At 42.4% G+C, this 144,179-nt stretch overlaps 1 protein-coding gene across 1 annotated transcript; it reads right to left on the bottom strand.

The window, feature by feature from the left end:
• Nucleotides 1–67,248: 67,248 nt before the first annotated feature.
• On the bottom strand, nt 67,249–127,211 carry UBE2E3 (ubiquitin conjugating enzyme E2 E3). The gene is made up of 6 exons (XM_082483729.1): nt 127,083–127,211; nt 125,595–125,797; nt 123,392–123,442; nt 72,811–72,943; nt 70,866–71,013; nt 67,249–69,776 (listed from the first exon to the last, which is right to left on the bottom strand). The coding sequence occupies exons 2-6, from the start codon at nt 125,786–125,788 to the stop codon at nt 69,679–69,681; spliced, it is 624 nt and encodes a 207-aa protein (XP_082339855.1). The 5' UTR covers nt 125,789–125,797; nt 127,083–127,211; the 3' UTR covers nt 67,249–69,678.
• Nucleotides 127,212–144,179: the final 16,968 nt, after the last annotated feature.

Genomic DNA, 144,179 nt, shown 5'->3' with positions numbered 1-144,179 from the left:
CTAATATACCGGGGTAAAAATAAGAGATACTGAGACGGCAGGAAATGTTCCAGAAAAGCAGTCTGATCTTCACACAGCTTCTTCTCTCCTTGCTTCCACTTGGCATGCTGTATTTTGCAGCTCATTAGTTATCATATGTTCACTTTGCTCTCTGTTTCTCATGATAAATACCTCTGGTAAAGAAGACCACAGCTCAGAGAATCTGCCTCCCCATTTTGGGTACACTGAAGAAACTACTTTTAACCCCATCATCCTCAGCCCCAGATTGCAGCTGTGTCTTTGAGGTCCTCAACTCATATTCCGTTTGCTGTTGCTTATTTAAAAAAAAAAAAGAACAAAAAATAACAATAACATAATCAACTTCAGCTGGTAAGCGTGACACAATTTCTCGGGTCTAGGCCATATCCCTAGCGTTATTTTACACATGCAGGGACAAATGTAGCAAAGGCTATATATAAGGTTGGAATATTGATTTAACCCTGAATGTCTTCAGCGTCTGCAGAGTCCTCAGGTTCATGGCTCTTCCTTTGGCCAACGGTATGTAGAGGAAATTCTCATAGTTCGTTCAGAAACATCGGATCCAAGTTTCTGATTTCTTCTCAACTGAACAGGGAGTAGTTTTACAATTTTTGCATTTTCATTTTTATCGTTATTGAATACTTTCTTATGTGGTATTTGAGTGCAGCTCTATACTGCCTTTGTACACTTCTAGCATGGTGCTCTCTGTTACAGCAGGAAGATTCGTGCCCTAGCACATATCAGACATATAAAGCTTTCTGATAATGAAAGCACTCATGCTGCTATGATTCCACCCAAATAAAGCCAAGGAGGGATGTAAGCATAGCTTGGAGAACAGCTCTGAAGATGCAGTGTGGTCATTACAAAGCTTTCTTCCTGCTTCTGTTTTCAGAAAAATCATCACTGGGTGACAGAAATACACTACAGGCTTAGACTGTAACAAGAGCATATTTTGAAGGGCAAAATGGGCACTATGGCCATTTCTCTGTCCTCTGGCTCTTTTACAGACAGCTCCTCCTCTCATTAGTTTTGCTTATTCTTCAGGTCTAGGCAGGGAGTTTCCCAGTAGTGTCCAATGTGACACTTCCATGGATTCAGTATGTTGAGAGCAGCTGCAAAAGAATGAGTTTGAACCCTCCAAAGTTTATACACTGATCTCAACAGGTCACCGAAGATCGGTGTTTGATCTCATGTGGGGCACCTTCTTTTTCTATGTGTGCACGTTCGTCTTAATATGTAGTCATAAATATATCTGTATTTTAGCCAGTTCTTTAAATACCATGGGAATTGGACTGAGACCAGTTCCCACAGACTCAACAGAAATGGAAAATTAGGAACTGGGAAGAAATCCAATGTATATGAATTATGCTTCTTCACTTCCGCCGGTTTCCATGTACAAGGAGCCAGAGCTGATGATGCCACTCTGAAGACTGAAGAGTCTAGCACACCAGTGAAACTATCATATCTTCTGTCTATATAATTATTACTGCTGGTTCTTACAAAATTTTACAATACTAATTCAATATGAATAGTTGAAGGAAATAATATTAAATATTACAATAATAATTGCTTTAGGAAAATGTACAGGAAAACATGCAGTCCTCATTAAGTTGTCTGGAAACGTTTTCCCCGTGGCTGTTGTTCAGCAGTCCTTTTGTACCCTGAAGTGGAAACATGAGGATTTCTATTCCTGCCAAAATTCTCTTTACGTTACTATTTTAGATATCCAGAGAAGTAGCTTATCCCAAACCTTGTCCATCTCCTCCTCTTCATGATATCCCCCGTAAACCGGATCCATTGACCAATGCTGTTTCGCACGAGAACATGAAACGGTTTGCAGTCTGCCAGAGACCTGTTGCTGTTGCAAACGCAGAGCCTGAGGGGCAGCTTTCCAGGCGGAGGGGAGGTGAGATTCAGCCTTTGAACGGGTTCAGCAGCCCAGCGCGCCTTGTGCATCAGCGTTTGCCCTTCTCACTTACGGGCAGAAGGCTGTACTTCTCGTCAGAGCAGGCTGCAAAAGACATTGTACTTTCAAAGCTGTCTGACCAAGAAAATTGCTCAAATGAACAAGAACCTTTTGAAACGTCTTCTGTCCTGGTAAAATATTAACTTAATCCTTTAATTATAAGTTGAGGTACAGTTACCCTGTTTGAATCTGAAATGTAACAATTATGTAAATGTCTAACAACTGCTTTCACCCGAGAACCTGTTGCCCAGTTTTAAAGAGCCAAGAACAATCAGAAATCTGGTTTTACCTCATTCTTTTTTGGAACAGTGTTCTGACATCACGATGACCTTTAAAATAGGTGGTATATTATAATGACTGAACGAAAGAAAATATGCATATTGTCTGCCTGAGCAAAACATCTAAACACTAGTGTTAATCGTCTTTTAGTCGTCCTTGTGATTCTCCAGATGTTAATGTTTAAGATCAAAAGTCTACCAGCAGCTGTGACACTCTTATGATACCCCAAGGCTCATACAATGGTAACATTATAGAAAGACTTCTGCATGATCTGTTACCACTGAATCTGACTCTGTGTAAGTTCCCCGTGATATGGCTCATTTTAATCTGAACCCAGAATGAAAATAATCCTTCATATGTTTTCTTAGTAACATACTTTGTTCTTGTACAAATGCCAAATGTTTTAAGGAGTTTCCTCATTTTTATGAGCCTTTTTACTTCTGAAGCTTTGTTTCGAAAAGCCTCAGACCAATGAAGAAATCCCCGGTCTCTGATATCTTCACTTAAACTGAATGACCGGTATTAAAGCTTTTGTAACTACGGATCGTATGAAGAATAATTTTTTCCAAGATCCGATGGTGAAGTAGAATCTGTGAGGGCTGTACTCCAACGGCACTGTAATATCGGAGGTGTAATATTGGAAGTGTAATATCTGAGGATAACTACTGACATGCTCTCATCTGAAACATGCCAAAAGTCAGAACTCCACAGAGCTCTCCTATTCTTAGTTTGTCTGTTTACATTAACTAAATTAAAAGACATCATCAAAACCTTCAGGCATTGCATGCTTTTTTTAATAACAGATAGCTGTTATAAAGGATTTGCTATCATAGTCTGGAAGTCTTCCTAGACTTTCTTATAGAATTTCCCTAGAATCACTCATATCTTCAGAAAAAAAAAAAAAATAGGCAGACTGTGCTGAAGATCTGTAAATTGCCTTCGAGCTTTTAGCCAAAATTTAGCTGTCTCTTAGTTAAAGCCGCTATTCCACCAGTATTTTGGAAGATATCAATCTCTGCCATAAGTAGGATCATATCAGAACATCATTGTTCAACTTTTAACTTACCTGGAAACACTGTGAAATGCTTTACAAATATGGGAACATAGTCCCAATGTACTTTCTGCATACAATATCGTAAGGAAACACAGAAGTTTGTACAAGCAAATGTTTTTTAATGCTCTGTCTTTACAGCATAAGCAGAGTCCACTGCTTACAGAAGCCTAGTATGAGATCCCTAACTGAGATGATGGGTAACTTCCAGCACAGATCAAAATAATTACCATGAAACGGGTGTCGGACAGTAGCCAACGGTTCAGCAAGATCCTGGGTAACAGCGTAGAGGCATTCTCCTGCCCTCCCCTGTCGATATCTGTGATATTTGTGACCCGGCTGAGCCATTAGCTGCTTCAGAGGCACTACCCAGCAACCCAAGGAATCTCTGGGGAAAAGGTGGCATCAGTGAAAAAGGAGACAAATCCCTATCCCCTTCTGCCACTGAAGTCACTGGAGTTGGCTGGAAAATTAAATGTATTTCTAACAACCTATTCCATGTGACAAAAAGGCCTTTTTCCTTTCGGCTCCTGTTTCTATGAACTCCAGGGGTGGGGGGGTGGGGAAAGGAATGTCCTGTAGGAAGAAAAAGAAGAGTCTATCTGGGGATCCTGGAAGCAGAAGGAAACGCCATCAGAAAAAAAAGAGAAATTGATTTAATTTGAGAAGACAAAACTGCAGACAGGGCAACAGCAGCACAAAATAACTAGAAAGAGTCTGTCAAAGCTTTTATGGTAACCTTTGGAAAACGTCCGTAACAGCAGGCTCCAATATGGGCTTTTAAACCTTTTGAAGTTTTTTTAATCACTGGTCATAAGAGTTTCCTAATCTTTACTTTGTGAAATTCTTCTTTCTAGTTGCAGGAGAGGATTGGTCAGGATATGTTAAAGCAAGATGTGCAAATGCTTCTGAACTTAACCATGCCAGCAGCAGATTAAGAGCTGTGAAAGCAAACCTTGCTGCTCAGGCAAAAAGATAAGACAATTCCATTTCCAAAGGCTGGTCAAATAAGGAGTATAAACATGTTTTACGCAAGTCTCTTTGTATAACTTAAAACTTCTGCTCATGTCTCTGCCAATACATCCTTTTCCAGGAATATGAAATTGAGATCTTCCAAATTTGGCTTTGCATGTTTTTAGCAGCATTTTACAACTGGATCTGACATCCAAACTGATACCATAGCTCTGTTTTTCTTCACTGGGTTACTGCAGATTGATGACAGATTGAAAAACAGCTTTATAGGGAAAGAGTTTCAAAAAGCCTCCCAAACTGTTAGCAATTTATTTATTTTTCTCCTTACTGTGGAAACGTTTTGGCTCTGTATTGCAAGGTAGCATCTTTAACTGGTGTCACAGCCAGTTTCAGGCCATTTGGTTCTCCAGGGAAGCTCCGGCAGCCCTCCAGAAAGGCACCCCTTGACCGTGCCAGCATTCACGTTCATGTCTGCACAGAGTCCCTGTTGTTTTCTCAGTAGCATCAAGATTTAGACACTTCAGATCACCTGACAGGAGTCAGACGGGAAAGAAATATATAATAGGGAAATATCTGTGCGCTCTATACCCACATGGTGTAATCCAAAGCAACCTCACGAAACCCAGCCATTGCGCGTGCTCTTGGGGAACCAGAACCCATTCCTGCTCCCCCTGCAACGTAGCCCTTTTCCCCCCCTCTTTTCCACCAGATTTGTTGCCATGGCACCTTCCAAAGCGCTGGCCCTGAGCGGGGCGAGAGCCGCAGAGGGGAGGAAAGCTTCGTGGGAGGGTTTTCCCCTCCAGGGAGCTTTGGGAGTTGCTTAACTTGACAGCCACGTAGCTGATGGGTGCACAGCTCCCGCCCAGGAGCCAGACCAAAGAGAGAAGAAGGCACAATGCAAGGGGATGTAGCAACATTTTCTAGACCTTTATATAAGAATGTGAGAGAATGTGAGAGGTTTTACTCTCGGTTGCTCAGAGGGAGATTTTGAAGGAAAAGGCGTTAAAGAAATGGGCGTATGCACAAGTTCATTTTTAACCGCAGATAGTTAAAAATGACCTCAGGGAATAAGACCTCAATGATTCAGGTAACCTCAGAGTAACAAAATTAGGCTATATCTCAGATCTAATCTCTGTAAAGACAAGCGGTTAAGAGGCTGGTGTTTCTGACACTGACCTCATAGCCCATGCTGAGCTTTCCACTTGCAAATGTAAAGACACTCTTGGCCTTTGCAGTTTAACTTCTGAGGTATAGCTAACATTTACTTCCAACAGGCTGGCCTCTTTTCTTCTTGCTTAGCGTTATATATACCTATGCATATCTTACAGGTTAGTAGTACGCCATTTTCATTCATTTTTGTGTTCTACCATCAATACGTTTAGTATAGTTCCTTCAAAACCAGGTCTTTGAAAGAATTTGTTTCTCTAGGGCTTGATTCTTTTAAATTCAAGTCTTTCTCTGGGGATCAATACATAATGCTTCCAAATATATTAATTGACTTTTAAGCTTTTCATTTTATTTAAATACTCTCATTTTGCATTTGCATGAAGCCGACCGGTTTCAATACCGGATAGGCTGAGGCAGGAATCTCTTCCCAAAGAAGTGGCAACTCCAGTGCAGTGGTCCTGTTTCACACCACCAGCACCAGGGAGCAGCTCAAAATTCCCCGAGAGTGGGCAGGGCCCATCACAGCATCATAGAATCATTTAGGTTGGAAAAGGCCCTTAGGATCATGGAGTCCAACCGTAACTGCAGGCTACTTGGCGTGACGGTGGCAGTAAGAAGGACACTGCATCTGAACTGAACTTCTTCTGGATGAAAGTTGTCTTTGCTGCTGCCTATCATAGGAGAGAAAATAGCTTTGCCTGCTGTCAGGAAAAGCGACCACGATTTAAAAGGTAAATAAAGACAAAGTACATAACTGGTGGTGGGATAAACACCTTTAAAAGGTCACAAGTCAGAGCTGTGCAGACAGAAGATGCACAAATGTCACTTCCTGAACCCCTTTAAAACTGGAACTAATCATAAATACCTGTCTCCGCCCATACTCTGCCTTCTGCGTGACTTTCCAGTTAGCCAGAGTCACTCCTTGCTACGCAGCCATCAGCTAAGCCACTGAATAAATGCCTCACCGGGTCTTCTTGGTTTATTTCTCTGATGCGTCTCAGTTCCCCTGCAAACTCTCACCCTTGCTGCTGGGTGGCCTACGGCCTCTTCAGACCTGGGATGCATCACTGCATACCGGATTCCCTGGATTTAACACCAAAATTTTGTCGCCGACATTCACAAAAGTGTCTGTGACCCATGCAGAAAAACTTAGAGAAATAAAGTTTCTGAAGACAAGGAAATAAGTGGTAGAGAAGGAGCTTGATCCTGCAGGGCAGGAGTGAGGATTACTGTGTACATTTTGACAAGGCAAACGTAATGAACAAAATAAGAAGGCACGGCCTAACTTATTCTTGCATGATTGCCCCTTCATAGCTCCCTAATGATGCATGACCATGATTATCAGAGGCAGATGGAAGAACGTACAGCTAAGCATTCATCTGCACAAAGAGGAACATGGTTCAACCCATGGTTCCCTAAATGTGCCCATTCACTGCCCACGCCTTGAACTTCTTTTAACCCCCAGGCTGGCAAACAGGCGGGGTGGAGCTGAGATGATCTTCTGCTTAGGGCACAGGGATCTACTTCATCCACATGTGACCTGAAGCGCAAATCATCATGTCCCCTGGGACATACCACACAAGGAGCTGCTGGCTCAGAGAAGACGGGGTGTGCCATCAGCCATGCTCCAGCCCCCGAAAACGCTGGTTACACATCAGATTTGCAAGTAAACAAGACCAGTGCAACTCTCATTCTTCAGATGGACTGCACTTATGCGCACGCACATACTGAAGTACTCTGTTGAATAAGATAGACTCCAGCATGTCCTTATTCATGAAAGATATTTTCAATTATTTCAAGTGCAGAATGACTCCAGGTAAATTTAATTTTTAGATCTTTTACCATCCAACATACATTTTTAGCTGTTTGGTTTTTTTGTTTTTTTTTAACCACATAATTCCTATTAAAATCCTGCATGCGTTTGAAAGTTTGTTTCCATGTACTGGTTCACATAAAAGGGCTTAAAGCCTTTTAGACGAAACTGCTTCTTTTCAGCAAGTCCTCAGCTTGCTCTGTTTCCTCACTAGCACTGAACAATTGACTTGGAAGGTAGTTATGAGAAAGGGAAGAATAATTCCATGCCGAAATACTGCTCATTGATGTAAAAACTTGGAAATTAAGCAGAGTGCCAGAAGGTAGGGATAGATTCTAAAGCTAAATGCTTTCCAGCACTTTCAAACATAAATATCTGTTAAATGAAAGCACAAGACAAGGAAGAGTAAAGACCATATGGTTTCAATGCTGTCCATATGAAAACAATGCCACTCTTAAAAATAGTTAACTGATGATCTTTCTGAATTAGATCAGACATCTTCCTGCCACTGAGGGGAAGAAGACACGATAACGCATGCTGCACAGTATGCGTCAGAGAAAACAAAATCCTTGGATGAAGCATCTTATACAAATAAATCAGTTATTTTACTGGTTCTAACAGCTATTTTTGTAAGCATTTCTATGTTTTATTGGTTGCTTGCGAAGAGGGAGAAATGAGATAAAAGAACTGTAGAAATAAACATTTAATGTCCCCCAAACTGGTTTCCCACAAGCTGTGTAAACTTTTTATACTTAAAACAAATGGATTTTAAAGGTTCTAAATATTAGTTCTTCAACAGAACATTAACAAGAAGCTTTTCCTGCTTTTGGCTCTCGTGATGTCTAACAAAGAGTTTACAAATCTCTGCTGCCTATCTCTGAATCTGACACGTTAAAAACAATTAATTGATGTCAGATTCCTTGCCTCGTGCAAATATTCCCAAATGGAAACGTCAACTAGATTACGGATAGAAAAGCACTGGAGAAGGTTTCTGGGGCAGCCAGACAAGATTGCACTACTTCATGATTTTTCAAATATTAGAAAGTGATGGGGACCCTCTTTTGGGTCACCATCGTGACCCAAATGTGACATCTCTGGATCAGCTGTGGGAGGAGGGAAAAAAAACTGTGCTTGATTTTGAGTATTTTCTCTTAATGTCCTTCAAGCTTGTAGTTCTCTTTAAGAACTGCTCAGCCTCTAGCAGTTACCACATCGGGGTCTGGGGGTACTGGAGTCACTTGCAACCACTAGTTAGGGCCTGCTTTCACTCTTCTACGTTGGGAAAACTAGTCTGCTGCTAAATCACCCTGGTATAAAATACTGTGTGACCATCTAAGAAGCCTTTTCTGATCACCTCAGGAGTCACAATCCACAGTATGAGAACCTCTGACCTTGTCAAGCGCATTGATACAAGCTTCCAGTGTTTTACACCGTGCACAGGATTGTGTCAGAAGTTTGGAGCTTGACCTTCCAACCACAACCCATGTATAGCTGAACCAGGTAAAATCACTTGCAGATTTTTGATTCCTACCTGCGGATAGCGCAAGGGCTCAGGAATTTGATGCTGCATGACTCCGCAGTTCGGCAGAGAGCCTGCTGCTGCCGATAGCCTTCCCAGCCCATTCCTTCTCCGACGGCATTCACATCGTTCTTCCTGTAATGCGGAAGGGCGAATAATTCTGCATCCACCAAAAATAAGCACTGAGGTTCTGCTTTGCATAGTTCTCCACCAAACCTTTTGGCTGCCTTCAGTCATCGTAAGGCAAACACGGAGTTCCCAGCACTTGGTGTTCAAAGACATTCTACAGCACTTTTTGGTGGGGAGAGGTAGAAGCAAAAAAAAAAACCCAAACAACCAAAGAAAAAAACCACTCTAAAAGCCCAGAGGCATCAGCATAGCGTCTGGGCCAGATTTCTGGATTCAATTTTTCCTTGGGAAACTAGGTCTACATGTTATCTATATTCATGCTATTTACAGTATCAACTGGTAACACACATCCATTATTATAGCAGAGTGTGCAACTATGTGCACTGCTGAGAGGATAGAAGTAAAGGGGTTGCAAATGCAACATAATTCTTAGCTATTTATTGTGTTAGGATTACGTGGTAAGGCCGGGAAGCGGAGAGGAATGTAAAATTTTTATCTTTACTTCCATATGCAACTCACTGTTTACCTTATGCAGATATGGCTATTGTTATTTTTCATTTCTTATGGATTAGTCAATAATCTCCCAAAGGATGGTAAACCACAGCAAAATCAACTTAGTACTATAAACGGCACTCCTAATGAGCTGGTGTTTCCTTATACAAGCCATGCTTTTGTAACAGGAAGTCCCATGTTAAAAAGGGAAAATGTTAACTGGAAAAATACAAGCTACTCTCTGTTTTAAGAAAGACCTTGAAGTCCTTGTAGAGTAGCAAAAGGATGTGGCTTTAGTTTCTTCCCATATGTGGGAACTATAAATTGTGAGTAAAATGAAGCACTTAAAAAAAAAAAAGAAAGAAAAAAGAAAAGTTATGCAAGAACAGCACATGATCAGGAAATTAAAAGGGACTTTACATCTTGACACGCTCAGTCCTATCTAGGAGAGCTACCTTGATCAGTGAGCAAAGATCAGAGCCAAGACGTATAAAAGAAAAAGCTAAGTTGCTCTCATGATTACCATAACACATACTTCTTTTTCTCTGAGTTATTTTTACTTATTCCCTGCACATAAACTCATTGCTTTAAAATTGCTTTATGGAAAAACAATAGAAGCTTTTCATCAAGAGTCCAAGGTTTTCAACTCATGGAGTCTCTGTAGGTCTTTTATGCTGGACTTAACAGGGAAATCTCCCCTGATCAAAAAATAGCTGCAGCAAGAACGACACAAGCCCAAACAACTCACGGGAGGTGAAAATGTAAACAATATTTCCAGCTTCTATTACTTTCTTAAATACAGCAGCTAGGTGAGCTCAGTCTGGTCTCAGATTGAATGAAGCTGTGAGGTGAAAACTGAAATGTTGGATACTTTTAGGAAGTGACCATTAACCTGGACTCTGAAAAAAAATTTCTGTGTCCTCTGTGTATGCAATGGGAAAGTAATACCCCTTGCACTTCTGGGGTTTGCCTGTGTTTTGTTCTGAAAATCGCTCCTTTTTTTTAACCCTTATTTTGAAACACTGACCATTTCTTAATGTTGAATTCTTACAGTTCTGCTTTTTTTGTTCCTCTCCTATCCCTTTAGATATAAACCCAAAACATTATGCTTCAGGCATCTAAACCCAAAGCCTTTAATAAAGTTCATGAGGATTTAAATAATGCTAAGAGGTTGCTTTTCATTTCAACTTTCTCTTGTCCTCTAAAGTGTGTGCTTTTTCCACCACGCTGATTATCTTTGAATTTCTAAAGGCCCCATCGCAAAGGGAGCTCTGAGCCAAAGGAGAGCAGCCTTCTCCTTTTTCCAGGATGCTGTCTGAACGAAGATGAGACTTTGAAAGATGAGCATTGCAGAAGTTTGCCCTGACAGCTCTTCAGGAAAGGGATTGACATCCCTGGCCTCATATTGGAAAGATGGTGCAGTGCAAATGCTGCCATTAAAAATGTTAATCCTTCCTAGCAGCTGAATTTATATAGGGAAACAGCCCCTGTGGCAGCAGGATCTCTTACAGAGCTTACTCTTAGGTGAGGAATGCTGACAGGGAATTTTATTCTGCACTGCAGTGACTCTGCAGTGGAAGACCACAGTGTCTATTCCACTGTATTCAGAATAAGTTGGATTTCCTCCTCTTTCTTCTGGAGTGTCTGAATATCGGGGTGAAAAAAGACAGGTTCATTGTAGTTAGCTCTTACTCCAAGAAGTCAGCATTTCTTGATGGCTTAAGGAGAAGCAAGGGAAATTCCAGTGTGGGAAAAACCTCACTCATGTAGTGTAAAATCAGTTGGATTTGGGTACATGCATTTATGTGACTCCTTTGAAAACCCTGTCTTAAACTCATGAGTGATCAGCAATGTGAGAATATATAAAAGAAATTAAACGGAATAAAAATGTATGCAAGAAATTGAAACACTGAGAGTAAGAACCAGACTTTCCTTTGGAGGACAGTTGTTCTGTGCTGACTAGTAAGTCACAGCCCATGTGGTTCATTCCTGTTTAACCAGAATTTCCTACCAATATGGACTTGATCAAATTTTTGGTATTTATAAGCAGCAAACAGAACACCTGAATAGAGATTGCGTTAAATTAAGACACTGGATAAATGCTCTAAGATATTGGTCAATTATCAACCTTATTTTCACTCTAATGGAGCAGAGGAAAATCTACACTATTATAATAACAGCTATTTGCTCAGCGGGTTTACTTAATGGAATGATAAGAATTAAGCGAGAAAGTCCTGCTGCCTCAGCACAGCAAGAAACAATTCCCATGGCTTGAAAAAAGATCTGAGAGGATAAGACTGCTAAATATAGCAATTTAGTCAAGTAAAAGTTCCTAGAAAATCCATATATTATCAGCTGAAAGCACTGAAGGCACATTACCAATTAAGAATACATATAGTCAGATGCTTATAAGCTAACTTCAAGGAGAACACTTGTAGCATGAAACAACAATAAAAGCTATTATGTTCTCTTTCTCCCCATCATAATGGCTACTTATCAGTACATGCAGTTCTCTTATTTTCATGAAGTCAACACCCACAAATAGTTGTGTCTATAATTAGTAGTCAGTAGTTGTGAATATGATTACGCAAGTATAAACTTATAAATACTGTAGCACTTATTTTTAAACTCATAAGGGACCCAGTGCTGTCTGTATTTCCAATGTCTTTTTGTCGTTGTTGTTGAAGCAGGTTAGATTTGGCATCATCTTTAACTTTGCACTGATTCTGCGTAGACAACAATATGAGTAACGATGAGATTTTTGGTTGCTGAGGTCCCCTATTCCCTCAGTAACCCCTATCCACAAAGGACAATGTGATACTTTGTTCATAGATTTTAAGTAAATCTTATGATCCTCTGGTATAAGAGTTTTGTTATGTACATACCTGTCAGCCTACAGGATAATTTTGGGGTGTATTGCTCACAGCCTTCTTTAACTTCCTGCTGAAGAAGCTTCATTTCAGCTAACAACAGTGTGTCCCTGATTTCTGTGCACTTTCACTGAAAACTACTCACACTAAATATAAGACTGCATTCTGGTTTTCATAGGAAGGACCGTGTGCCAGAAAAAAAAAAAAAAAACCAAAAACAACAAACAACCAAACAATAAACAACCTGTAAAATATTCCAAATATTTGCATTGTTGATGCAGCTCACAGAGATGCACTAAAGTGTCTAGTGCAAATGATGCTAATTTTGGAGCCACTGCATTTGAACTAGGGAAACCTGAAAGCCAAAGAAGATGCCAACAACGAGGTCCACAGCTCAAGCATGCACCCACAAACACAAATCACCTAAATCACGAACCAAGGCCGTGCGGGAGCTGAGCTGATGAGCCTTCATGGCAAGATAGGACTTACTTGGCCAAACACCTTGGTGTCTCCTGTTACAGGCAGGCACAAGGACCAGAACTGTCATCACTCAGTTAAAAGAGCACTCCTCAGGGACTGCAGAGAAGCTGAACTTTTACATTAAAAAATGGATGTCAATGTCCAGCTGTGTGTATGAACCCGAGAATTCTTTTCGTTGTTTGCCTGCAAAACCCAAGACTTCCTAATCCTTTCCCCGCAATCCTTACAGTGAGCACACTGTCACTGGTCCGTTGGTGCAGGCAGAAAGCACTCTGCAGTGTATCAGGAAAGAATCCCATAGAAACAGATTAGCAGCTGTTCTAGAAAACCAAACAAGCCCCTAAATTAAACGCAGCTTAACTTTGATGCTGGTGAATAAAGCGCTTCTGGTACCCTTGAGATGCCTTTCTCTAAACAGAGGTTCCCATTGTGACATTCCTGTGCAGAGCAGTAACAACATGGTTTTGCTTTCTGTTTGATAAAGTTGCATGCTTCGAGTCTGACAACATTCATGATACCTTGCTGCTTATCAGCACCTTGAACAAAGCTTTTTTTTCCCCTTCCATTAGAAAACAGTGCCGATTCATTCTTAATTTAGGAATAAAATTGCAGGTTATCAAATGGTATGTTAGAAGATGCTCTCAAACACTGAGTTTTACGAACCAAAATTGAGACTTCGTAACAGTTAATAATCTACTTAAACATTAAACATCATTTGCACAGTGCCACTATTGTGCAGTCAGTCACGATGAGGTCTAAATAGTATCTAAATGAAAATTCTATTATTTCTGCTAGGTGTACCTCATTATTATTCTTACTACTCCCCTCTAATTTGTGCACCAAGGATCCAGCAATTTTACATAACGAACATTAGCTAACAACACAAGGTTTTCTATGCAGGAAAGTGAAAGAATGACTGACAGGGAATATAATAACAGAATAATAATTTTTGAATTATCCATTCAAAATATTTCTCAAATTATTAATAGAGCTTAACTAAGCCCTCTTATGGCAAATTTTCAGTGGTGTCAAAGCTGTTATCCTTAACTGATAGAAGACATCACATATTAAACAGACTGCAATGAGACTTTGTAAAAAGAACAGGAGAAAAACTTGAAAAGATATCTGGGAACCTGATTTTACATATCTGTTTTTTAAATCTGGGCTTCTTCTTGACCTACGTGAATGCAACTTTGCTGAACATGAGAGTTTCTTGGATTTGGATTAGCTAATTTGATGGATTAGCTAAATCACACGCTGGACATGCCTCTCTGATCTATCAGCTATACAGAGAGCCTAGGGCACCTCAAATCCTAATTTAAACGCTTCCTGTAGAAGCCAGATGCTGAGAGGGATTGATCCATGCCTCTGCTCATGGTGAGGTGGGCCTTCCAGGCAATGCACGGCCAGATGAAAGATCATTTTGATGTAACTGTGCTGCTGCTTCTTGACAACAGGCAGCCTCTGCCTTCCCTCTCAACTTCACAGTGTTCATCCCTACAGCAAAGAAAAAGAAACCTTGGCAAGGTCCCCGCTGGCTCCAGTGGGACCAGCAAGCAGGTTAATGGCAGCATCTGACAGGATCCAGTTTTTCTTTCAGCAGCAAATACAACTTTTCTAGTACCTCAAAGACTGCAACGTAGAAAAAAAAAAACGCAGCCCCATGGAAATTAGTGACAGTACTGACTGTTGGCTTCACCAAATCACCATTTCATCCACCTCTACAGCCCAGTTTTCCTGCTAGATGAGGTATCTCTGTACCACAGTGAATTGCTTGGTAGATATAACATCTTGCTTCAGACCCTCACCTTGAACCAACCCCAGCACTTATCCAGCTGCTGCCACGGTTTCAGGAAACAGCAGGGAGCCCAGGCTCTGATGCACACCAGTTGTGGCAAAAATCCTTTCTTTCCCTTCATTTCAATTTTTAATGTCCCGCTGGAACACGCTCCCAGATCAGCACATTTCAGTACGTCCACATCCCTGAATAGAAGCCACAGTGGTTAGTTAACCTTGTGGGAAGTCAGCATTGTCCTCTGATGTCGTGCCATTCGGTGGACTGAGTGATAGCTGCTCAATTCTCTGCAAATGTAGTCACAGAATCATAGAATCATAGAATGGTTTGAGTTGGAAGGGACCTTGAAGATCATCGAGTTCCAACCCCCCTGCCATAGGCAGGGACACCTCCCACTAGACCAGGTTGCCCAAGGCCACATCCAGCCTGGCCTTGAACACCTCCAGGGATGGGGCCTCAACAACCTCTCTGGGCAACCTGTTCCAGTGCCTTACCACCCTCAAAGTGAAAAATTTCTTCCTAATGTTTAATCAGAACCTGCCCTCTTCCAGTTTAAAGCCATTCCCCCTCATCCTATCACCACATGCCCTAGTAAAAAGTCCTTCCCCGGCTCTCCCTGTAGGCCCCCTTTAGGTCCTAGAAGGCCGCAATAAGATCTCCCCAGAGCCTTCTCTTCTCCAGGCTGAACAGCCCCAATTCTTTCAGCCTCTTCTCATAGGAGAGGTGCTCCAGCCCTCAGATCATCCTCGTGGCTCTCCTCTGGACACACTCCAACAGGTCAACGTCCTTCTAATGTTGGGGACTCCAGAGCTGGATGCAATACTCCAGGTGGGGTTTCACGAGCGGGGAGTAGAGGGGCAGAATCACCTCCTTTGACCTGCTGGCCACACTTCTGATGCAGCCCAGGATACGTTTGGCCTTCTGGGCTGCGATTAATTAGTCATTACATCCTATCATATATTGAAGGCTTTGTTATGTACTGTTTTATAGAAAGTCCTGAAAACAAGAAATCAGGTCACTTGAAATTTCAGCATGTCTTGTCTTCTCTGAAAGCACTTACCTTGTTAAATTGACGGTCTGGTGGTGGCTAAATGAAGCCTTCATTATGTTATCTATCACCTCTCCAGTCTGCTTAAAATAAACACAAGACTCCATCCTTCTCCTGAAATTTGCTGTCTATATTTTTGTTCTTGGCAAAATTGGACACTGCTTCTATGATCTATTAAGCAAAGTTCCAGATGTGTTTGCTGACACTTAAAAACTCATAAGTAGAAAATGTTTTGCTCATAATAATGTTTACATGATTAGATACATTTTTAATTAAAAGTAGCAGAAGACATTAGATCATAGAAATGAAATAACCGCCTCATTGACTGATTTATTGGAAAGATTTAACAAGAACGTTTTACTCCAATAACGGTGATAGCACCAGTTTCCTGTTTAATGTATGCTTCCAGAGATATTTAGCCCACAAATATTTCAGAGCTATCTCAACCACAATATCAAGTTGTTACAGAGTAGCTATATAGAAATAATCAGAAATATCAGATTTGAATTGCATATACATCTTTTTCCCCTTTGAATCTAGGTTGGGAAAGTTAAAAAAGGGTTCATTTTATTAAATGTTAAACATAAATTGGAAAATGCAAAGAGTGAACAAATTAAATAATTTTGAAGCAATGGTGTTATAAACAAGCATAATAAACAGAATAGCAGCCTTAGGAGATTACATATGATTTAAAGTTAGCTGCAGTTCCCACGTCATTAGAACTTTTAAGATAAAGATGTATTTGAAGTCATAAGTTACCAAATTGCAAGAGGAAAGCTTTTCAGTAAATATCGAGAATAAACTACTACTTCATGATGGATTTTCGTATTGGTTCTCTGCGTGCGTTATATTTTGGCAAATTATTTCAGTAGCAAAAGATATTATGCAGAATCAAGTTTCTGTGGTGATCAAAAGACTCACTAGTATATAAATTAATGCATTATTTGAGTTGATGAGTTTTATTTGCAGAGGCTTTGTCTTGGTGATATAGTTCCTGCCAAATAAAGAAATAACTCATGAACAGTGAATCCTTCAGCAATTACAAGCAGATTGTCCCCAGGAGCCATGTAACTTTGTTAGGTTTATCTCAGTTTGCTTTGTTTAACCTGATCCACACATCATTCAATGATTCTGATCATTGGCATTAAAAAAAAAAAAAAAAAAAAGTGGAAAATAGTGAAATCTTTCTCACTGATTTTGAATCACAACATTTGAAACTGGCATAAATTCTAAGGTGTTTTATTGCATTTCTCAGCAGATTCTGTAAAGCAATGATTATCTTCATGCCAAATGGTTCTGCAACGGGCAGGAACGTTGTGCAGTCAGTGAATGAAATCACTTGGGCATTACTCATGCTTGTATTACCAGGGCCGTTATCTCTTTGCAAGCATTCATTACTGCAGTGATTCAAAAATAAAACCGACTTCACAGCCTTCTTTTAATTTAAAAGAGATTTAAACTATCTGTATGAGGAACATATCCTAGCTCCATAGCTATTTGTGCATACAAAACCAATTTGGAAGCAATAGAGCAAGCTGGCAGTGGTACGATACAATAGCTCCTCATTTTATAATACTATTCAGAAGTCTTGCTCAAGCAAACTAAATATTCTTCAACGGTTGTCAAGTATTTGAGTTTACCTGAACTATGAGAAATTTTGACTCGATATCTGCAGTAGAGACTGCAGAGGAGACGGAATAGCGTGCGGTGCATGACAGCTCTATCCTGAGCCAATTCTTTTGACGTTTCTACAGTTCCAGTGTGGACCTGACAAATTAATACCAGAGGCAGGTTGTAACTTTGAAGTTAAATGTGCAATTATTCCAGTTGAATGTAAAATGTTTTCATAACATGAAGTGCCTGTGAGGCAGCAATTCATTCACAAGACTATAAGATTGAAGGTTTAACATCGGTAATGCAAATGGCATTTTAATCTTTTCCCATCCCAAACAGAAATACTCGCAGGGCCTCCTGGAAATCAGTAATATGACCATCCTCAAACGCTTTCCTTTTTTATAATTAGAAAATCTGATACTCCTACACAATTAGGAATCCCCAGTGACAATTTCCCCAGTGCTCATGAAGAGAACAAATCTCTCTTTTAGAGGGTGCACAGGATAAATAAAATGAATGTCATTTGTAGGAACAGGACCGCACGAGAGTGATGTGTGAAACCAATGCACACGGAACCCTGACTATTCTATTCTGCCTGTAATGTTAAATTTACACAGTTACAGGCAACAACAAAAGAGCCCAACAAACACAGACATCTCTCAACAAATAGAGAAGCTCCCAAAAGAAAGCTAAAGATTGAGGTTGAGATTTTGTAACGGGAATTTTTGGCACGAATGTGAAGCTGATCACCTGTTATTTTTGTAACTCGGTGCCTGTATGTTTGCATACATACTGCATATAATTGTATATAAATATATGAAACCATGAGCAGAGAGTTAACCCATCTATCCTTTAGAGTCGCGCACACAGTAAGTAGACCCAATCCCAAGAGCTCCATCATTCTTTCTGATAAACAACAGTCTGAAATCTTTTCCTGAAAGGAAAGGGATAGAGACAGATTCTGCTAAGAGAGGTTGCTTCATTGGGAGCCAGGGCTATCTTCTCCTCCATTGCTGTTTTCATGGCAGCATATCTAAATGGATGTTTCTGATTGGTTTGGGTTTGTTAAATCTAAGCATTTAGTAAAAATGAATTTCTTTTGCTGTTCTGAATACAGTGAGACTCTCTTGCAAAATGATCCTTTATACCTGTATTTCTTTGCACAATACAAAATAAAGTTCTGAACCATTGAAATCAGAGGGAAATTCCCAATAAATAGAGATTTTCACTAATAGTGCTAAAAACAGTGTGAAAGATATCTCAGGGAAGAACAGTACTCAGATGTAAGGGATAAATAAAAATGAAGCAAAAACTCTTCTGTTTTGTACTGTCAACAACAGTGTCATTTTGCAAGTAAGTTTGGGAGTAATAGATTGGAATTCAAGTCTTGTGTATAAATTCTCACATGCGTGTGTGCGTGGTTATGAATAACACTATCACCTATTTTATTTATTATCTAGCTGTTTTATTTATAGAATCACAGAATGGTTTAGGTTGGAAGAGACCTTGAAGATCATCGAGTTCCAACCCCCCTGCCATAGGCAGGGACACCTCCCACTAAACCAGGTTGCTCAAAGCCCAGTCCAGCCTGGCCTTGAACACCTCCAGGGATGGGGTATCTACAACTTCTCTGGCCAACCTGTTCCAGTGCCTCACCACCCTCATACTGAAAAAGTTATTCCTAATATCTATTCTAAATCTACCCTCTTTCTGTTTAAAACTGTTACCCCTCATCCTATCACTACACTCCCTGACAAAAAGTCCCTCCCCATCTTTCCTGTAGGCCCCCTTTAGGTACTAGAAGGCTGCTATAAGGTCTCCCCAGAGCCTTCTCTTCTCCAGGCTTAACGACCCCAACTCTCTCAGTCTGTCTTCATAGGAGAGGTGCTCCAGCCCTCTGATCATCTTCATGGCCCTCCTTGCTGTTCTAATTTTGAAGTGACAAGGAACAACAATCCATGAAATTCAATTCTTAGTTCACAAACTGCACATGTATCACAACTCCTTGGCCACAGATTTGTTCTTCAGCTGAGCAATGTTTAGTACTTCCTGAAAACTCACCGTGAGACTCCTGCTGCTGGCACTAGAACCCTTCCCCATACTGCCTGTTGAGAAATGAGGGGACAGGGAAACCTCCGCATCAGCAACCATGTTCAACAGTAATGCCAGATGTGAAGCTCTCATTAACACTGAGTGAGATCCTGGCCCTGAGGAAACCAATGACCCCAAACAGATACATCCCCCTGGGACAAGTTCATAACACAAGTATGCTGCTAACCGTGTTAGCATTAATGTGCATCTAGGGAACAGAAAGCCTATACTTATCTGACAGTATAGACAAAGTATAGACAGTGCAGTATAGCAAGGCAGTAAGCTGCATCTTAAAGTATATTTGAATCAATTGCTACTATGAATTAATATAAGTTAGTTCATACTTTATTGCCTGTTATGTTAAGGCACTGTTCTGAAGATGTTTGGTTGTATGTAGCAAATCAGAGTGGCCCTAAATTTCTACTTTGAGTAAATAAGTTTTGATCAATCCTATAGAATAATTTTAGGGTAATCTCTCCTTTTGCATTTATTCTGGAGTTATTTTTTTTTTCTCTTTCATATATATGAAGCAGAAGAAAGTAATATTGAAGCAGATGGTCATGGCAGAACACTGATTTAAAATAGGAGAGTGTGAGTCAACCTGTATCGAAATGCAGACAGGATAGATTAGGAAAGAGCAGTGACCCTCTGATCAGGAATTCGTGTGAAAGGGGAGCCTGTGAATGCTTGTGGATACTTCGGACAGAGTGGGAACAGGTGAGGTTGCCACTGGGAGCGTGACTGGGCAGCGCTACCCGCAGCAAACAACAAATTTTTCTGGTGCTGGAGAGAGGCTGCAGCATTGCCCCTGTCTCCCTTCTGCTATTCCTCCCAAAAAAAGTGCACAAACAAATCATGCCATTTTGTAAGAACGAGCATTACAGCACAACATGACATGTTGAATGCAATAAATATTTTATGAAAATTCACAAATCCATATTTTTTTCCTTTCACAAGTAATACATAAATGCAGATAAGGGCTGCAAGTTGAGGAAGAGTCTATGATGAATCAGTAAGAGTTCCTTACCTTTCAGAGGTGTTTCTGTATGTGTGGCAAACCAGAAAAATGCAGAATTAATGACTGCAAAGTCACACTTCCCGTATCATTCTGTCTGCAAACGTTTTGTAGTGAAGTCTGGGTCTTGAAACATGCAAGATATTTTTTTTTTTTCTGCACTAACACATTTGTTATCTATTCAGTTTTCTGCATCCTACTGTATCGTTTTCAAAGATAATTGACCAGGTCAGTTCAGACACTCTGGGGAAAATATTTTAAAATTAAGCGGTTAAAAATTATTAGGAAGCAGACTTAAAAAAGCGAGCCTCTGTGTTCAACTTTGTGCATGTATTCATGGAGTTTAAAGCAGAAAGGGCCATCAGGTACTGCTGTCTCATGACCTGCTAGACACCTGTTAACCCAATGCTTTGGGAATTGCTAATATGTGTCTTGCATTTAATTAGAGCCTATCCTACTGAAGATCGTCGATTCTTTATTTGAAGGAAATGTGTGACTATAAGTACACGACCTCCAAAAGCAACTCTTTCTTGCAGTTCATCTAATAACATCTAATGTTCATCTAGGGTTCATCCAGCACGCCTCATTTAAATCTGTCTGGCTTCAGCTTCCAGGCACTGGTTGTTGTTGTGGCTTTTTCCACCAGGTTAGAGATTCTGCAATATGTATTTCTTCTTTTTATGCAGCAGCTATTTGTGCATGGTGGTCAAATCACCTCTTTTCAGTGAACAGACCTCTCTCATTCAAAAACTTTTTTGTTTGTTTGTTTTCTATCCACTTGTGTGGCTTTTTTTGCACTTTCAATATCCCTTTAAAATGTGGGTATGGGAATGGAATGAATAGTTTCCGTACCATCCCTGTCAATGAGAGATTTGGAGTTAAAATTGTTTCTCTCTCGTTCTCATCCTAATTAGTGACAGCAGAAGTGTTTGTTAGTCAGTGCATAAGGATTTGTTTAGTTGTCCACTTTGACCCTAATTCTTCTTGAAAGTCACTGCTTTCTAAGATACAGTCCCTTATGCTGGGCATCTGGTTTGCATTCATTGTCCCTAGACATATTTGGCATTTAGCTGTATCTGGATACACTTTGCTTCAACTAGTCCAGCCCGTCTTTGTTGAGATTCACCACGCTGCCCATCTATGGGTCATCTGTATATTTTATTCACCATGATTTTACGTGTATTTTCCAGTTCAATGATATGAATATTCAGTACTGGTAGGAATGGTTGCAAATCCTTATAAAGTCTGCATAAAAACCCCTGCTTAAGTCCCAACTGAAAAGTTAATGCTACACTGTATCAATAAATCACATATTGATAATCACAGCAGGTCAAAGGAGGTGATTCATTAAATACACATGGGCGCATAGATCTCAATGTACCTTGGCCTTGGATATGCAGGAAACATGATGTGATCATTTGTTCACACATTCTTCAGTTCTATTCACATTTGAATGAAAATAAAGTAATTTCCTAAGCTGATCAAATAACAAAACCTTTTTAAAATAATGTTTATTTAACAGAAATCAAGTAGTATCACCTGTGATATAATCCACAATAGCTAAATCAGTCAATATAGGGTTTTCACTCTGTACTAGAAACCATGTTTGTAGTGTACAAATAAAGTAACTCCAAAGAGCTCTATACCAAGTCAATTAGTATAACTCTCTCTAGCCAGAGATTTCCCAAGTTTATTCTCCTCCTTATTAAAGTTCCAACCTTTGGATTTTCAATGTAAGAAGAGATGAAGGGGCATTCATTGTGAGATTAGAATCATAAAATCATAGAATTGTCTAGGTCGGAAGGGACCGTGAAGATTGTCGAGTCCAACCATCAACCTTAATGTGCTGAAATCATTAAATCATTAGACAGGGAATGATTTTATAAGTGGACATAAAATCCGCACCTCATAATTTGAAAGGTTTCCTTGTATGATTTACTAGGCTTTTGTCGGAATTTTGGTTTGGTTTGGGCTTTTGCTTTAATTTGCAAAATTTTTTATTCTGACAATTACTAATATCATGTGGGTGGAGAACAAGACCTCGTTTCTCTAATTCCCACAGAAAAACTACAGGGATTAAAAGACATCCGTGCGGGGAAGCCAATGCCCTGTCTCCTGGGGTTCTTTTAAGCTGACACCCACTTAAATTTTCTTTAGCCTGCCAGAGAGCAAATAAAGATTAAAACTTCTGTTTTTTCCTTTTGTTCTCTGTAAATAAAGGAGCATCCATAGATACTTGGGTTGAAACACTGACTATTCATTCCATAATAGCTCTTTTATAGCCCACTGTGGATGATAATGATGTAATTACAGTCCTTTTAAGGCTACATTGTCTACATGATAAACTAGCAATTACCTGATTAGAAAAATTTTGGAGACCAATATTAAGTGTACAACAGACCACAAGTCTGGTCAGCTGTGCAATTATGGAACCAGAACTCATGCTGTTCCTAATCAAAACTTATCTAAAAGCAGCGTTTTGTGCATGTGCAAAACATAAGTTTAAAACCTGGCTATCCCAGTTTCCTTTCATAATATTAAACAGTAGCAGATGTTAGTTTGACTTGAAAATTGTTTTCTTTTTCTGTCCATTTATTACTAAGTTCATTCTAGTTTTACGCTAACGTAAATCTGTCTTACCAGTTGATGTCATTGTGAAATGCCACTTTTTAACCCAAGTCATTTGGAGAGCTGCAAACGTATCCAGACTTTGTAGATGATTTATTGCTGTGTAAGGTCGGAGTAATCTTCCTAGAAAGTGGCTCTTGAACTTAGTATGCAAGAATGTTATTAACATGTTGATCCTTTTTCCATGTTATACATGTTTCCATGTTATACAATCTAAAGCTATAAAAAAAACAGTTTCACTCTAGCAAGAACATTCCCTGTTAGAGATAGATCATTAAAGTTGATAATGCTGAAACCTGTGAGGGTGGCAGACATGATGAACAATAATTAAAGAGACACAAATGAGCTGGAAGTTTCTTATACTTGACTAAAAAGCGCCCAATACATTGGACATACTTTGAGCAATTCTGCCCTGCTTTTCCCATGGCAAGGAGCAATAGAGAGGTGAGGAGAGACTGGAGAACTGGAGAGAGCCTGGCTCAGTGCCTTAGACACATGAACCTCCTCCATTATATACAAAATTTTGAGATTGAAGTAAGTTGAGGTAATTTCTGCAAAAACAAGGAGATTCCAAACTGCTTAGAACAAACCTGGTGCCAACAAGTTTCACTCAACTTTCCTGAAAAACTAAACTCACAGGAGAAGTACAGAAAGAATTTGAATCACCTTTCAGTTCCCATGGGAGCTTTACCGTGTCTATATTCTTCAGTATCTCTTCAGTCAAGGATTTGTTGGACATGCAATTGCCAGCACCGTGTGATTTTAACCCGCAGTAAAGTCTTCGGGACAGGAAAGTTAGAATGGTGGAAGTTGGAAATAAAATCAGACCCTCTTACTGTGGAGAAACATTTAGGCAAAGCATTTTAAGTATCGTATAGGGGGAAAAGAATCAATCGGGATGTAATAACAAGGAAACGGAAGGAAGAAGTGACCCAAAATTTGGACCAAGTTAAATGTGTTAAAGGAAACAGGAAAGCAAGGCCATACCCATAGAAAGTGGCAAGGGGTAGCTCGAGTGTAGGATACTCCGTTTTAGGGTCTGATATCTGTGGCATGAATCCTAAAGTAGCTCGAGGCTTGTTTGGAGAGCCTGGCAGGGGAATAGCTGTATGACCTAGAGACCAACATGCCCTGAAGAGGGTGCAGGGCCTTGGGGAACATGTCTACCCCGGTAAAAGCAAGGCAGCTGCACTTCTGTTCAAACTTTGTACATGTGGTCTCCCCATGATGACAGAGCTGAGGATATCTAACGCTGATGGTGCTGGAAGCAACTTGGAAAAGGTGTCTGGGTATGGGCAGCTGGGACAGGAGTGCGACAGCTCCTGCCCAAGCAAGTCTCTAACGTAGCTGTGATGGAATCACCCAAATTTTACTGTTGGAAAAGTTTCTGTGCAAACACTTAACTAGAACAGAGATCATCTCTGTCATTCTTTTTTACTTTCAAATTAGAAGAATAAGCAACATCCGTGGGAAGAGTAATCATCCAATGCTTACGAATCATATAGCTGCATCTGAGCTGATCTTATTGTGATTTTATTGAGCTGTTACGACTGAGACACTGTGCCACTGTTAACAGCCCACTTCTGTGAAGTCTCAGGTCACTGAGTATTACACACAAGTGACCACAGTATCCAAAAGGCAGTTTATGTAGAGGTTTGGAATGTAATTTACTTTAATTCCAACTTTCTTTTCTGTACCTGAACCATAACAATAACAACAACTATAATAATTGTATAATCCAACTGAGTTTTTAGAAAACCCTGCCACAGATGTTTTAGTGATGCGTGTGAACTGGCACTTACACATGCATTTTTGTAAGCCATACCAGCTTCAGTGTCAATGAAAATATATGATCCTATATCTTGGGATTTGCCTGTGTCCTGGGAAGTGCCCCTAGAACTGTTCTGCAATAAAACAATTGCTGGCCTGGATCTCAACTGTATTTGATGTCAGTCTTTCCCATTTGTGATAGAAACAGGCTACTCTCCTACCATACACATTTGTGAGTTCATGAACTATCAGAGGAAGTTTTCATATTGTGAACATCTGTTTTTTCCCCATTCAGCTGCACAACTACAGCTGGGAAAGCCATGAACTGAGCTGTTAGTCATTTCTGAAATAAAAATAGATATAGTCTATGACTTTAGACTTTGGCTATGAGCCTGAGACCATGATTTAAGGCTTTTTATTCCACTACACTGCATTACATTAACATACCTAATAACAGGATCCTTATTTAAGAAGGAATTTGAAAAGAAGAAAAAGCACAATCTTTTCTGATAAATTAAATTGCCACTTTAATGGGCTATCTTCCAAAAGCATATAATTTTTGTAGTACTACTCTTCAGTCCTTGACTAGCCAACACATCACAGGCAACACGCATGGATCCAAACAGCTGAAAAACTGGCGCGCTCGTTACTCATTTTCTTGGAAGCACTGATTTCTGGAAGTAATTTCATGTAATGATGTAGTAGTTCAGGTGTGGCCTGTGCTCCCTCCTATAGATTTAGCACTGAGTAGTACAATAATCTATAAGAAAAAATATCTAAGAATTAGTTATTATGAGTGATTTTGTTTGAGAGCCAATTTCAACATGGTGAATAGAAGAGGCTCATGCATTCTTATGAGGAAATACTGGTATTGGGCAGGTTTATCCAGTGGAGACACAGGGAAAGAGTGCCTTCCAACCCATCCACCTCTGCTGCACTACTGCTTCCCTGTCTGGGAGATCTGAGGATCTCCCAAGGGAAAAGGGTATGAGCCAGGAGTGGGATCAAGGAGAATGAATTTATTTTCCCCATGAAACCAGCAGAAAATTTTGAGCAAGGTTAACCCGGCCTAGAATATGTTAACTTTCCTGTAGAAAATTTTATATAGAGATGATTGCTAGAGTCTTGCTCTGGGTTAATCTGACTGTGGCAGCCTGACTCTGAGTGACCGTAAGGGTCTTCTGCCCAGAATGTCATAGGTCTCACTGCTTTTCAGGTGAAACCTCCCTCCTTTTGCTGAGAAAATCTTCCCACTCGCCAAAAACATGTGAGGAGGCACGCCAAAGATATGGAAGAGCCCTCAGAACTCTCTTACTTCCCAGTTATCACCTGAACCCTTTACTAAGTAAAGAGAAGCAATTTGGCTAAATGACAAACATGAAAACATTTGTGTGTTTCCATAACCCACAACGTGAAGACTCGTCAATGAAAGGCACTAGGCTGGAAGAGGATGCCAGCTGAATCTTTGCTGAGAGCCCTATGGTGTTTCTAAATTAGGCAGAGTAAGCAAGAACTATCCGGGACACCACAGCAAAAATAACTAACAACACAGGGACACCACAGCAAACTAACACAGGGAGACTACTACTCATCTTGCTTGAAAGACAGCAGCTGTCAACACTACAGACTGTCTCAGTAGCATCTTGGAGTCAACATGGATGAGCATGCAAAATTTTTAAAATCCAAATGAACTAAAAATTGTTTTTCATTAATTTGATTTTCAAAGCCATTGACATAGCTGATCCTTAGATTACAAGGAAAACCAAAATCACATTTTCAGAAACATAACTGCCTTTGACTCAGTAGTATTAGTTTCTAAAATACTTCACAGTTAATAGTTTTCCAAGTCTATGTTCTATGTTCCATTTCACTCTCAATAACCCTTTAACTAAATCTAGGCAATAAGCCAACCGATGTTAGGTGATTGCAGGTGACTTAAGTGTTCCTTTGTTCAGTATACTGCTCACCCACCACTAACTCTAGTGGCATGAGTATTTTTACAAAGTTTTACAATGATCAGAGTGCTCTCCTCAGCTTACAAGGTGCCATGACAGCAAGCACTGGCAATTATTCCAGTAAACACAATTTGGCAAAAGGATATCATATACTCATACACCAACAATCTCAGTCAGTCTCAGTGTTTGGATAAGATCACATAATGAACAAAAAAAAGTGCCTGCTTGAAAATGAACCTCAGAAAGAGAGATGACGCCGATCGGTGAAGGAAATGCTTGAAGACTTTGCCGACATGGTGCAGTCTTCTTTTAATGGTACATGTGCATGACTAAGCGGTTAAATCCATCATTGCAGAAGTCATTCAAGAAAACCTTTCTGCTGTCTTTGACTGGTAGGGGAATGTGTCCCACTCTGGCAGATGGTGGCCTCATCTTGGATATGTGTCTTCTCTAGCTGCATGGAAAATAGCAACACAGCTGGCCATGAAACGGAGTCTTTAGGAAACATTGATAAAGAGCAGAGGAGTGTGGTCCCCTAACCACTCATCTCTCCGTGAGCCTGTCCCCCTCTCTCCACCTTCTCTTCCTCTCTGTAAAACTGAAGAAAAGGTTTCAGGTTGACAGCAGAAATCCCTACTACAGGGCAAAAGTTCACCTATGGAGAAGACAGAGCTGCTCTGGAGGAATCCCAGATTACAGAAAAAATCCAAGCCAAACAGAACAGACACTGCAGACATCCCTGCCCTTCTCTCAAGTGAAAAGTGCAGCTCTGTGACCTGTTTCCTCATGTACAGATGCCGTAGGAGATACCTGTTTTATTTATAAAGATAAAAGAAGACAAAAACTCCCAAGTACTCATTTTTTTTCCATTGGGGAGATAATGAAAAAAAATTCGCAGCATGTGGTAGATACCTGTCATGTTATTTAGTACACTGCTTGGACTTTTCTATATACTGTGGTGTTAAAACTTGTATAATCTGTTTTGAAAATTCACCTCAAAAAAGAAAGTGGGGATCAGGCATTTTTTCTTTAACTTTTTCCCATAACTGAGTTAAATGCTGTTTCTATTTACAAAATGTGTGAATAAAACACAGAGTGTGTGAGAAGCCATCACAGGAATGAAGTGGGGACTTGGACCAAGATGAGAGCATGGCAATCATTTCTACCCACTGGCAAGGATCAGCTGTCCTCCCTCCTCCTAATCTTCCTCCTTCTGCTCTTCCTACCCACTTCCTACTCTCCTACTGTTCTCTTGTTGTGAATTCTTCCATATGCTTCTTGTTTTTACAATTCCTCCCTCTCCTGGACACTGGAGTTAACTTAGATCATCATCTTCAAATACCTTCTCTTGAAATACACTTTTTCTGAGATACTTTCAGATGGGAAAGAATGAGAAATTGTATCAGCATAAGAGGGCAGAATATGTCTAACAACAGAGAATTTTCATGAGTTATCAGTTACTGTAGATAAGCAAGGAAGAATTAATTGAGTCCCACTCCAATAAGGAATTATATTTTGCTGGTTATTTAGTTGCCCACTGTCTGCTTACAGGAAGATAATAGTGCACCTATTAATTCCCTATGTTAAACCAGTACAGAAGACAGTGGAACTGCTGCTGGTGTCCTATTCACAGGAAGAAAGATTCATTAGCAAAATTCACTTTTTGGGAAGATGAGGATGTATGTCAGCAGTGCTGTGTTACTGTACGGCATTGCCAGCTGATAGAAGGGAGAAGCTGGGTGGTGGTGATGCACTACAGGAAACAGCGGTGAAAGAAAAGGGTGATGGACAGAAAGTTAGGTGCTACTGCAGCTTTGATTAGTGAGAAGAAGATATGCAAACCATGTACTGGTATTTCCTCTGGTATATCTGCCTCTAGAGTTCCCAAGCCTGGAGCATCTGCACAAACTCTCCTGCTTTTACTACCAAGATTACAACAGTTGCTGTGAGAATTGCTTTATTTTCCTGCAGCACAAATAATTAATCTTTATTCAGCCCAGTTATTTCTACCAAGTATTACACAAGGTTTGAATGCCCACACAGATTAAACAGATAGCATTTCTCTGCATATTTATCAGCAGAGTGCACAATGGTATAATGAATGCGTTGAGCTTCCTTTTGAGCAGCAACCCTAGTGTTGCAACCTGAAGCGTGACAAAAAACTCAAACAAACATATCCTGAGGTTTTGAAAAAGTCCAGCTGTCTTTTATAAAGTTGAATGGCTCCTGTTCTTCAGCCTTTACCACAGTCTTGATGAAGACTAAGACCCTGGAATTGCAGAGGTACCACTAGCTACTATGGCTGAGCCACCGGTACCCTAACTCTTCTGCCCGGCACAGTTTGGTCAGGGCACATCACATATCTGACCCAAAGGGAAACAAGCAGAACTTGAACATGAAAATGGCGTAACTTTCCTCGCTGATATCATCTCTTCCATGTGCTAAACGGGGTTGTACCTCCTTTGGCCTCAGCAGGTCAGCACCTGAAATCCTGTTAAGAAGAATATAACTGCAGCCTTCGGTTTATTTATTTATTTTAACAAAATAGATATCTTGAAAGCAAACCGAACCGTATCTTCTTTTCCAAAGTGTTTAAATTTCTCAGAATCTGAGATACGCTAACAGAAATTGTAACTGGGAGGCTAAAGGAGCCCAGAAAGCCATCTGCAGTTTAATCACACAACAGGCCCAAGGGCAGCTTCAGGGCCACCAACAGAACTGCCTCGGGAATCCATGGAGAAACCAGATGCTTCTATATACGGGAGACGTCTTTGCCATTTATTCCCCCGAGGCTTCTCTGTGCTTGGAGAGGAATCTGCACTGGGGACAACGCACCCGCAGCGTCCTTCTTTCCAAAAACACATATTATTAAAAGACATCTCAAGTTCAAGAGCATAAAATAAATGAATAAACAGATCAATGACTGCAAAATGAAATGATTGTTTTGGGAGTTGCTGCTCTCATTTTCTCAATGACTAGCTAAATAAAAAGGCAATGGAGATGACAAGCTCCTCTCAAACTACAAAGCAGCATACGATGCAGGCAAAGGTTCCAGGAAACATTTGGACATACTCTGATTCCTTCTAAAGGAGCACAGATTGGTGAGAAGGTCACTCCTTGGTTAGTGGAGGATTTTATCACCGTTTGGTTTCAATGTATGAATTCTGTCCATTTAATTATTAGGTTTTGTGCTAATTTCTTTATGGCTGTGAATGTCTTATTGCATGAGGATGATTCTTACATTCTTGAAAAGAGCTCCGGTGAAAGGAAGAGCTTGCTCCAGATTTCAGCATTGAAAAGCACCTATGCTGTATAGTTGTCTGATGGTAATTCTTACATTTGAGTTTGCTTTGATTTTGATGTTTAAAATTCAAATTCATCTTCTTACATCGTGTGCCAGCCACTGGAGTTCTACAGTTGCCTAACGGGAAACTGTCATCACAGCAATCATCCATCTCCATTTGTTTAAATGCCACCTTTTCCCCAGTATCCTCTGCTAACTCATTTTCTCATATGACTATCAAGAGGTCTCAGATTATGATGATGGCACACATCCTAAGATTATTTGACCTCCATCCCATCCTTCATCCCGTGATTCCCATTGGACAAACTGCCAAAGCTGGGTCTGGAAGATTTTTATTTTTTTGTCTCAACATCTGTGACACTGTCTATCAAAATATAAAACTCTTTTCCTAAAAGAAAAGAGTCCAGGAATACCTCAGATCTGTTACCAAATTAGAAAATCTGTTATCAGCCCAGCACCTTTTTTTAGAAAGAAGATAATGTCTTTTTTGTTTTATGAACTGCAACTGCACATCTTTTATGTTTACATTTTTTCATGAACACTTTTGCAAGTTTGTTCAAAATAATTTACCAATTCATATTAGATCTATAGATCATGCACAGTGAATTAGTTGTTTCATTTAAAATTTGACAGTCACTGATTTCTAAAACCTTGTGAAGATCATCTTCCTTGTGACTGAAGATTGTAGTGTTGGTGTTCCTGTTTCATTATTCAAAACATAGTTTTCTACAAAAGTGTTCTAAGATTATTTAAGCTAAAAATTTTCCTGCCAAAATCCCAAAAGTTAATATACTTTTGAAAGCACAAATTTCATAAAATTTCACTTATGAGCTTTGGAATGTTTCCTTGAGTAATGTAGAAAAGACTTTAATCCGGAAAGAAGCTGGTATGCTAAATTAAATGGAAAAGCTTTGGGAGAAAAGGAATACATTTGAATTGTTAGATAAAAGTTCCCTCAAAGCGTTTCACAATACAGAAATGCATAAACATCCCATCTAACATTAGGCTGTGTTGTATCTGATATACTGGATTGCTACAGGATCAGAGGCTGAGGAATTATCTCAGGACATATGGAAATTAAAATGTCTTCAGATCCATATGGGAAACATCTCTGAGAGCAGAGCAGAGATTTACAGGCTGACGTTACTTCCTGTGTAAAAAGAAAATCCTTTCTACAGGAATTGTCCTTGTCCTGGGTGTTTCCAAAACTCTGTTCCCAAAGTTTTATATTTAGCTGGGTAAGTTTTCCCATGCCCACTGGTCATTCCTCAGGCTTGTGTACTGATTTCTATTGACTAGTTTTCTTTCTTCAGCGGAATTAGTTGGGTTGGTTTGAATTTATTATGAAAATTATCTTCAAAGTGTATAATTTTTTCTTCCTTCCCCTGCAGTATCTTTGAAACATTTAATCATGTAGAGTAAAGCTGTTTACCTAGCTCAAATCAACAGCAGACTAGAGGCAGGAGAATATGGAAATGACTGATGAAGATTCCTTGTGCCTCTCGTTACAGGCTATTCTAACCACATAAGGGCTTATTTTGTGAGTGCATACATATGTGTGTATGCAAACCTGCCAACATGGAGAAATTCAAAAGTGACTGCTTTGTAGAGTCACTGTGTCCATACAGATGAGTTTACCTGTCCAGATAAGTTGGCACCACAAACAACGGGAGTGGTGAGCAAACAGATCTGCTATCTGAGCTCTCAAGGGAAGAGCATCACATCTCTTCCCTGCAACTCAGATACCCACAGTGGAGCTGATAACATCTGAGGGAAAGACTCAGAGCCCGTTGACCTCAGGACGATGTCCTTTGTTCAGGATCAGGCAGACACACACCACACAGTGTTTGCTTATGCCAATACATGTATATATGCACACGAACAATTTTTTTTTTCCCCCAAATGTACAAAGACTGACTAGATAAGTCATTTATGCTTCCAAGCAAAATACCAAAACCTGTGTGAGAGAAGTGGTTGGGGTAACTAGCTCTTCTGTTCTGAATCACTGTGGTTTAAGATCTCTACAGTAGTTGATTAAAAACCTGGGTTAAAAGCAAATTTATCTGAAAATCAGCCACCCAGGCAGCTGCCAGGAAAACAGAGCTTTAAAAAAAATAATTCAAAAAAATAACAAGATTCTTTATATGGAATAAAAGAGAGAAGAAAAGACTTCAAAAAACTTTCAAAATCCCTAAATGATTTGACATGAAGTAATCTACAAACCTCAGCTCTCAACCTGGAATGACAACTCGGCATCTCGGTTCCAGTGAAAATCTTACCGTTTCTCTCCAGTTTAAGTGACCGACTTATTGCTGAAACATAGACTGTAAAATTTAATGGCAAATAGATCTGGGATACAACGCTGAAGTATCACTTATTGCAATAAAAAAAAATCCCCCTGGCATTTGCATGGTTGAGCAAACGTCATTCATTGTGTAGCAATTAATACGTTTGCCTTTTTCTGCCTTTAAGACAAAGCAAACAACAAACCCACCACCGAAAAAAAAAATATTTTCCATATGATTCAGGCGTGGTATCAGTCTCATGAATGAAACTGTCTTGGTGCCTGTCCAGGCAGCACTGCCTGCCTGCCCCGCCAGCGGGAAGCTGTAGGATGGCATCGCTCAGGCGGCGTTAGCGGGCAAAACTTCAGTCTGAAAAAAAGCAACCGCCTTTATTTATTGCACCTATACGTATTTAAGTAGAAAGTGTGACAACTGGCGGCTTGCATGGAAGGGGACTACTGAGATTACTGGAGAGGACTGGAGGAGGCACAGAGCTGCGGCAGGGACCGCTTTCCCACCGCCTTCTGCTTGGGCGCAGCTGTCTGACTAAGAACAAAAATTGTCAGTTTCGCCTAATGATAAATTCAGCTTCATATCTCAGTACCCAGACGGGGAAAAGAAAGTGGAATAAATCATTTGGCTACCGGTCGTGCTGTTTGTTGTGATATATGCCTTCAGAGCTGAAGAAGACGCCCCTCCCTCCCTCCCCCCAAAATGTCGGTGTGTTCAGTAAGAAACAAATACAGCAAATTCACCCTTTGCAGTATTTCTTTTATATTGCCAGCACTTGTAAAGTCAGTAACCAGTTTCGAATGCCGGCAAAGGTTTATTTTGCCTCACTTGTGGTCCTTACGAGAGTAATAGCGCAGCGCACCTATCTGGCACTTCTCACCTCTGGCTCTCAGCTTTAAGCAACGCTTTTCACCTGAAGGAAAAAATGCCGAGGGCTTTTTCCATCTTAACGCACTCCTGTTGCTTTTGCTACACGTCGGGAAGCGAGGCGTAGCGCTGAGGCTACAGCTTTATTGCTTGGGGCAGCATACACTGGGGAGCAACTAAATTGCGCCTGTCCCGTGCCTCCTTCTCTCCCCCCATCCCAGCGACCCCCAGGACTTCTCCGACGCTTCCCACGCAGCCACAGACATGCCCAAAGGAGTTGTTGCATCCAGCAACGCGTCTGCCGGGTGCCGGCGGTGGCAGTGCCTGCTTGGCCTTGCTTCAGTCACGGCTGTCTGCAGGTGGGAGCTTAAAAGCAGGGTGGACACGGCCTGTCTGACTTCTGTGTCAGGAACATGGAGGAGGAAGTCTCACCTGATGCAACCTCGGTCTAACGCAGTGCGTACAGCTGCGTGGCACCCAGTTAAGTCCGCGGGACTGGGCTTGCTGGGCTGTACAAATGTTATTACTGTAAAAACACAGCAGTCACACAGGACGTCCTACAGCTCATGGCCGCCCTCAGCCGCTCCGTCCCCTTAGCGAGAATGGGGGCATATACGAGGAAAGATGCGACCACCTGTGGATATATACACATCCATCGAGGAGGAGAAAAATGAAATGCCTCTGCTTTGCTTTATTTCTTGTGACATGTGCATCGCGTTACATCTGGATGTGTCAAAATGTATTACGTCACGTGATGCTCCGTAACCTGGTGGCACTGAAAGTGTGTGTCAGGCTGCAGAAGGAGCTTACTCAAGACAGACTTAAAATCATCAAAAGAGAAACATTAAATAACAATTTCCAAACCAGGGCACCAGAGCAGAATTTGCTCTCTTGTCTATGAAAGCGTGTCAGCTGGGACATCTCTGCTCGCAGAAACGTGTCCTCAGCAAAACCACCGAGTTTCATCACAGCTGCAAAGTGATCTGAAGTTTATTAAGCAAGGGAGGAAAAAGAAACACAATCAAACAGAAGTAATCATTTGTCTGTTCAGAAGATTTGGAATATTTGAGGCTTTCTACTGCAAACTGTTCATTTGGGTGCATCATACGCGTATGAATCCGTATTTCTGCAGCGGGAGTTAATTTTTTACACTTCACTCCTGCTACAGTAACGTTAAATTGATACGATCAAATATACAGTTTTAAAATGCTAAATTTTTAATTTAATTTACTGTACATTATTTGGATTTTAAAACTTGAATTTTAAGCATAGCCTGGTGCTTGTTTTTCCATTCAGCATTTTGAAGAGAAAAAGAAGTGTGAATCTTAAAAATACCTAAAGGATCCCAGTTAACCACTGAGGCTCATATCTCACTGATATAACTGGATATGGCAGTACCCAGAACTGTTGCAAAAGGCTGAATTAAATGACGGAAGTAAATAGTAATATATTATGGCTGGGTTATATTTGTGACTGTACATGTTAAAAACACACCCTTCTTTTAAAAGAAAGCCTATATATCTTGTGTACCATAGAAATGGGAAGGAACTCTTAAAATACACAATGTGGAATTTTTTTTTTTTCTCCACTCACAGCTTTATTTTGCCAAGCTTCAAGCGGCAGCTTTTGCTCACGAAGACTCTCCTGTGTGGTTACACTGGAAGCTTAATGGGCTCCTGCATACAATTAGCTCAGCCTCAGCCCTGTGGTCTTCCCGCTCTCAGTAGGGAAAAAGGACACCCCGGTGCCACCGAAAGGACTTTATAGCCCTGTAATAAAATTCCTGTAGTAGTGACGGTGTTACAATCAGCCGTGACAGTCTGCTGATTCAGGAGAAGCAGGGTTTGTTTGCTGGCAGCACCCGTACCTTTTGTTAGACCAACCAAAACCAGCAAGTGAAAACGGACCTGTGTTCAAGCACACAAGCGCGAGCTTAAACGGAACCAAAGAAGGGTCCGTGCGCCTGCGGTTTTGCCCATTTTCCTGCAGTTTTTACAATCCTTTCAGATGTTCTAATAAGATGTCAAACTTTCCAATGAAAATCAAGGTAAAGCGCATACCCCAGTGACTTGAAAAACAGGAAAAAATCGGTTGACTAACTTTCCTCTGCAGCCAGGCTGCCCTCAGCTCCATCCGTGGGCACATCGCAGAAAGGCTCTACTGTTTCAAGGTGCGGGTGAAACAGCCCTTCTCAACTCTGTAACAAAAGAAACTCTTGCTGTTCTTCCTGTGGGGGGAAAAAAAAAAAAAAGAAGGTGTTTTTTTAATTCCAAAACAAATGTTCCTTTTCACTTCCAGCTAAACATGAAGAGTTTTACCCTGAAAGGTGATTTTTTTCTGTCTCCATGCAAGCAAAAATAGCATGTATAGTGTGTAACGGAATGTGTCGTGTTGGACTATTTGTCTCTAAATTAGTGCAGATCAAAATATATGGGTTCTTAATGAATTCTAACCGGCGTTGATTTAGTTTTGTTAATGTGAAGGTATAGCAACAAAGCCGCCCAAACTCATAAATTTCTTTTAGCTTATTTCCATGATACTCTTTAAAGAAAATACTCAAGAAAATGTGGTTCTGCTTCTCTTTTTCTGCCTTCAGCACCAAGAAGTTGCAATACAGTACGGATAGTTTTATGTGTGCTTGTGATAAACAGCTAGCGATAAGTTGTGGTCGAGGAAGTGGTTTTCTGTTCCATATAACAGCAGGTACTAGTGGTGCTGCTTGAATCGGGCACAGAATTTCTCTAATACTCAGAATGAGAAGTCAAAGTGAGTTCAGAAGTGAACAGCGAGAGTTACACCTTTTGCACTGCAAGGCAGTTAGTTGGCCCTAGCCGAGTGAAGCAGGGACACGAATGTGAATCGCTGGTAGCAATTCCCACCAAAAGCTGTTTCATCCCCAGGATTTAACCGTGCTTAGGTTGCTCATGCCTTCCCCGTCCTCGGCATTACCAAGTTCCCAACCCATGCAAATGCAGAACTGCACACTACCTGAAAAAATTCACACATATGCTTCCCACCATTTAGCCCCAGCTCATCAATATATACATATTATCTTTCGACAGGATTCAGCCCCGCTATTTTACTGCTTCTAGACTGTCCCGCTTTGGCTCTGTTGTGCTTATTTGCACCTCTAACAGGTCACAGTAAAACCGTAATTTGCACCTTTCGAGGGAGGAAATTCAGCGGCAAAACGAGAAAGGTGTTACTGTTCAAAAGCTGTCAAAACAGAAGCTTAATCAGGGAAATCCATATAAAAGGGAACGTGGGACAGTATGTGATGACAGCCTCTTGTTACAGCGCCCGTGCACAGCATGGGGCTTCTGGATCACACTCCTCCTGACGCAGCTGAGACACAGGCTCTACTTTCCAGGTGTCTGAGCTAGGTAAAGCAATCTCTTCATCATCCCGCTTCCTCTGTAACGTGATCAAATCCATCATTCCTTTTGTTATCTCCTTTTGCGTTTGCTTTGCCCCGCAGTAATTTGCTAACTGCAAAGCAGGCAAGCGCTTAAAAAACATACGAGCCTGCTGCAAGTTAAGTCATACTTATCAGATGTGCTGGTAGTGAATCATGCTGACAGATTGGCTCTGTTTACCTCAAACAAACTGTCAGAAATGTTCAGTACCCGAACCAAAGCATGGAAAAGGCTTTCAAATACGCACGCAGATCAGATCATAGCCCGGCGCATCACATTTTGCATATTTCATAAAGGCATTGCATGTACGGTTGCATGTAGCAATCCGAACACGCTGTTTACAAAATATTTGGTATCTTTACAAGAGAAAGCAATTAAGACTGATGTAGCTAATGGGGCAGGAGCGGGTTTTCTCTCGCTCGTTCTGCCCAGCGAGGCTGGCTGGGGGCTGCAGGAGCTGCCGAGCTGCTTGTGGTTCCTCCAGCGCTCTGTCCCTCCGCTTCTTATAGAGGTTTTGTGCCCCTCTGTGCCGCGCCGGCTCTCCAGGTGGACTGTGGGGGGGAACCACGCGGCAACTGGGAGTACAGGAGTAGGGACAGCCCAGCCTGCTCCAGTGGCCAGAGCAGCCCTTTGCCACAAGCCGTGAGCAGCATTAAAATGTGTTTGCTTTCCTTTGCCTGGGAATTGCCCTCTCCATAGGGGGCCGCATATAACAACCTCGCTTGTCTTTCTCTGCTCCAGCTTCGCAGTTTTGGGTCTAAGATTAGTTTTCTTAGCAATTTTAGAAACATTTTGAAGCTGAGTTTCTTGAAAAGACACGTGCCCTCAACATGATTGTGTTTCCAAAGTCAGAAACACACATGCATACAGCTATGATTGCTGACAGCAGCCCTTACCTACATGCCACAGAGACCGCTTGGCACATGGCTGTAGGTTGGGAACCCAAGGTGATGTTCTTAAAAAAACCCCTTAGGTTGGGGTGATTTCATTTCCAGTGCTCTTAAAAGAAACCCTTTCTTTTGTTTAAAGAGCTTTTAAAATAGTCTACTTCCCTGCAAAAGATTCAGAATCAAGAATAAAATGATACAAACCCTGGTTGAAATTTATAATTGCAAAGTTCAATACTGTAAAATCTGGGGAACTAAATAGTTCATATTAATCAACATACCAAAAGCCTTGCTCAGTGTTCAAGTGGAAACCAAGTGGGACAATCCGAGGCTAGTGCAGAGGGAACACCAGAGGGTTGTTTGGTTTTTCACTTCTCCTTGGTTTACTTTTTGGTTGGTTTTTTTTTCTACCTGTGAAAGTGTCAGAAAGCCTCACCCCATGGCCATGAGGCATCATTTCTAATTTCCCTGAGCAGGGACCAACCCAAGATGCTCCAGACCCACACCTTACCCAAAGGGGCTGGCAAACGTTTTAAGTATGAGCAAGGTTTCTCATTGGAAATAGCTACAAATCAGGAGTTCAGAACAAGGAATGTCCTGCTGAGAGAGGGAACACTGGTTACAGCTTATTTATGTGAACAGGAATTCAATGAGGATCGACCTGGGCACCCACCAACGTTGTTGTGATTGGGTGACTGAGGACAGAAAGGCTTTCCAGGGCTGTCCTCTGCTATGAAAACTGGCCTCGAGCTGCAGCGCCTGTCCGGTCGCCAGGTCTGCACACTCCCCAGGAACCGACAGCTCGTTTGCATCCAGTACCGCTGAAATAAGGCACTCTGAAGGGTGTTGCGGATGGACTCAGGGCGGGGGGATGTGATACTAACGCCTATTTTGTGTTTGCCATCCAGGACGGGATTACAAACTGGCATCTGGCCACACCAGACAATAATTAAGTAAATATTAATTCCCTCCATCTATTTTACTGCTAGTGAAAAATGGATTTGTTTACACAGGAAAAGAAGGGGGAGACAGTAAGTTGTTGACTTCGTGGGGAACCCGGTAACAGTTTTTTCCTGCTGGGTGAAGGGAGCCCCCGACTTCTTTCACATGAAGGGAACTGAGAAGACCACCGCACTATTACTTTTTGCACCTGACTTCCTCCATCGCGTTAGTTTTGCTTCGGTATTACTTTTTTGATCTCCAGCTGTCGCTACGCCATCGCTACCTGAAGCCAAAGCGAAGGGTGAGAGAGGAAATGGGGAGTTGTTGTAGCCAAAACACCTGCAGTACCCCGGCTGCTGGCAACTTTGTTTCCCTGATTTTATGAGCATCTGTTACTTAGGGGGAGAGGAGCCTTTGTAGAGGACAAGAAGAGGAGGCCCTAGAGAGATTCTCGTGGGTCTTTCAGATCCTTTTACAACCGCTGTTTTAAAAGGATCTACGACCTGCAGAAATCCACCAGACAGACAGACATACAGGCAGCCGCAAAAGCTGCCTGAAAGATTTCTTTACACAGACATTTCTTTCTCTCTGTTTTCAAGGCATTTAGCAACAGCATTTTATTCTTGTAAATGTGGCAGATGATAGAAATTTTTCTATTTTTATGCAGCTTTTCACCTTCGTAAATCTGGAAATGATGTGCCACTTGCCAACTCCAAATGAAAATGCAACCTTCTGTTCCCTCTGGGATAGTATTATCTGCATCTACAGTACAGGCTACAGGAATGAGGGAAAGCAAGCTAATTAAGACATTCTTCTCGCTCTATAATACTAAGGCAAGCTGCAGATGCATTAAAAACATGCCCTTCCCAGTGCTTTGCATGTTATATAAAGTCCTGGGGATGAATCGTCCTCAGATGGATGATATTTTTAAATGACAAGCTAAAATGAAAAAAAGTTTCCTATGGCATTCACGCAGTTCTGTGAAGCAGACCCGGCTCAGGCTTCAGCTTTGGGCTCAGCGCTTAAGTGACTGAATCTGTCAGTCACCAAAGGGCCGTGGGCTCTTTCTTGTCTCCTTGGGTTTGTCGACAGCGGCTTCTGCAGTCCGCAAGCGCCCTGATGCACCACCTACAGAAACAGATGTACACAAAACATCTGAAGAAGTAAGAAAATTTGAACCGTGTTTTGGAAATAAACACGACTTTTTCTTGCTGGGTGAGAACAAAATCGTCGAGGAACAATTTTAATGCCGTTACCAGTATGTTTATTTAGTTGTTACTTCCTGGTTTGGCTTTTTCTTACCGAAAGCATTTTTATTCAGTCCCCTGACAATACTACTAAAAACTCAGCCTCTGGGACACCAGGATGGGCCATCATTTACTTCACCAGAGAAGACACAAGCAAAAGAAAAGGCTTCACAACCAAAGGGTCCAGCGTGAGATAGATATGTTAACATCTGCCCCCCCCCCCTTATAATATCTATTATCTAGCAGTTTCAGTGGAATCTTTCAAATCTTTACGACGCTGTGGGATGTCACAAGCTGCTTATAAAAACGAAAGATACTGTGAGTCACCAGTCTCGTTTGCCAATAATAGACCTGGGTAAGCTCAGGGTCTGCCTGACCCCTGGTTTATTGAGTTTTCTGTCATATAATAACACAGGAGATGAAAATATTCTGTTTTGTTTATGTATGTTACCTCGTTCACTGGAATCGCTTGTGTTTCAGACACAAACTTTCCTTCAACTAGCTGAGAATGTCATATGGCAAATTTCTGTTCATTTACTCATCCTAGAACTGCCATTTTCTCGCGTGTTCTGTAAACCCTTAATTCTCCCTCCCTCCCTCTCTCATTTCCCCACCACCACCTTTAGAAAGTAGCATTCTGCTTTCCTGTGTTGCTATGACAACATTTACACTTGCCTTTTGAAGGCAAAATATGTGGCTTCCTTCCATATTTTTGTCAGCGTGCTCTTGTGTTAGAGGGACACACAGGGGAATGAAGGCGAAAGCAGATAAAGCTTCAAGCAGCAGGCCGCAACTTTATTTCCCATCATAAAGGGCATTTAAGTGGATCTACCACGGATTTACCTATGACATAATTCCTCAGTGTACCCCTAAGATTCATTCAGTGGAGTCTTCTGAATTGTCTTCCCCAGCGCAGGAGAAAATTAGAGGAGAAACAGTGACGACTTCAGACTGGCCTCTCTCTTCTGTCTCCCCTCGTGCAGGCAGAAAGACCACCAGCAAAATTCACCATGGCCTTTACTTCTTGGGCTTGTCAACTAATTCCAGTGAGGCAGAGCAGCTAAAAGGAACTAAAAGGGTGCAAGTCCCTTTTTAAATTAATCAGGGGGCAGAAACAAAGAGAAAAAGCCCTTTCCTTTGCCCTCCAGCTGCTCAGAGGAAGGCCTTCACGAAAGTAGCGTGTTGCACTGCAACATGTAGGAACTAGTGCTTGCAGCTGATAAGAGTGACGGTTGGTTATACGGGCAGAGAGGGGTGCTGTGCTCCAGCTCCCAAGAGGATCCTCGGTGCCACTGCCTTGGCAACGACTTTCCGTGTTACGAATGATCCGACTGACCTTTGGGTCTTTGCAGGTCTAGAGGCTGGCTGGCAGCTAATCTACAGCAGAGGTAAAGAAAAATTCTCCCGCAAAGAAAAAAAGCTCTGCACTGAGTTTTGAAACACTTGGGTCTTTATTAGAAATGCCAGGAACTAAAAAAAACCTCCCTTCGCCATGTCCCTGTCTCTCCTATTTAAGCCACAGGACCCGAGTCAGATAAGTCTTAGGGGCTGCAGCACTCTCTGTTTGGAACATAAGAGCAGATGGAGACGTCACATTCCCTCAAAGCAACGGAGATAGGCTGGCTTAGCTGATGCTTATTTCAGATCTCTCTAAAATCCTGCAGGAGAAGATAGGCAGCAGATATATCTCTGTATTTCTGGCACTGTTAGCAATCTGAACTGCCTCTCTTTACTCAGGCTGTGGGAGCATTGTCCTTTTTTTAACACAGCGTACCTCTGCAACACGCTAGCTAAAGGACAAGCCTGTGCTCGCTGAGCGTGGGAAAATGCCGAACTCTGAACACTGCTGACAAGATGTTAAACCATGTCAACGGACCACGGAACAAATACATTTGCAAAAATAATGTGTTGCATTTAGGTAGATTGTTAATATGTTCTTCGGTGTATAAATGTGTCAGCTGAGTGGGCTGAGAAAACTCACTGCAGTCAGAACTAAGTCCTATAAGAAGTGTGAAACTCCAGTGATAATCATCTAGCTGGTGTGGGCATGCTGTGAACTTGGGGGGAACCACCAGGACCTCTCTTGCTCCAGCACCGACCCCCGTATTTTCCAGTAATTCCCTGTCACTCACTTTCAGAGATATCCCACAACAAAACACAATCCACACAGTCTTCAGGAGGCAGATAAATACACTGAAAATTATCAACGTAGAACAAATGTGATTTAGCGTGCTCAGAGGCCAAATCAAGTTTGCACAGCGCTGGCGACACTTCTACTTCTGACAGAGAGGCTGGGTACTGGCGGTGTCTCTTCAGCACACATCTCCAACTGTGGAGAAGCAACGTAGCAAAATAAGAAACAGAAGATGGCTACAGCTGTCTTGGAGGGAACCTGATCATCTCCATCCCTAAACCCTGAAGTCTAAATCACAGCTCCATTTCTCCGTTCCATTTTGATCGCCCTGTGCTATTCTATCAGTAACAGCTGCTACTCTCTGGATGTGCTTCTTGGTATCCAAATTGTAACCGCTGTCAACTTCTTAATGTTTGCTTTGTTTTTTTTTTAATCTAAAGATGTACCTTAGAACTGAATCCATACTTAACCCTCCACCATGAAGGACAACGATCTGAAGAACTTGGCTTCACTACAAATTTAGAGGGCTTAAATCAATTTCCCTGTTTGTGCTACTGAACACCTGGGAGTTACAAAGACATTACTGAAAGAGGTGAGTTTTGGCACACATCTTTGCCATACGCTGCGTAAAGGATGGGAAGGGTTGCTCCTGCATAACACAAGAACTCCAGGGAAAAGGCAGACGGAGTAGGAGCCTCTCAGTTTCCAGACCTTTAGTCTTTCAGAAGGCCGTTCCCTCACACGGTCGCTTTTGCCCTCCCTGAGGAGCAGAGGGCAGCTCCGGGCGGGATGTGTTACGGGGCGGTCCCACGCGCAGCGGCAGCAGGAGCATCCCGGTGCCCACACAGCCGCAGAGACGAGGCGCAGTGGAATCCCACTGCGCCTCAGTCCCGCTCCCGCTTTTCCAACCCGCTTTCATGTCTCCGCGCAGATTGACTGCGGCACATTTGTATCCAGCAGCGTTCCTCTACAGCAGGGGATTCTTTGTTGTGAATTTATGGCTGGATTATGTCCCTCTTTAAGCTACTTCATAGGACAAAGCAGCTGTAACACATGGTGCTCGCAGCACTCCTGCGCTGGAAGCAGGCGTGAGCGATGGGCAGTCGTCTCACCCGGCCTCCATTATGTTTTGTCACAACAAACCCCTCTAATGCGGTGCGAAAATTTAGGCAACACCCTTTTCCCTGAGGTAAGAAGTTTTAAAGCTTCTATTTCAGCCAAGCCATGTGAGAAAAATAGTAAATGAAATACGCGTGTCTTCTGAAAGCGTATTTTCCAAATTTGAGCTGTATGCGCAGTTTTGGTTTGTGTTGCATCATGCTTGTTCAAAACTTTGTTTTAAAAAAATCCACAAAATAAGTATACAACAGCCAAGTCTTTTTTTTTTTTTTTTTTTTTGCTGACTCCTCAGTGATATTACTGCATGTATGCAAATAAGGGTATATTTATTTGTCCGTGGTGCTCTTTCTCAGCTCATTTTACTGTCCCAAGAGAGCAGTCTCAGAATTTCAAGTCTCCTAAATCAAACCGAATGAAAAACTACTTCAGGCTAGGGACAGTGGGGATTCCTAGCTCGTGCTAAATTCCCAAACTGGAAATGCTAGCTGCTGTACTGCCCTGTCGCCACATAACCCTACATGTATATTCCTAAAAGACCAAATGATCTGTACCTGTAGCTCCCATCAAGCATGTAGACTAAGATATTGCTTTTGTTCTGATTGGTGCAAAGCATCAGTCTGGAGACGGACACGTGGATGCAGAGGTCACGGTCAGAGATTGCCTAACCCATCTAGGGCGTGTTGGTTGCTGTTCTGTTTTTATTAATAATTTTGTTGCTTTGTTTTGGTTTTAAGACCCAAACAATGAAACTTCACTCGTTAGCCACGGAAAACGGTTCATAGCCTGACATCTGTGACAAGGGGGCTCTTGATTTTCAGTCTTAATTTTCTTTCCTTTAATTTCTACTTCTTAATTGGGGTAGTGTATGACACGCTAACTAATTTCTCTCCATCATTAGGCCGTAGTCCTGCACGTATTTATGCACATGATTAACTTTGTTATCGGAAGAAATCTGAAATGAAGGTGGCAAAGCAATAAAAGCATAGTGTGTTGGGGATCTAAACCTCCTCAAATATCTGTTGACTCAGAGAGCTATAATCTCCTTAAATGCTGCGTTGTCAACCTACATATTTTGCCTAGGTTAGTCACCTTTCTGAAAGCAATCCATCCAGATCATTAATCATGTAGTAACTTTGCCCTGTTAAATATCCAGTCTCTTCAGTTAATTTAGTATCCCAATATGAACACGATACTCCAGGTCTGATTTTTTCACATCTGTCCATTATCATGTACAACTCATTCACACGGTTTGTCACAACCGTTGATGTACATCCATGTTCAGAAAGATACAGCTCCCAACTGGAAATGCTCCTGGGGGTGAACAGCATATGTTCCATTTTATGACACTGGAATGGATGTGCATTGCTCAAAAATTTTCTGTGATTTTTTTTTGTAGGGCACAAAACACATTAAATAAGACAGAAAGAGTAAGAAGATTCAGTGGAGTGGAGTATTATCTGTAAAGAGAAATAAGACAAGGCTAAAGGAGCAGTGTTACTTACAGTGGTCCAAACTGAAATTTGTAATTTAATGCAATTCAAAGCTTTTATCTCAAGTAAGAGCACTAGAAGTTCCAGAATTTTGTGGTGTTTTCTTTATGCAAAAAAGAAAGCATTAAGGAATAAATGTGTAAATAGGAAGTGCAAGAACATTAAATAACAGCAGGGTAATCACTCTGAGCGTATGAAGAATTAAATAAATAACTGAATACTTATTTAACCCTCATTCTCACACACTCCTAATGCTTTTCTCAAGCACAGATGAGCTGACCTTAATGTCCAACAAAACCCAGGCTCTGTACATAGTGCAGTGCAAAACTGACAGCCATCCTTAGGATTCAGCCAATATTTTTATCGGACAAGAGCAAAAAAGAAAGTTGCATGAGTTCTCACCGCTACTGTAGCCCCTGCAAGCAGTAGCCGGTGGAAAGTCTTAGAGCAAATGCACAGTGCCATCTTTTTTAATCATGATTCTTCCGCACATTATAATACATTTGAGTGCTGTGCTTGCTCTTTAAGACGGCCTCATCTTGATAATCAATGTAGCCAGTCTAGTGAAGTGCCACTTTCCTGCTGTGAGAAAGCACAATTCTTCCTACTGCCACAGCCCCCTGCTGACATGTTTTACAACATTTAAGCAGGAAACTGTTAAACCTTACTTCTCTTTTTTTCCCTCTATGCAGACAGAAATCTTCTTTCCTGCTGGTTTCTCACTTGAAGTCAGCCCCATTAAGATGTGCCCCGACTTTTACCCTGAGCGTTGCCCTAATTTTAACCTCGTGCAACGGTTATCTTCGTTTTACTCAGATTTTTAAAACTGACTCATTCAGAAAGACAAACTATATGAGCGTGTCTGGTAAAAGAAGAGATTTCCAATAAGCCCGGTAAAAAGGTCACCTACGCCGACTTTTCTTCAGAGGGCGGGCGGGGGGCAGCTTCGGTGCGCTCACCCACAAAGCACACCGAGTCCGTTTGGGGCATTCTCGTTGCCGTAAAGAAGGCAAAAAGCAAAGAGGCTGGACTTGGAGGTCTGCGTCTGCAACGTCAGGCACACGTTTTCCTGCCACGAGCCCCGCTTCTCACCAGCAGCGCTTTTAAAGGAGGAAGGGAAAAAAACGAAGTTAAGGGACTAATAGCTCCGTCAAGCTGAATAAGCACCACTAATAGACGTTGAAGTTTAAGAGCGGGAAGCTGATACAGGTGCAAGTTTTATGAGTTTTAAACTGTACTTTGACATAATGAGCGGAGTTAAAGCCGGAGGCTTTTATGCCATTATGGGAGGCTCTGTCAGTGAGCACTGTAACCTAATTAGTTTTGATGCAGCAAATCAGCAAAGCCACTACTGGTTATGACCTCTGCCAAGAGCACGGGAGAGCCAGACAAGCGAAGCTTAAGATGTTATTAGTTGTTCTGTCGCAAAGTTCCAGATAAAATATGACAGGATGTTGTTGCTTGACTTCGGCATCCGTTCTCCAGATGGCACTCAGCGCTGGCTTGTAGCGAGGCTCGCAGGGAGGCTGCCACATTGTCTCTGTCAAAACGAAAGTTTTCCAATTACAAAGAGATAATGCAAAGAGATGCAAACTTAATCTCCCGAACGAAAGGTTGCAAGCTGTGTAATAGCGGTTGAGGGGAGAGCTTTCGCATAGTCTGCTTGCTTTAAATACTGCTCTTCAGGAAAGCTTTATTATCCTGCCCAGTGAAACAAAGAAATCAGATGCACTTGACTCTGTGCGTTAGGGCAGCTGCGGCTGGACACAGCCGCGCCACAGCCGCTCTTGCGGAATTAGGGGGTCCCATCCTCCTGCTGGGCTGTTGGTGTAAATCAGGAACAGATGCCCCTGAGACAAAATGGCATACGGTGGATCAAAACTGAAAATTAAGGAACTTTGAACTTGCTGAGAGCTGTTCACTTACTTTTATTTAGTGGTGGACTAGGTAACTTCTGCCAGTTTGGCTGAGGGAAATAATGTATTTTCTTCCTCAAATTTTTCATGAAATCGTTAGCGGAAAAAAGAAACAGAATGTCATGCAAGTGGTAAGCTTACAGGATTTGACACTGATGTTATGAAACATTATCTTCATATTTATAGCACCGTACCAGGCGTGTTGAAGTTATTCAGTAGCCACAGTGACAGAATGACAGGGTAACGGCCTGATAACCGGCAGAAACAGCATCTCACTTCAAGATCATTTTGAGCTGCTGGGAAGCATTGGGAATTGCATAAAGGCAACAAATACAATAAAGTACAGTAAAGAAACTATTCTCCACTTGACCCATGTACATAAATAACTGTTGAATGAATGTACCACATCCAATTTTAAAAGCTCTCAGTAGCTTTTATAGATCACTCAGTACCACTGAGTGAGTCACGACTGTGCTTTTCAGGGTGTGACTATCCTCTTCCATCTGACACTCTTCTGGCATTTGAAAGCAACATGTTTCAGGAACATTACCTGAAACATTTCAACACAAGAAATTCCCTTTAAGCATAAGAGAAAAACCTTCACCCTGTGAGGGCGGTCAAACACTGGCACGGGTTGCCCAGAGAGGTTGTGGAGTCGCCCTCCCTGGAGATACCTGAAGCCCGAGGAGGCTGGGCGGTGAGCAGCCGGCTCCAGTGGACACGGCTCAGGCCAGGGGTGGGACTGGACCAGCTCTGGAGGCCTCTTCCAGCCCCAGCCATTCTGGGTTCCTATGAGTCTATTCAAATCATCATCTTCTAAAAATTATCTGTTGCCAAACCATTTTAAAAAGAAAGCCAAAATCATTTTAAAAAGAAAGTCACGTTCTCTAGCTGATTATAAGGGTGTACTTTTGACAGAGGAAAATATGTAAACACAGGCAAGCGATACCAAAACATGAAAAAGCAGGGTTATTTTTGATTATGGGTTTTTTAACTAAAACGCAACTACCCGAACAGCCCCACCATGTGAGCGCCATAGCAGCCACAGATGGCTTTGGCCACACGCATATTTCTGTAGGGAGGCCGAGCGCTTCCCGAGAGAGGGCTCTGTCCTGCCACCACCAGCCCCAGGGTCTTCCCAAGAAGGCTTTAAAAAGACCAAGTGACACTGAACTGGGTGAGGTGGGGGTAGGGAGGAGACCCTACACATGACCAAGCAGAGTTACACTTTTCCTTTTGGGGGACTAGTTGTAAACCTAAGGATGACAAGGCAAAAGGGCTTGGAGGGCTACAGGGAAATCTGGATTGTGTCATCTGGAAGCAAATCTCCAGACAGGTCTTCAGGAGGGGCTTTCTGTGGGGTTTTTTTTTCAGCCTCATCCAAACAGCAAATTCAGAGACAGTAATTTCTGAATAGAGTCTGTTCTTCAAACCGCACTGCTCTTGCTTCGTGTACTTTAGGATGTTTGTTTTCTGAAGTCTATATATCCATACTGGTTAAGGCAGTATATAGACTCTCTTGACAGCACACTAATGACTGTCGTAAATGTGTACCTCAGACCTAAATATTTAAGAGGTAAGAAATATCTCTGCTTACTAGAATGCAGAGGAACGGTGATATATATGCCTATGCACAGGGCCAAGAACGGCTTTATTTTCAAAGATGTTGCTGTCGAGAGTTTGCCTTTGCATACTGCATCCTTTTTCCTCCGGATTAGGACAGGACTTTTGCATAGGTAGGGACAGCTATGAGAGCCACAGTGCTGCCACCATGGAAAGGGAAGAGTTAAAGAAGTAGGTCACTGAACAGCACAAGGCCTTACCTGCAAAGGGCCCTGCACCTTTATTTCCTGTGGAATCCAGTGGGAATAGGATACTTTGAGAATCACCATCAGTGGCATAGCTAGAGCTACTGAAACTGGAATCTGAAGGGAGATGTGACAGCGTTTTCACTGCTTCAGAGTCGCATTTGTTCAAACAGCCAAAGATAGCGGAGACGAGGGAGGAGATTGTTTTACAATTGTCGGATTTGTCTTCTCCAGGTCCCAGAATGCAGCTGTCCCAGATTTTATTCATACATATGGTTTAAAAAAAATGCACCTCTCCCAAAAAGCTGTCCCAAAAAGCTGAAAGAGCTTATCTTGAACAACAGAGATGCACCATGAAAAGAGGACCCAATAAAAGAGTGCAAAGCAGCTAAAAGCCAGCTATTAACTCTACACGTGCTCGTTAGTGCCTTGTAGGCAGCAGCACATTGGTAAATGCTCAGCTGAAGGATGAGGGGCGCTCCTGGATCTCCCCAGGGACCTTCATGCACAGGGGGAGCTCGGAAGATGTCCTGGAGCTCCGTGCTGGGGCTGCGCTCTACCCAGTAAGGAAGGGCAGAGCAGAGACCACCACTGAGCCATCATCTGACGAGTGAAGACGTGTGTTGGACATAAAGAGCCTACAAAGAGAAGAAAAGTCTTTTGCACGTTTGATTTTGTAGGCACGGGGAGAGTCTTTTTCCCTCAGCAAAGTTTAACTCTCTCTCAAATGAGCAGCAGAGCGGGGTCCACCACTGCTCGCTGTTTGAAATTATGTTCTCCCTTTCGGCTAAAAAGAACCATGAAACGCATCTTGCTCCAAAGCATAGCTGTAAATTCAACATTAGTAGTGGAATAGAATAAGAGAAGGGCATTTTCTTTTTCATTGAAATAGGGGGATGTGAAAATCTCTGGTGCAACTGGAGCAGGACTGAAAGGAGTACTCTGTAAATGGGATTAAAGAAGTAGATAAACGCAAAACGTAAAGAGGGGAAATAAGAAATTCACACACAGAAAAATGAAAATATCTAAAGCAGAACAGCTTGGGGGAAGTGACTCTAGTTTCACATAGGTGTGGATGAGAACAAAACAGCAGTGAAGAGAAACGCCTTACAAGGTGACATATGAGTTTACTGAAAAAATTAGTAGGGTTTAAGGGTCTAATTTTGCATTGCTTGCAAGATCTGCAAAACCTTTTGCCTCTAACCATCCCTGCCCAATGAATTAATCCCGGTTAATTAATCTTATCTTTCTGACAAAAACTTAATTCTTGTTTCCGCACTTAGGAAATACAGGTTTGATGTAATCAAAGGTTTTGCAAGAGTACATGATATTCATCAATATTAACTTTCATGGAAATTATTGAGAAATACCCTCTGTGGTTTTGGTCAGGTGAATCCGCTTTGTTCTGGCTGCTCATTCGGATGCTGATTGTGGTGCTCTAGAAGACATATATGCAAATGGCAACATCAAAACGAAGCGCTCTCATCTTATCTCAGGGAAATGCCTAAATAAATTCCCTTTGGTATTCTCAAAGTATGTGGGTTTTTCCATTCCGCCACTTTCAAAATTTCAACTCCTTATTCTGTCTTGGAAATTTCTGAAGCAAATTCTGAACTGTTAAGCCTGTTGCTTGTTTACATTGGCGCAGCAGAGGCAGAGAGCAATCGAGGCTTAAAATTCTCTTCTGTTGGATATTATGTCTGGACAGTTTTTTAATAATAAGATTCTGTGGCATGGTTGAAAACATTCTTTCACAGCTGTTGATGTGTTAATCCAGCATGGGGAAGAGAAAACTGGAAAGACATTTCAGCCATAGGGTTTATATTTATATGTAAAATTAGTACATGGTTAAAGCCGACAGCATGTTTACATCTGGATCCTGTATGATAGCAGCTGATACATTTAATATGGCATGTGGCATAAAATAGGATTAGATAAGGTTTTCTGCTTAGCCATGCTCCTCTTGTGCAAAAGAATATTTATAACAATGTTCTCTACAAATCACTTTGTAAAGCTGAATACTACTTTGAAGTGCACTGTGCATCAGCAGTATTTTCCAAAGGTTATGTCCCTGTGATTCATGCTAATTGGCAATGAGTTGGCTCTGGGGTAGAAGACGTGCTCAGGAGGATTTTCAGAGGTTTGATTTCAAAAACCCAAGCCATTTCCCAAATTAGCGTCTGTGAATGGACCTGAAAAAATAAGCTGGAGCAGGACCTCACATAAGATTGATCGTTTGGAGCTCGATTATGCAGAACTGAGAAAAAAACACATGTTAATGTGAACTTTGGGAAAGCCTGTATGCAAAATCCTAGGCAAGGGCCCAGATGGTACTTCATTATTTGACGTTTCTTATCCACGTGACTTAGTCTTCAAGTCCTCCCAGAATCTGAAACAGCACCGACATCTATTCACGCGGTCCTTCAGGGCTGCTAATTTCTGTGCTCTCCCATTTCCATCTCCTCAGCTCCTACAGCACTATCCTTCCCAAACCGAACGCACAGGACGCGAGTGTGAATTTTTTGTGAAAAACCTAACTAAATCGTAATAACGTGTTCAGAGGAAATTTGCTCCCTCGTATCCTGGTGTTGCGCATCTCTGTGTAAATCGCTACGGTACGTGGCAATGTGTACTGGATGCTGGAGTGCCCATCACTGTGGTCCCCAGGCAAATAGGAAAAAAAAAAAGTGAACCTGTGAACCAAAGGTAGCTGTAGTGCATACTGCTGATCTCTGTCTGTTGGAACCTGCTACCCAATACCTAGAAGTGATGAGAGGAATGGCCACTGAAAATACTTTCCACCCGCAAATCAACAAGAGTGAGAAATTGTGCCTGTGCACGTACTGCAGGTACATGTTCAAATCCGCTTTTAAGTAATAGAGACATGAACGACGTTAAAATAGATGGGAGGCAGCGCTGCTAGTCATTCTCTGGGCTATAGGGTATAACAAAGGGTAATGTTTGATGCTGTCAAAGAATATGCAATTCACAGTCTAAAGAAAAAATGTAGCTGTGTCTTCATATAAGTCCACTGAAGACCGGAAAGAAAAATGCACCAGATTTCCGTAGTCAGTAGGAAGCACTGCTGGCATCGCTCTGTGCCTGAATAAGAATAATCAGGAAACATTATGAAGATGGAAATAATGAAATATAACAGGATTTGTATTTGGAGAGAAAAATGCCTTATTTCAGTACGCATCTTGAGTGCATTTATGAGTCATGTAGTCTAAATGATGAGAGAGTTCAAGCACTGCAGACAGGTAATAAATAAAGCCCTTGAAGTGCCCCGTCTGGCATGTGTTGCTCTATCATGAAACGGAAGCATTCAATAGAGAGGAAAATTGACCAGCCACTGACAGGAGATAATGGACTTATCTGTTAAGGGAGTGGAGATAATGCAATATTTAATATGACATTCCTGATAGCTAGTTGGGAAGATCTACCTGTGCCAGATTTCCAAGGTTATTTGTAGTTGAATGTGACTGAATATCACCAGAAAGCAACGCAAAAGGGAAAGAAGTCTCCTGCAATTTATTGTCAAGTGCAGAGTACCTCCAAGTCTGAAGATAGAGTCGCCATCCTGAAGAGCTTACAGGCCCCAGTTTAGGACCGATTTAGATTTAAGCAAGTAGCTAAGCACTTTCCAGGGAGAGGGCCTCTCGTTTTGCTGCAGCCGGGAAGGGCAGACATCTCGGCATCCTCCTCCTCTCTGCATCTCTGCCTCCGTCCTCAGCTCTACAGTCCCACCCACTCCTGCGCATGAGCTCTGGCACTTCTTTGACCCAAAACTCAGCTGATGTCGTGGAATGCAGCTACACAGAACTAGATCTTTTTCCCCCTGTATTCCTTGCCTGCTTAATTAATGAGCCGGGTTGGCCTGTACTTCATTTCTCATCTATTAGAGGGCTGGAAATTACGGCTCCCTGTAGGTACAGTCCTCAGTTGTCGGCGCACGGTAATAGCTGTGCGGATGTACGTGGCAGAGCGGGGCTGGTGGGGCTACTTATAGTGATTTAACAATGTGATTCCTGACATGTTTTGTATGATTGGGTGGTGGGTTGTTGTTTTTTTTTGCATAGGGTCTGATTCCACACATCTGCACCAGTGCAGTGTCTGTTGGTTTCGGTGCAGCTGGTGTAGGGCCAACAGAAAAATGGTGATGTTTGAATCATTCGTGGAAGACATCTGGGCTATTCATTTTACATACGTGTAAAATCAAAAACCTCTCTTTTTCTGGTCTTACCACTTCTTTTTTTTTTTTTTTTCTTTCTCTATAATTCCAGCAAAGATGGAGTTCCTCCAAAAAAGAGCATTCATTTCTTCATGCTGAAGAGATGTAGAGAGCAAGCAAATTGCCAATAAGTGGCGTGTCAGCATTTGGGGATGCAGACTAAACCCTGGTATTGATAAATCACCGTTAAAAAGAGCCTTATTTGGGGAGTATGACTTGAGCAGAGTTCCTCCTGATGTTGACAGAAGTTTTTCCCACATAAAGGATTTCAAATTTGGTTAAAATTGCACCATTCACTCTTCTGTCAAGACGTGCAGTGCAGATTTAGTCTCCTGACACATTTCTCACCTATCACATACTGTAATAACTATTTTCTTCAGACAAAAGTCTGATAGTGGCACTGCAAAGTACTCCTGCCTGGAAGGATAAAGTGCAGTTCAGAAGTAAGAGATGATGAGGGGGAAATAAAGCATGGGATGATTTGATGGCAGCCGTGGCGAGAACACAGAAGGGATGGAGAACTTGAAAAGCACATATCCTTGTTATTTAAAAACACAGGGTTGTTAAATTGAAAGAGAAGGGAGGGAAGGAAGGAAGGAAGGAAGGAAGGAAGGAAGGAAGGAAGGAAGGAAGGAAGGAAGGAAGGAAGGAAGGAAGGAAGGAAGAAAGGAAGGAAGGAGGAAGGAAAGAAGAAAAGAAAGAAAGAAAGAAAGAAAGAAAGAAAGAAAGAAAGAAAGAAAGAAAGAAAGAAAGAAAGAAAGAAAGAAAGAAAGAAAGAAAAAGAAAGAAAGAAGGAAAGAAAGAGAGGGAGGAAGAAAAGAAGGAAGGGAGGTAAGAAGGAAGAAAAAAGAAAGAAGGAAAGAAGGAAAGAAAGAGAGGGAGGGAGGGAAGAACGAAGGAAGAAAAAGAAAGGGAGGGAGGGAGGGAGGGAGGAAGGAAGGAAGGGAGGAAGAAGGGAGGGAACCTGAGCCAAAGATACTGCCAGATTGCAGAGTGTGATGAGAAATTGTCCAGGACCACAGAATGGCTCCGCTTTGTGCGGTCGGTGCCTCAGCAGGGCTTGCTTGTCCCTACCCTTCCCTGAGGGAGCCCACCTCGCCGTGTGGTGCCCACACTGGGGCTGGTGAGCTCCAGCTGGTCCCAAGGCCAGGGGCAGTGAGGTTGGGGCTGTCTGTACCCTTTTGTGCAAAGAGGAGAAACATTTAAGCAGCGTGCTGCTTTGTTCTCCACGTTTCTCGCACGGCCATTGAAACTTTGAGGTACTTTTCATCTCTCAGTCTCTTAGGAACTCCTTTTTTTGGGAACCAGAGCCTGCTTGCTGCAACCGCTGACTCTGAGTCACTCTTTGCATCAGCCTGCAGCTGCTGGCAACTTCTCCCACTGAAAGATCTTTTATTTTTTTTTTTTCATTTCCGTATTCAGAGAGAGGGCAAACTAGCCCTGCCCGGAGCCGGGTGTCAGGAATCACGACTTCACATCTATCATGCTGACTTAGAGTTTGGGGGGATGCTCTTTATTGAGGCCATTGTCTTTATTTTTCTTGCCTGGAGGCAGATGTTTCTGATTTACGCCCATACCACATACAACTTCAGAAACACACATCTCTTCAATTCCAAACGGTATCGCCATATTCATCACTTTTTATATTCACTATGAAACTATGCATTGTGTACTCATTAAATGGAGTGTTTCTTTGCCTGTTTTATACGCCGTGGATTTGGCTAATTGTCTTGTTTGTTCATTTTTAATTGCTATTGCAACCCCCTGATTTCAGCTACTAGAAAGAGTCTTGAGGCATGTTCTGCAAATCCGCAGGTTTCGTGAGACTTTTTTCCCCGTTGGCAGCTCTTCTCCCAGGAAACGCTCTTTTCTCTGCCTTTCGTGCCGGTCATTGTCAGCTGTTGTACTCAGAAAAGCAGAACAGGAAAGGATAGTTAGTACTTGACATAAGTCATTCCTGGAAGCACCAGCAGCTCAAATTAGCACAAGGACTTACCTGGCAACTGATGAGGGATGGGGTGCCTTGGTTTTTTGTGTTTTTGACAAATGGCAGTGTGTAACTCGAGTCACAGTGTGGCATGCTCTCCAGCATGGAAAGAAGGAGCAGAAGTAACATGTAACTGCATTTAGGCAAAAGCCAGGAGCTGGATTTCACCATAAGACAGAGAAGCAACCCGCTGCTGTCCCTAATTTTGTAGGGTGCCGACGGTGCTCTCTAGATGGACGGTGAGAGTGTCTGGTGTTGAGGAACACCATGTATTAGCTTGATTCTTTGTTAGTGTCATTCCCACCTGTGCAACTTCTCCTGGCCCAAAACACCTGAGCTGCCATTTAAATCAGCCCCGCATGTAATCTATTTCTTCTTCTTCACTGTCTTTTTTTCTGAAACCGCTGAGAAAAACTGAAGTGGAGGATATACAGATCAGTACCCGGGACCACTGGTCTCAGTATAGGCTCTTGGCACAGATTTGTGAGTGGGTTGTATGTAATTATCACTTTGTACAAGTTGGAAATAAGGGACTGACTGAAGTACCCATTGAGGTTAGCATAACACAACAATCTGATGCACCTACAGGATTCTTGGAAGAACCTGAAGGAGAACATTTAAGCCAAAATTTCCAAATTTATACTCCAAAAGTTTATGACGTCAATCTATTATCAGCATATGACTTGATTTCAAAGTCCCTCTTGTTTATGTTCGCATACAGACTAAGACCCACCCTTACCTTCGATATATAGGCGAAAATTAATAGGATTAAAAATCCTTCTCTCACTGTTGCTCCTTTTGAGGAAGTCAGAGAGATAAACAAAGAACTGTAATTCCCAGCTTTGCGATATAAGTGATATCAACCTCAGGTCTCTGTCACTGCTCCACCTGTAAGTTTTCCTCTGAGTTGAACTGGAGGGTGTGTGGCAGCAGTCGATGGTGGCTGCCCAGCCACCAAGGACAAGTCAGGTATGTAATCACAGCTCACATGAATACTTTTGCTGAAAAAACCCAATCTCTGGTTCAAACCTGCCATAACCAGAGATAGGTGTCAGGGAATATTTTGTTGTTGTTTTTCTCTGACCTTTTTTAATCCAACGTAGACTTCCAGCAGTCCAAACAACATCCTTGAGGAAAGGAGTTTCCAAACATGTTTCCTCAGTGCTCTGAGGAATATTTTTTTGTCTTTAGTTTGTTTAGAAACTGCGCTGTCCTTGATTCATCCTGGCATTGGATGAGACAGTGGATCAGTCCTACGCGCCACACTTGGATGACAAGCAGCAGCTTAGATGCCATCGTGTTCATATCAGACTCTTTTCCTCCTGCTTATCAATTTATATTTAAATATATTGAATTTTATTGGCTGTATTAAATCCTGGTCACTGTAAGCTATTTTGATAGTTCTTCACAGTCAGCTTCCCCCTTAACCACTTTGAATAACTATAAATCAGCAGCAAACTTTGTCCCCTTAGTATTCAGCCCTCTGGCGCTTGCTTGCTTTTAATAGCTTCCCTTATCCTGTAGTTAGCTTCTTTTTTCATATTTTTAAAAGTCTTTCCTGATAAGAGCTTTGCTCTAAGATCCAATATTCTTTTCCAATAGAAACAGGTTTCTTTGGATACTTTCCAGTCTGCTTATAATGATTTTACGCCTTTGAATGTACTCCTAGCGTACTGTTAACAGGGTTTTACTTTTTCATGTAGTTCTTTTTTAATTTTCGTTTTCCAAATATGTCTTGGTTTCTGCAGCTCCAGTATGGATGCTGAACAGAAGTATATTTTGGGCCCCATTACAGGGTAGGTCTGCAAAAGTAGCATTTTTTTTTGTGCAACATGTAGGTCTGCAGTGCTTCTCTTTTTCATTTATGGGTGCTTTCTGGAGCTGCTCGATCTTGAGCTTCCAGTCTTCCCATCATTTATTATTTTATTAAATAACAAGTGCAATAGTCCCACAGTTCCAGAAGCAGGTTCATCCCTAAGCCTAGTGCTTGTCTGGGGCTGAGGCTGAGCCTGGGACCCTCACCCATAGCCCAGAGGATAAACTCCTCTGGGGACCAGTCTTTGGGCAGTGCAGCCTCTCCCTTGGTGGCCTCCATCCAGCAGCGCTCCAACCCAGTGCCGGGGTTTGTCTGTCTCCGTACCCTATCCCTAACCCTAGTGGTATAAGAGCAATGAAGGCCCAGTGGGATCACGGCCATCTCCGAAGGCAGCAGGCATGGCAGTCAGGATGGGGAAATCTGCACCTTTCTGCGTCTTTTGTCTCACAGTCGAATTACCACCCCTTTCCCTAGGAGAAGGATGAGTAGAGCCATCCATCTGTTCGGTTGCCACCACTCAGGCCTAGCTCCAGCACGTCAGTTTTATTTTCTTCACTCCCCCTGTCTTGCTCCTCTTGTTTACCCGAGAAGTCCTTTAGACCGGTCCAAGCCGTTGGGTTTTATTCAGTCGAGCTTTATTTCTGTCCTTTGCATTGTGTTGGGTTTTTGCAGCCACGGTGGCAGGCTGAGCTGGCCCTCGGTTACGGGCTCTCCGTGGAGCGGGGACCCCACGCTGAGCGTGGCTGGCTCCTTGCCACCTGCTCCTGTGATAGAGGATGGGTGTCAGAACAAAGCTGGCGGCATGAATTGGCATGATGAGGTGAGAAAGTAGGGTGCACGGTGCTCCAGCTGATGCTTGCCAATGTAATTGCCCTTCAGGCAATAATTCTTGCCAGTGTGATGGCCTCCAGGGACCTTCTGCGAGCCAGCGTAAGCCAGAGCCGCTGCTGCTTCCCCATCACTCAGCTGCCATGAGTGTTAACCTTATATTAATTCAAGACTGAACCCCTAGGTTCACATTAGCCAGTTTTTCGTAAGAGCAAATTGGAGGAAATTGCCTCTTCTTTCCAAACCCTTAAAGTGAAAGGAAAAGAAAGCAGTAGCAAGGTTTGGGAGGATGGTCTTGGGAGAAAAATCTTTTGTACTGGTGCACAGTGTAAACACCAGGAGGAAGGTGCTCTCATCTGGTGCTTGCAGCCCACTTGACACTTGCTACAGTAACTTGGTTGTCCTTAAACCAGCAGAAGCAGCTCCCAGAGCTGCTTTCCCAATGTGTCCCTAACAACGGCCAGGAACGGCAGAGTCAGTTGTATGGCAACAAAAGCAGGAAAGCAAGAACTACTGTAAACTTCAGGCAGAAAATTACAATGGTGACAAGACCTGAAAAGAGCTAAGTCAGCTCCCTCCATTTTCTACAATGAAAGCAAAACAAATATCTTTATTCTTAGATTCCAAGAGACAGCCAGATCTTCATGGTAAAAGTCAGCTCTAGCAGTTCAGAGCAGGTAGTACCTGTGGGGACTTTTATACTTTCCCTTCTCCAGAGCTTCATGTCTCCCAAAGGTGTGAGACTCGGGGCTCTGCGACGACCTCATCCACTCCCTTCTTCAGAAGAGTTGGGGGTTGAATACTGAGGACTAGCTTGTCGCTATGTTTTCAAATTGCTCTCAAACTTCTTGGTTCTTGTTTTGCGAGCATTTTTATTTTACTGTGTGGCAAATGTTCCTCAGCTTTGGGTCACTACTGTTATCCAAATAAATTGGGTTGGGTCACAAAATCTATCTTCTCTCTTTGTAGTTCCCCCTCTAAATGGAAGTCTGAAGGTTCCCCAAAGGCCAACTGGACTGAACAGCAGCTAGAAGGTCCACCATCCCGAGGGACTGAACAAGAAGGTCCCTCATGAAGTAACAACTGCCTATAGGGAGCATCACTGTGATGGATGGGGCAGGTGGATCATGAAGTGGCCGGACTGGGGGCTTAGTACCATGGGAGCTCCCCACGATGCTGTCCTGTGCCAAACTCCCAACCTGAATCCTGGCCTGACTGGAAAAAGCCTGGTCAGTTTTAACCAGCTCTCCAAACACCGCTGCCAACTGTTTAAATTGTTATATGTTTAAACAGTCCACAGCGAGGAAGTATTGGCTCCTCCCAACGCAGTCTGTGGGACTTGGTAGTAGTTTTGTAAGATTTCCAGCACATTTGCAGCCTTATATCGTGTTCAAAGCATAAATCTCGGCAATTTGCATGAACCATCCCCCTTTGCACTTTATGGCTCTGTAAATGTCTTCAATAAAAACCCTACCACAGGAAACGTCTTAAGACGACTGCTATTTCACAGCTTCGCTGCAGGTTCCTAATGTAAGTTAATAAGGCAAACACAATACCTGACGTTTGCGATGGTAATTGCTCAGGCCTCACTTTGAATGCTGCCTAAATCTGATTGCGCGTGACTTTCTTTGCAGAATGGCTGAATTACAGCATAGGTCGAGGCCTGAAAAATCAATGGCTGCTTTAATCACTCAATTAAAGCCTTCGAAAATCATTAGCAATTTGGTAAATTTAAAATATTTATCCAGACGTCATTTTTCAGCAGACAGTGCCAGACCAGCACAACTCGTGTTTGTTACACCGAGGAACCGCTGCTGGAGGGGTAAAAGGAGCAGCATCAGTGCAGTGAGGCTGAGTCGGCAACTCTGAGAAAGTCACAAGTCACCTCTGCCAGCTTTACCTTTAAACGGCGTTTAGCTGAGGTCACCCTTCAAGGGGCAAAATACAAGTCAAGGGCCAGGAAAAGTCTTGCTGGCTTACGAGGCAGTAGCCCCCCACGACTGCCCCGGGGTTTGGATAAACTCCTCCGAGACGTGACCAGCGGAACAGACCGTGCAAAGGAGAAAAGGAAGCAGCGCCGTTGGGATCCTTTGTTACGGAAAGAAAACCAGCTGTCTGCGAGGCCAGTTTTCTGACTGGGACTTGTGAATGGAAATGGATTATAAGACGAGGAAAAAGAACTTTCTGATGCCAGGAGCCTAATATTTAATCTAATAAAGAAAATAGAAACTGAACATGATACTTCATTCCATCTGGACCCAATCTACCCATCTGCAAAGATTTAGCTTTGAAAGATAGTTGAAAACCTCACTTAACTTGCCTATTCGTTTCCTTCGACTGCCTCTTCTTTGGCAGCAGTGGCGTCGAAGTGCAGCACCACTATTCTAAATATACAGTCTCTCTTTCTGAGGAAGCAAAAAAATCCGGAACGAAATTGCCTTGTTGAAAATAACAACATTCCAGGAGAATAAATTTGCAAAACAGATACTTGCCATAATCAAGACCATCTAAATATATGGCCTCCCTTTCTGAGGGAAAAAAAAAAAGACACCCTCCGAGGGGCGGCGAGGCACCGACCAACGCTTCACCTCCCTCTCGGGCCATCGGGCGTGTGTCAGTGACAGTTAATTTTGTGGCGCTTAAGGCAGCTCAGCGGCCTTGGGAGCGAGGGAGGACGGGGCTGGCGGCAGCTATTTCAGATGCTCTGTCGCAGTTCCCCACTTTTAACCATTTTGGGAGGTAAAAAATACTCTTCGAAGCGAATTGCCCGTCCTTAGAGTGCACCGCAGCGGCTGCTGAGTGGAAGGCGGCAGTAGGTCACCCCGCCGCCATCCCCCACAGGCGGGGACGCCCCGACCCCCGCCATCGCGCCCTCCCCGTCCCGCGGGGGCCACGGTCTCCGCTGGCCGCCGCCCCCGTTGCTCCCGCCGGGCCAGTGGAGGGCGACCGGGGCTGTCACACCTGCACCGGGGACACCTCGGGAGGCGTCCCCCGCCTCGGCAGCACAACCGCGGGCCGTGGGGACCCCCAGCGGAAGGCTGGCCGGTCGTGGCCGCAATCCCCGGCATCGCCCTGTCCCCCGCCCCGTGCCCCCGCGTCCCCCGTCCCCCCCTCCCCCCGGCCTGGCGCCGGGCGCGTGGCCGGCGGGGACGGGCGGGCGGCGGTAGCCGGTGCGGCAGCGACACCTAGCGGGCGCGCGCGGCCCGGCGGCGGCGGCGGCGGGAGGCGGCGGGGTGTCCCCAAATCCCCGGTCACCCGCCCCTCCGCCGGGGAGGGGCTGCAGGAGCAGCGAAGCCTGAGGAAGGCTCGTAGGATCATAGAACGGGTCGGGTCGGAAGGGACCTTGAAGGTCACCTCCTCCCAACCCCGCGGCCGCGGGCAGGGACACCTCCCGCCAGACCCGGTGGCTCGGAGCCCCATCCAGCCCGGCCACGAACGCCTCCAGGGACGCTGCGCCCTGCACAGGTCAGGAGGAGCCCCTGACGCTACAGCTGGGTTCAAAAAAGCCCCCGCAAGTGAACACTTCTCAAATATTTCATTTGGCTGTTTCCCTGGCTTGCTATTTATTTGTCCCTTTATTTTATTTTATTTTATTTTATTTTATTTTATTTTATTTTATTTTATTTTATTTTGTTTTGTTTTGTTTTGTTTTGTTTTGTTTTGTTTGTTATTTTTTGTTATTTTTATTATTTCATTTTATTATTTTTTATCCTTTCCTCTCCTCTCCTCTCCTCTCCTCTCCTCTCCTCTCCTCTCCTCCTCTCCTCTCCTCTCCTCCTCTCCTCTCCTCTCTCCTCTCCTCTCCTCTCCTCTCCTCTCCTCTCCTCTTCCTCTCCTCTCCTCTCCTCTTCTCTCTCTCCTCTCCTCTCCTCTCCTCTCCTCTCCTCTCCTCTCCTCTCCTCTCCTCTCCTCTCCTCTCCTCTCCTCTCCTCTCCTCTCCTCTCCTCTCCCTCTCCTCTCCTCTCCTCTCTCTCCTCTCCTCTCTTCTCTCCTCTCCTCCCCTTTTCTTTCCTCTCCTTCCCTTTCCTTTCCTCTCCTTTCCTCTCCTTCCCTTTTCTTTATTTCATGACAGGAATGCAGGAAATTCGCTGGGCCACACAAAGCCAGCGTTTGGTTTGATTTGTCCAAACTTTAGTTTTTCCTTCTTATGCAAAGTTGAGACATTCAGTGTTTTTTTATACCTGCGGCAGTTTCTTTCTCCCTCACCACAACGAAGCTCCACAGTACTTCATCTTTTTCATTCATTCCGGCTGCCAGTTTATAAATGCTTGGATCAAATATTATGCAGTGGGCAAGGGAAAATTGTAGTAAAGTCAGTGATTTACCTATATAATGTACTGAACTGGGTAACAGACCTGCTAATAAACAGCATCACCTTCCACAAGAACTACTGTGTAATTTAATTCTTACTCTCTTCATTTAAGAAAGATAATTCAGCTCATTTTACAGCAAAGTATCATCTAAATCAATGCATGAAGCTTACGTGATACCTTAATGTTTTTAGTTCTTCATTAAATCCATACTTACAGAAAAAAATCGGCTGGAAACAGTAACACTCAGAAGTGAATAGAATGAAAAATGTTGCTTGTACATAATAACTAATCATTCCAGCAGTGAAAAGACAGCACCCTAGATTCACAGCTAACGGGGAAACCCGGGCAATGGCAGAACAGCATAAACCATGTTAATATTTCCCTTCAGAAACTGACAACAAGTGTAAAATAATTTGTCACTTTGATTCCACTGCCTATAAATTAGGAACCGTAAGTACCGGTAACCTCTTTCTTTAGCATGCAGTCAAGAGAGTCCCGGCGTGGTTCAAATTTTCACAAATGTACGCAGATTTAAAATGCTGGAATACATAAACACAACCACGGACTTCTACGCTTGCAAGAAGTTGCCTTCCTCGGTGTGAGAAATGCCATCACGCACCGCTGTGCTTTAACAGCTTCGTTCCGCTTCCAGTTACCCCCTCTGCCTTTCCAGCCCCACTGTTGCTGCCTGGCGCCGCGAACGAACACTAGACCGCAGATTTCTAACCCAACTGTACCCTTCAGAGGTACATCCGGTCGCCACGTTCAGAGGAATGGTCTCCCACAGGATTCGCGATTCGCCCCTGCCTACCTATCCGATATCCCAGAAGACTGATCTCCGGGATGACAGCTCATTCAGCACTCCGCAAAATTTACCCACGCTGAGCTCCTCTTTAAATAATGACCTGACATTTGTTCTGTAGAGGGAGACAAAGCCCAGACTGATGAAAACAGTTGGCAGCTGCTTTCATTTGTGCCATTCAGAAGCCAGCTGATAATTTGTCCTCTGGGACCCATCACTTCTTGGCAGACAAACCTGTCCAGGGCACTTCGCTATTACTTTTGCTGTTACCTCCCACCCCAAGCGTACGCGGCACACACGGAGTCAATATTCGAGGCAGACTAAACTAAAACTGACTGCCAAGAGTCATAGAGCATTTCACGATACTGAGAACTGGGAGATAATGATCTTATAAGATCACAGATAAGATCACAGAGGAATTTGCCGATGATAAATACAATGCGGCGGATATTGGGAAAGACAAATTTGTTAGACCTACGTAAAACGTTAAATTAGCTATTGCTCAGAAAAGAAATTCCAACATCCCTGAACACAGCTTAAACAATTAGCTAAGCAATAAGCAAGGCTCAAAAAGGCAGAGTACTACGAATTACTAAGCAAGCAGACCAACCCCCAAAACATTATTCCAGATGTGTTGTGAGTTCACCTTTTGATACAGCACGCAGCACTCATTCCTTTAAATTAGCTGCAGCAGAATTACAAAATGTACAGACAAGGGTGACCAGGATAATCGGAGCGTCTTCCATACAGGCAGCGGTTAAATAAATGAGGACTTTCCAGCCTGGAAAAAGAGGTTACTAGGGGCTGATAATAATAATGGTACATAAAATCATAAACGGGATCAAGAAGGAGAACAGATGCAATTATTCATTAATTCTCAGAGTGCAAAACTAGGAGGCACAAAATGAAGTGTTCACATAACAGGTTACATGAAATAATCACATAACAAACAAAGTATTTTTTCACAGTCCATAATTAAACTGTAGCATTCGCTGTCAAAGGATGTTGTGGAGGGTAACAACTCAGGATGGTTCAAAGAGATGTTTACCTTGGACAAGGAAGTTACAAAATGCTTCCCAATACTTGGAAACACTCCATGAACAGACAGGGCTGTCCTCACCTTACCTGCAGAAGAGCAATAAAGACAATGAGAGAGACAAATATACACATTTGTCATCCGTGCATGTGGTCCCACCACACCTTACATCCCTACAGACGCAGAGCCTGTGCTCAGACGTAGTCACTGTGGGGGGATGAGAGATGTATATTTTTCATACCATGCCTCTTATTCTATCTATTCCTGGCAGGTTTTATTTTTAAGGATCCCCCAAATTGTTGCTAGTGTGTTGGTTGCTTTCTGTTCTACCCAGCAACAGAGGCAGTCTTAACTGCACTCCAGAGAGACACGCACGCAGAGAGGTGGGGGAAGACAAGCTGGAGCAGGTTTCCCTCTTTAAGGGCAAAAAGGCAAAAGCCCCTGCGTGCTGCAAACGTTCCAGCAATTATCTTCCGAGTGCATTATCTGCTCTTCCACCTAAGCTACAGTTGAACGTGTCTCATTATCATTGACAGCAGCGAGGTCAGGCAGCAGAACAAGCGGCCGCGCTGTTGTCTGCAGTCTTCTCCCTCTAAAACACACGTTGTGTTACACGATGATCTCTCCTCTTGTGCAAGGGGTGCCGCCATGCAGGGGTTGAAGGGACACCGTACGCGAAGCGGCGCCGAGTTCTCAAAATGCATCTGTTTCCCCGGCTATAGCACGGCCTGCAGGAATACAACGCTGGTTTACGGCTGATTTAAATCTCATTTTAGTCACGCTACTGCCACCGTCCTTTGAAGCAGTTTTAGTTCAGGATGCCTGCACAAGCCTTCCTGCTCCCACAGGGCTGGGTTTTGCTGAAGGAAATGCAGGAAAAGATGAAATTCACTCTTCACCCCGCAGTCAGGAGCCTTCCCTTTGCTGCCTGTGCCCACGCAGACGAAACCCCAGGGGCAGAAGACCACGAGATCAATGTAGAAGCTGCTGTGGTCTCTAGCGTCCTCCCCTACAGCACTGTGGTGACCCGGGCAGAGCCATGGGGAAGCCGTGGCAGTGGCAGCAAAGGGGTGGCCAGGGCTGCCCTGCGGCTCGGAGCTGCACCCAGCCAGCATGAAGGCCCTCGGCCCGAGCCCTGCAGCTCTCCCTTTGTGGTGCAGGCAAGCGGGGACACTGCTGCGAGGCCACAAATCTGGTTCCCACACATGAAGGTGAAGAATGGGGGAAGCTTGATCTCACAAATAAGCCCGTATGGAGCAGGAACCGGCGTGCAGCAAAGCGTGGCAGTTTCCTTTTCGCCCCGAGAGGCAGGAATGGAGCAGAGCACGAACCAGACTTGCTTCAGTTCCCCCTTTCCTTACGAGGCTGCTCAAGCCTGGCACAGGCTACCCTGCAGTCTCGCTTTCTAGCCCCATACTGACTCGTTCCCTTCCCAGCTACAGACTTCCAACCATTGCTAGTCAACATTGATCAGTAAAGCGAGAACGTCCCCCCATAAGGTGCCCCCCACATCGCTAAGACATCACAGGACGTGAAGCAGCTCACCAAGAACACGTTGGTGCAGAAATAACAAGGCTGATCTACATTTCCCTTTCCATTGCATTTATTTATATTTAATACATTTATATTCACCCATCCCTTCTCATTTTGATATGACAAAGTCTTCGCTCTGAATGTAGCCAGCACCTCAGCGGAAAAGCAGAGAGATGTGACCGTGTTTGCCCGTTTGGCTTGGCCCTCTCTGTCCCTCAACAGTGTCACAGCTCAAAGGCTGGACAGGCGGTTCCCACACGAGCGCTCTTCGTGCCAGGAGGTCATGGAGACCAGTTGGGGCACCTTCCCAGCCAGCTGCATGTGCTCCCAGCTCAAATCCCAAAGACAACAGAACAAGAAAAGCCCATCCAAAATGGAGAAGAGGGGGACATGTGATATCTTTAGCCGGTCTTTTCACAAAAACGTTATTCCAGTTCACTTTTTCCCAAATACAGAGCCCAATGGTTGGCAATAAGAAGATGGAACTGAAAATTAGAACTGTAAAACAGGATCAGTGCTGTGCTTTGGTAGTGTCCGGTATTGAGGCTTATAGGGAGCGGAAACAGGAGTGGGTAGCCTGGCAGGAATACAGAGGAATCGTTCGAGCAGCCAGGGATCGGGTTAGACAAGCTAAAGCCCAGATAGAACTAAATCTGGCCAGGGACATTAACACAAACAAAAAATCCTTCTTTAAGTATGTCAGCGAGAAAAGAATGATTAGGGAAAATATGGGCCCTCTCCAGAGGGAAACGCAAGAACTGGTTACCGGGGACAGAGACAGAGCTGAGGTACTCAATGGCTTTTTTGCCTCAGTTTTCACTGGCAAGGACTGCAGTTGCACTGCCCGTGATGCAGAATGCAAAGGCGAGGACTGGGAAAATGGAGAATCACCCACTGTAGGTGAAGATCAAGTGCGAGACCAGCTGAGGAACCTGAAGGTGCAGTCCATGGGACCTGATGAGATACATCCGCGGGTCCTGAGGGAACTGGCAGATGAAGTCGCTAAGCCACTAGCCATCATATTTGAGAAGTCGTGGCGCTCTGGTGAGGTTCCTGCCGACTGGAAAAGGGGAAACATAACCCCTATTTTCAAAAAGGGAAACCAGGAAGACCCGGGGAACTACAGGCCAGTCAGTCTCACCTCTGTGCCTGGCAAGATCATGGAGCAGATCCTCCTAGAAACTCTGCTAAGGCACATAGAAAACAAGGAGGTGATTGGTGACAGCCAGCATGGCTTCACCAAGGGCAAGTCATGCCTGACAAATTTGGTGGCCTTCTACAAAGGGGTTACAGCGGCAGTGAACAAAGGAAGAGCAACCAATAATGTCATCTACCTGGACTTGCGCAAAGCGTTTGACACCATCCCACACGATATCCTGGTCTCTAAATTGGAGAGATATGGATTCGACAAATGGACCACTCAGTGGATAAAGAACTGGCTGGATGGTCACACTCAAAGAGTTGTGGTCAACAGCTCGATGTCCAAGTGGAGAGCAGTGACGAGTGGCGTTCCTCAGGGGTCAGTACTGGGACCTGTACTGTTCAACATCTTTGTAGGCAACATGGACAGTGGGGTCAAGTGCACCCTCAGCAAGTTTGCTGATGATACCAAGCTGTTTGGTGAGGTACACATGCTGGAAGGGAGGGATGCCATCCAGAAGGACCTGGACAGGCTGCAGAGGTGGGCCCAAGCCAACCTCATGCAGTTCAACAAGGCCAAGTGCAAGGTCTTACATCTGGGTTGGGGCAATCCCAAGCACAAACACAGGCTCGGCAGGGAATGGCTGGAGAGCAGCCCTGAGGAGAAGGACCTGGGGGTGCTAACTGACGAGAAGCTCAACATGAGCCAGCAATGTGCGATCGCAGCCCGGACGGCCAACCGTATCCTCAGCTGCATCAGAAGAAGTGTGGCCAGCAGGTCAAAGGAGGTGATTCTGCCCCTCTACTCCACTCTCGTGAGACCCCACCTGGAGTACTGCATCCAGCTCTGGAGTCCCCAACATAGGAAAGACATGGACCTGCTGGAGCGTGTCCAGAGGAGAGCCACGGGGATGATCCGAGGGCTGGAGCACCTCTCCTATGAGGACAGACTGAGAGAGTTGGGGCTGTTCAGCCTGGAGAAGAGAAGGCTCTGGGGAGATCTTATTGTGGCCTTCCAGGACCTAAAGGGGGCCTACAGGAGAGCTGGGGAGGGACTTTTTACAAGGGCATGTAGTGATAGGATGAGGGGGAATGCCTTTAAACTGGAAGGGGGTAGGTTTAGACTAAACATTAGGAAGAAGTTTTTCACTTTGAGGGTGGTAAGACAGTGGATGAGGTTGCCCAGAGAGGTTGTTGAGGCCCCATCCCTGGAAGTGTTTAAGGCCAGGCTGGACGTGGCCTTGGGCAACCTGGTCTAGTGGGAGGTGTCCCTGCCTATGGCGGGGGGGTTGGAACTTGATGATCTTCAAGGTCCCTTCCAACCTAAACCATTCTATGATTTACCCCAGCACAGCCAGGAAGGAAATAGTTTGAAAACACCAGATGCCCTTTGCAACTGGTATTTCGGATATACTTCCAGCAGGGATTTCTCCCCTCCCCATGAAAACAGACACACATTCTCATTTAACAACTAATTGATTTATTTAACAATACAAATTTCTTTCTACTGCATGGTTTAGCAGAGAGAACTTGAGAAACAAAATTAGCTTCTTTTCTTTTTTTTAAAGTTTAAATGTTTACACAAAAACAACCTTTACTTCAGTAAATATAAAATTTACACACAAAAAAACCTACATTAAAAAAGAACAGAATCATGACAAAACCAACAACAAAAACAAAAACAACAAAAAAAAAGGATGGGAATTCAGTGTAAAGGATCCAATTGCAAGGAAGGCAAGATGGGGCAACACTAACAAGGCATCCCACTTGTACACCTAGGTATCTGAAGTTGTAGGTACAATACAAACCCAAAATACGTTAAAATTAGGATTAAAACCTGTATTTTTATACCATAAAACTTTATGATATAAATATCTGTAGATTCTGTAGGCAACGCAGTTAACGTGTGAAATACATAGTTTGCTCTTGACTGGAAAGTCACTGGAGTGGTGTACGAGCACCGTGTCGCCCACGAGTGCGCTAATGGTCAGCAGCGAGCAGACTTTAGACGTCCAGCCCGGATGTGATAGCCCCTTGTTTCATTGCCAATCTGTGCTATTTCTCACACGTCCAATGACATGGTGAGAAACTCTGGTCACCTTCAGCAGTGATTTCCAGCACTTCATCTCCTGGCATTAGTCTGTTACCTGACTTAGGCATATTCACCTGCCAGATCCCCTGTTTCTCATTCCCTTTTGCACTTCATAACCTGAACTCTAAAGCTATCTTGTAGCTACCAAGAGAGACTGGCTTCTAGGTTAAGATATTTGGGATACACAGTTCTTCAAGCCACCTTCAGGAATCTGTAGAAATACTTAAAGTAGGGTGGACAACTGGCGGTCAAGGGTTATGTGATACAAAAACCAGGGACCTATATAGTGATGGCTAACTTTAGATCTAAATCGTTAACATTTTTTCTATTGCTTTAATATTTAAACTTAACATTCAGTTTTCATATATTAAATGAGCAGAGCATCTTATTGGTGGAAGTGCTACATTATCTCCAAAAACACCAGGTAGGAAGGGAGACTGTAAAGTTTAAAATCAAGTGTAATTTTAAAAATCATTTAAAGGGATCAAGTCTCTTTTTTTATATTCAATATTATGACTGGCAACCTATAAAAGCTTAAATTATAAAACTATTAGTGACTCTACTTTTTAAACTGTATGTACTATAAAGCTGTATAACTTTGTTACTTACAGATGTTACAAAATTTCCAAGCCAGAAAGTGAAGGGGGGGAAACGTAGTCTAATAGTTTTACAGGTTTCATTTTCACTAACAAAGGTTCATTTCCCCCACCCCTGTTTTAATGTCATAAAAATCTGGTTAAATTTATTCTACTCCTCTCTTTTCTGGACAGATGATACAGTGTTCAATCATGCTTTGGAAGACCATTTTCAATGGATAACTGTAAATCTCTAGATCAGCAAGTCCGACCTGCTTTACTTGGAAACAAAAGCACCAGACTATCTCTAACTTGGCCCTCGTCCTGCAAAAAAAATACGTAGCAAGACTCAGGCAGCCCGTTATGAGAGCGGGACTGGCCCTGAAGCAACCAGCTACATGGACTTCTGAAGTAAGCATACGCAATGCTCTCATTCCAACTTGAGAAAGAGCCAAACAGTATTAAATTTAAGGAAATTGTAAAAATGACATTTGTTCTGTTAAAAACAAAACAGGGAAAACTTAAACAATCCACAGGTGTGCATTAAACATTTAATAGCAAGCCTTTGCTTATGTATATTCATTTAAAGATTATCCACAGGGATCTGTGATACATTGGCCCTGCCTTGTTACTATAATTAAATTTATTCAAATATTAATTTAAAATAGGAAAACAAAGAAACTACTCCTTGGGGAACATGTTTATTGTGTTTGAGATGATACACTGGGTGCTCTCTGAGCTACAAAGGGAAAAAGGAAATCCTTTCATTACAAACTGACAAAGGTAAAAGTTAAAACAGTTTTCACAACAGCATGTACCACATATTGGAAATAGATCTGGGTTTAATACAAATGACATAATTCCTAGTAATCTACAGCTACCTTTAATAACTTCATACAGATAATGAATTAGGCTAAAATGCACTATAATATTTGGTTGACTTCAGGAACAGTATCCTTAGTACATCACAAAATACATTTTGATATCCCAAAGAAGCAAGACTTGCAAGTAGGCATTTTAAACATAACTAATCTACAGCTACAAATTTCTACTCCTGATAGCATTTACCTTTTTGGGGGGCAGTATCCCAGTCTTCAAAAGGATAAAAGCAGAGTAGAATCAGTATAACATATACACAGAAGTCCGTATTGTAAAGGCTATAAAGATTTGTTGCACACTGCAAAGTTGCCTTCCGCACCTTCACACTGCACAAAGTAGTTTGTCGTTTATGTTGCATATCTCTTGGTCCACTGTCTGGCTATCCTGTCATGTTCTGCTCTGTTGGTCAGGTACTGAGTGGCTATGCTTCCAACCAGAGGGTCAGCTGCAAAAGGCAGGAGAAGACGCATTAGAAACTGTTCCGCAATAAAAAAAAATAAAAATACATGATTTAAAATACAGAATCTATTCCAAAATATAGTCTTCGTTAGGCATGAAATTGCTGTGAGATATAGCGGGGCTTTTATCACACAAGACATTTCCAAAAGAAAGCACACAAGGCGCAATGAACAGAAAAAGAAAACAGAAAAATCTGTTGTGGTTATTTGCATATTAATGAATCTTGCCCCAGCCAGACGCCCTGCTTTCACCCCTTCGGAAGGGCCGCCACATGCAGGGGACATTCAGCGAGCGCAGCCTGGCGCACTTCTGTCACAGTGCTGGGCAGGACTAGTGTACATTTGGGTATCAGGACCATAGGATACACACAGAGGGCATCCAGTTTGCTTCAAGAGTCATCAAACTTTTGTATCAAAGAGGCTACTCTACTTCTCCCTGATCATTACCAGCCTTCTGTAAATGAACTCTCATCTTAGCACTACTGCTCAGTTCCTGCCCCGCAGGCAATTAGCATTCATTGCCTAATGACACTGGTCACAGAGTTGCTGCTGAGAAACTGTACTGCTTCCACTGGAGTTCTTCTCCTTCCAACAGGAAGGAGGAACTCCCTTTGAAAAAGAGAGAAATCTCTCTGAACATCGTCCCCCTCACATCTGCAAGATTAAACGTTTCAATTGCTTTACAAAAGAAGGGACTTCCTGCAGCCCCTTCCAACCTATGGGATTTATGAGTTTATAACTCAAGAGAACTTTTGTGCTTTCCTGACTGACCACTCACTGGCTGGAGCTCCTGCAATACAGACCTTCAATGGCATCAGCTTAGGTTGTCCACCGTACACTGGGAAAAAAAAAGGGCCTAATGCGATTTACTTTCTGTTGTGCCAAGAGGAGTGAAAAGCGCCACTAAATGCACTAAATGTGGGACCGCATCCAAGCAGGAGTGTTCCCCCCCCCCCCCCCCCAGTTTTAAAAATAATGGTTTTTAGATAATCTGCATATAATCAAATATACAAATTACATTCCATGGCAACTAAGTCAAACGACTAAGAGTGGACAGTAAACTGTCAGCTCCTTACCCGGGTTGCAGTCTGTCAGAAGAGAACAAATAGACAGCAGAACCTTTGAAATAGTCAAAGCAGGGCTCCAGTTGTCTTTCAGGATATCCAGACAGATGACTCCCTGACTGTTGATGTTGCAGTGATAAATTCTGGTACGAAAAGTAACCTAGAATCACAGCGTAGGAGACAGAAAGACAGTCATTCAGTGTTGCCCAGGGATGCTGTCCCTTGTCTCTGAGCAGCAGCAGTGCCTGGGGCGCTCCCAGTTCTGCAGAGCTTCTGTGGAGGCAAGCTCCTCTCTGCTCCTTTTCTAAAACACAATTATTTAGCAGAAGAGTGCGTATTTACTGTAGTCATGGCTACCTTTAAGAAACCTACCATGGAGATCTTTGGCGCATAAACTGCTTTCACACAGGCCCTCTGTCTGGTACCCACAAAATCTAGGACCTACTTTGTAGTACTGTACATTATTTAATGACCATATTGCATGTCAAGAACGATCTAATCACAAAGGTAACTGTACTGTGGTTTCTGAAGGTGAACAAGTAGACAAAATTTGGCTGCACGTGCAGTATTATTTGATCTTCTCCTTTCTTTCAAAAGTCTAAATATAGACCATGAAAATTAATATTTAAAATTGGAGCATTGTATTATTCTTGTTCAAACTAGCAATGAAATCTTTGCCTTACCCTTCAAGAGGCAGGACATAATATACAGCCAAAACAATGCTATCACACTAACTAACACCATCCTTCTTTTTCAGTTATTTCAGACTAATATTGGTACAGCATGTAAGCATTATTCTGCACAAAGAAGTCTGAAATATTTAAGTGCTTTAATTACATAAAGCACAAGAAGATGATGAAAATTTTCTTATTCATACTGATGCAGGGGGAAAAATCCATGATGTTTTTTGAAACTACTGAAAATTCAAAAAAGATCATGCTGTAAAAAAAAAATCTACAAGATTTTCATGAGGAGTTTGTCTAAAACTCTGCATCACTTCATTATAACAATCTTAACTCAGAGAGTATTAAATATTGTGGGTTTCAGAGAAGTGTAAAATACATAGAGAATATATTATTCTTTATGCTGTAATCCTTCTGGGAATGAAAAAAGGTATTTGATTTATAATAACAACATTATAGCCACGAGAGCTGTAAGTTGTAGAAATGTTGTGCGGTAAAATGTATTTAGATTTTGCTAATGTCAGCAGTGTCCTTCCTGGTGACTTGGTCAAGAGTAGTAATTTGGCTTTAAGGGAGGGGGGAAGGGAACAACCTTTAACTTCTTTGATATCCATTAGTAAGTTATAATTTCTTAAGTGTCCATACTACTTCTGAGCAAGGAAATGAAATTTTAGTTTAAGTTAAGATTAGTTTCATTTAATAAAAAGAGCTTTTGCTTAAAAATATTATCAAACAAGGTTGCTGATCTTACCAGCAGTAAATAAATTGATATTTTACAATAATGGAAATCATCACAGTAATTTACCCAATTTGAAGTGACAATGTAACACTCTAGTTGTCTATCTAAACTTATTTTAGCTTTCTGTTATTTTGCTAAAAATGGTGTGAAAGTACATAATATAGAATCTGGTTCATAACAGGAAAAAGTTTATTTTACATATGTTTTAGTAGCTGAAATGAGAAGAAGGAAGCATAAGAACATCTTGCACTGTCTTCTATTAAAATTAACTTTTCCTGAATCTTAACTCTTGATCAGAATTATCATCTCATTTATCACTTGGTAAAGCTTGGAAATCAGTATTGACTGTGGCAATCGGGAAATAAATTAGACACAGGATTTTTCTGAAACTGCAAGCCAAGACTTTGGACCTCGTAGCTTTCAAGAGACCATAAACAAATTTGATATGCAGAAAGCAATGAGCACTCACTCACTGCAAGGTCTGTTCTTCTCACATGTGAAAAAAAGATAAACACAATAAAAACCTTACCCTTACCTTTGGTGGCTTGAATGGGTAGTCAGATGAAAATGTGATATCCAGGAAAAAAACGCCTCCTTCGTATACAGAACCTGGAGGTCCAAGTATAGTAGATCTCCATTCATAAATATTATCTCCTTTAGGACCGGCACTGTGTAAGAAAAAAGGAGAGAGGAGGAAAGAGTCAGGTGTATCTTTGAGAGAGACATTTTATGGATTTCCTTCTACGTTCATTTTGTGTAATACAAACCACTTGCCTATCTTTAACACCTGCCTAATTTCCAACTGATTTCAATGGGCTTAGCGTTTTAAACAGGCACGAAAACTGGGCACGCCACTGTTCATTTGGAGGTACAGCAACGAAACAGATTGACCATGAACTACTGGACTGTGACCGTCTGAAATGTACCCCCACATCCACTTTCTCGAGTATGTGGTTGCTTGAAGCTCCTACATCATGCCTTTCCAGTGACATCATATCCATAGACAAAAGGAGTTGTGTATCTTGGCCACACTCACCTTCTCCAGGCATTAAATGGATCATACCTTCATCAAAAATGTGACTTACATATACATTGATACCCATTTATTGCCACCTGTTTCACAGGCTAGAGTGAAATGTTACACCCTTGGGCAGGAAAACTGGGGATGGGAGAGACAGAATGAAATAACCTGGAATTGAGCTTCTTACGGCACTGTCAATCCAAATAACTGCTTTCTTCACGATATATTTGTGTTACGCCTCCAGGCAATCAGCATTGAGACTACTAGCCAAAAATAGTTTATTTTAAGAAGTACTATACTGAAAGCATTTCTCACTAGGGCGAGGGTTATTGCCTGATTAATTATTAAAGTAAAGCTTTGAAAGAAGGGATAATGAACAAGCGTTTTCTCGACTTCTGAGCCGTCGTACTTGATGCTATTATCACACAGAAACCATCTAACCTCCTCACAAAAAAAAAATAAATATCAAAGCACAACCTTATTTCTGTAAGCAAGACTGGGGGTAAAAACTAACCTAACCTTCCACAAAAGGTCCTGAATCTGAACCGCTGAGATCCAAACCGACTGCTATGGAAAACGCCACCGCTGAGCTCACGCAGGCATGGTGGATTCATCACATCTATGCAGACAAGTCAATAACCCAGCACGGTAAGAGATCCTTTTAATCCTCCCCACCTCGGCAGCCTCCCAGGCACCATCTACATCTCGCAGACACATGGTGAAGCGTCCCCATTCTTCTCTCTCTGCGGTCCCAAGGAACAGGCACGGAGGACTGTCATATGTGATTGCACGCGAAGCACGCGACAAGGCATGGCACCAAGCTGTAAGCTGGAAGTTTGTGGTTTCTGGCATTGCTCAACACTCGAGAGGAGTCTCCCTACAAGCCCTCCAAGTGTTAAGGCTCTTTCCATGTCACGTCACCTCATGTATTTGTCATACATATGTCAGCAGTCTATAACGTGGCATGTTGAACATTCATCTTTACTATATAGCCAAACACATGGAGACACTCATCAGAGACAAAGAATATGAGCAGTGTGCAAAAAACACACCAAAAATTTAGCCATTTTTATACCGAGATCGTATTCGAGAAACAAACAAAAGCTGATTTTGATTATGAATTCCCTTTCAATTCATAATTTCCCAACATGTTTTTTATCTTGCGGATGTTTCATGTACCAAATGTTTAAAATGTTGTAGGCCTTTCATTAACAGGACAAAATAATCATGAATTTTGGCTGACATCCTATTTAATTAAAAAACAAAAACTTATTTGATGGAGCTGTAGCTGTTTTCCTGTTGCCAAAACAAAAGTAGGTAACAACGGCACACTGGCCTCCAGAGTACAGCTAAGTTAGAAAAAACAGAAATGCTGTCAAAATAAATTTTGGGCCTAAACCCACTGATTTTATTTGCAATGCATGGACAAAAGTAGAAGAAAAACAGTAGATACATTTTAGGCAAAAAAAAAGGGGAAATCCAGAGGAAGGAGGTCTGTTTTCGATGATGTAATGAACCGTTTGTACCCTCAGTCACTCCAGAAGATAATTCCGTTCATGCTCTCTAAAAAGCAATTAGTGTAAGAACTGAAAATATTGGGGCAATAATGACAATATTTAAAACCCACACAGGCCACTGTAATGTTTTAATTAATTCTTGACATTCATCAAGCTTACAGCTAATTAGTATTGTGCTTGGAAACCAAATTTCTGTGGAGCAATTCAATTTCAGCATTAGATGTCCTAATGACTGTTTTATAGTTTAATGCAGAGGTTAGGGCTCTTGCCTCGTGTGTCAGGTACCTTTCTTTCATACACCTCTAACAGCTGGATGCAATTCAATCAGATTAATGAAATAGCTGAATTAAATTAGTGACATATTTCAGCCCAATGAATCAGTCACAATTAAGCACGGCACCAGTCCGGTGCCAAACTAGCTCGTAATCACTCACCAAGTCAGAGCAAGGGCATCTCTCAGCTAGTGGCCAGAAGCTAAGTGCAGTAACTCCCTGACTATTGCTATCTGCAATCCTCTTCTATGCCACTGCTAGCAATATATAGAAGGATCGGGCTATAATGCGAGAAGGGGAATTCCTAATCTTGCAAGAGGAAGAAAATACCGTGTTTGAAACCCCACCTGGAGTACTGCATCCAGCTCTGGAGCCCCCAACATAGGAAAGACATGGACCTGCTGGAGCGTGCCCAGAGGAGAGCCACGGGGATGATCCGAGGGCTGGAGCACCTCTCCTATGAGGACAGACTGAGAGAGTTGGGGTTGTGCAGCCTGGAGAAGAGAAGGCTCCAGGGAGATCTTATTGCGGCCTACCAGGACCTAAAGAGAGAGCTGGGGAAGGACTTTTTACTAGGGCATGTGGTGATAGGACGAGGGGGAATGGCTTTAAACTGGAAGAGGGTAGGTTCAGATTAAATATTAGGAAGAAATTTTTCATAGTGAGGGTGATAAGACACTGGAACAGGTTGCCCAGAGGAGTTGTGGATGCCCCATCCCTGGAGGTGTTCTAGGCCAGGCTGGACGTGGCCTTGGGCAACCTGGTGTAGTGGGAGGTGTCCCTGTCTATGGCAGGGGGGTTGGAACTCGACGATCTTCAAGGTCCCTTCCAACCTAAACCAGTCTATGATTCTATGAAACCTCTCCTACTGCTGAGAAAAGATTGCTGCAATGTCAAAAGTAACACACAGCTGTAACAATAACCGCACTCAGATAAAGGAGAAAATTGTTAAACCGAACAATTTCATTACACCTGATTGAGGTTTGTGAAATTCCTATTTAACAGCTGAAGCGGTGTCTCACTTCCAGTGGTGTAAAAGATACCCCTGCTTTATTAGCAACCTGAAAATCCCCACCATTACTACATTGTTGGTGTGAGGCGACAGGAGATCAAAGAGCAGAGACAAGACATCACACTTGGGTTTCTACCCACTGTGTATTTCCACTGGGGATCATCCTCAGCCAACCATACCCTACTTTGTCTTTTGTATACATATCAAGGTAATCTTTTTTGGAAGTAAACAAACCCACGGTCTCTAGGGCTCAGCAAAACATACCAGACCTATTCAGGTCAGTCTCGGCCTTTGCAATGATTTCCACAAGGACAGGACACTGGGCTTACATGCACTTGGATGACTGCAAAGTAGAGCAGAAGGTGCAGTCCTGCCTCTGGCAACACCTCGGTTGTGCACCGAGCTGCAAGCCAGTGTCGGAGCCCCGCTGGAGGCACCGCAGAGCATCGTCTCGGTGCTGCAGAATGCCACAACAAGGGAACTGCCACTCCTTGGTGCAAATCTAACTTCTCTGTGCCCACAGAGGACAGCAAAAACCCAGGGCTGAAAACTGGGAATAAGGAAGCTTTACTCTTCCCACCTTAAACCTTGAGAGCTGTGGTGAGTGACAGCCTAGGAATCTTTCTCGCTGTCTGCCACACTGGACAGAATACCCCAGGTGGAGCACTACAATGGGGAATTTCCATGGTTTTCTTCCCTTTCCTTTTTTCATCACTGAAAGACCCAGCTCCTTCTGACTTCCCCCATGGAATCCATACAGACACAAAATCCTCCTCTGTTCTGTCCTTTAAAGCACAAAATCCTGATGGAGCAATGGATCATGATGGCAACTTCAGTGTTTTGGCTACATAGCGTACATGCGCGGTTCATTGCTACCAGCCTGCTGCCCTCCTAAATTAGCTTACAGAACATCACAAATTCAGTAAAGGCACCACCAGTACATTCTCAATATAGGAATTACTTGACTAATTTTTTTACAATATGGGCTAAAAAAATCTCAGACAAAATAACAAAGCAAACTAGTTGAAGTGACAAAACATTCTTTGCAAAATTAAAGGGTATTTTACTTCATACATAAAAGCTGGATTGATTTTTTTAAAATAAATTAGATAAATTGACAGAATAAAGTTAACTGGCCACATCTGCTTCCTATGTAAATATTCATTATGCCACTTCACTGAGGGATATATACCTGATCCAGATAAGGCAAAGGATTTATAACCACACTCTATCCAAGCTAGTCCGCTGAACAGATTTAATTTACAAGTGTGTCTTCAGATGGTGAATTTGAGAAGACGTGAGGTTAAACTCTAGGGGCCCACGGGGTCACACCAGGTCCTTTAAACCTAACTCTGCTGAGCCCTGGCTCTCAGGTTTCATAAAGACGAAGAACAGCTTTTCTAGCACAGCGTCATGAGCATTCACACGGATGCAGCGACATTCACAACAGCAAGTCTCTTAGACTCCTGATGCAGTGGTTACAGAAATCCGAATTCAGCATTTGTTACAATTCACTAAATCAAAATGCATTAAAGCTGCCCATATGGAACTAGCTGCAGGATGAGAAACTAGGACAAGAAATTTCCAATCTACATGATGCTGGTAGCATGCTGCTTTCTGCACTTACTAAATGTGCTCCTCCTGTCAACAGCACTCCTCTGAAACACAGGGCTCTAAATTTGGTGACAGAATGCAACTTCATAGTACTGAGACTGCGATAATTAAGAAGAAAAAGGGTGAAGGAAAATGTAATTTAGCTAGATTTGATGTTAACTCTGTGTTATGCTTTATTATGAGAAACAATTTGGGTCTGTAATAGGATACAACTGGGGGGGGGGGGGGGAAATAAAATCTGCTTTTCAGGATGCTTCCCGACAGTGAAGTCTGGCAGACTCTAAAAAAGTCTTATAAGAAACGTCACCATAAAACTAAAGGTTCTGGTCTATATCCCAAGATGCCCATGGGGGGGGGGTGCCTACATAGCAGAGATTTAAGTGGTGGAATATTTTCCTACATTCTCCTTTCAAAGGCCGCACCCTTGGGTCTGATACCCAGGCAGGCACCACAAAGGCAGCAGCGAACAAACTGAATGGGGTCCCTGGCATGAGAGTGAGGTAAGGAAAGAGCCCCCTCCATCCTCCCCAAACTTTTGTCTCAAGACGAGATTCAGCATCCAAAGCTCTTCACAGACTGCTCAACCACAGTGACTTTGTCACAACGGTATTATAATTTTTACAGCAATGTAAGAGAAGACAGGGCTTTAAGAAAGCAGCAAGGTATCTTTTTTTGATTTTCCTTAATTCAGCTGAAGGTATTAAGGAAAGGAAGAATGAATGCCCTTAAGTATGTTCCACAACCTCACGCTTGAAAAGTCCACTTTATAAAACTACATAGTGAGTTTTGTGAAATCCACAACACAGCTTCAGAAATGGAGTTTTACAAATCCTGCTGTAAGAAAGGCACTCAGCATGTGACCAGCACCAAGGGCTTTGTTTTGGACAGCAATGTCTCAGCTAAACCTGTTGGATGATGTTCTAGTTCAGCACCGTGCCACTAGAGGCTAACAGGGCTGCAATAGATCCTATCAGCATACACAATTCAGGCAAATACAGAGATCCCATCTGTAGTGAGTCTGTCTGCCTCACCATCTAAGCTTCTGAGCTTCATGAACTCCTCTCCAGTGGAAGGAGAAAGCCCCAGGCTTGGGTAACTTCAAATTATTGCAGAGGTGGGGACTCATATCTACCACGTTGGGTATTGAGTGCAGATGCTGACGTTTGCACCTCAGACTTCCCAGACAATTAGGGCAGGGAGATCGGTGACTCTCTGCAGCATAAATAGCATCTAAATACTTCTTGCTACAAAGGTTGTCCACCTCCCTCCAGTGATGCCTACCTTTCACTGAGGCATGGGGAGCTTGGCATCTAACTCAAGCCTTTAAGGTCAGTACTTTAGAAAACCCTCCTCACCCTCCATGCAGTGAGAAAGGGTTGTCTAGCTACCTTGTAGCATACTAGCTTCTCATCTAGATATAGATACACACTGCCATGCTGTTGGTTATTAAAAAAAAAAAAAAGAAAAAAATCTCACAAGGTACCAAAGGATCTCTATCTGGTGCAAGCTCTCTGAGTGTTAGTTGAGTGCTACTCTGTGAAGCCTGGAGAGAGCACAAATCACTTACCAGTAGTTGTTTATTTTTTTTTTAATGTTAAACATGAGAATGGAAAGACGCTCAGATTATTTTCCTACTTTGATATTTTCAACGTTTTGAAGAAAATTTAACCATTACCTTTTTTTCTTAATCCTCTTTTCCCAATGGTGGAGGCGCTCTTGTATTTTTGGTTACAGAGCACAAGAAAGGGAATAAACATTAATTAAAATACATACGTTTGTGGCTTTCACTACTGTGACTTTTAAAAACTGACAAGCATGGACAGCAATTTCCATTTTCTTTATTTTTCAGGGCCTCATTTACAGGGCTTTCTGGAGTACTTCTTCTCAGCGTTCATATTATCAGTGCCAGTGCCTAAGCACCTCTACTTACAGAATCTTGGTAGTACATCCTCTATACACAGAAAACACACTGGCACACTGGTTTCACTGGCAAGAGCCTCAAGTATAGCCCTGATTTTTGGGTTACAGCATTTTTCTAGGGTTGGACACACATGGACTGTCTACAGCAATATATGAAATCCGTGTTGAAAACACTTTTTTATAAAAAAAAAAAAAAAGGTGTTTTTTATCAGATACTCACCATTATTAAGGTTTCAGGTTATGTGCAATTTCTTACAAAGAAAAGCTTCAGTCTATTGTGTTCTTTATATAGCTACAAGTGTTCTTATTTTACCTGTCACTGAACTATCTGCTACATCTGTTTGCTGAAAAAGGTTATTTACTGCTTCTAGCAGATCCACAGAGGCTCTGTGTAACTGAGGATACACAGTCTAGTTCACTAGTCAAACCTTTGCTTCTGTCACTGCCTTAAAGTCTATCATGGCCTTAAGACTGAAATCTAGAAATTCTTGCAAAAAAAAAACCAAACCAAAACAAACCCACCTATTTTTAACTGATGGATCTCCTGCTAATTCAGCTGGTTGTAAAGCAGCGCAGGACTTGTGCCTGAGGCCACGGTTCAATGCAACAGTAAATCCAACTTGAGAGCTCCTCCTACCAGATCAAAAGCAGCGTGGCTACTCAAAGCAAAGCGCTGATCCAACGTAAACTAACTTGGCCAAACCATACACGTTCCAAAAACGTCAATGGATTAGGTTTGTAACACCACGCTTTATGCCTAATCGGGTATCATTTGTCCTCCTGCAGCCAGCGTAAAGAGGGCATAAATTTTAGATTGCATGGTCCGGCTTAGAAATGTAATCACGTGGCCGTATTTGGTTCACGTCGAATTGTACCATTAGGGGAATCTAACCGAGTGCAGATCTGCTATTAATCACCCTAAAGAGAAAGATGCCAGATTGTAGTGGTTTAGATGATTAAAACCTCCAGTGCTAAACTTGCCATTAGTAGAAGAACATACACTGTTGTTACTGAAGGAAGCTGAGTAACAAATCATTTGATAATTCCATCAAAGCTGTAATATGTAGATAAGCCAAGTAATGTATTTTGGAAAGCTGATAGTTTTTCCACTGCCAAAAGCCCCATTAAACTAGTTCATTGCTACAATAGTTCAACTTTACTTTCCTCTTTGTATTCCTGCTAGTTCCTAGGACCTTTCTGGCTGCTGTTAGAAGTCTGCTCAGGTTCTCTCCATTTTCCAGAACAACCGTAGCCAATTATGGAGGCAGAATTCCTGTAATTTTTCTTTTGAAAAATAGCTAACCCCAGAACGTAGTTTGCTAAATTACAACAGAAATACTGAATTTAAACCAGGTAACAAAACATATCAGAATGTTTCTGTCTGTGCTCTTGACAGAGGAGTTGTAAATATATACTACCCAGGCAATAAGTAAAAAGTTTACCAAACATGAGTTGTTATTGAAAACAGAGAAATCACAGCAGTCGCAGGCATGAGGAAAGTTTCTGCTGAACATTTGGTTTATTTTAAATATCTTGAAATCTGCATAGAAGTCCCTCTCACATGCCTACACCAGAGAAATTATCCGTACTTCCTATTAAAACACAGAGCAAAACAGTCAGTAAAGGGAAACATTTCCTGCTACTTCGCCATGTGTTCATAATAGCAAAGCCATAATTTAGCATAAAATAAAAGACCAGTTTCCTGTCATCAGTGTCGAACCACTAGTAGTACTAGTGGCAAAATGCGTGCTATTTTCTTGCTGATGGTATAACGCTCAATTTGTACTAAGGCCAAATCGCTCTGCCAAAGGAATTTGTCCACCAGGTATACAGTTCACATTTTCCTTCTGCTCAAAATTACTGATGAACCTGTATTTAGCAAACACGGTAAATTTTGCTTTTCTTCCATGAAAGAAGGTCCTTTTCAACCCCCTAACACAAACAAAACTCATTTGGTATACAGGCGTATTTTATTCTTAAATATGTTATAGCCTCCATACTGATGCTAGTGACCCATACTGAAAGAATCAGATACTTGAGAAATTGTGCAGCCTCAGTTTAAGGCGTCTGCCCACAAATACACAAAACAGAGGCACTCAGACACAAGATCATTAACCTAATGTCATCCAGAAAATGTGTGCTGTGGAGTATGACTGCAATGTAAATCTCCCAAATCCCAGGCCATCACCTTACCCACTGGACTGAGATTACACTATTAGTAGCTCATTCAATAGTTCTGTGGCATCCACTTGTTTTAGACATCAGTCACCTCCATAATTCACTGCAAAATCTTCATGTCAAAAAGCTAAATGACACTGAGAAATCCAGTTTAGGATTTCCTACCAGTATTTTCAATGACACTTTTAACAACAACAAAGAAAATGCATTATTCCCGACATCTTTTACACACATACTTTGGATGGAGGAAAAAAGAACAGTTAAACCAACTAATTTCAATACAGGATCTAATTAATCTAAAAATACAACGGGCTTTAAAACTGTAGTATAAATATATAAAGATTCATGCCTAGGAACAATAACTGGGCCATTTTCAACGAACTAAGCCTTCAAGTCAACTAGAGCTGTTCAAATGAAGCCCCCAGCTATCAGTCTATCCAACATACCTAAACATTAGGCAATTTTAAATACTGACCGATGTATTGAAAAATCTTCCACTGCTCTGTGGATTATGTTTTGGGTTTTTTTAAGGAACGTATCTTCAGCCAAAAATTGAAAGGAACTCCACCTATCAACAGTGCTTTTCAAGACAGAAAGCACATCAGCGATTTAGAGAATCACCACAGTCTGACAATTCAAGCCTAAAGGCAGACTCCATGATTAAACTTGTGAATGGTGTTAATGTTGTGGAAAACCTTTCTTCTAATATCGTAAAAGGAGAAAGTGCAATTTAGTGAACATGATTTATTCGGGTACTTCGTGAAAGACCAAGAGAGACGGAATTGCTGGAAAGTCACCTCCACTGAAATGTGGGTGTATCCACCTGTCAAGAAGACGAACACCCAACGTGCCTGGTGCTGCTACAGTGGAACCTCCTCCTCCAGGATGTCCAGGATTGGGCTTCTCCACCACTTCACAGCAGTATAGCTAGAAGTTGCCTCCCCTGCTCTCCCACCTCTAAAAACCAGCTTTCAACTTCAGCAACAAGGTTACAGCTTAGCCACACAGGGATGGAGAAAAAAACAAACCAGTCAGCCTGCCTCCATTAAAACACATTAACTCTCTGAATAAGAAGCACCTACTTAGGGATTTAATGATCTTTAATACATGCATATTAGTTTCATACTTTTAGTTGTTTCATACTAACTTCCTGAATGTTGCCCTGTAGCAAGCAGTGAATGTTCTCCCTCAAAAGAAGTCTGTATTGTTATTATCTATGTCAGTTCTTGGTTCAGTCTTCCTAACCTTCTAGCATAGGTTTTCTTCCAAACATAATTCTATTTTTACTTGTAAAGACTTCCTCCTTCTTGCCTCCATCCATTTCCCCACCACATTGTACAGCCTAACAAACCAGCAAACGCTGTGCCACAGCTCCCTGTGTCGGATGCCTAACTTGAAGCCGTAGAAGTCTCATGGAAATCTCCGCGACTAGGAAAAGGCTGTATTTCTCAAAAATAAAATTGACCTCTCCGAGTTCATACACAAAGACCTTCCCCACCTCCCCCACAATAAGGATGACTTCTAAAGTCTGGCTCCTCTCTGAACACGACTGGGGTCACTATGCGGCTTTTGTCATGAGCTACTTCGTCTGAATTGAAAGAAGTTAGCTGTGTTGAAGGGGCGCGAATCTGGTTAGCCAAAACTCAAGAACCCTGTTCAATGCAATGGTCCAATGTTGAGAAGGGCTGTCTTTAGTCCTATTCCGACACTGGTTAACAAAATTTCATACACTGAGGACTGATTTCACTTTTTTTCATGAGATTCGTGGTCTGAAATAATCATCGGAACTCTGGCTACGGGCTTTAAACTCTGCTTAAAGCAAAACGATGACAAGCTTCACATTCAGTGCAGGGCATGAGTTAACCATTGTTGACAATTTTTGTACATTTAACCTATTTAGATTAGATTTTTTACTTTTGACACACACAAAGACACACACAAAGGTATTAGATTTTTTACTTTTGTACTTTTAACAAAACAATTCTGCAAATAAGCTTTTGCCAACCTGAACATATAAAGTAAACCTCTGGGGTATAACACATTCCAGTAGGCCTGAGTGCAAGGTGACCAGTGCTGTCCCACAACCAATTAACCCCAGTAAAACCAGCCCCGTGCCGCCTCTTACTCCTTCCCCTCCCTTGACACCTGTAGCGGTGCTGGTGACATCCCGTACCGAATTGCTCTGTGGTGCTGAGGGGGTTGAGAAGTGCGTGCCAGGCCGCCTGGGCTGCTGGAAGCAGCAGCTGGGTGCAGGCCGGTGCGGATGCCGGTGTCGGCACAAGAAGGGGAGCGGGAAGCTGCAGTGGGGAGGAGGGCGGGCTGCAGCAGCTCAACCTGAATTGGCTTAAAACGTGCTGGAATTATACTTTGCGAGTGCAAGTCTGGACCCGCAGTGTCCTGTTTATCAAAGTAGAGGCTCAGGGTCCTCGCTCTGTCTCTTCACTGGTCCACTCTGTCCATTTAGTCCATAAGCTGTAGAGTGACCCAACGTTACGAGCAGTAACTGTCCTGTATCGAGCATAAGGCAGACTTGATTCAGGTGCTAAAACATTAGCCCAACAACGTACATTTCGCTAGCTGAATAGGAACACTTAGAGAATTTCAAAACAAAAGCAGTTGAGGATAGGAATCTGTTTTGTATAATGCAGAATTAAAGACAGCTGAAGCAACGCTCGGTATAGAGTAGATATAAATGTAACTTGTGTATTAAAAGCGTTAAAAACCCCTGTGAATACCAGCTTTAGCTCCAAAAGCGCAGCAATTCAAAGGAATGGAGGAAACATCATGCGTACAAATACACAGAAATCAATGTCTGATATGAGTTCATTTTACTCCACAAAAGTGTACTACGCTAAAGAAAAATGTGAAAATAATAATCATTCCAGAGGAAAAAAAGTCAATAAACATCTAAGTGAAACAAGCCTCACTCAGTAAAATCTGTTTATTGAAAAGCCAGCTCTAAGCCCAACTACTGCTCCCTCTAAGAATGTTAATTTAATGAGCAGTGCTTTCAAACGAATGTTCTCTGTGGAGACAGCTGTAGCCTATGGAGCAGAAGCTGTTTGGGTTAGCCTTGGGAGCAGGGTTTTGTACCCCTCCTCTGAGACAGCTGCCACCGCTTCGGATGAACTAAGAAATTTGTGACCCGCACAGAGCTTTGCTGTAGAGCTTGGGCCACCGGTACCAGTGGACTAGGATACGCTGCAACTTCATTCCACCTTTTTAGCCATCTGTCCGTTCAGAACTATGATTAAAAAGAAAGCCCGGACTCAAGGCAGCTGTTGGCAAAGCGGCAGTTTACTGTGGGCAGTAGGATACAGCAACTCGGACCTCAGGCAAAGCAAAAGCACACAGAGAGCACTGACCTCTTCCTGGGCGCTAAATCCTTCTTTCCAATAGATCAGGTTGCAGCGCCAGATGCACTGCATTCAGGAATTAGATACCGCTACCACACAGACGCAGAACGGCTGTCACCTCAAGAAGAAAAGGCTCAGACTGTGTATGGTTTTTATTTGAGACTATGAGCATGATTTGTCAGTGGAAAGAATACGCCTAATGACTACCGTTGCAAAATTCATTGGGTTATACACAAATTAAGCATAATCTCTTCCAACATGTCCTAATATTATCTATTGATACATAACTCTGCTTCCTTCATATTCTCAGTCAGTCATAATTTAGCGAACGCTATTAACCTCACATTTGCTTACATTTGCAATCTAGGAAAAATAATGTTCTTGCTGATAACTAATCTCAATAAAGCTCGCTCTTTCCTGCAAATGCCTAATTTTAAAGTACAGCACTGCTAGAAAAATTAACTTATGGCAGGCTGCCTGCTCATTGTACTTAACAGATTTAGAGCTGAAAGGATAAACATTTTTACTAGTAGTTAGGCTGCTGGGATTGATTACCGATGTTCAGATGATTAAATATTTGTACCAGAAAAAAAAAAAAAAACAGTAGTAAATATATCATTTTGATCATAACCATTTTTACTGCAAGTGTCTAAAATCAATATTCTTGTTTTACAGACAGAATAACAAATGGGACAGGGCAATGACTTGCTAAAAATGACTCCCCCACCACATCAAGCAAATGCCAGCAGAGTAGAAAATCCTGCAAAGGGAAAGATGCCGGGCACTTTTTTTGTAGGAGGCAGTTTTCCAAAGAGGTACCCAGAGACTCTTCAATAGCCCACTGATAATTTGTGAACACAAAGATCTGGCTTTTCAGGGTTACGCTTCAACTCCCTCCTGCTCCCCCCCTCCAGTGCAAGCAGCAGCAGCTTTCACGGGGCAGGACTCCATAGGAGCTGGAAGCTAATTACCAGATGTCTTGTAAATCTTTCCAATCTGCTCAGCTTCATCCAGTTTGCAATGCTTAACATCAGCTCTTTTGGAACCTTTTCATCCTTATTTTTGTGTAACAAATTTTCAACAAGCCGGGAGTTCTTTGTTCTCTCCTAATAAAACAACCTAAAATGTTAACAGTTCAGCATGAAACTAATGAACTAAATGTACTTATCTGGAGATCTGAGCAGGAGTATAGGCATTTCCAGATTTATGTGAAAATTCATTAATTCTGCAAAAAGTGCTTTGGGCTGTTTCTTTAAAATAACTTTAGAACTACAAAAATGAATACAAACGACGGTTGTAAATTATTTACGTGTGTTGCCAAACGTATGGCCACTTAAATGCTGCCCTTATTGAGGACAACTTAAATGAATATCTTAAAGAGGGCTGAAAAGAGAAGTGGACCAAGTCAGATGTTTGCTTGGATGCAACTGTACTCACTAGAAGCTCTGTCCACAAAATTTTACTCTGCATAATTGCGAGTGGCAGCGCAGAGAGATTCCGCAAAGTGTTGAGCATTCAAGTCTACAATTTACATGAATGGAAATGATTTTCAATGGCCTCCTCTTGGGGGATATAGTGAAAAAGAAGAAGAGTGAAATGTTAGCCGGTCGAGTATTTCTGCTCCTGCAGTACTGCTGACACAGGAGACTGTCAGTTCTCCTTATCCTACTTCAGTGGGATCCATACCAAGGAATCGTATGGATTTAGTATGAAGCAGGAATATAGACCCCTACTCACATGAATCCTCCAGCTGGCAGAGTTGGGAGGGGTTTGAACCACCACAGAAGTCTGGTAACATCTCCGTAGGTGCAGCTGACTGCGAAGCGAATGCCTGACCATGCTCTGACTGTGCTATGGAAGGAAAGTTGATTCTGAACTACCTAGGAAACGTGACCTATGCCCAGGGCCAAGAGGAATCGGTGACATATGGCTTTTTGCTAGCTGTAAAGTGGGAATGCCCCGTTTAACAGCAAAGTTGGTTTATTTAAACCTCTTTGGCCAAAAGAAACAAAGCAAGAACTTTCACCTCGGGCAAAACACCCAGGCTGCTGGATGCCACCTGCTCTGGAAAGACTGTGTCATGACTAAAACTGGAAGCAGTACCTTCGCTTTTATTTTGTAAAAATTCTACCCTGCGGATGCTGCAGATTACATGGTGTAAAAATAAATAACCTTTTTCAGCAGTCGGTATTAAATGTATTTAGATACATGCATTTTGGATGATAAGCCTAAAACACACTGTACTTCTTGGTAGGTGAAGATCATCTGCTACAAGTAGCATCTTTCCCACTCCAAAATAATAACTTCAGTACCTAAAATATTGTTCTTAGCAGATTATATTCACAAAAGCATTCAGGAAACATCAAGTTTATAGGAACTGCCACTGTAGAAGGAGCAGCTACGCCCCAAACCAAGTGACACTCAAATCACAATTTTCATTTGAACTGCTGTTGCAAGCAAACACTGGTATTAACTACAAAACCTTTGTTACTAAAAAGAAAAGTTGCAAACATAGAATTAGAATCATAGAATAGTTTGGGTTGGAAGGGATCTGTAAAGGTCATCTAATCCAACCCCCTTGCAATGAGCAGGGGACATCTTCAACTAGATCAGGTTGCTCGGAGCCCCGTCCAACCTGATCTTGAATGTTTCCAGGGATGGGGCATCTACCACCTCTCTGGGCAACCTGTTCCAGTGTTTCACCACCCTCAATATAAAATATTTCTTCCTTAGATCTATTTTAAATCTACCCCCTTCTAGTTTAAAACCACTGCCCCTTGTCCTATCGCAACAGACCCTGAAATCAGTGGCTGCGTTCACATGTGCACAACTAACCAGGAGGATTAGGGTCACACGAAGCTCCCTTTTCGGCAGGTGCAGAATGACACAATCCCTCCATCACCGGTAGGCCACAGGTCCTAATCAGCAAAACTCAGTGAGAGAGGACTGGAGCCTTCTACCACCGGTTACATCCCTCGTGCCTTCGGAAGAAAGGAAGTAAGAGGCCTCATTCATTCAAAAGAATTCAGGACAACAGGGTAGAGGAGTTGCCTCCATTTTCAGAAGTGCAACTGCAGCACCTGAAAGATAGTGACGCTCCTGAACTACATGACTCTGATGAAGTTGAGGCCCACGTGGCTATGCCATACAGGAGCCAAAAGTGTAATGCTAAGGCAGGAACAGTGTTTTTTTTTCCAATCTGACTAAAAGCAATAAACTGTTCAAAATATATTCTAGGAAGGGAAGTACTGCAAAATCTGGTACTATTCTCCTGCTGAGAGTTGATGCCGAAGTGATGACACCAGTAATTTCTATCTGACTTTTTCCATATGCTGTTCTTCCGTTCAATGGGAACAGTCGCTCTTGTCAGCTCTAAGGAGACCACCCTAAGTTTCTGTGTATTAAAGATTAAAAAAAAGATTTACACTGTTTTCCTCTGGGCACTTGGCTCCCCATGCTACCCTGAATGCCTTAAACACTTACGAGTGCTTCTTTTCTTTAAATGTTAACAAATTTCAGTCATCATTACAGCAATTTTATGAGCGTGGCTTTGTGAAAAGATAAATGTCCTAACATGTTCTGAAACCATCAATCTATAACACTTTCATGTGCCTCTAAACACTTCAGAGCAGGCACCTCCCTTTAAAGATCTGCCCGGAGAGACCTCCCGCACTCAACACTACCTCATCAACCTTTGACTCATATGAGCCATGGAAGAAGCAGCAGTCCACCTTTAATAAAAGGCACTAAACCACTGAAGGTATAAAGACAGTGATTAGCAATATGAAGTGGAGCGTATCATGATGATATATTGTTGACGATGCTGTCTTCTTTCCATTTTTAAAGCTTTATATATACTCTGCAGATTGGCATTTCTGTGCTTCTCAGATCATCTAAGTGGCTATGCCAAGCCTTCCTACAAACAAGAATTACATTAGTCACTTAAACATCAACTGCCTACACAGTCATAAACTAATCCACTCAGCTCAATTATATTGCAGTTACATATCCTGACCAGACCTGCAGTCCAATGGAGGGAGAACTTGATGGAGCACAGAAAAGGGGGAACTGGCCGGGCTCTGGGGAGCGAGTGCACATCGGAAACCCAAGCATCCTCCCCAGATGGCAGGTATGGAGCAGAGAGGAGCCACCTCTCAAATACCTGGGCCTTGAAAATCTTTAATGCTCTGAAGGTGAAGCTCCATCTTCAACCCATCTAAAAGCCAGGAGGCAATTTTGTTGGCACTACCAACAAAGTGCTGCCTAACAAACAGGCACAGGCTGGGTTTTAGTTTCTGAACAGCCTCTAGGCACAGCTCCGAGCAGTGTATTGTGGAGTCAAGGTACAAGGTGAATATGATAATGTCCGCATTCAAAACAATACAACATTGAATATATTCAATATGCCAAGCACAAATAAACTAAACATAGCTGTCTGTTTGGTATCAGAAAGCATCCAACAGAAAAATAAATCCCAACTTGCAAACACTGACTTCTCAATATCTTTATCTACTTGCTGTTTGATTACTTTCGGTGTTAGGTCCCCAAAACTAATGCACTATTTCTGCAGACTGTACATTTCCAGCCTCCTCATAGTTCAAATTTTCAAGCTCTCCTACACCTTCCCACTCCATTCACAGCATTCTCAACCTCCCTTCAGAAATGCCTGGAAAGCATGTCTTCCGCTTAGATCTCAGCCAGCAGAGACCGACCGCCGTTCTCCCAGAATGCGCCTACATTTGCTCTACCTCTCTCCCTCCATCTGGCTCAGCCGAATGCCTCCCATCCAGTCTCAAAGACAACTTCTTTCTCTTCCCTTGAATATGCCCCTAGGACTCCTTCAAACTGTTACTCTTCTTACAATGAAGACAATCTTCACCTCACGAAGACAAAATTCCTTTTCCTTGACAATCTAATAGACTCAAGGAAGAAATAATAATTATAAATGGCATAGTTTCCTGCTTCATATCTATTCAAAATATTAATCAGATGGACAGACAGCAACACCCAGGTATCTTTCACCATAGCTGATTCCAACACAGATTGAATTCTTCACCTTAGACTCATATTCACACTGGAGAAGTTTTGTTTATAAAACTTTTCTTCTGAGCATGCCTGGGACAACCACATAACAATCAGAAACTACTGAAAACTACAGTATTTTTTCTTCCTGGATTTCTAGTCCAATGAATGCAATGATCCTCTTTGTGCACAGTAAAATACTTCTTAATTGGTTTATGCCTGTTGCATAATAACATAGAAACAATCTATCATGTTTTTACTATAAACTAAGTCTAAAGAGGATGATACGCTGCCTCTAGCTGTTTGCACGTTAATCTCAAACAACTGTATCGATGCAAATCTGCTATGCTTGTATTTCTACTGTCAACATTTATTTCTCCTTAAAAGTCTTTCTTTTTAATCTAAAAATATTTCAGTAGTGAAGAATAGAAACAGAAAAGGAAAATGACAAGGACATATTAGAGGAGATTAATTAAATATTCATAAACTAGGAAACGCTAAATTTGAAGTTACACACAGCAACCTTAATTCTAAACTGTCTGGCAAGTTCCTGAAGTTCCATTTAACTACCTGACTATATGGTGAATCTTAAATCATTTTTCAGAACTTTAGAAACACCACCTTTTAGTAAGGCAAATATTTTGCATCGATAATCTATAGAGCAAATTGTCTACACCTACCTTCCTACCAGTCAATAATACCAAAATACCAGAGAAAACCTGTGGTTCGTACGCTGAACCAAGTCCACTACTAACATATCCCCTGAAACAACTACGAGGAAGACAGTTCCACTGCTAAAGAGAATTACATGTTACAGGACTATTAGCCTTGATAGGAAAGAACAAGTCTTGGAGAACAGCATATTTTTTCTAGAAAAGACATCAAATTAATGCCAGTGTTATAACATAGGAGTGAAGCAAATATATAAGAAAGAATGTATTACAGGATGCATGAAGTGTGTATGAAAATGTAGGCAAAAATAGCACCATCAATTTGAAAAACAAACAGTAATATAAAGGGACCGTACAGTATAGGACAGTTGTATGTACAATTTTAGAGATACTACAAGAAGTCCGCTTAACATAAAAAATCTGTATGTATAAACATTCAGATTTGCAATTGCTTTCCATGTGGGTATTTGTAAAGTTATCCAAGCAGCAGCAGCAGCAGATGCATTCCTTCTGAGCCTTAGCACTCTGCATCCTCATATTTTGTAAAAAAGCCGAAAAATGGTAAGGCATAAAAAAACCCTCCGACTTCTTCACAGTAAATGCTCAGCCAAACACTCTGAGAGTTTGCTTGCTCTCAGTCCCCTGACCATTAGATTTGATACACCTGCCAAGCACAAGACTGTTTCCCTGCCTCCTCCCTTCTTTCAGCTACATGACACTGCTCTTACTTTTCTGCAACTTGGAGCTGTAGCTAAATCAGAGCTTGAGACAATACATGTCAATATGCAAAGACCCGCAAAAAAGACATAGGATTGAATAATTTATTCTGCGGACCCCCAAGAGTGAGAAAGACTTTCATCTGTGAAGAAATCATCTCATATTCCCTCTATCTCAATAAAAACAAAAAACTGTCCTTTTTTTGTTTTTAATTTTGGAACATGTAAACAACAGAAACATTTGCTTTCTTTGGGTTTAGTTTTCTCAAACACTTTACTTTTTACTTTAGCTGAGGACCCACACTCAAAATATATCTGTATTACTGAAGAAGAGAAAAAAAGATCTCAGCAGCGGCACGACTAACCCTAAACCAGCTCTCCCTGACAGACAAAGAAAGTCCTTCATCAGCCTGAGGCTGGATATGCCAGCACAGAAACACCCGCAGAAGACACATTGGCAAAAGCACCCAAAACCCAGTTACAACCTACAAAAACATTCTCGGGGATTTCTGCACAGCTACTGAATCATGCCCGAATCCCTCAAGAATGACCAGGCTCCAGCAGCAGAAACAAGCAGCTAGTAAGAAGCAAGAGCAGCAGAAAACACTCCACCAGCATGCGGTGCACATAAATGCTACGGACAAATATTAAAGTTGCTTTTCCCAAAACTCACCTCAGTGCCACCACGCCGCTCTGCTCTGGGAGCATATGCCAGGCCAGATGCTGAGGGAGGCACGAGCTGGCTTTGCCTGTGGTGACTCCATGGATCAAGTCTGGAAGCAAGCCAGCTTGCATCTGGGTGCAACATCAACCCGTTTCCCTGCCCAGTGTAAGACAGGTAACGCTGAGGAGAAGTTAAAGCTATCTGTATGGCGTTTAATCACCCTGGCTCCTACCAGTGCCTGGGCTGTGCCCTACTCCGTAACTGAGGAGTTTTCAAGTCAAACACCACCTCCAGACTTCAATGGATCCCATGCGTGTTGTGACAAGAAAAACCCAACAACAAACCAGAAAGACCTAACCCCCCAAAACTAAACCCCCGAAGTCTATGTGTTAGGTTTTTTCTTAAACCACACTTTTCTCAGAAACACCAAAAATAAACGCTCCCAAGGTACGGAGTAATTTGCTTATTAGAGCAAGTAAATCAGACTGTGTCAGCAGACTCACTGCATCCCAAGGAACTGTACCCAAATGAAGGTGCTCACACAAGATTTTAAAGAAAGATAAATCTGGCCGGAAAGAGGTCGGTACCGTTCCCTCATCCCCCTGAGGGCCCCCGTATGTCCTGCACCAAAAGGACGGACAGAGCGCCCCATACTAGACCCATCAGTGATCTTAGATGGGGAATAGCTGCTGGAGGAGAGGTCACAGATGTCTTTTCTCTGGCAGAAGTACCACGCACACAGCAACAAGTGATACCAAGTCTGAAATTTGACTCCAAGACAACATTCAACTTCTTTCCTGCATGCTGACGCAAGGTTAACTTTTGAAGCCTAATTATGATCATTGAAATTTCAATAAACTCACTCCACTGCTGAACAACAAACCGAAACGTGTTATCAGGCAGGGATTTGTTCAGAGCCGCCAAGGATACACTTGGCACGTCCCACTCCTCTGTTCATTTCAGTGGGGCTGTTCCAGAACAAACACACATTCGGAAAAATTTAAATAATCTGGAGCAGCTGGATGCAATCTTGGTTCTCACTTAGGACAGCAGTGTTCAAAAGCATGTCCAAAAATGAACCAAAAGCCGCGTGCTCAGGTCCAAACTTGGAGGGGGAATTTACATGCCTGCTGAGGAGCTGACAGCGGTGGGTCTGTGGGAACTGGTGGAGAGGAGCGGAGAGGAGGGGACCACTTTCCTGGTGGTTACGGAAAGCCAGACAGCAGCTCAGTTTTATTATCTAGGAAACGTTACAAATGTCAGCAGCAAGGGATCAACTAAAAGGAGCCTTAAAATGATAAATGGGATCAGCGTAATACACAGTATTACCTTCTGTTCCTAAAGAGATAGAGCTTATGTTGGCTGGAACAATTTTAGAAACATCCCATGCAGAACATATTACAGGAGGATTTTCAATTCTCCTCTTTCCTGAAGATTTACCAGAGACCTCGACTAGCTCTCAGGGAACCGGGGGGGATCTAGTGGGAAGAGTTGGTTTCTCCCAAATAGCCACTGCCTTTGTCAGCCTGATGAGCAGGTTTAGCTCCTGAGCTGTTAATGGCTTTTAGTTGCAAATCCAAGAAACGAGCAACGGGTCAGGAGAGAGGGAGGCAATAAAGACCCCAAACTCAGGACATTTTTCTATTTAAATGCTTTCTGGATAGATGCTCCCCCCAGATTTAATGGAGGAGGCAGAAAAGATTTCAGCAAAGCTATTTTAATCTGTAGCTTTTCACAGGATGTATGCAGGGTATATACCGGTTAGTATACTTAGTTGGCATAGGAAATATTTTGCTGGCATTAGCTATGCCAAGCATTACTGAAATGAAGAAGCGTACCCAGTCCCTTTGACCAAATTCTGTTCTCAGCTAGTCTCATCTGAGGCTTGACTAACGTCACTGAAGTTAATGGAGTTGCTTTATACCAACACAATATTACATTTTAGACACTAAGAAATGCTAGTAAGAATTAATTTACTTCATTCAAAATTCATAAAAAAAACAGCAGCTTGTGCTTTTATCTATAAGCATATTGTCAAACTATAAAGAATACTTTAATGTATAGCTAATGAATTAACATTAATAATTAAAATTTAACAATTAATGATAATTAACATTAATAATGTATAGCTAATGAATTAGTATAGCTAATGAATTAATAAACAGCCTAAAAAGAGGCAATAAAACTGAAAATGAAACAGACCTCCAGTGCTTTAGATAAAAATTGATTTAGAATTTCTTTAGATTTAATATTCGTTTTACAGAAGAATCTCTCAGAACCTCTACAACCTCTCTGAATAAGATACAAAATCTCTTAGAATAAGATACAATCTCTTAGCATAAGATACAAAATCTCTTCAGGTTAATTCACTGTTCTTTTGAGCAAAGGCAAAACCCACAGTCTTATTTGGGTTTCCTGGTAAACAGATTAGATCCACAGATGCAGGTACTGTGTTACATATTCACGTGACAACCACTGTCATATCGCTCTAGCAGTGCTCAAGCACACGTTTCTCTACCAGTTAAACAATCTTTCCTGAAATAAATACATCTTTTTCATTATCACAAGCTATGAAGCAGTTCAAGAGCCCTGAAATGATCTTTTCATTAGTTTGAGATGCTTAAGCACCCCAGTACTGAAACGTCCCATACAAGCTTTATGAGACAGGAAGAGTATAAATCCTGCTCTCCTATTCCCTTAATGAGAATGCCTAATAAAAATGTAAACTAATTCTCTTGGCTGCCACTATCCTGCCTACTGAATGAAATCTTCCTTTTCACCCTCATATATTCATATAACTTTAAAGCTACAACATCAGTATGGTTGGTTGAGATTACTCATCCAATGCCACAAGCTGGCACTAGTTTATTAACTTCCCTCATTTCTCTTTTTTTTGGCCTTGTCTGAGACCAGGCAGGATCACCCACCCTGTTAGCAAATCCATCCTCTTCAAGTCAATACTGTAATAGCCTCACCGAAGTCCAGCTTCCGTCAACAAAGCAATTACAAACCCTTTAGCATTTCCTTGTTGAAGGCATACTTTAGCAAATATGAATTATGTATTTGATTATAAACATTTATGTGCTTTTAAACTCAAATACATATTAAATATGCTTAAACTGCGCTTTCCTTTCTTTCTCTGTAAATGCCTCTTTGTCCTCCTAATTCAAACAAATACAGACGGTGCTTCTTCTGAGACGTTTGTCGCTGTTATTAGCTGGGTGGACGCTTCTGTCTCTTGTTCGACTTACACAGAGGTCCTTGCTCAGCCCTTGCCCTGCGTCCCCGGGGTCTCTCCAGGGAAATGAGAGTTTCAGGCAGGCAGCAATCTGACTGTCCGGCAGCAAAAGCAAGAGAGTGGAGATTTCAGCTCATTTTCATACCTGACCTGGAAGCCAGCCAAGAATGCCAGCAGTACCTCTGGACAATTTGAAAAGCTATAAAAGAAAAAAAATAACCCTGAAGCTTCCAACTAAAAGCCAGGGGTTATAAAAGACATGCCAGAAACCCTGGGATGATGCAGAAAAGCAAGTTGTCTGGAGAACGGGTCAGGAAACGACTTGAAGCACGGGCCACTCTCGGACATGGCCAGCCATTGCAGCGAACCGCAGAGCAGAGCCGTGCCACCCGCACCAACCTGCTTTTACCACTACCTGGCCAAAACCAGGGTCACAAGACGTGTTTCAAGACAAAGAGGCACCAGGGTAGAAGCTGCCAGAAAGAACACGTAGAAGGTGAGACTGTCGGAGAGGTGGGCTGCCTTTCACCATACAAAGCTGGAAGTGAAAGCATGCTCATTTGGTCCTGACTGGCCGTGGAAATAGCTGTCAAGCCTAGTGCTAAGGAAGTGTTTCTCCAAGCTCCCTCCTGAAAGCACACCTCCTGCCAGGGACCAAACAGGGAGAAGACTGCAAATCTGCCTGTCCTTTCTGCTGTAGACTGCTGCTATCGTACCATGGTTAGCAGGTGAAAAGAAGCGCTTGGGTCCCAGTTGGCCAAAGGTGCTCTCAGGGGACACTGCTGGACAAACTGGTCTTTTAGGTGTGCTTCTCCACGCTTTTGCTGGGTTGCCCTTCCTCCTACTGCCCTGCGTTTGCCAAATCACAGCTTTGGAATGGACTGGCAGGCACCTACAGCTTGTTCCTGGCTCTCCCAGGTAAATGCTCATTGCCAGAGATGTACTTTCCCTGGAAATAGCAATCGTCCCCCTCTTCGTCTCACATCCAACAGGGCCAACCCTGGGCAGAGAGTAGGCTTCCAGGCAGAGGAGAGCTGATGCTCAGGAGCGAAGCATCTGTGAACACCAAGAGAAAGCAGGAACTGAACACCATTACTCCCTTGTGGGTTTGTACAACAGGAATTAGACCACTTAGGAGACAGCCTCCAGCTCATTTGTTTACTATAAGGTGCCTAACGCATAATTAGGCAGGGGGCCCTGCCCTTCAAAGTCCCTCTTCTTTCAGCCTGTGCTCTAACCTTTTGATGAAAAGCAGACAGAAGAAAGGAACCGAGTGTGTTTAGTACATGTAATATAAGCAGGTCTGGTGGCATGCTGATACTTCCCAGTCTCCAAGGAGAGGATAACAGCTGTCTTGCTGCTTCAACCTCCTGCTCCTGAGTTGATTCATGCAGTGTCTGAAAAAAATAAAAGCGACGCCACAGTGCCTCTGAGCTGGGGGACAGGCAGAGGAGAGCCTCTCGTGCAAGCCTCCTTACACAGCCCTACACACAAAACGTCCCACGCCAACCACTCTGTTCCCACACGAATCATGAGTGTTTCCTCCCAGCAAGCTCCAGTCAAACCTTCTGTTTTTTTTTTTCCAACACTTTGTTTTTAGGGAAAAAAAGAAGTTTTTCTTATTCGGTATTGCCGTTTTCCTGGAGCACTAGAAGATACAGGGCAAGGGAAGAGCTTCTCCTGAGAAACACTCTGCCAGTCTTCCTGCCCCAGGCCGCTCCTCTCATCTTCTCCACACAAGTGCAGGACGCAGAGGTGGTCTCTCTTGCCGTCTTGCCTTGGTTACGTTGGTCTCTGGTGTATTCAAACAGCTCCTTGCAGGATCCAGTGACGTTTCCGTACTGAGCAGGCAGCCTTCGAGATGAAGTTAGGCCAGCTGGTTTTCCCTTACAGTATTCATCCCACCGTGAAGCCCTGCCTTTTGGCAGTCTCTCCAGCGTGTGTTGTCATGTCAGGCCTGGCAGCTCACCTGCTCTTCACGCTCCTCGCTATCCCACCCCGCAGCACGGGAAGGGGAGCTCGGGAAAGGGAGCTCGCCACCAATGCCGCCCCGCTCCGCGTTTCCCACTGCTGGCAGCCACAAACTCCAGTTCACAGCGAGAGCAGCTCCCAGAGGAGACGGTAAATCAAGACAGACCCTCTGCCCGCCAGCTTGGTCTACACTTTTTAAATACACACAACTCCACGTAAGAGCTGGCTCACACCACGGTGCCCCTCACCACAGCCCTCCCCGCACAAGGGCTGAGGCCCCCCTGAGCTCACGTCTTCCAGCACTTAACGCGACTTTCTTCCATGTTCACAGAACAGACCCAACAAATGTCATCCAAGCTGGTTTGCTCTGAAACAACAGAAGTGGGGTGAAACCACCTGCAATCTCATAAAGGTGTATTTCAGGCGCTGAGGGCAAGCCAAAGGGTGGGGTGTTTTTTTGGGGTTTTTTTTGTTTTGTTTTGGTTTTGTTTTTTTTGTTGTTGCAACTGATTCAAAGCAGACATTCACATGCCTGGCACTGAGGTAAGACATCAGATCTGCTTCAGATGATCTCCCACAACGCTGACATTACACGGGGCAGCTCAGCTCTGCAGAGGGGAAGACAACTTCTGCACTGGTTTCAGCCACTTGTAACACAGATCCTCAAACCTGCTTCTCACAACCACTAAAAACTACATTTGCTTCCACTTGGCATTTTTCCCACCCTCCTGGAAAAGCCACGGTGAAACAGTTTTGGGTTGCTTTTTTATTTCTTTTTCCAAAAAGTTGTGACTTAAAATAAACACACAAAGTTTCCTTTGCAAACGTGAACTTGATACCGACGCAGCCACCACGCAACCTCTAGAGGAATAGCGCTGCTCAGCGCCCTGGCCAGGCGTCTCAGCCACCGATGGGCAGACAGACACACAGAGCACTGGCAGCCACCTCCAGACACTGCCCGTTCCCGCCTGTTGCCTGAAAGGGGCCGACCTTTTGGGGTGAAGCACCCTAAGGCTCATCTCTGCTCGTCACCGTGGATATGCAGACATCATCTACTCAAACAGGAGCTGCCAAGGAAGGGAGAGAACGAGGAGGATGCGCAGCAGCAGTTGCTTGGGGTTAAAAGCTGCTCTTGCCACACAAGTTCAGAAAGACACTCTGCCTCCAGATCGGACTTTTTATTCCACTACCCACCCAGATTACAGCCCAAAGCCTTCACAGGGTACTGCTCCCCCCCTGTTTGGGTCATTGCTCATTTATGTGCACAAATTAAACAGCTGCAAATCCGGCAGGGGAAAAGGGGTTCTGAGATCTATGGCTGCTCATCTGGCTTACACCTGCATTTATGGCACACATGCAAAGTGCATCTGGATCACACTTTCTTCACAGTAGATAGGGGCCACAGGAACTGCCCGCATCACGGGGAAAATGTACTTAATCAACTTCTACCAAGCACCAAGATCTTCTGTAAGACACTCTGAAAGGGGTAAGCACTACCTCCCTATGTGGGGTAACAGCCTGAGCTCTGTTTCCTAATTATGTCTGACCTGGAGGTCATCAAGACAAGCCATCCAGCCCTCTTTTTCAACCAAGCAGGAGAACCATTAGCTACAGAGGGTAAACTTCAGAGCAAAAACTGTCCTGAATGTCTTTGTGTTAGGATTAGCACAACCGGGTCCCCTGACAAGCATCCAAAGGAAAATAAAAAAAAAAAAAAAAAAAAAAGAAGGTATTTGCAGTGTTGAGGTGGCCTGTACAAACAGACAGTACAAATGAACAAAAGCCCATGTTGTTACCTTTCAGCCCTCTTACTTACTGGGTAGTGCTAGAGGTTGCCCACCCTTCTCCCACATGTGAGCCCAGAGACACTCCTGCCCTGAGCATTGCGCCCTTCAGCACTTACTGATGACAAAAGAAGGTGCAGTATACACTTACTTTTACAGCTCCATTAAAAGGTGACCTGCAAATAAAAAAAAAAATCAAGCACATTTAGTATTATGTGCTGAATGCCCCCAAATAAACAGGATTAGATAAGCATTCAGCCCTCAGGTAAAAATTAGGAGAAAAAACTGGCACTGAATGTGCACTTTGATTTTACGCGCATGAAACGGAGTTCTTCCTAACAGCAGTGCAGTGAGCAGTTCCTGACAGCTACTGGCTTCACATTTCCACCTCTCGCTGCTTGTGGACAGCACACTGGCATGGAGTTGAGGCAGAAATATTATTCCTTTGAATGGCATATTTCTGAAACCACCAGAAGAAGAAAGCTGACAAAGGCGAGGGGACAGCAGGCAGGTCCCACTTCCCCTGCTTCCCCCCTCCTCACCTAAAGACTACGCTTTCCAAATGCACTGGCCTGACACTGGCTAAACCCCACGCGGCGCCACCGGTGGATCAGACATCTTTGAAGATGAGGCTTCGAGATCTGTTAAAAATATTAGCAGTGCATCGCACAGCTCCAGGTAGAGCTTTCTTCTGTGAAATATGGAACGCAATAGCTATTTCCGACTCACGATCACCACACTGCTTCCCCCTCTTCCTTCTGCTCTTGGCCCCGTTTAATTGCCTCCCCTCCCTTGGACTCAGCTCAGCTTTCTGCATGTGCGTAAAACCCACCAACTTCAACGGGGGATAAGCACATGCTTCAGTACTTACTGAACAGGGTGTTTAAACGAACGTAGACCCATCCCACCAATGCTCTTTTGTACCGAATTTTGCACCTTAATTATCAATTACCCTGTATAAAGTGATGAAAAATTAGCCCGTAAGTGATTTGGTTACTTCACAGCTACTCGTCTCCGTTCTGACTTACAAACATATGGACATGTAAAAGAAGATTAAGGGTTTTTCTGTCATGGTATTCTTATACTGCTCGCCTGGCACACTAGAGGAGGCTGTTAAGCATCGTGCCGTAGTTCTCAAACAACCTTGATCTGCCCCCAGTTCTTATTTGCCATTTCTCTAAAGTGAGGCTTCACAAAAAACAACATCAACCCACAGAAACACACTGCAGCGGTGTTCAGAAAGTTGTTCAAATTAGGCCTAGCACCTAGTTTCAAATCTCTTTAATAAACACTAGCTTTGGTGACCTACTGTCACCCAAATACATTCTGGTACATGCTTACTGTTTGTTGGTTTCTTTAATTTAGCTTTTTTTATTTCTCATTCTTTTGCAAAATCTGATACTGCTTTATAGGTGTCCAAGCCGTTAATTAAGCAGCAAGATTATCCTACAACTAGAACTCTGCTATAAAAACTTCAAAAATACTGTTTTGTAAATAGAAGTGTTACAGCAACCAGAGGCGTGCACGCTTTCTAGATCTAAATGGAGAATTTCAGGCAAACTGATTAACATACAAGAACTGTTATTTAAACTAAGAAATCAAACATGCAAGTTATACTAATTCCTGCCAACAACAACTCTTCAGTTTTTAGCAGACTGATAAAGACATCTGCAATGGGTTAAGGAAGAATTTAAAAACAACTATAATTTTAAGCAGGAGATCTTTTAAATTAAAAGTGCTGGTGAACCAAGAAAAGGGAGTAGGTTATGCCAAATTCGCACTTACATTTTAGAAGAGGCAGATGATGGAGTTGAACAGAAAACACGGGACAAAAGCTGCTTGGGCTCATCATTTCTCCTTACCATCCTCCCCGAATAAACCCACCTACCTTGATGCCTTTCTGCTTTCAGCTAAATATGCTGCTGACATGAAAGACAGGTTTCCTCTTGCCTTGCCTGGGAAAAAGGACGCCAGAGAACAGTGCGCAGGCATGGCCGTGCCCCACACGCAGGCACAGGGGTGTCATGCCAGTGCTGCAGCCAGCAGCGGGACTGACCACGAACAAAACAGAGGAAACCAGCCAGGGGAGAAAAAAAAAAAAAAAAGGCAAAATAAACAAACAAAATAGAAACACCAAACAGCACTTCTGTCGATTTCACATTGCCTGTAATGACAGCAGACATCGTACTTCAGAAAAAGTATGCCATCCCAGGAGCTTTCCATAAAGTAATCCTGGCATGGCTTTTTGTTGCTGTGTGTCTGATCTGGCATCCTCCAAGCAGTCCTTCCGCTAATATTTCAGTATACAATTAAAAGAGGCTAATTGTGTATAGAGGAAACCATGCATGAAACAGTGGCATGGGGTCCGGCTGAGCCTCAGTCCCTCAGCAAGCGACTTCAAGAAGTTTTCAAGCAAGACAAGGAGGAGAGCAGAACCACAGTAGCAACTACAGCAGACTGCCTGCCTAAGTGCCATACATGCAGAAATGACACTTAAATGAGACGCCCTCTCTTGAACAATTAGAAGAGTGATTCAAAAGGGAAAAAAAAAAAACCCTGAGACATACACACTGAAAGATTTAAATATTTTTTAATTACTCTATCGATTTACATTAATTTCAGTTACTTTCACACTAACACTCAACTGTTAGACTACTAGGCAACGCCATCTAGTGATGCTAGTTGAAAAAAATCATGCTTCATCCTTTATTAAAAAGGTTCGCTCTTGCAAAATTCTTTTTAGCAGAATACAGTTTCAAGAGGTGCACAACTTTCAGTACCTATGAGCATTTTCAAAGCTACAGAGTTAACTTAGGAAAAAAGGTCTGAACCATTTTATTATTTACCTGAAGTAATTTACGGAAGTGACAACACAGAAAGTGAGCTGGGTTAATCACATCAGAATTTAAACATGCACACCATGTAGTCTTGAAATGATACCGCGATACAGCGCAAAGCCCAATAAATTACCTTCCAGTTTTGGGAATAGCTAAAGATATTATTTGTGTGATAAAATGATTTACCTAATTTTTCAGGATTTCTTTTGGTGTGTGTAAAATACTTGCTTGAAAAAATTCACCCCAGCCTTACAAGCCCAAGGGAAAAGAAACCCTGTGCAGGTTTAAACTCTCTTCTTTAAGAGGTGGAACCACTCAGTAAGTCATCTGCTGGCGATAGCTGCTAGCTGTAATTAGCTTCTGGTGGAAATTGCCAGCAGACACAACTAGAAGTTTAAATCAATTGGCTCTGCTTCCTCCTCACAAGAAAATTGGTATTTCAGGGCTGCATTCCAGCATGATGGATCTAAGAAACCAAAGCCAATTTGACAAGAAAGGGAAGTGTCCCTTTTCATGGCCTGCTTTAACCCTGAGCACGCTGCACGCTCCTGGAGAGGATGTCTCATTTTTTCATTTTTTTGAATCCCCAAAGAAAGTAACTATATATATATATATACATATATATATATATATAGTGACTATATATATATACAACAAATATTCCTCCGAAAAAGCCAGTCCAGTGTTCAGCCCCAATCATTTTCTCTTCACAGCTGTGAAGATGGGAGAGGGAGGGACAAGATGCGAAAAGTCAGAAACTGAGAATAAAAGTAGCACGTGAAACAGGACTTGGAAGAGGAAGCACAGCCCGGTGTGTGGCAAGCCAAGCAAAACCCTCAAGCACCAGCACTGCAGCTGGTTCACGCTGGCCCCAAACTGGCCAAGGGCTCATGACAGTTCTCCATTTCGGCTGTGCCATACTCCACCTTTCCATAGTACCACAGCAACTGCTATGCAGGTACCCGCTCTCACCCTGCTCTGCTGCACACCCCGCCTGCCCCCAGTTTTCTGTGTTTTATCAATATTTCATTAATTCAACATTCAGGGCTTCATCGGCCTGCAGCAGTGTACGGGCTGTGCGTTCTTGTGACCTGTCCTGATCTTGTCCTTCTTCATGTAAACTTTGTCAAGTAGATACCGAATGTTCAGCCCAGACAAGTGAGTGGCACCGTTGCTTTGCCAGCACAGGGGGTTGTGTAAGTCTTGCTGGGATTTAACTTCCTTGTACATAACTGTCGGGGCTCCGCGAAGACCTCGGATTGTAAAGAAACACTTCACTTCCCCAAGGCCACCATTAGTTTGCAACGAACGTGTCTAACACATGAGCAATTGTTTTCAACGAGATGGTATCTATTAACTGGGTGTTGTAACTACTCTTCAGAAATAACAACTTCTTAACAAATCGTCTAAACATCTACATCAGGGGGCTGCCTAAAGTCTCCATGTCGACGGCACACACGCACACCTGCCTTATCAAACCGGGCGGCACGTACACAGCAAGGATTTCTGTCAGGCTACCTTTCAGCACCCACTTGATCTGTATATTAAAAAACTCAGTCGATGATGTCTTCAGCCTCACCAGAAAGTAATGTGATTTGAGATATGTAAGAAACTCACATGCAAAATACACTACCTGTAACACATAAAAGCTTAATGGAACAGGGAAGAGTTTAGTCAAGCAGAAACTCAAGCACGGCAAAGTGGCCTATTTTTGACACTAGATAGACCGGTCACATTGTAAACTACTGGAATTATGTAGATCCTGTGCTCGCGACTGTTTTGATGCATTTCCTGAAAAGACACGCAGTGACAGCACAGCAGGACTGCCACAACCACTCACACTCCAGCTGCCCCATCAATGCACAATCCTCTCCTAAATACCTTTTAATACTCACTTTGTAACCCTACTTAAACAGGTCAGCTTCTGAAAAAGGTGCACGGGGTGGGGGGGAGGGTATTTACTAGAACTTCTCTAGCAGATTAACCAGAAAAAACATGCGTGCACATGCTTGACTATATTACTCACACAATATTACACTTTTCAGAAAGCAGGTTTAAGAGCACTCTTAATTTTACTTCCTTTCAAAAAAGCCCATTTTAATATCAAACCTCTTCCAGCACACTAGATGGCTTTAGCTAGATGGGATCTTTTCCCCTCCAATTAAGAAGAAAAAATACTGTAGATCTAATCCTGCCTACAGGCTATCTTTTCCTTTCCTTTTTAAAAAGCCAACACTTGCTACTTAATTATAAATCTGGTGTTTTGCACAAAAATGGGATCCTTAAGTTGTCTTCTGCTCCGCATTCCTCTAACCTAAAATTGCAAAGCTGTTTCCCAAGACTTTTATCATGTCTTTCTTGTTAAACAGCTACTCTTCTTATTAAACAAGCAATAGAACAAATCCTGATTTCTTCTTTAAGCAGTAGAAAAGCAAAGTTTCTGCCAAAAAATCTACATAGCCAAGAACGTTAGCTAATGCACATTCATTGCTCTCAAGGCTAAGGCAGTTTGCAGCAGATAGGAATCTCACCCAGGAGCTGAAACTCTCCAAGACGTACAGCTCTTCAGAGAGAGAGTGAGCAAGAGATCTATAGCTGTACAAAGAGGAGCCAGGAAAACCGGATTCATACTTAGTCCAAGGATTCCCTGTCCACTTAGGCGCTGGGGAGCGCTTAGCCCTCTGATATCCTGGTTTCACACCGTGTGGCTCCATCCCCCAGGTGGCATGGGGCTGTAGGACACAAATCCGTAGTTCAGCTCCGCCACGAGTAACATGAGCCTGAAGTCTTCCCTGATGGAAAGCAGGCGGCTGCCAAACTGAACGTGCTGCGTCCGGCGCCCGCATCATTCTCCACCTCACTACGACACCATTCACTCAAAACCCAACGTCGTCTTCACCCAAAGTATCTGTTTGAGCAGAAATATGGCCCATAGGCTTTGCTACTCCCGTGGAGATCTCAGCTCAGTTTCTGTATGCTTGTTCTTTTCTAAAGGGCAGAACAAAGAGAATATTTGGCTCTTAAAATGCCTCGGAAGCTACAAATGAAAAATTACATGAAAAGCGTACAGCTTTAGTTACTTCTCTCAAGGGGACGAGATAGCATTTCTGTGTCTCCATCTTGTCTTCTCTCTGCCCTGGAAATTCCTGAGATGATCGGAGGTACAAATATTCAGAATTGTGGGGGAAAAAATGACTTACGTTACATCCTCAGTGGTTCATGCAAATAACAGGACGTAAAGTCTCACAGAATTAGTTTACATTTGAAACATTTTCAAAATATTGTTTTAGCTGGGTATAATAGACCACCATAAGATGTGACACACAGCAAACACAGGGCTGCAATTAAACAGCTGGCAAACAGCCAGGAAGAGATAAAGGCACAGGCTGTCACTTGCTAGACAATATATATGGCTATTTTGGCAGCCAAAACCGAATGTGATAATTGAGCCATGACACATTAAAAAGGCACACAATTTCCAAGGAAAGAGTTCCTGAGCACTAAACAGGGAGCATCTATAGTGTGCTTACAGCAAACCAAGATTTAGGAGTAATAATGAGATCGGACTGATTACAATCCAGTGGTGCAAAGCCAACCTTGCTTAACGCACTGCTCCACTGTAAGCAGTTACATACAACCAGACTGAAAAATACACGTGTGAAGCCCACAAAGGCTGTCCGTATTAGAAACGATGGGAATCTGAGGAGTGTGTGGCACTGTCTCGAATTGTTTCTCTGCATATTTTTTATATTAATTAGGATTTCATACAGTAGCATTCTTGTCTCCAGGAATTACAGTGCACTCAATTTGACTTCCAACACCAGGAAAAGCCCCAGTCTATCTATTTCAGTTTCAAAATAAAAAATATATAGTAATAGATGAAGAGTAAATAACTCTTCAGAGTCATACTTTTGCTGTAAAGAAACATGATTGTTTTGTTCAAGACACGAAGAACCACGAAGAACCCAAACAGCAATAGCTGTTTGGAAGACAAAGTCCAGGAGCTTTTCTAGTGTTTCACTGCATGTTTTATTAAATAACCTAAGGACAAAACAAACGAACAACTGTACCAAATGAAGACACGGTTTTAAGTTAACACCCAACAGCTATATAAAGCCTCCTACAAATGCACTCCATCAAATTAACATGCTGACATCAATTGCATTTCCTTCTCGAGTAAAGGACTTGAAAGCCTATATATTGCCAGCCCCCAGCCCATTCATTCACTAACCTCCCACAAAGTGTAGGTATTTCATGATCTAAAATTACACTTATATAAAAGAGAAGCTAAATTTAGGCTCTGTAATAGGAAAATCCCTATGAAGAGTTTACTTCCTGATCTTATTCTAAACTTAACCACATTAAAGATGTATACAAATAAAGAAATCGCACGGGAACCTTCCCTAACCAAAAGTTGCAGCATATCAAGAGAGCTTAAAAAAAATTATAAGAATCCACTTTTAGGCCCACTAGCACCAGTGGTATCAAGGAGACAGTTGCACAGCTCTTCATAATGTCAATACCAATGAACCAGAACCAAGACCAGTGACACCAGCAAAACTTTGGGAAATGATCCCCTGCACTGAGCATCAAAGAAAAAGGGGAAAACACAGAGACATTAAGAAGGGGTGCCTTCAATTTAACCTAATTTCTTATCTCAATATCAAGTTGCCCTAAAACATGCAGATTTCCCCAAAACAAACTCCTTACCCACCTCAAACTCAAACACCCAACACACACTCCACATCTAACAACCACAGCAAACTGGCATCGCCATACTGGGCCAAAATGAAGAACCAGCATCGATACTTGACTTCGTACGAAAAACAGTACAAGAAACTGTAATAATTACATAATCTACTTTCCCAAAATTATCTTTAATGGCTGTGATAGTAACTTCATTAAGTGTCAGTAAAGGAAATGAAAAAGCTTAAAGATGAGGTCGGAACATGCACTTTTGGCTGCTTCCTCAGGAGACACATCAAATACTTTATTTCTGCGTGAGGAACAGCGGACTCCTGAGTGTAGCTGTTATGCAGCCCAAAAAGAAAAATGAAATCATGATACAAATTCTTCTGACCCCCAAATTAAAAGGAGCATAAGGGGACAATTGCAAGAATAAATTAGTTGATCTTAATCTGAAAAATTCATGCTATTGCATGTATAAATGGTATATTATAACAGTAAAATATATTAAAGAAGCATAGTCTTTATTTTTTTTTTGTCCCCAATACTGCAGCAGACACACAGGCATGTTATTCCATAGGCTCTGCCAAGTGATGTTTAGCAGCAGCTGAAGCAGGGCCAATTCACGCTTCCTTCAGAAAAGCATTTAAACACACACACACACACAGACACTCTAATTTTCCTGAAAAAGGTGAGAAAGGTATGGTGTGCTTTTTCTTACTCAGGGCCACATAGCAGAAAGGCAGTAACTAAACAGGTAGAAACAAAAGAGGAATGAAGAGAAGCAAGTCCAAGTTAATTAACATAGCTCATAGAGTTGCCCCTTGTCCAAATATTCTATGAAATCCCAGTAAAAAAAAGAACGTTTTCATGGATTTTGTATTCCGGCCTGACTGCGAACTGCTCGTTATGAAAAGAGCTCTCATGGTATTAAACGTCACCCCAAAAGTAATTTTTCATACAGATTAAGGGAAAGTGATGGAAAACTGTTTTAGGACAAGAAACAAACAAACATAAATAAGTAGCTTTGCAGCATGAGAACATTCAAGGACTGTGAATACAACTGGGCCACGCAGAAAAGGAAAGACTGAGTAACACAAATGAAGAATACTACTACAAGTAGGCAGTTTATTTACACCTACCAGGGAATCGGGGACTGTTTCTTGTTATGACTATGTTAACTCCATTCAACCTTTGGCCACTAGTAATCAGCTGTAATTGCAAAAGAAACTTTGTCTGAAAATACAAGGAATTATAGTATAGGCAAAAGTTTTTAGTCTTCTGCTGCATAGAGTAGTAGCTGTAAAAAGGTGTGTCCCAGTATAATGCCAAGTACTAATCCTCCCCACAAAGTAGAATACCCTGGAGTAGATAATAACATTCTCTGCAAAGTAAATCCTCTCTTTATTTATACTCTGGCACGGTTTCCTGATGTTTACAGTTATTCAACAAGCCAAAAAATTACTCAGACTTATTTTTTCTTTATATTTCACATTTAGAAGAACAGCAAAGCTCTGAGCACCTGGACCATAATTAAATCTATAATTCATCCAGCAGCATGAAGACTAATACACAAATAAATTAACTCCACCTGCCAGAAGAATTAATAATATGGGGAACAACTTATTGCAGATACCAAAAATTAGAACAGAAAGGTTTTATAGTAAAGCTTCTGTCTTTCAAACTTCACGTAAGATCTTCTTCCCCAAATTCCTATTCCAGCGGCGATCCAGACTCCAACACTAAAACTTTAGAGGCTAGAAAAGAAAAAAATCAGAGAAACTACTAACTGACAGATTGAGAGGCATAATACCAATCAGCACAGTCATTTTGAGTCACGCTACAAGCAGAGCACGGCTACACCATTAGCTCACTGGGACGAAACTGTTCCTGCCCAGAAGAAAGGGGTGCCCTTGGCCGGCGCCGCACCGCTGGCTCTGGCGCAAAAGCTGGGGCACCCCAGAAACAGGTTCGCTCCTAAGGGAGGTTTCAGCCTCTTGGGACCACTTGAAGCTGGTGCAATCGCAGTTTATACACCCACCCCAGGACAGAAGAGCGCTAAGGGGTGTTTCTCCACCCTGTTCCACACTGTTTCTCTGTCCGGTTGTGTGTACAGACCGGATAAAAGCCAGGGTCTGGCTTGCACCTAGCTTAGAGACTGTAGTTACACACTCCAGCCAGCACCAGGATGACTCACGCCCGGTGCTTTGCACTCTGCCAGCTGACTTCGTACCCAACAGAGATGTTGCACATGGAAAGCACAAGCAGTTGCAGCTACAGCATCTCACAGGCGCTGCTCGTCAAGCATTCATTGCTAATGACATCTACTGCGAAACTAACCAGAACCGGCCCCTCGCTTTTGTGATCAGCAACCGACTTCAGAAAAAGATCAACAGAATTACTTTCAGAAATAACATCCAGTGCGCTGTGTGGACCGCTCACAGCACGGTTTAGTGTTGCCCTTTCTTTTTTTTTTTTCCCTTCAGGCTTCAAAAGCCAATGGCTCTTTCAAAGTTAACAAACCTGGAACGCTTCTGGGCATAAATGGATTTGGACTGAGACCGGGGGCAATACGGTCTCTAGTAGCCACCTGTTCTTCTTCCCGCACTTTCAAGAAGCAGAAAACTGAAGTGATATTTCTATCGGGGCAGCAGTATTTTTCAAACAGCACTCTTATCTCCCCACCTCCTGAAACTAGCTCCTATCACACGGGTGGGCGCGTGTCATCTTTACAGGAAAGCTGCCCAGCCTGGATGGCGGATTTTAGAGGGGAGGTAGCCAGCTTATCTCAGGTGTAGGAAGAGGTATGCACGCTGCCACTCTAGTCTCTTTACTCCCGTGTTTAAAAACAAAAGGAGAGTGCGAGCACAGCTGAGCCTGACGATCCAGATAAGAGATTTTATTTACATTTACTTTTCAAAGGTCAGAATCTGACTACAGGAGTAAAGAAAAATTAAGCACACCAAATCTGCGTTTGTCAGAAAACAAAGCAGAGAGTTACCAAAACCTCTCTTAGGGTCCTGCCTGAGTGAAAAGTAGGCAGTAGCCATTTCCAGCACAAACCTCAAGCGCAGCCCGCTCCTCAGCTAACAACACAGAGCAGCACTCAGAGCGATTCGCAGACGAATCAGGCGGCCTCAGTAGCATCCAGCGGGATGAGGAGTCCCAGCCACTCACTGAATGGCACAATCCTGTACTGCAGCAGCCTGCAGAAGGCACAGGTACCCCTTAGAGGGGAATGACCTGCCAACACATGGCCCTGCCACCCTGCGGAGACTCCGGCTGTCTCAGTCAGCAGTGCTGTACTGGGGAGCTCAACAGTGCCATGTGCCCAGAGCCACGAGAACTGAGCAGCTATGACATCCAGAAATCTGGGTCCCAAGTTCAAAGATTTATTTTCCCGATGTTACATACAGCCTAGGTATTTGCAAGGACAGATTAATTCTGACTTATGATTTCTAGGCCAGCAAAGCTTTGTCTGCCTCAGACTACAGAACTCCACCCCATGCTTAAATGGGTAAGGATCCAGGGAATTTGAAATTTTCAAATAAAATCTCAGTGTGAGAGTTAAAATGTCATCACGTAACTGTTTCACTAGCGATCACCCAACAGAAGCAGCCAGCAAACAGGTTTGACCCATTCCACAACTCCACTGCCTAACTCAATCCTTCACGTGCTTCAACTTTTCTCACCAAGCCCCAATCCAGATATAAGCATACAGACTACAAAATTAACCTTGTTCCACGCAAAGCAGAAGGCACCACCGCGTAGATTAAACAAGAAATTGGAAATTTTGCATCAGCTTCTCCAGCATTTGAATTGGGCTGGAGCGCAGTGACAGACCTGGCCACCGAGACTGGGACATGGCTGGTGCAGGACACGGCACTGACGCGCTCCATGGGGCCTCTCTGCACCCACTGCCCGAAACAAAGCACTGAGCCAGAAAACCTCCACAACCCAAACACGAGGTAATTTGTTGTGACCACCAATTCCCCTGAGGAAAGGGATGGAAAGAAACTTTAATAAGAATCTGAAAAAAACTGATAACTGCATTAACAAGCCAACAGTAATGTGAGTTCTCACTGATTGTGTCCGAAAGGACAAAAGGCTAAATGTGAAGAAGATTAGCTAAAGCAGAAGAAACCTTTTCCATCTCTCCAGCCAACAATTGCCTAATGGAAAGTGCCTAAAGTAGCAACGCTTTTAACTGTTACAAAAGAAAAAAAAACACCAAACTTTGGGGTTTTTCCCCTCAACATTCTAATACCTTTTAAAATAATCTACAACTGAAAACAGTTTTACATACTTGATAACTACAGCTTCAGAGCTATAAACTTATGGTTCCACAGGAAAAGCTCAAAACGTCTCACAAGTGCTTCTACACTTGGCATCAACTTGCAGAACCAGCTCCTGATTTTCCCTTCCATTAAAACACGACAGAGAACAGTAAGGATCACCATCACACAATGCCAGGCAAAATTAAGTTTATTAGACCTTCAGCAAATAATTATTTCTAGCTTTATTTAGACATCGTATGTAAAGCACAGAAAAATCACACGAAAGACGAACAAGTGCAATTCACAGGAAGTAACAGTTCCCAGTTCCTTCTGCCCGGATCAGATTTATCGCAGTCTAACTCAAGGCATACTTTTACAGAGCTTGCTTTCCGTACAGAAAGAAAATCAAGTGATAGCAAACCATTTATCTGATTAGTACAGCTCACAACTCTCCATTTCCTCCATCCCTGACCCCACCTTCACTAATTTCTAGTAAGGCACACTTGTCATCGTGTGGGAACTATGCCAAGAATGCCCTTTATATCTAGGAGAACCACACAGTGCTCAGCCTACAATAGTTGTTACAGTATCAACAACCGCTACTGTTAGCTTGCCTTCTAACCGATAAGAAATTATTTGTTTCTTCTATTCCAAGACAAAAACCCCAAGCATGCTTAACAAAAAACCAAAGACTTAAAATAATGCTAGTCTGCAGTATTACCATGAAAAATAAATAGCCAACCGAAACACTTGAAAGAGAAATGCTTTCACCATATTTTTTCCTCAGAGAATCTAGACGATTTCTCCACATGTTGATCCATTTAAGGTTTGGTACTGTAATTATCAAACAAATCACTGCTCTCTACTACTCTATTTTGGTGAAGTCCCTTTTACTTTAGTAACTTGGTTTTTTTAAAAATAATACGTTATGGTGTGTTTGCTCTGGTATAAGTAAGTACTTTTAAGTACTTACTTAATAGTAATTACCAGCTGTAATTCTGGCTTTCAGTTACTTTAAAAAAAAAAAAAAAAAAAAAAAAGGCAAATGAAACTCAAGAAATGAGGTGGCCGGGTTGCTACTGCAACTCTTCACACTACCCCAGCAATCCCAGCACTCTGTGGAGGCAAAGGAACGTCGAGCTAGGCACTACCTGGCTGTCTAAAATGTGTATGGGTATCCTACAAAATATCTACTCCAGCCAAGCAAACACTTTTGCAGCCATAGACTGTGCTTCAAATAGCTTATCATGTGAAGATCATGCTCTCAGATTTGATTACCGTTTAATCACGCTTGTAGAATTTTAGGTTGCAGAGTATTTCTACCTTTTGCATAAGAAGTTCTTTTAATTACTCAGACTATGCTTTATACGCAGTAGGTTGTGCTGCGTAACTTAGATCACTTAAATTTGCTTCCATGGGAATACAGTGTTTGTTACAGCGTTCGTTACAAGTTGATTTTAGTCTCTGAAAACCTCTCTTTGTTTTTGCTTTATAGGCTAGAAATTAAACCAAATCTCATATTTTTCCCCCAAGACAATGAAGTCCAAAACTAAAGACAAAACTGGGCTTTGGCATAGTGGGTTTGGTTCACTGGGCCCTTAAGGTGTCTGTTGAGGGAGGTGTCGCAAAATCTGTAATGTCCCATTACAGCTGTAATGTCCCACTACCGCTTCTGCCGTCGATAATGAAGTAAAAGACAGAAATGCCCTAGGTATCTATGAACAAGTTAGGACGAGCACCAATGTACAATGATAACACAGAGCTCAATGTCAACTAACCATCCCTGCACCATTTCGCTTGTCCCCTGGATCCTCCAGCCTGCACGAGGTCTCCGATGTTGAGATACCAGGGGGAAGGACTAAAGGTAGTTAAAGTATGAGCGTACCCCGGGCGGTGACTGCACAGTAGATGAGTCCTTTGTTTGTTAGAAAAGGTGCCTGTTTGCAGGGAGGAATCTGGCTGTCCATTGTCTGCTACAACCGCTGTGGCTTCACAGCTAGAATCACCTGATTCTTGAACATACCTCCTATCGCATAGCTACTATCTATTGTAATGCTTTTCTTTTTTTTCCTCCAAACTCATTCTGCTCAAAGCATTTACAGTCTAAATGCTTTACTTAAATTGCAAACAAAAATAGCTTTCTGCCGCTAACCTTCCCTTACAGAAAGGAAAGCACCAATGTTTCTCTTTGCTGTTTGTTTTCCATTTGTCCCACGGAATCTGACCTGCTGATGCTCTAATGATTTATTCTGTCTTCAATATTTTGGCGAATTCCACATCTAGGCTTCAGAGTGAAGTAGTAACCAGGGTTCAAACCTAAACCACCTCACTGTGGCTTCAGGCTCGATGAACTGACCTCGCACGATTGAAAACCCCCAGCTTTCTACAGCCCTGTACTCTTAATCCAGTCATGGGGTGGCTTCAGTGCAGGGCAGAGCTACCTCTGCTCAAGCTATGCTAATCAAGCATCCACACGTCAGGTTGGCGTCACACTGAATGCGTACCTTAATTTGCTTACTGGTTTCCAGCCCTGCCACTGAAGATACATGAAGGGTTTCCGGCAAGGGAGGAACCCACCTCAAAGACAATTGCGTTGTGAATCCTTGAGGCTGGCCTTTAGGTTTGCCGTCTGCTCTTTGCCTTCGTTGGCTACCTTCCCAGCGCCTGCACCCTTCTGCATGCCTCGGAGAGGAACTACTGAAGTTTATAGCAGCATTAACTCATCAGCTGGAAACCTGCCAGGCTGCTTACATTTTCACTACAATCTTCTGAGCCCTGACTCCAGAGGGTGCTTAGAGATAGGATCCCTGGTCAGAGGCAGTATGCTATACAACTGTTTTCTGATGTGCTTGGATCCGTTTGGGGTGTTGTGCACAGATGCGTTAGGGCTTGCACATCTACAGCAAACAGCCTCTGTGAAGCAGGGAAAAAAACGTCCCTTGCTTTTGTTTATCTCAGTGTTAGAGGTATTTACGTGCCTGTGGAACAAAAGCAGAGAATCCAAGCAGAGAGCACATGAAGTATCAAAAATCAAGATCTACCACACAACAAGTGCTATTAGTTTCTCACAAAAGTGATATACCTCTGGAGCATTGATGACATGTACCTATCTTACTTCTAGTTAGCAGAACGTGACGACTTTGTGCAAGGAAAACAGGATTGGACCCAAAATGAAAATAAAGCCAAAATAGGAGGGTGAAAAATAATAAATCGGCACATAAATCACCAGACTGCTTTTCTTAATTGACAACAGGATAAAACCTGTGCACTTCCAGGGACTTTTTAAAATAATTGCTGTTACTGTTGTTGCTTGAAAGTACAGAACCTGTATATTTTCTAAGATGATTATACTACAAAACCCTTATTAAAATACAGTTTTTAAATGAGGGGAAAATCACTTCCTAATGAGCTTTCCTTTAACATTGTCATTTAAATCCAGTATCACAGATAACTTGGTCAAACTGGTTCTTAAGAGGTCACGTAGTCCATTTCCTGCTTAAAGATAGAATCAACTGTTTCTAAACTGCTCCTGCCAGTCGTTTGTCTAAACTTTGTTCTTAAAAACATCTGGTAATGTAGATCCACCACCTCCTTACACATACTGTCTTTATAGCTAGGTACTCCTAGCGTCTAAATTAGGTCTTCCTTATGGCAATTTAAGTTGCTCTCCATAACCACCAGACAGGACTAGTAACAATTGCCTTATTTCCTTTGCAGCAACTATCTTCTATATCCGAAGATCTATCTTCCTTTCTTCCTTCCTTCCTTTCTTTCTTTCATTCTTTCTTTCTTTCCTTTCCTCTAATCTGTATTCTTTCCAGCAAGCCCACGCCACTTTGCAGTGTTATGCTTAAAACTGGATAAAGTACTGCAGCTGGCCTTTACCAGTGCTGAACCGAACTGAATGGCTTTATATATACCATGTCTCCAACACTTTTTTTTTCTTTTTTTTTAAATACATCCCCCTATTGTGACTGCTGTTCTATTTGTTTCTCTTGCTGTGGCCTCGTATTGTTGATTCCTGGAAAGCACATGATCCTCAGAGTGGCTACACTTTTTCTGAAGAACTGCTCCTCATCCAGTCTTTTTTTCCCCGTGGATTTGTGCAGCTGATTATGCCTACTAAAGTGCTATGCCTTGCAGTTCTCATTATTAAATTACATGCTATTTTTAAGGTCACTTCCTATATTTGCCCACATCATTTTGCATTCTAGTCCTGTCCTCCAGTGTGCCTACAACCCCCCTCCTCCCTGCTGTTACCTGCAAATGCAGTATTTATATGCTATAGTCCAGTATCCACATCAATAATGAAAACATCAATTACTAATGACTGTAGGATGGTCTTACAGACCCTCTCTACAAATTCTTTCAACCCGAAAGTGACCCACTGGTAACTAACTACAGGTCACTGTAATGTTTCATCAAGGCAACCTCTCCCCTCATTTATTTCTGAAAGTGATGCTTAGAACAGTAGTTTTGACACTGTCAACTAAATTTGTATCCGAGTCCCTAAAACATCAGGCCAGTCTGTTTTACAGTAAGTGCTATAAAATTAACAACTGCTTCAGCCACAGTTCTGAACTAGATAACAGTATAGTGCACTCTCTGCATGGGGAAAATTAATCCAAATTAATGCAAGCAGTCTAGGACTCGTTTATCACTAGCAGTTACCGGCTCAAAGTAAGGCATCAATTTAAAGTTACAGCGTAGTTCCTGGCTAGGTTAATAGCATGCATGCTCCTGCCCTAGATGGCAGCTGGATATCCTTGCCTCTGCCTACTTAGCCCTGAACTCAGAAAACACGCTCAAGGTATTTTTCATGATGTCTGTATTACCTGTTTTGAAATGTTCCACATCTATGCAAATCCTAGTTACACCAGCTCCAGGAAATCTCCACACATCAGTGTTACATGCAGTAGTCATTTTAAAGAAAGGGTTTCATGTAGTTGAGCTGATTCTCTTCTATTTGGACTTTATTAATTTGAATTAAAATTAGGTGTCCCAAGTCTGTAAAAGTAAAGATCAAATCAAATCAGAGCAACTGAGACATGCAGACAAATCAGTCTGATGGGGAAGCACTCAGCGTGCTAGGACCTTGCCATATATACTGTTTATCACAAACTAAGTGTGACAGGCTGGCAGTGGTGAGCACTGCACAGTTTGAGTGTAACAAGAAATATATATACACATGACATTTTAATCAGTTTTATCACAGAGTGTGAAAGGTCTTTGTACAGTTATACAAAAGGGTATTTGAAAAGCAGATATGTCCTTAAGTCTAAGGACACATTACTTCGCGGCTTTTATAAATTTTTGCACAACAATGCTTGATGAATTGTTCAAAAAACTGGTCCGCTTTGGGATCTTCTATTGTTTCCAGATAAAACTTCGACATAATGAAGGTCAGTTCTCTAACACCAGTAGCTGAGTGAAAAGTGTTTGAACTATTTCTACAACTCTAGAGTAGACAGACAGCCATGAATTATTTTTTTTCTTTTCACTTTGACAGTAATGCTAATGAAAACTGGTGAAAGATTTATACGACCTTTTGACTAAAACACAGACATTTAAGAGCATGTACAACAGCACTGTGGACACTGCTTACACAAGTGCCTAACCTGCAAATCTGTAGGCATGAAAACTTACTCCCATGAGTAGATATGTTGATTTGTGTTGCATAACCCTCTCTTAATTATGCCACTGAGATTACTTGCATGAGAAATTCACTCTGTGGGGGTTGGTAAAATACCTTGGTTTACAGCTTGCAAGAGGTCGATACTAGCACAGGGAAAAAAAAAAAAAAAAAAAGACTTGAGGCATTTTGAGTTAGTGGATCTGTCATCTACTCTCAACTGAAAAGAAAGTAATTTAAATATTCTCACAATTCAAAACATTCAGGAGTTACACAATCTTCCAGTGTTGCATATTTTAATAAAAGCATGTTAAATAACAGTGCATTCTACTTAACACTTAAATGTTTTACTGAAATGCCTTTCTAAATTTGTTTCATCCCTATTCCTTAAGCAGTTTCACTGACTAGTGGCAAATAAGGTAAAAGCCACTCTGCACACACAAAGATGGCAGAATCAGGCTGTTACTACAAATGGACAGAAATACAAAAATACCAGACTTCTGATTGCTGTGCTAAATACCACCACTCCTTCCTACTCTGACCTAGGCTGTACTCTTCTGGTAAGAAAGAAGGAGGGAAGAAAGAGAATGGAAGAAAATGCTCGGTAGAAATAATTCTAGATAAATCAAGGCTATCACTAGATAAACATATCTTCAAATCCCTGTGAGCCACTGACTTACGTTTAGCTACTAACAATGAAGGAACTGCTTTAGAAGGAATTGCAGGACCATGTTCAGAGCTGGACAATACTAAAAATCAGTTTTTCAATATTCACTTGAGAGCTACTTCAAACACGTTCTTACAGGACTTGTGAACCCTCTTCACTGTATTTTTGTAACTGCAACTGCAAACTTCTGCATAGGGAAGGAAGTGTTAGAAATAATCGTGTGGGTTTGTGTTCTCAGAACCATTCTGCAAATCCCAGCTTTCTTGCAGCACTCATTTATTGAGCTTGGTGGTAAGAAGGTGCTGGGCAGGGAGAGACAATAAAAAGTATAATGTAACTATCAGAAGATACATTATCAAGTAGAGCGCAGGTGATGTTTTTTTAAATTTTGCTCACTCAGCTTCAGCACAGGCATTTTTGCACATACTCATACTGTCTCTTACATACCTTAACCAACTATAGGGAACTATTTAGTGTTCACAGTTGGGGGTTTCACTGCAAAGGTGAAAACAAGCAAAACTGACATCTTTTTTTTTTCTCAGTGAGACTCAATATTTAGCAACATGAAGACGTTTGCCCAATAAGAAATTAACAGAATAAACATAAAACTGGGGGACTGCTATTGATCTGAAAAGTCAACAGCTTGACTGGGGGAAAAAAAAAAAAAAAAGGTACATGCGAAGACTTGGGCACACGTTTGTTCTACTGTACAGGGGCCTGGTATTTGACTGCATTCAGAATATACTTCCCCCTACTGATTTCAAAAAAGCAACAGAACTAACGCCTGGCTTTGACAAAGGAGAGATGGAAACTTATTACATTTGAGAGACAAAGGAATGGATTGACTTATTCATATCCTGGTGTGTCTGACAAAATGCTTTGTGTGAACAATGCCTACTCTGAAGGGAGGGAGGAAAAATCCAGCAGAGTTAGTTTGAATCACCTATTTAAACCGTTTAAGCAAACTTAGGATGATTTTTTCCTCCCCTCTTCTTCCCCCCGGGGAGCACTATGGAGTAATCACATGAATCTGCCTCACGTAGTGTCTGGAGTAGTCACCTCCATGGCAGAACTGGAGCAAACCACCGCCGTGCAGTAACATCTTCAACAGGCACAACTGTTTGCAGAGTAAACATTTGCCTATAACCTTACTGTAGATAGAGTATGTTAACAAAAGGAAGGCTTCTACCAGCTTAGCTGCGGCACCTTCCTCCCTAACACAAGGCTGCGTTAGCTCAAATCCAGCGCTACCTCTGCCCGTGGAAGAGCCCGCACCACCAGCGCAATCGTTCATTGCTCCTCATTGTTTCAGACAGCTCAATTGAAAGAGCTTAAATTGCTGGTCTGAAGAATACCTTCACAATATTGCTTTAAATACATACTGCAACGCTTCCCCACTGATGGGGTAATAACCACAGTGAGACAGTTACAAACATCTGGATTCATGGGTCCATAACTAAACCAGTAATAGCATTCGTCTGCCAGGGTTTTGCAGGCATTTTTCTTTGTGTCAAACTCCAGACCATGGGGTTGGGTTGGCAACACTCTGCGGCGCAGAATTAGCCCAAGATGTGGCGGTAATGAAAGGGACAAATGCAGTCCTCAGGAAGCAGAAGAATCCCGTATTAAAACAAACCCCCTACGTGTCTTGCTCCCATTGTGCTCAGTACACATACTTTGGAGTGTTACCTTAAAATAAGTAATTTTAAAATGAACTACTCATAAATTATCAACCTACTTGCAGGCCTAGGAGAGGCTACAAACAGCAAAATCATCAACTGATACCTTTTGTAGTATTGCTCAAGAAATCACATTAGTATATATTAGCATACAAGGCCTGAAAATAAATAGTAATTGAGATAGTAATCCCTATTAAGGAAAATCTTTTCAACAGACCTATCAGGTCAGGAATGGCTAGAGGTAAGAATTGCCCTTTTCCAGCAGCTATGAAGGAGGAAAGTTGTCTCTCTGACCAGTGCTCTAAGGCACGGGTTTTGTCTGGCCTCTCCTCTGTTTGTTTTTTTTTTTTTTAACCACATGCTCTCAGATGCCTGATCTTTAATTTAACAACTGACAGAACAGACTATAAAATGCTTAAATTCTCCCATTTGCATGGGAAAGATGCACTATCTTAACTCTTTTTAAACCACATGAATTAAGCTCTGAGTGGATATGCTGATTCTGGTGTTTGCTTTCATTTCCTGCAAAGTTTATACCAAACTGGGTTCTAAACTATAAACTAAGCTGGCATGGGTGTTACTAAATTTACTTAATACAGGGTTGAACTTCAAAAGCTTTCCCATGAAGATGAACAATGATTAATATTGGAGTGAAAACGAGGAGGGGTGAGGAAAAAAGACAGAGAGTACATATTTTTTGCTATTGTGGATCAGCAGGGCAGCCAGGAACAGCTGAAGGAAGCTGCTGTAAATCACGGTACCCCTGGGAACAGCCTCACTTGTGCCAGCCCTAAACTCCAGGAAGTACAATGAGCATTGGAGCCGACTGTGCCGGGCTCCACCTGAGCTGCAGCCTCCAAGTTGGGCAGGTCAGAACAGCAGCCTCAGATATAACCTTAACTACAGAGCGGTGACCTCTGATCTGAACAGTTTTATGCCATGAACTGAAAATAGTTATTCCAGATATGTCAAACCTATTTGAGAGCATCCCTGCAGCCCAGATTTACCACGCATTACGTGCAAGATCTTTGCAGCATTTTCCTAAGAATGTATAACGGTGGGGTTTGGCACACTTCCATACCTTGAAGTATGTATAAGCGCTTGGCCATGGCTTGAAATTGAGCTGCCTAGAAGCAATAGGGCCAAGACCTTTTTAGCTTCGCTTTATGCTATTAAAAGCACAAAAGAAATTAAATACAGCACACTGCACCAAGTAGCACAGCTTTGAGTTAAGCCAGTAAAAGGAAGAAAAAACAGGATCAGATACCTGTGTCCTCAGTTTACCTATCTGTCCTAGCGCTACAGCGCACGTTGGACAGTAACTGACTCATTTCGGGCTCTTCTGTTGCACAGGAGAAAACACGAGGAAAAAGCAGTACTTAATTTCCCTCCAACATCTTTAGTGGCTTAAGACCAAATCTAATTTTATTGTTTTCAATGTTTTATCTTTCTTGGATGTCACACCAAAATCACAGGAATTGCCAGTATTACTCTATGTTCAAGAGTAAAGCTCTCGGCATAAAGATATTAAGTTTTACACTTGGTACCCCCCAGATGCAGTTTGTATTCACTGCTCACAAGCATGACAACATAATGCATGACAACACACTTCTTCTAGCAGTTCATTGTCCAATTAACAGAATCAGAAATCAATCTCTACTGTTGAGACAAGCAAGCAAAAAACTGCTATTTAGACATTTTTACTGTGCCTGTCATTCTGCTATTCTGGTGCCTAAAATAGAAGTTCATGTGCAGCCCAGGCCTGCTCAGTACACCCAGGAACGGGGCTCTCTTGGGGCTCCGGCATTTTTATAAAACAGATGTTCTAGCAATAGATGTGACTGGGGGAAATCTAACTGCTAAGGAAACCTACACCTCTTTTGCATTAAAATCACAGTGCAACTAGTCATTTTAAAGTAGTTAAATCAGCCTCAGATCACTCCGATGGAGCGACTCCACGTACAGTTACACTGGCAGGTGAGAAGTGGCAGCAGCCATCAGTGTTAACACAATACGGGACAGTTCAACATACTCTTCAGTATTTGTACTGTATCTTGTTAAAATATCACTTATGTAACTGAGTAACCGGAAGGACTACCAACATGCAAGAGCATGGGTTGGCAGTTGAATTCTTGTGAAGCCTATAACATGTGGACTGCAAATGATAAGTGTGCTCTAAAACTGGAGGAGAAACAACTTCGCAGGGAGAAATCTCTTTGGGAGAACTTATAACACGAGGTCTTTTATTTTTAAAGCACATGAATATGCCCAAGTTATAGAGGCTTTTAAATGTTGTGATTTTTTTTTTTTTTTACAAATTCTTTTCTTTTACAAGAAATGTAATAAGTAGTGTTCTGCTGCTTGTTGCATGACGAGCAATGTCATATGCCTGCTGTGTCACTCTGTTGCCTACTTGTGCTACTACATCCTATAAGAAAGCATGTTACAAGCTTCAACTGCTCTGCAGGTAACACACAGCTGCATTTACCTCCTGATACCTGAAAGGCTCCTTCTAACAAGTCAATTCCAATGTAACAGTAATCCTTCGGGCACTGAAACTCTGTTCAAACTGTTCATCCTGAAAACCCAGAATTGCTGTTAGAGAAGTCAATATCTCCTGTAAATATTTTTTATTTTGCAAAAGGTAAATATGCACTGGTCACACAGTTGCTATTGAGTAAAAGGGTTAAATTCTTCTTAAAAATACTTAGGGGAACAAGGGGAACAGAAGCACTGACTTCCTTACTGGCAAAAAAATAATCTTTCCCCCTGTGCTCTGTAGGAGAGAAATTTGAATAATTTTAGACACATTGGGGGGGGGGGGGGGGGGGGGAAGCGTTCATCATTCTCAACAGCGTTCCTGGGCATCTGGTAGTACCAGCTCACAAGAAAAACTCTGCAATACTCTTGTGCTAATACGAGAGGAACATGCTTTCCTTTCCCAAGGAGCTAAATATCAGATGGTATTGGAGAGTTTGAGAGGGGAGGCTTCTTTTTCTAAATGCCAAGCTGTAACTTGCTGTACCCGAAACTGCTACAATTATCTTTTCAGCAACTATAAGGTAAAGTGTTGGTGTTCTATTTCATTTAAATACTTTCTCTCCCACCATGCTGCCCTTTGAGAGTCCAAGTATAAAGTGCATGACCAACACAGAACTAATTCCAGTAATTTATTAAAAGTTATTTAAAAACCAAACCAAACCACCACGCCCGCCCAAAAAAACCCCAAACCAATCCAAGAGACATTTGCGCTCTCAACAGAGCTTGCCTCTATTGAAAAGAGAGAGCCACTGACCCTGCATGCAAATACATCAGACTGCCTAGGCAATGTGCAGCACAGTCCTCGGGGTAAGACACCTTTACCACAAATTCAATAAAACACAGCTCTGGTTAGTCCCTGCTCTCACAGACTAGTCAGACAGGAGAACAACTCACATTTTACAGAATTCACAAGACCTGCACCAAACCTTTCCAACTATTCAAAAAGCCAACATAAAATCAGAAAGCACTCCCAGCATTTTTTCAAACACGTACAAGGCTCGCTGTTACACATGAGCTATTAATCTGAAGGTACCTTGCAGTCGGAAATTTTACTGAGATGAATCAAAGGAAAGCAACGTTATTTAAATGTAGCTTTACTGCAAATCTGAACACTAGATGCTCACAGCTAACGAGAATTTTTATGCATCCTTTAAACAAAAGTAAAACATGCAGAAGATTTAAAGAAATTAGCTAGCTATGCTACAATTTAACTTTCCTACATATCAAGTGCTCCAGTCACCGTCACTTTATCTAAGACTAAATGACTCAATCTTCCAAGCTTACAATTTCGATTTCTAAAACCTAACAGAAGTGTCTCCCAAGTTGGGAACTTCCTTAAAAATATTCTCTATCAAGAGACTACAACTTTGACCGACAGACACATAAATTGAAAGGCAATACTTCAGCTTATCTAACTGTTAAGCAACATACAAAGAGAAAGCACATAAAAATCACATATGGTTTTTTACCTTTACTTCAGAATGAAGTGATAACTCTATAAACCTGGCACTCAAAAAGCCAGTTCAAACTACATGCAGACATTAAGTTGAAAGCTTCAGCGTATTTTGAAGTTCACATAATTAATGTTTCACGAAGGCAGTTACCAGCTACGAAAAACAAACTGAATACACTTTACTATGTACATCAATCACTAATGACTACACCTCCAACATGCAGAAGAAATAGCAAACTTCAATATCAAACGTTCCCTATGCTTGTTCAACCTGCTGTACGCACTTTTTGTCTAACAGTCGCCGGTTGTAAACACTAAGTTTCCCGTTTGTTAGCCTGAGCACATTAACCTCCTACCACCGTCCACAATATAAGAAGCTGTTACATACCTGCAGTTAGGAGGAGGATCAAGGGTTATTTCAGCTAGCTCCTTCTGGATTCTGTTGGTGAAATGAGAACAGACACAAAGCATTTGAGATAGTCTATAGAATAAATCAGGGAATTACACTGCCCTCTACCACCATGCAGTTAAATGCAAGATTGGCTTTGCCTTCAGTAATGCTAACATGGCTGCTTCCTCTTTGTTCTCAGAGGCATAACCCAAATCCCACAGCTGAGAAACTTTGCAGCTTTTTTCCTGCTCCACGCTGTATGCAAACAGAACACTTACAACTGAGTTGGGTAGAAATTTCCCACAAGTATTCAGAAAAGTAACTCTTTTTCACATCCAAGCACTTTTTACCAGAGAGATTTTCTTTTCAAGCTAATATGCAAATGAGGCGGGGGGGGGGGGGGGGGAGGGCGGACGACGACTGCACAGGCAGATTTGACAATGACTTAAAACCAGCGCTCCAGACCTGTGACTGGGGCTGAAGAAGTAAACCGCGCTGGCAGCAGACACGTTCTTTTCACAATATTTTACCTACTACTTTGCAGCGTGTTTAAAAAGTGGATTTGCAGATCTGCCAGGCTGTCTCTGTTACTGGAATAATCTCTTTGGATCAACTTTGCTTCTCTCCACACCTTCGGCTGCCTTTCCTCCCCCAACCTTATACAGTGGCTGTATTTACATGATAAAAAGTGATATAACAACTTGAAATAATCTGTGCTTATTACAAGCATTCCCGAGGTGTTAAGATCCAGAAGAGGCATACCGAAAACTTTTTGTCAATTTAGTAGTTTATTCAGGTACATAAGAGGCGTAATTTCAAAAGACGCATGGTAAATGCCTCTTTAAAATATGAAATAAGACTTCTCTTCAGAAAAGGACCCATATGAGCAAGACTGTGAATAGCAAGTGTTAAAAGATGAGCTGACAGAAACTGCTCTGCACGCTCTTGCGCTAGTACCAATAAGTTCACTCAGACTACTGAACTATTTGAAATGTACGGAATTAGACTTGCAACAATTAAGTGAAATAAAGGCAAGAGGGGAAAACCTCAGTCTCAAAAGCCTGCATGCCCAGCTTTTCAAAAAGGATAAGCAATAACAAATTACAAAGCCTACATAGTAGTTCCAGAACTTTTCTTTCTTTAGCCAGTCCTATTTCTAAGGATTTCTTAAACAAGCTCAAAAGTCTTCAAAGCCACCCAGTCACACTCTGCAGCAATTTTACGACATTTCAAAGAGCATTTACTAAATCTAAGTACAATACAAAATTACTAGTGTTCCTAAAAGTTAGAACTACAGTGTTCATGCAAAACTTGAAGCTACTACAGCTACTGCACAGCCTTTCTTGCTACAGGATATTTGTAAATGTTTGCAAAGAAAAGCAACTCCAGGGAAATGACTGGAAAGTTATGGTTCATCTCCAAAGACCACCGGAATCAAGGGATTTGAACTTTGCTTATTTCACACAGCTGAATTTACAGAAAATTATCAGCGTGCATGTCTTGAGAGCTAGGCTGCTAGAGTAACCTTATATGCAAATAAGAATGCAATAGATATAACTAAACAAGGTTTCCGAAGATTTTGATATTTAAAGGCAGAGGCTACCTGCAGAACCCCATGGTTTGAATCTGCAGATCCTAGGGGAGAAAACTCGCCTAAGTTTCTCCTGAAAGAACTGCAGAATGAACCCACTACTGCAAGGTGTTTAAGGCTCTCCCATGCATTGACATGAAAAGCTAGTCATAAGGCCCACAGTAGCCACTGGGGTTTTGTGACTTCTTTAATTAAAGAGCATTGCTTGTCATCAGTCTACAGACAATAACAAAATACACCAGGAGGACTCCACCCTATACCAACCAGGCATGGAAACCTAACTCTGAGAAAGATGGCCGAAGCTGACACTCTCACGCATTTTTGCAAATATGAAACGTATTTAGGTGCCCCCCCAGCCAGCCTGTAAGTTACCAAGTTGGCAAACAAGTCTTCAAAAGACATATGACAAGCCTGTGTAATTATTACCCCAATAAGACATGGATAATGAAGATAATACCTGGCGGGCCCCTGTACTACAAAAGTTGGTACTTCACTCTTTCCCACATCGCTTTACAAGAAGAACCCCTCTGCCTTGAAAAGTGCAATGCAAGCACTGTAACTTAAAATACTGTGCAAAAATGCTACAGAATGTTTTACTGTCCCCTTTACCTTTTAGCACTAGTAGATAGCTTAGCAGTAGTTTTGCTGGATAGTTTGGTGTTCTTCTTCTGCTGGGTGGCAGAGGGTTTTCGTTCTTCTTGCTCTTCGGGTTCAGGTGCAGGTGGATCCCTCTGATCGGCATCTGAACTACCACTGCTGGTACTTGGACTTTCATCGTCTGACCTCTGCCTATCACTGGACATCGTGGGGAACTTTTTGGGGGAAGGAGAAGAAAAGAGGCAGAGTTAATACAACAGGCAGGACTCTCTCTTGCCATTCCCCAAGTTCCAGAGAACACCTGAATCAGTGACAACTCCGTTTCACTGAGAAATTAACCGAAATATACTTCTTTGTCTCATCCCCAAGGACTGCAGTTTGACAGCTACAAAGCAATATTTACACTTCTGAAAATACAGATATTTCCAATTTTTAAACCCACTCGCATTGTTTTCATACCTTAAACAATATGCCAATTGTCGACTTTGTTCTAAGGCATGAGACAGATTTAGCAGGGTACTTAGGCAATGAACATTAATAACTTATGACACATTGTAAATAACAGACCTCGCTGAAAATGTTTTTTAAAAAGTCACTAATACCCTGTAAATATTTACACTGGAGCAGAGCATTTTATTGGGTCCAAACGCCAGATCCCCCCCTCTCCCCCTCTCTCCGAGAAAATATATTGCCAATAACACTTGGGTTGATTTCAGATGGAAATGTACACTTGCTCTGTGCATTTAAAGGGCTGGACTGGGAAGGAGGGGGAGCGGGGGGGGGAGAACAAGGGTTTTTTGTTGTTGTTGTTGTTGTGGTTTTGTTGTGTTTTTTTGTTTGTTTTTTTTTTTTTTCTCAAAAAAAGGGAAAAACCCCAAGATGCATTTAAAGCAACTCGGGCAGCAGCAGCCCCGGTTATTTACATGGCCAGCAGCGAGAACTGCATTTGGCCACCACAGAGCTGCCGGAGGGGGAAGAAGCATAATTCAAACTGCACCTTCTGCACAGCTCTCCCCGCCGCCGCTCCCCGCGCAGCTCCACCAGCCAGACCGACATTTTTCCGCCGACCGGGGGGAAGGGGGGAGGGGGGGGTGAAGAAGAAGCCGGGGGGGGGGGGGAGGAGGGGGCTGCCCCGGCGGCCGGGGGGGGGAGGGGGGGGCGAGGAGGAGCGCGGCGGGGAGCTGCGGCAGGGCTGGAGGCGGCCGCCCCGGCCGCGCTTTGTGGGGAGAGCCCGGCGCGGCGCGGCTCGGCTGGGCTCGGCTCGGCGCGGCGGGCGGCGGCGGCGGCTCCTCGCCCGGCCCCGCACCGCACCGTGCGTGTGCACCAAGTGAGGCGTGAACTCAGGCCGGCTCCGCGCCCCCGGCCGCCGCCAGGCAGCGAGCGCCGAAAACAAGAACAAAGCTCCTCTACCAGCCCCCCCCCCCCGCCTCCTCCCCGCCTCCCCCCACCGCGCTCGCCCAGCCGCCGCGGCGGCAGCCGCCTCGCCCGCCTCTCCCTTACCTTCGCCGGCGTCCTGTCCCGCTGCTGGGTCGGAGGGGCGGGATGGCGGGGGGCCGGGCCGGGCCCGCGGCGCCCGAGGAGGGGACGGAGGCGGCCGGGGGGCTATACGGCGGCGGCGGCGGCTCTGTGGCCGGGCAGTGTGGAACATTGAGAGCCGGAGCAGGGGGGGACGGGGGGAGGCGCGGTGCGGCCCCGCGGCCGGCGGGTGGCGCTGGCGGGCCCCGCTCTGCGGCGCGGGCTCCCGCGGCGGGCCGGGGGGCCGGGGCGGGGGGCGGCGGGCGCGCGCCGGCGGGGGCGGGGGAGGGGGGGCCCCCACCGCCTCCGGCCTCCCGCCCCCGCCCGCTGCCGCCGCCGCCGCCGCGCCCGCGGCCGCCGCCGGCGGAGCTGCCGGCGGGCGGGGGGAGGGGAGAGGGGGCGCTCGCTCCCGCCTGGCGGCAGCCGGAGCGCGCTTCCCCCCCCACGCCCCCCCGCCGCCTCCGGGCCGGGTGCGCGCAGGCGCTCTCCCGCCGCGGCCGGGGGCGCGCGTGCTCCGGGCCGGGCAAGGACAAAGCGGCGGCGCGCAGTTGGGGGGTGGGGGGGGGGCGGCCCTGGACGGTGGCCCGGTCCGGCCCGCGGCCTCCCTTCGCCGCAGCCGCCGGCTGAGCCCGGATCCCGGCGGGCTCCAGCCTCCAGCCCGCCGGCGCCTGTGGGGCACCACCGCGGGCTTCGCCGGGCCGGTGCCCACCAACGGCTGAGGCCCGGTGGAGGCCGCGGGGCCTCTGCAAGACCTCGGCCTCCTCCTCTTCCGCTGCCACCTCGGCCTCGCACCTCACACCTCGCCTCGTGCCCGGTGTCAGGGTAGGGACCGACGCAGGCCGCCAGCACACGCCTGGGACCGCTGCTGGTTTCTCACCCTGACATTACCTCCCTCACGTATTCCCCTCCAAAAACGTCTCTGCTCTCTGCACGTCTTCACACACGGGTGGGAGGCCCAGCAGCGGAGCGGCGGCCCTGGCTGTCCCGCCAGCCGTGCCCGGCGCGGGGGCTGAGGGGACCCAAGGCGCTGGCAGGGCCTGTGTCATGCCGGAGTGCTGCGGCCCTGCTGCAGCAGGAGTGCCGCCCTGCAGCCTCGCCGCTCCTCGTAGGAGTAGCCAGGATTAAAAACAGAATTAGGAGTTGTTCCGTGAGCAGCCCACCTGCCAAATTCTGAATGCTTCAAAGAGGAATGGGCATAATCAATGGCGGTTGCAGTAGGTGTCACGGGAAGGTGGTATAGGATGGAGATGTGCTGTCCGGTGTGTACTTGGAACAGCTTTACATGCCGTATGCCTAGAGTACACTGTGTGGTAAAAGCAATCAGCCAATTGAAATAACTTACATATTCCAAACTTAGGGCCTGATCACACTGTCAATAAAATCCACTTGTAAAAGAAAATTTATCTGTGAAAAGTAGATGAGGCTGTGGATTACTGGCTTCAGCAGAAAAGGAATTAACAATTACTGAAACTGTTTGTGCAATTTACATGAAATCTTGGGATAACGTTGCTGTCCAGCACAAGAGCTTTCGCCTCGATGGCTTTTACCTCAAGGGCTTTCATTATCAACAGCCTAATGACTTAAAACTACTGTGTTTTCTTTGCTTCTGCAGGATCAAGGGGTCAGAGAGCGTATACCGTGCTCTTGAGGGAATAAACATCAGTGTGTCAGGGAATACCCTTCTCTGGGTATCTGAAGTTAGCTCAGTTGAAAAGCATGCTGAAGATTTGGCAAGTGAGTTGAATGATGTGATGTGGAGGAATACTGGAGGTTTGTTTGTTAAAGTAGGCTATAGAGAATTCCCAGATCACCACTACAGGCAATTCGCCCCTGAGGTATGCTGTAGAAAATTCCTAGCATAAACAGTATCTGGCATGATGAGCAATCTGGGCATAATTAGTAAAAGGGAAGCATGGCAATATCAAAAATCTATCAGTCAGCACTGAGAGGCTTTTTTTTTTTTTTGCTTTTTTTTCCCCACTCTGTTGAAGATGCTCAAGATGAGTCTTGCTGGAGCTTTGAAAACAAGGATTAAGTGTTTAAATTTTTATTTTATTTCAGGTGAAAATTAACACAGGAATCAAAAAAAAAAGTACTACAAGAGTGTGCATCTACAGAATGAAAGTAAGTAGATCGGTCAAGGGTTGCACACCACGTCAGCTACTACACGTTGTGTGGCTTCTGTGGCTTTCAGGATACAAAGTGAAAATAAAAAAAGCCCATTTAACAGAGACTAATTGAAAAGGCAGCCTAGATTTTATTTTTTCCCAGCCTTTTGTACCTTATTAAAACATTTACTACAGCAACGTGTGGACATAACAGATGTTTATTTGAATGAATATTCATTCATTTGACATCAGTTCTCAAAGGATGACATTCTCTGCTTACAAGGTTGTATTTTTCTTGGGTATATTTGTTATATTGTCAACCACAGAAAAAGTACCGCGCTGAGAGGTACGGCACAGTTTGAAGGAGAGGGAGAAATGTCAATTTTAATAGCCATTGTTACAAAGCCACATATCACCATCTCTCTGGCTTTTCATATCCCTTGTGAATTGACATCAGTGTAATTTTAACTGATGTACCCATCGTGAATGCTTTTTCTCTGCCAGTTTATCGGGTACTTGAACTGTGAAAGTGCAACCGGTATTGTAAAGTGTAGAGCCTTCCTAAGGACCGTTCAGACTTGTCGGAACAGTCCTGGGCACTCGGGATTGGATGAGGCCTGCATTTTTTTCCCCAATCAGTTGCCTTTGTTGTTTGTGTTTTGTGTTTTGTTGGTTTTTTTTCTTTTTTCTTTTTTCTTGTTTTTTTCTTTCCTCAAGCCCTGCTCCCAAAAGCAGTTCGTTTTTTTTCAGAAGCCAAATGTCTTTTTGGGTACCTCTCCATCCCTGCTCTGTCAGAGCACAGGTATGAAGTTACTGTCAGCATGTGGAGGTCTGCTTTGGGCTGCACAGACATCTGAAAATATTTTTCTAGGTTTAGGAATTCACAGTTCAGTGTCCTCCATATGACATGAAATTCTGTGATAGCAAACAACTCAATGCCTGGCACCAGAACTAGGGTGAAAGGCACTTCCCGCTTCTCACAAGAAAACTACGAGGGATGGAAAAATCATTGCTTGATCTCCTTGCCCCTACCATTTTAAGGGTGTACAGATGGTAAAATAAGGCCAGCATACATTTTTCGTGATGAAGAGCAGCTCAATTGAAAATACTACTTAATGTTTACAGTCGTATACTCCATCTTCTTTATCACAAAATCATTGTTTCCTGACAGTAAATATATCTCCACCTAGCAATGCATCTTTCTGTTCTCTGTGCGTTCCCATACCAGGCTGTGTTGTTAAAACACCTGTTGGAGCTGTGCTACAACGCCACAGCTAGATGGGCACAAACTGCAGAACCAGGAAATGAACAAAAGATTTTTAAAAAAGTAGATGGGGTAAAATTTTTATTAGTGATTAGTTTCATTGTAGCAAATAGTGCTCCTTGTAAGGTAGATCCTGTACAAATACTCAGCATGTCTTTTCCCAAGATGATTAACAATTTTAACAGAGAGAGCTAGGAAAGTAGACTTGGCAAAAATCTTCTGTGGGCCAGGGAGAGATGTAGTGATTTACAGAAGCAAGTGCAGGAAGCCTGCTGCAGAGTTAGTAATTGCAGCTCATCCTGTTGTGCCTTAAATTTAATGTCACTGCCATAAGTACCATTATTTTTACATTGTGATGCTATACATCCATTTGGGTTTATGAATGAAAAATAAGCCCCTAAAGAACAATGTTCCTGCTATGTTTCAATTAATTTGTATCCTTAAGATACAAATTTACAAGAAAAGCAGAGGTAATTTTTTTTTGTTCTCAAACTGAGAAGTAAGCATGGCAGTGGACAGGAACCAACCATTAGGAAACCACTTCCTGGTCCCTTTGTCAGCTGGTGTTTAGCCCATCTGTTGGTTTTGTATTGCCACCTTACACATCCTGGCATGGGAATGTGGTGGAGGAAGGATGGGGAGGGGGCTAGGGGGAAGAGATGAAGGCAAGAGCCAGAACACTGCTGTGCTTCATTCATTCTTGTTCGAAGAATGACTTTTTGAAGGCTGTTGTAGCTCAGCAATAGTCTTGAGACTGCTCTAATGCAGACTGTCACAAAGCCTGGAACTCAGGATGCTTAGAAGAGTTTTCAGGATATCTTTACTTTCTCTGGATCCTTCAGTGCTTGAGTAAAGTCAGGAGGAGAATTTTACCAACTGTATTTTAACTCAGGGGTTAGATAATTAGCCAGAGTTCTTTATAGTGTTGAACGCTGCTGTATCTAAATCCATAGAAAAATTCTTAACAGACATTTAAGCACTACAGATATTAATTAATCTTCTTCGTAATCCTATGAACTAGATAGTAAGTTCTACTGTATGATATACATTGCATTTGACAGTTGTTTTTTACACACTAAAAGACTAAATGGTCAGTTGAGTGCTAGTTTTTATGGGCAGATTAGCATTAAGCACTTAAAAAACTTAACAGGTAAATCCATGTTTTTGAAGCACAAAGTCACGTGGAAATGTTTTATTTCAGTGTTCCCATGGAGTCCTTGTACTCTATTGTATAAATTCTTTCCTTGTGTGTGGATTATTGATGCAAGAAAAAACCATAATGGCCCCTTTGGAGTTCCTGTAGTCATTCATATGAATCCAGTGTCTGTGAATGTCAAATGAGTATCACTGCTTTAAAAAAAATCCATACTTTTTTTGTTGAAAGTGACTTGTATTAGCCAGCTTTTAACCTCTATAACTTTGATTTTACTTGGAAAGCTGTAAGAAAAGTGAGAAAAATTAAAAAGAGAAAATTCAGGTGGGATTGGTCTGTCTACTGGATAATAGTAAATTGTACTTCATAAGGGTATTTCTCTCTATAAGTAATCATTATTTCAGTGAGTATTCACCTGCAAGCAACACCATGAAGAGAATTTTTTTTCCTTGAAATTTTAATAGAAGAAATATCCTTGATGTATATGTATGGGTAGTTTCAGCTTGTTTTAACACAGTCTTAATTTTTAGTACCATATCATGAATGTTTGACTATAGTAGAGTAAAATGCAAACACTGTCAGACTTTTACCTGTAGGAAAGTGTGAGAACGATAGGTCTATAAGCAACTTCATAAACTCTGTAAAACAATTTTGTGGTGTATATTAGACAATAGTGTGTGTAAATCATAATTTAGGGAGAAGTTGGCTCTACAGATACAACCCTTGCAGACCAACATCCTCAGAAAACTTTCAGTGTAAGAATCTGCCCCTTTTCTGCACACAGGGCGTAGTAAAATAATGCTGTTGTTCTCGGTGTGTGATATTCCGCTGCGAAGGCAGTAGCTGTTGTAGTGCATAATGTTGAAGGCCTAGTTGCAAATAGATCCATTCCACCCCTAAACCATCCAAGATTAAATTATCTATAAGTATATACACAAGCATATATATTAGTGCTATCTACAGACTGCTTAGATTGGAAACCTTTGGCTCCATAAAACCTTTGGCTCCAAAAGACCAGTCTGTGCTGTTTGAGTGAAAGCAGAAAGTTAATAGGCTGGTAGTAATAGAGCTAATAACCTCTTTCATGCCAGCCAGAAGAAGGCAAGATAATTATAAAGTCAAACTCACTTGACCGAGTTGAGGTCAGAAAGAAATGTACACGTAGGGCAGGCTTTATTCATAAGATGATTGATGTTTTTTTTTGTGTTTGTTTTTTTTTTTTTTTAAATTTAAAATTTACATGACTAAATTGGTCCATCCTGAGGATGTTATTGGGGGAAAAAAAAGGGATCCTGGACAGCTCCTTACTGCCTCTGTCTGGCCAACATATTTCCTGGGGTTAGGTGGGTAAAAGATTTCCTTCACCACCTTTAAGGCTGGTGACAATTGGCACAAACAGCTTTTTCTGGCTTACCAGCAGTTTGAGACATTGGCCCCCAACAGGCTCTTCAAATTCTGGTTTCTGACATCCCATCAAAGAGGAAGGAACCATTCAGCATTGAAAGAAAATCTTACAAATCCCTGAGAGCAGTCACACCCTTCGGTGATGAGTCACCACGCTTTACATTTGCCTGCCTGGAAAGCCTGTGACGCTTCTGAATGCACCCTAATTATAGGGTAAGGCCCATATGTATTTCCCATTATCATGTCTGCACTGGATAAAAGGCCAGCTTGGCTGATCGCCTGTTCTACAATAAAGAAGCAATACCTTTTTTAGTGTATAAAGATCAGGATTACCAAAAACTCCTGTGGAGTAGCTTTGCGGCTTCTTGCTTTTTCACTAGGAACATTGCTGTCTGCATTTATCCAATCCCTTCCTGCTGCAGGAGCCCTAATCTCCCACAAAGGGACAGGAAAGACAGGTCAGGGCCCGATCATGATAAATCATCACTGCAAATAATTGGGCAGGGCTGATCTTCCACAGCCTGGACTCCTGAGCTTGCTGGACAGTCTCTTCAACAGGAGTACGCGTTGCAACTCCTGTCAGTCTCTCTTGTGCCCTGCTCAGTGGGAGTTGTTCCCATAGCAGTCCCAGCAGGAGCAGATGTGTCAGGAGTAGATCTCCAAGGTGGTGGTGAGGGCTGAGAGGGGAGGACAGCCCTGGCTGAAGAGCTTCCACATATTTGCTCTGTTACCTCTCCTGCTGGAGTAGTCACAGGCAAGCAGAGAGGCTGGGTGGTGCTGTCTAAAATAATTGTAGCTAAAGCCATCTGAGATGGAAAGCCAGGCCCTGGAGATACCCTGGAAAAATTCAAGGGCAAGAACGGATTAAATCCTGCAGGGTAGGTGGAGGGTTTATGTTTGTCATTGAGCATGTTGAAAGGTTTCTCTGAAGTATTTGTGTGGTGAAGTGGTACAGACTTAGAAATGAGCTGCTTTTAGTGTTACAGTCATTTTTATCACCCCCATCTGTGTGATGTCAAGATATGACTATCTTCAAGTAGCTCTTTCAGTATCATCAGCCAGAAATCTTTGCACAGGAAAGAAGTTATGATTAGCAGGTGTAAGACCAGTCTGATTTTAGTCTTGCCCATGGTTTGAACAATAAACTCTTCTTTCAGCTTTTGATTCTTTCTGTAATGAGCATTTCCATTTTACACTTTTGAGCAACATCTTCCTTCCAAGTGAGAACTGAACCAAGCCCCCTCTGGAGTCCCTCATTACTGCTAGGCTGCCTGGGTAGTAGCTGATGGATGAGTGTCCTTCCTGGCCAGCCACGTGTGCTGTCTCTACTGCACTACCAGCAGAGAATGAGAGATCAAGGATGTCCTCCGTGCCCCTGCAGAGCACAGCTGCACTGCTGAGTGCAGTTATCCCTCAAGTTGCTTTTGTCTTAAATACTTTGTGTCATTTCCCTACCTTTATTCACATTTATGTCAACAGACTGACTGTTGTGTTTTCCAGTGCAGTAATCCCAGCTGCTACTGGAACCCTCCTTCACAATGCAACATGGCACTGCAGTGCGTGCTTCTACTTACAATGTTTAATAAATATGTAAATTAACCTACTCTATCTCTTCAGGTAGGAGAGTTGTATGACTGCACTTGTATATCACTGAATATGCTATTCATGAGGATGGCACAGTGTGGAGGGGCAGGAGCTTGAGGTGGGAGTTAGAAATATAATTAGCACAATGAAAGTGTGAGTTAAAGCCTAAGTTTAAGGTGGTTTAGGGTTTTCAACCAGAAGTAAGCTGAAATGATGCTCCTGCGCAACACTGGTGAGGAAGACTAGGAAACACAAGCCTAATTCACTCCAGCTCTGCTTGGGTTGGTCTAACTATAGCATTGCCTATTCATCTTGAATTTCTAACAGTTATATTTTACTACTGCTTTACTATGTTCTCACTAATATTTAATGTGAATATTAACATATTATTTTTTTAAGAGTGCTTTTTGGTTAAATAAAAATAGAGGAGATTGTACTATGCCAGAACAAATAAGAACATGGTGCTAACTTCAAAACAGCAGAAAAAATATGCCAATGAAGCTGCTTCCACTCATCTAACATCAAAAGATTGCTTCACTTTGTACTGTATCCATGATCTTGAAAGCCATGAAAAAAATCTCTCAGGGGTATTCTTATTCCTAAGTTACCTTACGTTGTTTTAATTAATTTGCTAAATGGAGATCATCATTCCTGAGGTCTTCTTGTTTTTGTCCCTGTTTCAGCTGTGTGTGAGAATGAACTTTTGGCCTTTGCTGTCAGGCTGATCATGACTTTAAATAGTAATGTTCTTGCTACTAGACTGTATTAATCCTGCTAGTGGCAATTTTAAGATAGGGAACATCTTGGTCAATGGAATCAAATTCTTGTAATTTAGTGATGAACTGGGACACAGGGATTTAAAGTGAAGTGTTTAAATGCCAGCACATAAACGGGTGGCCAGATTGTTTAAAAAAAAAGATCTTAACTCCCGTCAATGTTTTACATATGATATCTTCTAATGTCCGGTATAGATATCTGACATACTGGTGTGGTACTTTCTTGTCTCAGCATCAAACCAAGATCAAAGGAGATGTAGAACCAAAATGGTTCCGTTAATCGGAATTGGTTAAAGCATAGCCATTTAACAATGGGCATTGTTATGTCTCCAGAGTACATTTTTCCTACCTTTCTCAAACTTAACTTTGAAATAGTGTGGTGCTAATGTAATTCTGGCCGAAACACTTGTGTGATACCTCTTTAAATGAAGAAATACAGTGACATTAAAATTAATTTTATCAAATTAATACCTATTAAACTTTGGTGACATGGATAAGTGACTCAGAATGTGTGAAATCCTGAAGCAAACAAAAATCTTTTTAATGATACATTATTTTTCATTTGTTTCTTGTACCAAGGAAGCAGCGAAGTCAGTCTTTACGTTCCAAAATTTGACTTTCACAGAATCTTACCCAACAAGTAGATGTGTACCTGAAAAAAGTTTTAAAAGTGCAAATCAACTTCTTTTCTTTGCGTTGTTTCTTAGCAGTTAATATGATATTGATGGGGTCATTCTGAACTATCAAAAAGCCTAGTTCATACAACAGAATAGGAAGAGCTTTTGTGCTGAGGCTCAGAGCTAATAGGTGATAAGCTGCGGTTCTGCTCCCCCCCAAAAAAAAGGAAAATGAGAAATGAGTGGGAAAACGCGCCTATCTACCACCCCACAGTATACATATATAGATATAGATATATAGATATATAGATCTCCATTAGCATTGTCCTTTACTACACATTGATAAAAAAAAAAAAACAACCCTACAGAGGTGAATAAATGCACCATTCTCTTGAATAATTATAGGTGAATCGATTATGTCTGTTTCTTTTTGTACTCGATTAACAGAAGAACCATGCTGTTGAGTGCAAGATCCAGAACTGTTGAATTTCGACCTCAGAGTTGATCTACAGCTGCACCCTGACCTTCATTAACCAGATCAGATGGTGCCAGCTAGCCAAAGTCGGTCCACTGGGCTATTCAAAACAATAAGGAGAGGTTTGCTATACTATTCAGCCACAAATGCTAAAATGGTAATAGTATCACTTGAATATATCTAGCTGCAAGCCAGCTTTCACATCTCCCCACAAGAGAGGGTTCCCAGGATGGGTGCTTGTAGGTTTTACGTGCTGGTGAAGCTCGTTTCCTAAGGCACTTCAGTAATCACGCAGACTGTACTCAGACATTCCCAAATCATCTTTCCAATCAGTCACATAATTGTCATTCAGGTAACCAGCTTGGCACATGTTGGTCACGTCACAAACTCAATTATAAACATAGGTGTGGCCTGAAAAACAAAGTTGCTCACCTACCCTGGTGTGTTTGCCTTCAAACTGAAAATCTTTCAGCTCAGGTACTTTTAAGCATCCACTAAAGAAAAAAACATCCATTTTTTTTTCTGAGAATGTGAGGCTTCCTGCAGATGAACACCACTTGTGAAAATATTTCACTTTTTTTCCCCATGTCTTCCTCCCTTTTCTTAACAGTGTTGTCAGATATAACAGTAATAAAGCAAATCCAATTTGTGACATAGTTTGCAGGTCATGTAATACTTATAGATAAACTTGCAGATAAACTCTGTCACTGAGATTTCCACAGTCTGAAATTTGGCTCTCTGTGGTGTCTTGAGGCTGTGTATTAATTTCTCACACTGGGCTGAATGCAGTGAACTGTGGAAGGACTGTACTGTAAAGAGACGTGAACATACTTAACAGAACAGGTCAACCTTCTTTGGCAGGCAGTGATCATGCAGCAGGCACAGGACTTAATATCCTGCGAAGATGCTGTCAGGTTTCTGGGAAAAGGCACTCCCTAGAAGCGTACAATGTGCTTACTTGTGAATTTGGGTGATGTCTGTCCACCTTTGCTGCAGGATGCTTCCACACCTGGTGAAGGAGCTGCAAGATTGTCAAGATCATATCTGAAGAAACAAACTTGTATTTTGTTCAGCACTGTGCTCAAGTTAGACCACTTTTCCTGACATTTCCACATACAACAGAACTTCCAGCTAACAAATAAATAGTCTTTTTTCCACCAAGCACTAGAAAGGAGAGATTTCTATTCTGTCTTCAGGTGTACCTGTTCACTAATAGTTACCTTGCTGCCTGGAATTTAAGAGGTTTGCTTCCCTCTGTAGGCTGGCCCTCCGCAGAATTTCGGTCAGTTTCAGAATAGTGTTATTAAATTTAAAAGCTTTGTTTTCCAAGTCACTACCTAAAGCAGCTTATTTTCAGACAATGTTCTTTCCTGCCATCTATTTTACCTTAGGAACAGCGTTTTTCCTAACCTCAAGGGGAAGTCTCATGACAGAAGACATAGAAGACATTTGAACCCCTTCCTGAAACAGATAAGAATGATCACAACTTTCACAGCCTTCAGGGTAAAGCATAACATGTTATTTTAGCCCTGCTATCCCCACCATGTACACAGCTTAAAGCAGCAATGAAGAAAAGGGGAAATCAGAAAAGGTCAGAATGGAGAGTGAGAAGAAGAAATAAGTTAGATAAACCCTGTCTGGGGAAAGGAAAGCGTGAATTTAGATTGTGGCCTGTTGTAATGTTGGCTATTAATTCTTGAGAGAAGATCATATACTGTGGGAAAGGGAGCAGAGATTGAGAGATGAGGTGGATAGCATTGCTACACTCTGACCCCAGCAGTCACAGAACTGTTCTGTGTCTAAATTTCCTCATCTGTAAAATGAGAATCGTTCCTACTTACATTTCAGGGTCCTTGGAAGCATTAATTGGTGCTTATTGTTAAGACTCATTGAGACCACCAGTTGAAAATACAGAATAACCTGTCTTCTGGGCTGTCTTTTCCATCTCTCTATACTCTAGCCAGATTCATTTAAAAGCAGATACTGTCAGTTCCTAATTTCTCGGAAAATAATCAACTTTTTAAAAATGGGAAGAAAGAAAGGGTGTTGTGAAACACGTGTAATTTTAAAGCAGAGGAGCGCTCTAATGTGCTCTCCTGTCTGCTGTGGTGCTTGTCCCCCACTGCCTATACCCATCAAACAGCGCCAAGTCTCAGAGACTGCTCGGGCTCCTCATGGGACCATTCTCTGGAAACAAAACTGACGTTTTCTTTTGAAGGCAAGAGGTAATTTCTTTACAAGAGCTGAAAATAAGATGCCAACATTGCCTCTTCCCTCCACACCATGTACTTTTCTTACCAACAAAAAAGAAGACTTTTCAGCAGCTGCTGTCATAGGGAAGGTCAAACCATGACATTTCTTTTTCTGGAGAAAGTGCAATAGAGAAGTGGAGAGGTTTCACCTCTGTAGGGGTGGGTGATGCAAACAAAACTGTAGCCCTTGTGCTCCTCTCTTGATTTCTGCCTTTCCACAGTTATGCAGGAAGTGATTTGCGCCAGTGTTGTGGTTCTGAAGAGCACGGCGGGTATAGGCAGTTATGGAGGGGATTGCCTTTTACATCATCTTCAGCACAATCCACCACAGCGCTCCTATTAGCAAGGAGAGTAAGAGAGCTGATGAGATGGTCTGCCCCTCATTAAGCCAATGTCAGGAAAAGATTAAAACCACCCAGTTGCATTTCTAGATTTTAGATTAACATTAAACCCACAATACATTACTAAATAAAACCAAAGACCTTTTCATCCTCAGATGGGTTTAATTTTAATCTTTAAAATTATTCCCATTTTTATAACATTTCCAAACCAGTTATAGTGTCAGTGGCTGCATACAGTTACTCATTATTAGTTACTCATTAGCTGTCACAGAGCTCTCTAACTTCTCTCACCATGACCTCTTTCCCAAGGCAATCCTGGAGCATGAGCCTTCTTTTACTGAAGTTTATTTTCAAACATCATTCAAATTTCTGTGCTGAACAGCTTCTCATTCTTGCAGTTGCAGTATGCAACATTCTTTTTTTTGCTCCCTCTGCTCCATCTTGGATAGTATCAATGACATCCAGAGGCTCTGGTCACTGCCATTTCTTATGTCACCTGAAATACATAGATTTTTTTCCTTTTGGAGGTTCCATTGCTTACATTGTTCCTCTGTTCTCCCTCAGCCGATACTCTCCACAGGGGAGTTATTCAAACTGTTACAGCCCCCAACAAGCTTCCAGTGGAACACAGGAGCTGTGAATTTTTAGACTCTTGAAGGAGCAATTAACTACTTTGACTTCTTGGCAGTCTACATCTGCAGCTGTTATATAAAGCTAGTTTTCACTTCCTTGCCTTGGAAGGGCTGAGCAGATGCTGTTTCCTCAGAGAAGTGGAAGGACTGAGTGGATAACATCTCCTCTGAGAAGCCCTCCTCTTTTTCCCTGCATAATTTGCACGAAGATGAATGAATTTGTGCTTGCAAATAATTTGAGACTATGTCCTCCAGAGGGACTAGTTGTTAAGCAGTGTCAATCTTTTCTCCCCAACAAGCCCATTTTTACTCTCCATGTTCTCATCCGTTCTCCTGTTCTCCTCCATTTGTTCATCCCTGTGTTCTCTGATTTTCTCTCTCCTTGTATTTGTCTGTTTTCATCCCCTTAAGTTCTCATTTGGCAGGTTCACCACCCACCTGACTGCCTCACTTGACCTTTCATTCTAGATCAGCTCTTCCCATTTGAATGCCTGCTTGTTCAGCCTTGTCACCTCTCACTGTAATAAAACAACTGCTCCTTGTTAGTGCTTCCTTCATCTGGTTTTAGGCCTTGTTTCTTGAAGAAACAAAATTTCTGTGATTATACTGTATAAACACATATATTTACCCTTTGGTGTGAATAAAGTATTAAGCCTCTGGCAAAACTTAGAAGAGAAGTAGAGGGTTTTAAAGTATCTTTAAGTTTTGTTGAAGATGGTCACACAGAAGAAAAGGAGTTTATGTTGTGTTCCTCTGAAAAGAAAGAATGCGGTTTGAGCTCATTTTTTCTAGACAATAGAAAATCCACACAGAGGACCGTGGGACTCAAATTGTATTAGGTATTACATTATTAGAGATTATATTGTTAGAGCTTCAGTCTGGGTTTCTCTCCTCTGTGGGCTGTCCAGATGCAAACTCTGATTTTCACTTTTCCCACAGTTGCAGCCTTCAAATGATTTCTCTCCTGTGTCTATTCTTTGCTGTCCAATAACAAGTGAACTCATGGTATATCATTAATATTATTCAGTAACAAGCCCAGTCAATCACAATGTACAACTCCAAGGGAAAGAAGACCTCATGGATTCTGATGTTCACAGAACTACTATTTTCTGAAACTTGTTTCTTAATCTATTGTCTCTGTATGTTTAGATCATAAATATTTGGGATAGGGATCATCTCTGGGGTTTTGACCACTATATTGTATTGGAATAGTAAGCAATGGTTATTGTTAGAAAAACGTTTCCCATAGTTTTTAAACTTTTCTATGTATTAAGTATGTTTTAGGAAGATTAAGGAAAACGCACGCTTCCAGTTTCACTGCCTTTCGACAGTAGTAAGCTGAAGCTTCCTTAACACATGCCTGGAATATTTCAGTCTTAGTTTGCTACTATGGAATTCTTAATATGGGCATTGTAAAAATTAATGAGCAAAGATAAGTAATAGCATCTCAGTTGAAATAAAACCAGAAAATAGCTAAATCATTTGGAAACAGATGAATTACAGTAAAGTAGCGTATTACGATGAAAAGTGGTTGCAGTCTACAGTAGAATGAACTCATTTTGCAGTGAGTGAGCCCAGGTCCTGCAAAAATGGCAGGAAAGCACTCCTGAACGGAAATGTGTGATCAGACAATATCAGAAAATGTGTAAAAAAATCTGGGTTCTATAAAGATAATTTTATGCAATTATTCCTGGAGGAATCTTGGTGCATCTGTGTAACTCACCCTATTGTCCTGGATTATGTAAGGCTAGTGAGTAGAGAGAGATATTTTCACAGACACAGACATGAAAGAAACAAAAACCAAAGGTATGAAAAAAAATTGGAAATTGTACTCTAGGTGTACTTAGTGACAGTTAAAAATGGATCTGAGTCAAAATGGGAAAATTTTTGTATCCTGTGCAGTCTGCTGTACACTCTGTGTCCTGTGTGTAATTAATCATTTACACCTGTGTGGAATGTCACAATTCTTATTTGGTAACATTTTGCACTGGGATAAATAATACAGTAGCTGCAGGGGGTTGGTAAATAAATGGCTTTCCTTATTTACTTATTATCTTTTCCCCCACCTAGAATATGTTAAACATGTTTCAGACCTGACTTGGTTTCAAGTATGAATAGGTTTTCGATAGCAACATCATATATCTTACTTGAAGGTGTGAAGAAAAGGAAGAAACAAAAATGTTTTAACTCTGGTGCACTGTTTTCATGCTTCAGCATACTTATGTCTCCTAGGTGTCATGTAAGTGATAAATGAGCACTTTTGTCAGCAAATATATTTCTGTATAACCTTCTTCACAATAAGTGACTAGTTATCAAATTTAATTGCTTACTATTCTCTGACTGCAAAACTTCTTGGACACCATAGAATTTCATGGACAGGTTTGCAGGGAAAAGGGGCTGACTAGATCCTAAGAGGGGGAAAACACAATGTATTCTGATTTCGTGTTAACTAAGTGGTTAATATAGATGTTTATAAATATAATCAGTTTGTTTTTACACAGCCACCACATTGTCAGCCCCCGTCTTCAGTCAATAGATTGCTTTTCCTTTAAGGATTCCTTTTCTATGGAAAGACCCGTGTGAAATGTTCCATGTGGAAAATTCACCTACAGCATATTACTGTTTTATTGAGCTCCTGGTAGGCTACAGTGAGAGCTGAATCCCTAGCACTTTTCATTTTATCCAGGAAACAAAAGTAATGATGATGCTGTCACCAATTCAGCACCTCCATGAGCAGCACAGAAGAATTGTTAAGAATCCCAAAGTGGCTGTTACTACCTGTCATCTTTCCACGCTGTTGGTAGCACTTAGACCAACTGTTGTTATCGTGGGAAAAAATGAGAAAGCTCATTTGAAACCGATATAAAACCCAAAAGATTCAATTCAGACACAGTTTACACAGTTTAAACGGTTGATTTCCATGGAGTTGCAATTACACTGCAGCAGGTCTGGATCTGGATACTAGTTCCCTGCCAGGAGCTGTTGTACTGCCGAGGGTTCTCTGTGGCAGTGTGTGGCAGCTGTCTCTCCTGCTTTATCAGCTTTTGGTGCCACTAAATTGCCAAATTGCCACCATGCAGAAATGTAGCTCTGTTTCTGGGATGTTCCAACTTGTTTATTTTTCTTAACTATATTAACAACATTACGTGTTGTTATCATCCCTTTGGACTGCTGAGACAAGGAATGAATTTAGACCTTAAACAACGGCAATTTCAATACCCTTATTAAAAGAGATTGTGATCACTATGTCTTACGTTCATCCTACACTGATGTCTTTGATCACATCCTCTGTATCCCAGCCAAACCTACGTTACTCTTTGAGGACTCACGTGCAGATTGAACTCACTATTTCTGAAGTAAAACCTTACTTTAGTCTGAGTCCTGTTCTGTCCTCTAAGTTTGAAATCTTTTCTGGTCCACAGCTGTGCAGTGCTGGCCTGTATATTCTTATCTATATTTCTCATCTGTTGTTTGTCATGTTTAATCAGTATCTGAAGGTATAAAATACAGCAAGTAAGAGCTGTACGAAAAGCACTTGACCAATTAAATGTGGTCATCTCTTCCTGAAGAAAAAAAAAGTCAGGTATTTTGATAAACTACTCACTTAGCAGGGAAGAAACATAATCTTTCAGTTGGTGTCTTTTCCATATGTATTTCTTCTCTGATTATGCCAGAAGCAGCTGTGTTTAGGAACCTTTAACCTCAGGAAATGTAAAATCTCTTAACTCGCCTAAAATAGGAAATCATCATTTTCTGTCAACAAATGCTATGAAAGCAGTGTCTTTGCTAGGTGTGTTCTGCAGGAATCAAGGAACTTGTGCCATGTGAATTTTTCAGAGAGAGATTTGAAAATACTCTGGTCTTTAGTGTCTATTAGCACGTATCTGCTACTTATAAAGGACTTTTTCTGTAGACTGTTCAGTACATATGGAAAAAAGTTTTTAAATGTGAAAATGAAAACCAGTGCAATTTTTCCTTCAAGATCTAATTTATATTATATGCAAACAGAAAACATTACATGAAAAAACCCTTCACGTGATTGTATATTTGTGTTGTATACAATATTGTACATTGTATCCTGTGTAAAACCGAAAAAAAAATAGTCGTAGCAAATTAGATTTCATTAAAATTTGGACTTTTTTATTTCCCCCCAGGTGAATGTGTCTTTTTCAACTAAACGATCTCTAGTGAAAACATGAACAGCCTGTCCTGTAAGAATAGCACATTGAGGAGTGATGATGTAGCTTCACAAGTCACCACATCATCATTCACACATCATCTCCTGCTGAACATAGTACTTTATCTTCAACAGATAAATTCAGCATAATTGCAGGAAGAGAGATTTATGTTAGACATCAAGAAAAACTTTCTTGCCCTGTGTTTTACAAGAATAGGTCAGGTTGTCTTGTGAGATTGTGGAATCACTGAGGATTTCTGAGAAGGTGTGAGGGTAAAATATCCATCAGAAATAGCTTA

Source organism: Vanellus vanellus (assembly GCF_965231255.1).
Source record: "Vanellus vanellus genome assembly, chromosome: 5".
Classification (NCBI taxonomy): Eukaryota; Metazoa; Chordata; class Aves; order Charadriiformes; family Charadriidae; genus Vanellus; species Vanellus vanellus.
Note: the sequence above shows the minus strand (reverse complement) of the source record. Positions and strands in the feature narration are given on the sequence as shown.

Bases quoted from the DNA above. Each gene is read 5' to 3' on its own strand.
- UBE2E3 (XM_082483729.1), bottom strand. From the start codon at position 125,788: ATGTCCAGTGATAGGCAGAGGTCAGACGATGAAAGTCCAAGTACCAGC. The intron at 72,944-123,391 runs GTATGTAACAGC...TTTCTTACACAG, and splicing joins GATCCTCCTCCTAACTGCAG to TGCCGGTCCTAAAGGAGATA. The intron at 71,014-72,810 runs GTAAGGGTAAGG...CTGTGATTCTAG, and splicing joins ACCCATTCAAGCCACCAAAG to GTTACTTTTCGTACCAGAAT.